We start from the raw sequence: 142,896 nt of genomic DNA on the forward strand, positions 1-142,896 counted from the left end.
ACCAGGTGGGGGGTGTCTGCTAATGTGTGCGGGGTTTCTCCAGGGGTGATAAAAATGTTCTAAAATTAGATTGTGGTGATGGTTGTATATATAAGTCTGCAAATGTACTAAAAACCTTTAAATTGTACACTTTATTTATTTTTTAGATTTTATTTGTTTATTTGACAGAGAGAGACAGCCAGCGAGAGAGGGAACACAGGCAGGGGGAGTGGGAGAGGAAGAAGAAGGCTTCCAGCAGAGGAGCCCAATGTGGGGCTCGAACCCAGAACCCTGGGATCATGCTCTGAGCTGAAGGCAGACGCTCAACGACTGAGCCACCCAGGCACCCCTGGAGTGCTATCTTCAAGGTGAAATACCAGCTGGAATTCTCCTAGTGAAAATGTCTATCAAGACCGGGGTCTATGGGGCACCTGGGTGGCTCAGTCGTTAAGCGTCTGCCTTCGGCTCAGGGCGTGATCCCAGAGTCCTGGGATTGAGCCCCACATTGGGCTCCTCCGCTGGGAGCCTGCTTCTTCCTCTCCCACTCCCTCTGCTTGTGTTCCCTCTCTCGCTGGCTTCTCTCTCTGTCAAATAAATAAATGAAATCTTTTTTTTAAAATCTTAAAAAAAAAAGGACCGGGGTCTAATTAAGACTTCAAAGACCAAGAAAATCTGTCACCAGAAGTCTCTTCCTACAAGGAATTTTAACACAGCGGCTCTCAAACTTGACTTCTTATTATAAATAGTAGAGAGCGTTGTAAATTCCTGATGCCTGGGCCCAGACCGAGATTCTGAATCTCAGTTGATCTGAGATGTGGCCTAGGCATCAGGATTTTTGAAAGCTCTATAGGTGATTCAAATGTACAGCCCAGGTTGAAAACCTCTGTGTTAAGGGATGCATTTCAGGCAAAAGGTAAGTGACCCTAGATGAAAAGTCAGAGATTCCTTCACTCATTTAAGATATAATCCTTGAACACCTATTATGAAATGCTGGATGTATGCGGGTGTGTGAAATTTCAGATAGAGTGGACGGGGAAGAATCTTGGGTAAAGACCAAACTAAAGGGACAGAGCAAGCCATAAAGATATTTGGGTTGTGGCATATGCAAAGGCCCTGAGGTGGAGTGTGTGTGCCTCATTGCAGGACCTAGGAGGCCAATGGGCTTGAGTGGAGTGAGCCAAGTAATCAAGGGAGACCTCACTAAAATGTAATGGAGAGGCCAAGAAGGGGAGCTCTGACAGGTACCCCTGGAGGTTCCTTACAGGAGGAATTGTCCATTACACACCCCAACAGAGTTCTCAACAGGAAAAAATCAACTACAGGCCCCAATAGGGAAAGATGTGCATTGCACCTCTTAACGAGAATCCACTACTTTCTAACTCGGCCAATGAAAAACTGTCATCACCCTGAACTCTTGCTTTTCTCCAATGGCCTCTGGCTGAAAGTACCCCTCCCAATTTCCTCCTTCTCAGTAGAATAATGTTCCTTTCCTTTGCTTGTTAGACTTGCCCGTGGTTTTTCATAGCTTAAATGTCCTAAATTGCAATTCTTGGCTATTCCTGAATAAACCCATTTTGCTGGGAAAATAACGGGCCGTTTTATATTTTAGGTTTAACAGTAGTCAGAGAAGGAGGGGAGGCAGTTTGCAGGCCTTGGGGAGGACCTCAGCTTTTACTTTGCCGTGAGAGTGCTGGGAACTACTGGGAGTGTTTTGAGGAGTGACGTGGTTTGATTTACATTCTAGGGACCCTCTGGCAGCAGGTGGAAAATGGACTGTTGGGGCCAAAAGTAGTAGCAAGGATTCGAGTGAGGCTAGAGATTCCGTCGGTCTCCGGCAAACAGAGCTGAGGATGCCGCTGACCCTCAGGTGTGCGGGTGGGTCCGCGGAGGCTGAGGCGGGGTGGCTCCGCGCCGCACCCCACCCCAATACCGCCCAAATCCCGGCCCCGGTAGTCACGGCCCCGCCCCCACCCGGGCCCCGCCCCCCGTCCGGGCCCCGCCCCGCCCCGCCCCCGCCCCTTCCAGCAGCTCTGCGGGCGCGGCTGGGCGGGTGAGTGAGGGTCGGGGAGTCGAGGGTCAGCCCAACAGGGGTCACTCCGGTCCAGGTCATTGAGCACCCGGACCGCCGTGATCCGGAGCAGGTCGGGGACCGCCGGGGACTGCGTAGGTGGCAGCCGCCCCTGGGTGGGCCGGGCGGTGTGTGGGGGCGGGGGTGTCCGGATGTCCCGACAATCTGCTGCCCCACTTCCGGGGCCTCCACTTTCACTTTCCCTTCCGCTGTAGCTGCTCTCCTCCCCTCCCCACTGTCTGGGGCCGCCTGGGAGGGGAGGGAGTGTGGCTGCAATCCCGGGCGCCGGGGGCGCTCCCAGCAGCGAAAAGTGGGGGCCCTCCGGGGGGACTAAACAGCGCCCGGCTGTGCGGCGTCAGTCTCATCTTCGCACCAGGCCTGTCCCGTTTCCTCTGACGCTCATTGTGGACTTGGCTCGGTGCCGCCTGCCCTTTCACCTCCCACGCGGCGTCCCGGCCCATTCCCATACCCGGTCCCCGGTGCTTGTGATGTTACCCAATTGCCGCTGGGGAAACCAAGGCACAACGAGGGCTCGGGCCGCGTTGGAGGTCACCGGCCGGGGCTGAGTTGCTTGTGGTCGTCCGCCCTCTGCCAGGTGACCCAGAGATAGCATTTCTCCGGAGCTGCTGCCCCCGCCCGGGGGGATGGGCGCAACCACGCCAGATGGACGAGAAGACCAAGAAAGGTGGGCACCCCCTGGAGGCGGCTGGGAAACTTTCATTGGGAGGTGGGCCCCAGCAGCACCCGGCCTCGTCTTCCCGGAAGGGCCCGGGAGAGGGAGCTTTAACCGTGTCCTCCCTCTACCCACCTGCCCCTCGGTTTCCTTCCTTGGGGCCTGGTTGCTGCCAGAGGCTTGTCGTTCAATTATGGGATGCCCCTGAGGCCACCGTGAGCCAACTCTGCTGCGATGGGGGTAGGGAGCTCCCAGAGGGCATAGGAGACATCGCAGGCTGGTGGGGAAGACAGATCTCAATTGACCTGAATACCAGGGGCCCTTGCCTCCCCTTGCCCCCTCCACCCAGCACTGTAGAACATGTCAGGTCAGGTCATCAACCTGCTTAACGCCCCCGCCCCCATCCGGTGCTCCTCTGTGTTCTTAAAACAGAGGCCAGAGCCCTTGGTTAGCCCACAAAGCCCTTTGGGCTTTATTTATTTATTATTTTTTTAATAATATTTTTTTTATTATATTATGTTAGTCACCATACAGTACATCCCCAGTTTTTGATGCAAAGTTCCATGATTCATTACTTGCGTATAATGACCTCATAGTCTTACCCCATTCACCCCCTCGTTCATTCTGATGGAGTGCCACTGGCTTCTTTCTGTTCTTATCTAACCATTTCTTGCTCAAGGCCTTTGCCCTTACCTTTCTCTCCACCTGGTATACTCTTCCTTAACTGGGTCTGGACCTATGTAGCTTCTCCTTCTGGTCTCAGCTTCAGTGTCACCTCCTCCTAGAGGCCTTCCCTGATCTTACCCTGTTTATTTCCTTGCCAGCATGGATCACAATCTGAATTTTTTTCTATTGTCCGTCTCCTTACTGGGCTGGGTGGTCCATGAGGAGAGGGGCCCTGTTTATCTTATTCACTGATGCATCCCAGTTTCTGGGACAGTGGTTGGTACACAGTGGGAGCTCAATAAATGCTTGTCAGATAAATGGATGGAAGTATGGGGACCTGAGAATATGAAGGGAAAATAGAACCAAATGAACAGGGAGGGGGAATGGGGAGTTTCAGAGAAGGCCCCTCAGAGAAAGGGACTTTTAAGCTGGGTATTGAAGGATATGTAGGAGTTCACCAGGAACACAGAGGAAGCAGCATGTACAAGGGATCCCCACTTCCCTCACCCCCAGCTCCTGAAAAATAAACCCTGTGCTAACCTGCTTCTGCTGTGCTGCATTTCAGCCGAGGAGATGGCCCTGAGACTCAGCCGAGCGGTGGCAGGCGGGGATGAACAGGTAGCAGTGCAGTGTGCCATCTGGCTGGCAGAGCAGCGGGTACCTCTGAGTGTGCAGCTCAAGCCTGAGGTCTCCCCAACACAGGACATCAGGTGAGGAATGCATGGTTGGCCAAAGACTTAGGGTTTCCTGAACCCCAGCGGACCACGATGTCTTCTTGCCTATAGAACGGTTATGCATAGCAGCAGGTTCTGGCGTCAGGAGACCTAGGTTCAAACCCAAGCTGTGTCACTAATCAACTGTTCGATCTATGGCACGTCACTTCGCCTCAGAAAAAACATCGTAACAGTGGCGTAAACAAGTTCGACGGCAGGCCGTCTACATCCGCATCTCGGAGGCTGTGCCTCCTGTAGTCCTCACAGACTCGTGCTTCGTCCTGCTATTCTGGCTTGCACGGACTCCATTCTGAGTTTTCCTTCATGGTCTAACATGGCTGTTCCAGCTCCAGCCATCACATCAGCCATCACATCAGCATTCTTGTCAGCAGGAAGGAGAAAGGTGTGGTGTCTCTCCCGATCAGATGGGGGACCCCCAAATATGGGGCCCCCCAATCGGGTGGAAGCTGGCAGCCCCAGGCGTTGAAAGGATTCACCCTAGGCAGAACAAAGGAGATAGAAGTTTATTGAATACACTACAAGGGAGTGGGTGGGCAGGATAGCAAAACAGAGACTTGTCTGCAATGAGGCAGGGTGGGGGGCTGTAGTTAAAGGGCGGAGTGGGGAAGTAGGGGAACGGATGGAATTTTCCCTTTCTTGGGAGCCGTGCCTGGTGTTAAGTAACCTGTGGTCAGCTAGGGCCATGGGCATTTTGAGGTGGTGGCTTAATGAGCCTATTTGCGTTCAGCTTTGGCGGTTGCTGTGGCCCTTTTGCCTTGATCACGTTTCCCTTGCTCCAGCTTCTTGCCCCAAAGCGGCCTCTATGGAAGGAAAGAAGGACACCCCCTCCCGCACTTAAGAGCGCACAGCTCAGAAAGTCGCACACTTCTTCCACTAAATTCCCGTGGACCAGAACTTATTCTCGCAGCCACCCTCGGCTTGCAGGGAGGCTGTGAGACGTGACCAGGTAGCCAAGTGTGACCAGGAATTCAGGGGTTCTGTTAGCAAGAGAAGCAAGGGAGGGATGGAACTGTTAGTCTTTCCCCAGGAGACTGAAACTCGATGTTGCGTTGCTTAGCCCAGTGCCTCACACATGTCAATCACTCAGTAAACGGTGGGGTTGATCTTTTTTCCTGCTGCTTTTTTCTGCTGCATAGTAAGACAGTCGTCTCATAGTTTGTGATTTTCAATGATGCTGGTGGATCCCATTTGATTTTTTCATGGTTTCTTTTTTCTTTCTTTCTTTCTTTCTTTTTTTTTTTTAAGATTTTATTTATTTATTTGACAGAGAGAGAGACAGCCAGCCGAGAGAGGGAACACAAGCAGGGGGAGTGGGAGAGGAAGAAGCAGGCNGCAGGCTCGTAGCAGAGGAGCCTGATGTGGGGCTCGATCCCATAACGCCGGGATCACGCCCTGAGCCGAAGGCAGACGCTTAACGACTGAGCCACCCAGGCGCCCCTTTTCATGGTTTCATTGAGATACAGTTGACATACCGTACAATGCAACGATTTAAAGTGTAGAGTTCAAGGCTCTTAGTATATTCAGAGTTGTGCAGCCGTCACCACCATCAATTATAGAACTTTTTTTTTTTTTTTAAAGATTTTATTTATTTATTTGACAGAGATAGAGACAGCCAGCGAGAGAGGGAACACAAGCAGGGGGAGTGGGAGAGGAAGAAGCAGGCTCGTAGTGGAGGAGCCTGATGTGGGGCTCGATCCCATAACGCCGGGATCACGCCCTGAGCCGAAGGCAGATGCTTAACCGCTGTGCCACCCAGGCGCCCCAATTATAGAACTTTTTTAAGAAAAAAAGATTTTATTTATTTGAGAGAGAGCAGAAGCAGGGGGAGCAGCAGAGGGAGAGGGAGAAGCAGGCTTCACACTGAGCATAGAGCCCAATGCAGGGCTCGATGTCAGGACCCTGGGATCGTGACCTGAGCCAANATAGAACTTTTTTAAGAAAAAAAGATTTTATTTATTTGAGAGAGAGAGCAGAAGCAGGGGGAGCAGCAGAGGGAGAGGGAGAAACAGGCTTCACACTGAGCATAGAGCCCAATGCAGGGCTCGATGTCAGGACCCTGGGATCGTGACCTGAGCCAAAGGCAGACGCTTAACCGACTGAGCCACCCAGGCGCCCCACTTATAGAACGTTTTTATCAGCCCCTGCAGAACCCCAGTCCGTGCTTATTAGTAGTCACTCCTCATCTCCCTGCCTTTCCCCAGCCCCAGCCTTAGGCAGCCACTGATCTTGCTATCTCCAGGGTTGTACCTCGTCTGGGTATTTCATAGAAATGGAATCATACAATATGTGGCCTTTTGTGTCTGTCTTCTTTCACTTAGCATAATGTTTTCTCAATCCATACGTGTTGTAGCATGCATCAGAACTTTATTCCTTTTATTTTTATTTATTCATTATTATTTTTTTAAATAGGCTCCCCTAAGTGTGGAGCCCAGTGCGGGGCTTGAACTCGCGACCCTGAGATCAAGAGTCGGATGCTTAACTGAATGAACCACCCAGGTGCCCCAGAACTTTATTCTTTTCTGTTGCTGAATAATAATCCATAGTATGAATGTACGATATTTTCTCTATTAATCATTTGATGGAAATTTGGGGTTTTTTCCACTTTTTGGCTAATATGAATAATGCTGCTGCTGTGAATATTTGTGTCCAGCTTTTATATGGACATTTTTTTTCCAGTTTTACTGTATCATTGACATATAACATTGTATTAGCTTCAGGTGATGTGATACTGTGATTTATAATAAGGAATATATATTTGGTCTTTGTCCTTTCCTGGCATAGAGCTCCTTGGAACTTCGTAAGTGATGAGAGTGGTAAAGGTGCCTTTTGTTTTGTGAATGAGGTGACTTTTGGGATGTCCCCCAGATCTCCTAAGAATAGGGGCTGGTCACCAGAGCAACCAACCCCCTGATTAGAGGGTTGGAACTTTCACTATCATCCCCTGACCTCCCGGGAGGGGACAGGGGCTGGAGGTTGAATCAGTCCCCGGCAATGGTTTAATCAGTCATGCCTATATAATGAAATCTTCATAAAAACAGAAGAGGACAGGGTTCAGAGAGCTCCTGGGTTGGTGAGTACATGGAGATCTGGGGAGAATGGTACAGTCCAAGAGGGCAGGGAAGCCCCTCACCCCTTCCCATATACCTTGTCCTCCATGTCTCTTCCACCTGGCTGTTCCTGAATTCTATCATTTTATAACAAACCAGTGGTCTAGTAAGTAGAATGTTCGAGTTCTGTGAACTGCTGTAGCAAATTATTTGAACCCGAGGAGTGGGCTGCTGGAACCACCGACTCTATAGCTGGTGAGTCAGCACAGGTGACCACCGGGCTTGTGATTGGCATGGGGGGGCAGTCTCATCAGTCTGAGCCCTCAGCCTGTGGACCCTGCTGCTGTCTCTGGGTGGATAGGGTCAGAATTGAGTTGCAGTGTAGGACGCCCTTCTGGTGCCCGAGAATCGCGGGGGGCTGTGTGAGGAGCACCCCTCTTCCCATCCGCACGTGGGAAGTGGAGTCTCAGAATCATTTTAGATGTATGCCATGATTTGGTACTTGTGTGTATCGTGCAGTGAGGACACAATAAGTTAACGTCCATTGCCTCACATACTTACAGGTTATTATTAAGTAATCTGTACGCCCAACATGGGACTCCAACTCACCACCCCAAGATCAAGAGTCACGTGCTCTAGGGGCACCTGGGTGGCTCTTGGTTAAGCGTCTGTCTTCGGCTCAGGTCATGATCCCAGGGTTCTGGGATCGAGCCCCACATCAGGCTCTTCCGCTATGAGCCTGCTTCTTCCTCTCCCACTCCCCCTGCTTGTGTTCCCTCTCTTGCTGGCTGTGATCCCGGCGTTACGGGATCGAGCCCCACATCAGGCTCTTCCGCTATGAGCCTGCTTCTTCCTCTCCCACTCCCCCTGCTTGTGTTCCCTCTCTCGCTGGCTGTGATCCCCGCGTTACGGGATCGAGCCCCACATCAGGCTCTTCCGCTGGGAGCCTGCTTCTTCCTCCCACTCCCCCTGCTTGTGTTCCCTCTCTCGCTGGCTGTCTCTATCTCTGTCAAATAAATAAAAAAAAAATCTTAAAAAAAGAAAAAAAGAAACCTGGTCTTGGACTTCCAGAATTTTCCCCCATTCTCAATTTCTTAACTGCTGTCTTGGGCTGTCATTTAGGATCCCCAGTTCTTCTCGTGAACTTGTACTTGGATCTGAAGGTTAGGTTAGTCAGGAGTCACTTTTTACATTTCCAGGAGCTTGTCCTCCTTTACTAATTGCTCCTTGCTCCTCTTCTGTACTCCGATTTTTCTGTTTCCTTTGGGATCAGTTCTGGGTTTTTTGTTTGTTTGTTTTTAGTTTTTATCCTAGCCCTTCTTTTTCATGCTTTTGATCTTCCAGAAATGTTGAAGGGTCCTTGAGAAGGCTGGTGTTTCCCTGGAATGACACCGGGTTGGAATCCTGCCTCTCACAGACATTCAGTGCTTCCTCGGTAGTCAGTGTGACCTGGCTGTGCCTTGGGTTTTTATCCTTAAAATAGCGGTGACAGCAGTCACCTCATGGGCCTCATGGGTTTGTGGAGAGCATTAAATGAGCTAAAACATATGAAGTGCTTTGAAGTGTCTTGGCGTATAGGAAATAATAACTGCTTGGCTAAGGAACAAAGGACAGAATGAGAGAGGAGGCTGCAGAGCGGGGAGGGGTGGATCGCGGAGGCCCTCGTGTGCTGCGTGGATCTGATTCTCCGAGCAGTGCTGAGCCATTGCAGGGGCTTAAGCAGTGGGTTCTGATCAAGAAGGAGGCCCCGGGCTGTGGGAATCCAGGAAAGGCCCCTAACCTAGACTGGGGGGCTGTGGGCGTGTGTACATGTGTCTGTACACAGGCATGCGCGTGCACAAGTGTGCAGACACGTGCATGCCCGTAGCTGGTGGCCGGGGTTGGACCTGTGACCTTCTCCGCAGGCTGTGGGTGAGCGTAGAGGATGCTCAGATGCACACGGTCACCATCTGGCTCACCGTGCGTCCTGACATGACCGTGGCTTCCCTCAAGGACATGGTGAGTTGGCAGGGGGCGGGGCCACACTGAAGGGACACATCAGGGCAGATGCTTCCCATTTTGCCTCTACCTCTCTTTACTCTGGTCCGCCCTTGCCACTCTCTCGCTCTCCGCATCCCCCTCCAGGTATTCCTGGACTACGGCTTTCCGCCCGTCCTGCAGCAGTGGGTGATCGGGCAGCGGCTGGCCCGGGACCAGGAGACCCTGCACTCGCATGGGGTGCGGCGGAATGGGGACAGTGCCTACCTCTATGTGCTGTCAGCCTGCAACACCTCACTCAACCCTCAGGAGCTGCAGCGGGAGAGACAGCTGCGGATGCTGGAAGGTGAGGCTCCGCCTCTGAGCCACATGGGACTCACCTGAGATCCCAGGCCAAGAGGGAGCGGAGCCCATGGCTTTTGGTCAGGAGCTCTCACTGGGAGGACCTTATCCATAGTGGGGAAGAGAGGACAAAGGGCACCCCGGAGGGAGCCATTTCTGAGCCATTTTGAGAGCAGCTGGTCTAAGGGACAAGAGGGACTGAGTTCAGTCCTGGCTCTGGCGTTCATCAGCTGTATGACCTCGGGCACGTCCCTTCCTGTCTCTGTTCCTCAGTTTCTAAATCCATAAATTGGATATGATGATGATAATAATAGCGTTTATTCTATTTTTTTTGCTTATTCTCTGGAAATATTTCAGACTTACAGAAAAGTTGCAACATTGTACAAAGAACTGTGTAACAAATTCCCAAGTACCTTTCACATGGATTCCCCCAAATAGTAACATTTCACAACTGCTTTGCTTTGTCATTCTGTATATAAAATTATTTATATGTCTAAATAATCTTTTTCTGAACTGTTCTGAAGTTGCAGACATGATGTCCCTCTCCCCTAAATACTTCAGTGTGCATGTTTTTGGAAAAGGGGTCATTTTCTTACACATACAACTACCAAATTTAGGAAATTAACAATGATGAAATACTATGATCTAATCCACAGATGTTACCCAGATTTTACCAGTTGTCGAACGAATGTCCTATAGCCAGACACTTGGCAAGGTCTTTCAGTCTTTGGTGCCCTCAGTCTTCCTTTGACTTTCCTGATATTTGAAGAGTCCGGCCAGTTTTGTTTTTTGTTTTTATGTCCGACGCCCCCTCGGGAATGGACGCAGATTCAGCGTTTGGCAGGAGCATCTCAAGCGATCGTGCATGAGTTCAGGGGGCATGAGTTCAGGGGGCATGAGTTCAGGGGCATCGGAGGCTGGTTTTTAGACCCGGGTTTTTAAGCCGGGAGCTCGCAGGAGCACTCACGGGCGGAGGAGGGACCCTGACCCTGTGGGAGCCGGACACTCAACCAGGTCTAGGCTCACCTGGCGAACCGAACTGGAGACCCCCAGGGAGGAGGGAGCGGTGCGGGGTGGGGGTGGGGGGTGCAGGGCGCCTGGCTGGCTCAGAGTGTGCACGAAGTGGTCTGCCTGGATCTGCCACCCTCTAAACCCTCCTCCCTAGATCTGGGCTTCAAGGACCTCACGCTGCAGTCCCGGGGCCCCCTGGAGCCCGCCCCCACGAAGCCCGGAGTCCCCCAGGAGCCGGGGCGGGGCCAGCCCGACGCCACGCCCGAACCCCCGCCGGTAAGCCGCCCCCGCCTCCGCGAGCCGGTGACCGCGCGCCCCGCCCCCGACTCCGCCTCCACGCTCCCGGGCCCCGCCCCTGCCAGACTCCTCGCGCGGGCGCCGGGCTGTGCTCAACCCCCCACCCCCGACTCTGCTCCCAGGTGGGCTGGCAGTGCCCGGGCTGCACCTTCATTAACAAGCCCACGAGGCCCGGCTGCGAGATGTGCTGCCGGGCGCGGCCTGAGGCCTACCAGGTCCCCGCCTCGTACCAGCCCGATGAGGAGGAGAGAGCGCGCCTGGCGGGCGAGGAGGAGGCGCTGCGCCAGTACCAGCAGGTGGGCGCGGAAGTCCAGGGACAAACACCCGCAGACGCGGCGGGGAGGCGTAGGACGGGAAGGGAGGCACCTCCGCATTGCCGCTCCTCCCCCGTTGCTGCCTTGCCCCCTCCCGACCGCACCAGTGGTGGGGAGGTGACTAGCCCTCTCCTGGAGGTCTTAGGTGCTGAGACCCTGCTCCCTGGCTGTGATCACATGCCCCGCCCCAATTTGGACTGTGGCTCCGCCCCTAGCTTTGACTTCCACACCCACTGTGCATACAACTCCCCTGGCTGGGACTCCAGTGCCCTGGCTGCGACCATGCTTTTGTCCACCTCTTCCTTATCCGCCTATGACCTAGCTCCTGCTCCACTTAGACGTCACCTCACCCTGGACCCTACTGTTCCTGAACCCCTCCCTCCCTGTTGTGATTCACTCCTGACTTCCTATGAGCCTGGACCCAGCCTTTCACCGCTCCCTGCGAGATTTACCCCGCTCTCTGTCCTGCCCCTCGCATAGCTCTGCCCCCGATCCTGACACACACCAGATCCTGAGTGTTGCCCATTATGTTCGGATGTCCCCCAACCCCCACCTGCGTTCCCCTTGGATCCAGTGCTGTCCTTGCCCCACCCCAGCCATGACCTCATACGTGGTCTTCCCTACAGCCTTGGCCCAGACCCCGTCCTCTCTCCCGTCTTGCTTTGCTCCCTAGCTTTATCACCACCTCCGTACCCCTGACCCACTCTGTGACCTTGACCGGCTCCGACCCCACCCCCTGCCCAGCCCTGCCCTGCTTCTTGGCAGGGATGTGAGCCCTGTTACCCCAGACTACCCCCTCAGACCTTAACTCCTTTCCTTTCCCTACCGCCGTCACTCCCTCGCGTGGCTTGACCCCCGGTTGCAGCCCCAACCTGCCCCCGCCTGGCCCGCCTTCTGCCCCTGGCTTCTCTCCCTCCCCTCCTGTCCCCGCTCTGGCCCCACACTTCCCAGCATCTCGTCTCCTGCCCACGGTCAGGCCGCTCCCAACCCCACCCAGGGATCCTGACTGTCCCCCAGCTTTGCCCCGCCTCCGGGGTCTGACCTGGTGCCCCCCCCGCGGTCCCGCCCCCTTCCTGGTCTGTCCCTCCCCTGAGACCCTGACCCGCCCCGCGGCCCCGCCCCGTGTGCCCAGCGGAAGCAGCAGCAGCAGGAGGGGAACTACCTGCAGCACGTCCAGCTGGATCAGAGGAGCCTGGTGCTGAACACCGAGCCCACCGAGTGCCCCGTGTGCTACTTGGTGCTGGCGCCCGGCGATGCCGTGGTGCTGCGTGAGTGTCTGCACGCCTTCTGCAGGTGCGGCCCCCACCCCCACCCCCAGCGGTGCAGCGTTTCTCGCAGCCGCCCATTACCGGAGGGCTGAGAGTGGGTGGGGCCCGTGCTCTTACGTCTCATTGGACTCCGGCAAAACCCTGCGAGGTAGGCGCTGTCTCCGCTTGGTGCGAGCGAGGAGTGCGAGGTACCGCGAGGCCCGCGGCTTGCGCGAGGCCACACTGCTCAGGCGTTCTGGTTCCAGCGTCTGCGCCCCTTGCCACTGCCTGCGCGGGTCCAGCCGAAGGCATCGAGGCCCTGTCCCTGGCCGATGCGCCAAGCCCGCTCTCTGCCTGGCTGGCGGGCAGGCTGCCCGTCCTGGGCTGTGGAGACCGGGTCCTCCTTCACCGCAGCAGACGTGCGTTGAGTGGCCCCGGGGTGCTGGGACTGGACTAGGCCTGGGGATCCGGGGTTTAACAAAAAAGCTGTTCCTGCCTCCTGGAGCTTACACTCCAGTGGAGAGGCTGATGGTAATCCAGTAATGACCGGTATCATTGTAAATTGTGTCAGATCTAAGTACCGGTGAATTATGAGGAAAAGGAGGGCTTTGCTTCAGAAGGGGGTCAGGGAAGCCCCACGGGAGGTTAGCACCTGAACAGAGACCAGAAGGTCGGGGGCAGGGATGTGCCTGGCCCTTCTGTGGCAAGCAGGGGTCGGTGTGGCCAGAGCAGAGGGATGGACAGAGAGGTGTGAGGGAGGACGTGCCCCGGGGTTCGTGGGAACTGTAGTGAGGGGTGCAGGTTTGCTCTGGGCAGGGCAGGATGGGAGGCTGCTGGGAACAATGTGGCCCTTGTGTTGAGAGTGAACCCTAGGGGCGAGGTGGACACAGGGATCCCAGGGGAGCCACACCCACAGTCCTCCAGGCGAGGCCTGCTGGGGGCCTGGACCAGAGCCGTGGGGGTGGCAGCGGGGTAGACGGAAGCGGAGGCCTTGCTGATGGGGTTGTGGGAGGGGGACTAAGGAAGGAAGGTACTGAAGAAAAGCCTACCATGTGAGGGGTGGAGTCTGGATGGATGGGGTTCAGATGACCCTAACCTCCACCCCTCCCCCCTCTCCCCCTCCAGGGAGTGTCTGCAGGGCACCATCCGCAACAGCCAGGAGGCCGAGGTCTCCTGCCCCTTCATTGACAACACCTACTCGTGCTCGGGCAAGCTGCTGGAGAGGGAGATCCGGGCGGTAAGGCCTGGGGGCTGGGGGAGGGAGGGGCACACTCTGACATCCCCCTTCTGTGGGGGATGCTGGGGGCCAAGCAGTGAAGAGGACCAGACTTGGGGGAAGTAGCTGGTAAAGAAACCGCTGTTGTGAAGGAAAGACAGCAGAGGTGTTAAGAGTGGGGAAACTGGGACTGTTGGCCCGGGTGACCTCAAGTCAGATACTCAACCCGTGCCTTGCTTTTCTCATCTCAGTTAGGGTCGAAGTTAGTTTCCTCAGAGGCTGTGAAGAATATGAGAGGGGTGTGTATAAAGGCTCTAGGGTAGCACTCAAACGTGGTGCGCTGTATCGGCTTGCTTTTGCTGCGGAATAAGTTATTCCAGACACGTGTCTTTAGACAGCCGCTGTTTAGTTCATGAATCTGCACGTTAGTCACTGGGATTGGGCTTGGCCAGACTGTTCTCGTAGCTCCTGATTCTTCTAGCTCCTGCTGGGCCTGGCCGGTCTCGGGTGGGTTTAGCTGGTGGGTTAGCTGTCGTGGACTGATTCATGATGGCCTTACTTGCAGTGGTGGGGGCAGCTTGGCCTCTTTCCACTTTACTCTCTCGCCTGGGCAAGCTGGCCAGGCCTGCTCATGGGCTGGGGGTCCCCAGGTTCCAAGAGCAGCCATCAGGGGGTTCCAGTGCAAGAGTGCTTGTCCTCTTCTCTCACTTGCTGCCCTCCCAGTGAGCACGCTCAAGCCCAGAGTCCCTGCGAGCCAGGACCACCCACCAAGTTCTCACTCTTCTGCGAGTCTCCATTTCCCCACTTGGAAAATTGAAGTGGGCTTGATTCATGGTTTTTAAACTGCTGGGGAAGGGGCTTCTCAGAATTGGGTATCTTGGGATTCCCAGGCCAAAACATGAGGCAGGGTCAAAGGTGGCTGAGGTCCACATGGGAGACCCCCACAGTCACATCCCGAAGACTTCTGTTCCTCCTGCCTTTCTCTTAGGGTCCTGCTTCTGCGAACCTCCTTGACTGCACTAAGTATTTCCTGGAGCCCAGGGGGTCTACCTCAGCTGAAAAAGGGGGGGGGGCAGAAAGGGTAGAGTGTGGGGAACTTCTGCCTACACCAAGAACAGCCTTTTTTTATTTGTTGTCTGTGGGGCATCGGGGAAGGGCGGCTCCGGAGGGTTGCTGAGGCCCTCTCACTGCGGCCTGGAAAGCTCCCAGACATACAGAGTCAGCCATTCCATATGTCCTGGCACCTGTGGTCATTGCCCAGAGGGTTTTCCTTGAGATGCATCCCTGCCAAGGGCATTGTGATGGGACCAGAGTTCCTGCCAAGGGGCTGCAGGGCCCATGCTTCTCCAGAGCCCCTGGGGGTTGACCCAAGACTCCAAAAAGGTCAGGTGTGGCAGAGGGAGAGACGGGCAGGGATCAACAGAGTAATGAGTGGAGGTTATCTTTACAAAACATGCCTAAACCACATAAAACTGGAACAGAAATCAAAGAGAAAAGTCACCCACAACCCTGCTATCCCAGGGAATCCCCGACTACATTTTCCTCTTTCCCTTGATGTCTGTGGGCAGACATGATTTTATTCCTTTTAAATCATGTTTACTAAGGGAAGCTTGGCATGCAATAAAATGCACCCATTCTAAGCATGCAGTTGTGTGAGTTTTGACAAATGAAACTCTTGTAACCACCACCCAATTCAGATACAGAAAGTAGGCGTGATTTTTCCTTCATTGTCATCAGCATAGATACAACCACTTCTGCTTTTTTGCCATAAAATTTTTCTAAGGATTATCATAAATCTTATGGCACCTATCTTGCTTATACCTCTTCTCATAATAATTCCAGTTTCTCAGTTTGTAATGAATGCTTCAAGGAACGTTTTGCCCGGTGTCTCTTCTTATATATTATTTGCTTAGGATAAACTCGTGGAAATGGAGTGAATCCCAAAGGATCAGAGAAGTTTTGTTGAAACACAACTGCCATGTTGCTTTCTCAGAGTGTGATGTACCAGGATACTAGTTTAACCACATCTTCCCCAGCAATACCAGTTTTTACTTTTGTTTTTTCCTTTTTTAAAAAAATTGTAGCATACACATAACAAAATTTACCCTCTTTTCCCCCCATTTGTACTGTTTTTAAGTGTACAGCTCTGTGGCGCCAAGTACACTGATGTTGTTATGCGGCCCTCACCAGCATCCATCTCTGGAACTTTTAATCCATTTTCTGAATGGAGTTTTTAAACCCTGAGGGTCGTAAGAAGTAAAGAGCTGGGGCTAGGTTGGACTTCGTGGGTTGGGGGCTTCCTAGAGGATATTTGGGGGCAAGGAGGGCCCTCATTGGCTGTTCTGAACCCCGAGCAAACCAGGTTGTGTGTTGTGGCCTGTTGGCAGCTGCTGCCCCCCGAGGATTACCAGCGGTTTCTGGACCTGGGCGTCTCCATCGCGGAAAACCGCAGCGCCTTCAGCTACCACTGCAAGACCCCGGACTGCAAGGGATGGTGCTTCTTTGAGGATGACGTCAACGAGTTTACCTGCCCGGTGTGCTTCCACATCAACTGCCTGGTCTGTAAGGTGGGGACAGGGACCCGTGCTGTCCATCCCCCTCGTCCTGCCAGGAGCTCACTGCAGTTCAGTGCTTGTTCTCCTGGGAAGGGAGCTGTGACACTAGCCTGTCAGGACAGCTAGCTGCGTGTCCGTCATGGGGCCTGGCCTGGGCGCCACACGGAGCCTAAGCCTTGGACCAAGCCCTGGCCCTCGATGGAACCTCAGCCTAGACTGAGCCTCAGCCCAGTGCTGAGCCCTGACCCGGCCTCTAACCAAGCCCTGATTCCAGTCACAGACCGATCCCAACGTGGCCCCCGTCCCAAACTGAGCCCTGACCCCAAACCCAGACGGAGTCTTGCCGGACCCTGACCTCAGCCCGCTCCCTCCCTCCATTGTCTCAGCACTTGACCACTGAAGAGACCGGTCTCGAGCGAGTAGGCAGGTCTGAGCCTGGTCACAGCCTAGGCAAGCTCAGTCTCGGAGCATCAGGCCTGTAATCAGGGCAGAGTCTAGCCAGGGACGGAGGGGCTGCAGCCGTGGGGTCAGGGGATGTAGGAATTTCTCTGCCCTCAGGACTTAGCATACGTGGGTATTATCATCATCATATGGGACGACCCTGGCCTCCCCTCCCTGGCCTCCGGGTCCCCTTCCATAAAATGGGTACTTGGTTTATAAAGTGAGGCCCTGTCCGTGACATCATCTAGAGGCAATAAGTGCCCGTCACATCTCTCAGCTTCTTAACCTCTTGAAGAACCTTCTCACCTCGAGCCCCTCACCCTGCCGCAGGCCATCCACGAGCAGATGAACTGCAAGGAGTACCAGGATGACCTGGCCCTGCGGGCTCAGAACGATGTGGCCGCCCGGCAGACAACAGAGATGCTCAGGGTGAGGCAGGGTCGGGGTGAGGGCCTGGAGATTGGAGTTCTGGGAGCTCTCTGCGGGTGGGGGGCTTCGCAGGGCTGCGATTCAGGAGCCCTGAACGCTCTTGCCCTGTTCTGGCGTCGCTGCCATCCAGCAACGGGACCTCGTTAGGACAAGTGGTCGGGGGGCGAGCAGCAGGAAGTGTCCAGAGACGAGGCCTGGGTGGAGCTGCAGAGGAGAGTGGGTCCACGACTCCAGAGGGATAGCTGGCTTCGCTCTGCGGGAGGCCGGGGGGCCGGGGGCTGAAGGCCGGCTCCCGCTCTGCCCCAGTCGATGCTGCAGCAGGGGGAGGCCATGCACTGCCCGCAGTGCCGGATAGTGGTGCAGAAGAAGGACGGCTGCGACTGGATCCGCTGCACTGTCTGCCACACGGAAATCTGCTGGGTCACCAAGGGCCCACGCTGGGGACCTGGGGTGAGTCCTCTGGAGCGCAGAGGCTTGGGGGTGCTAAGGGGAGGTGCCCTGGGGGGTCTTGCCTGAGAATGGGGGACAGCCCCTGGGCCAGATCCAGCCAGTGCCTGTATTCGTCCAGCTGGTAAAGTAAGAACGTGTTTTACATTTTTTAAATGTTTGAAAAGTACCAAGAAAAGAAGACTATCTTGTGAGCTGTGACAAGGGTATGAAATCCCAGTGTCCTGTCCATAAGCAATGGGAGCTGAGCCCCGGGAGCACAGCCCCGGACACCCATTGTTCCTGTCTGTGGCTGCGTGTGCGCTACAAAGGCCGGGACTGTGTGGCCCCAGAAACCTGAAGGAACTGGCCCTTTACAAAAAAAGGAGGCTGCCCCCCTCCCGCCCCCAGGGCCGAGATGAGGATGAGGATGAGGTCTGGGGTCAGGTGGAGCGCCCCCAGGCCTCGTGGTTGGGCTGTGCGTCTGTAACATGGAGGTGCGGGCAGGGCCTCTCCCGCCTTCTCAGAGGCCGCTGAGCACGTGCAAGGGGGGGTGCTCCGCGGGTGCCGGCGGGTGAGCGCTGCGCGGAGCAGCTCTTTACTAGACTAGCGTTCCTGGAGACGGGGGCTCGTCGTTCCTTCCGGGTGGACCCCGGGCCAGACGCAGGCAGAGGGGCCGCCCTCTCTCCGCTGCCAGGGTGCACACCCACGCAGGATATGCAATGATCCATCACCCTCCTTTGCCTGCTCTGGGCCAGGGGAGCGTAGACCGAGACCATGTAACTGGGGGTGCCGTGGGAGCACAGAAAGGTCTTACTGACTGCCTCCATCGGGTAGCCGAGGCGAAGAGGGCCATTTCGCAGTGGGTGAACCTGCCCGAGCAAAGGCCCGGAGTGGAGACATGCAGCACGGGGAGGGCACTGTCTTCACTGTCACGACCTTCTCTCCTCCCCATCCTCTAGGGCCCAGGAGACACCAGTGGGGGCTGCCGTTGCCGGGTGAATGGGATCCCTTGCCACCCCAGCTGTCAGAACTGCCACTAGCTGAGGATGGCCCGGTCCCCACGCTGACCCAGCCCCACATCCCCATGCTGCTGCGGGACAGCGCTGGTGCTTTGGCTCTGGTTTTTGGCCTGGGAGATGCCTTTGCGCTTGGCTGAGACAGGCCTTGTAGAGACCAAGGCCCCTGAGCTGTGTGGATGGCTTTGTTTGCAAGGGGTGTTGCAGGGGGCCCTGCGTCAGCTTGCCGTCGGTGTTATCCGTGGCTGCGTCTGCCCCAGGGCCTTTGCCCTTTCTCTGGGGTTTGCCAGCCAGACCTCTCCGCTCTTCTCTGCGGCTCTTCCCTCTGCCTGACCTAGACTTAAACACAGCCCTGCCGCATGGAGCCTCTGAGAGCCCTGAGTGAGTCCACACTCTCCCCCTTCCGCCACCGTCATCTGCTCAATGCTGTGCACCCGGAGCCCACCCGTTCCCCGTCGGCTCTCTGGGGCTGACTCTCCTCTGTCCTCGCTGTCGGAGGCCCGGGGCCTGTGAGACAGCTGCTGCTTGGCCGTTCGGAGCCGGGAGGGAGACCTGGCGTGTCGGGTTCATCTCCATGGCCTCCTCTCGGCTGCCTGTGTAAGCGAATTAAAATGGCTTTCCAGGAAGGGATGAGTGTGACGTGGTGAGGGCATGAAAGCGTCGCGGGCAGGATGGCCAGCTCTGGGGGCACCAAGGCAAGGTCGGGTAGCCTCCGGCAATGGTGGTGCGAGGGTGTGAGCTGCACCGGGATCCCTGCCCCGGTCCAGGCGCCCCGTGCCCACTAGAGGGGCTGCCTGCTCTCGGGTCAGCACCCCGACGGGCTGTCTGCCGTGTGTCGGGGTCCGGGAGGCTGCAGACTGGTGGCCCCTTGGTGGCGCGTGGGGCTGGAGGACAGCGAGCTTTCAGGAACACGTGATGCTGCGGCGGTGGGGTGGCGGGGCGGGCCACCCTCATTTTGAAACCTCAGGCGAGACGGCACAGCTTTGGTGTCACTCTGTGCCGGTCAGAGATGAAAACACGGTTGTGGGTGTCCATTCTGGAAGTTTTGCTGCCTTCTCTGACCAACGCCCCTTCCGCGTTGAGATCTGGTATTTGATGGTAAACGTGTCATCTGAGCTTCAGTGCGGATCACCGTCTCGACAGGCAGTCCCTGCCCTTCAAGGCCTGGCTGGATTCCAGGCTCTGGAAGTTGGGGCACGTGGCTTTGGCTGGGGTTGGGGGATGGGGCAGGGCTTGTTCCGGTGCCTGGATGGGCATTGCCACCCTGTCCCTGAATGACAAGACTCCAGTGTGGACCCCAGACACTGGGGGTGGAGATGGCTGAGAACACGAGTGCCTGGTGCTCTGCCGGCCTCCCTGGCCCGGGAGGAAGAAGGGTCAGGGCGAGCCGCTGCCTGGGAGGACACGGAACGCGCTAAGGAGAGCCGGGCTGCAGGAGACGGAGATGGGGCCCAGTGGGGGCGGAAGGTCTTCTGTCCCCAGCTCCTCTGCCTCCTTCCAGGGCCTGTCTGGCAGCCCTCGGGGGCCTGAGCACAAGAACTAAGCAGAGACCATTCTCTCACGAGCCACAGGCTGGAACCAGTCTACCCGATATTTTAGAAATTTGAGTTGGTTGCCGATAATTCTAAATTGAGAGGTACTGCATTAAAACCTAGATGCCCAGCTTCTGTTGAGAGAGACAACACTTGTAAGCCTGGATCCTCGTTTCCACGGGGCAGGACTGAGCCAGAGTCCTTGAGTGTAGCTCTCCTCACGTGGCTCTCCGGTTCACCCCAGTCCTCCTCACCCCCAGGACGCCCCACACTGTGGCCTTTCCCGAGGCCTTGTACCATTCTTCGTCCAACAGCATTATGAGGTATCTCTACCCACGGCTGTATGAAAAGTGAAGACAAGGCAGGCCCGGGGGCAGTGCGGCTACGCTCACTGGGCCACTCGGGCAGACACTGAATCTGCTGCAGCCAAGGAGAGGGTCAGGAGTACGAATGGAGGGGTGCAGGCTGTCCCAGCTTCTGGCCTCCAGCACTTACGTGCCAGCTGGTGAAGGATCCAAGATGGGCGGGCCTCAGATGCCCCCTACTGTGGGTCGAGGGGAGGTGCCTCCCCCTCCCAAGGTGTTGGCCTGTGTGTGTGTGTGGGGGGGGGGCCCGACCACTGAAAGCCCAGTGCAGACTTGAAACCCCACGGGCTTTGGACTGGAGCCACCTACCTGAGCAAGCTGCCGGAGGTCCCCGTGGACTTATGGCGACAGTCTTTCCTGGGGCAGGGGATGGCGAGTGGAAAGCCCACCGCGGATGAGAGCCGCCAGGGCTGGTGCGGGCCGGCCGTGGAGGACGGCTGTCCGGCCCCTGCCGAGGCTGACACGTCCTCCTCTCGTGTCCGGGGCTGGCACGAAAGCCACTCACTTTAAAAGCAGGAAGTTGGAGGCAAGCCCACAGCCTTGCTGGCTCACCAAGCCTGCTGGGCAAATTCCAACCATCTGTAAATCTGGAGAAGACTCCTAGAAGGAGAGGGCCTTTGTAAGGACAGAGAAAAAGGCAGCACGAGACCTAGCAGAAGGGTGGGGGGGCGAGGGGGTGAGGGGAGGCAGGGCAGGGGAAAGAAGATCGAGCCAGGCCGAACCTCGGGCCCCATCACCTCTCGGTTGCATTCGGCAAAAGCCTCCAGCCTGTTCTTCCCTCAGTCACCGCTTAATCCCTGGATGAGCCCGGGGGGCCCTGGCGCGGGGCTGGCTAGAGGCATTTTTGGACCAATAAACGTTCACTGAAATGGAAGTAAAGCACTCACACCAGCTCTCGGTTTGTAGGGCACCCCACAAACCTCAGCCTGTGAAGCCGCCCGTGTGGAAGGGGCCGATCCCCATCTCACGGCTCTTCACCCCGAGTCTGGAGTCTGACAGAAGCTCACACCACCAGGAAGGGACACACTAGCCGTCCTGCCACCAGTTGTGGTCATGGCCCATCTCACTCCCCAGACTGCCCCCGGAGAGTCCCAGCTCCCTTCTCCAGGGCCTGAACCCCAGGTCCCCTTGCGCTGGCAGGACCCACTCCGTTTCTCCACGAAACACGCATTTTTTTATTCAACTGTTTTCACACAATTTCCCCTCCACCTCGCCTATCGTGTGGCATTTTCTGCCCCCACCGCCCCAGTTCTCCAACACCAACCCACCCAGTAATTCAACTCGATTCTGACGCAACTACCTGGAAGTAGCATCAGACCCCACAGGTTAAAGGGCTCAGTTTCCCGAGACTGTCCCACTTCAGATGCCAGCCGCAAATGGGGTGCCCAGGCTGTCCGCATCTCTGCCCGGCCAACCACAAGTTCAGGGGTTTCCACGACACCCCCTCAGGTTCAATACTTTGCTAGAAGGGCTGACAGAACACTTTACTCACGTTTACGGATTTATTACAAAGGCTACAACTCTGCAAACAGTAAAACGGAAGAGATGCACAGGGCAAGGCGCGCGGGAAGGAGGTGCAGCCCCCAAGCCCTCTCTGGGAACGCCACCCTCCCAGCACCTTGAGGGGTTCACCTAGAAGCTCAGTGAGAATCTCTGAATCCAGAGCTGGTGTTGTGTAGCAAGGGCTCCCCAGCAGCCCCTCCCCTTGCGCCGGGGGAGGGGGTCAGCGGGAGGGGCTGGAAGTCCCATCCTCCAATCGCTTGGTCTTTCTGCTGACCTGCCCATTCCTGAAACTCCCTAGTGTCCCCACCTTGTCACCTCATTAGCATAAAGTCACAGGGAATCAAAAGGGAATCATTGTGAACAACCAAAGACGCTGCTATCAGGAAATTCTAAGGCTGTCGGGAACTGGGGACAAAACACAAGTATTTATCATACCACACATGTACCTCCAAGTTCAAATCACCAAAACTCTGTTCTTTATATTCAACCATCAACTCCAAGCGACCACCGAATCTGCCACTCAGAACAAATCGCTTGTTCAATGCAACTCTAGTGTGTGAGCGCCCAGAGGCAGGGTGGTGTCCTGGCCAGCCCTGTGGATGCTGTGTCAGGTCAAGGGCCAGCATGGGGGGCTGGCCTATGGTGGTGGGACGTGGTCCAAGAGCTGAGTGATGCCCGTCTGGCTTGGGCGCCCTCCCATCTCCCCTCTGGGCCAGGGAAACATGAATAAACAGGTCAGACAACATGGATTCTTGCCTCCAAGATGGCCCCATGCTCAAGGTGGAGGCCACCTGGCCCTGCTCTGGGCTCCCACTATCCTACAGCCGGCAGTGTTGAGAGGTGTTGGAAGAGCCTGGCAAGAACAGCTCTCGACAGCTCCTCTGGGGATGGAAATTACACGTGGAGATTAAATTGCATTCACATCAGACTCTGATTAGGTTCCCAAACCAAACATTCACCTTTAGAGCCAGAGGCATCCCCAGAAGTATGTGTAAAACAGGCAAGATCCCCGCCCCCCCAGACGAATGTCCCATGTCACTTGCACTGCTTAACTGGGGCCAGTGCCCCTGGCAGCACCTGGAGCGTAGGTCACACCTCTTGCAGGTGAAATAGAAACAGGACTGCAGGTGCTCCCCAGGCTCTCCAGGTAAGTCAAGGCCACCCACAGTCCCAGGCCAGGGGTGGAAGGCGGGGGAGCACAAGGACAGAACGTCAGGAGATGGGTTAGTAACCACATATGGCTGTTTATTTTATACAGGGCTCTGTACAAAATATTTACACATATTCTTTACAGAATAGTAAACCACCTGAAGGTAAAAGGATAATGCTTTCTTCTCATTGGCAGGGAGAATCCTGATGTCAGCAAAGCTACGAAACAAACGAACCCCCTCCTTAGGCTACAACAGAAGCATGTGCCACTTGCTTTCTGGGATCCAAAGGCTGTGGTCCTGGGACCCTGATCCCATGCCCCTCCTTCCCTCTTCCCCATCAGCTCCTTTAGAATTTACAGACAGGCCCCGGTGCTGTGGCAGGAGGCACTGACGCTGCTGTCCATCTGTAAAGGTGATAAGGGGACAAGCCTGCTGGGGGAGAAGACTGGGACTATCCGTCACATCACCACCTCTGGGTCCTGGAAGAATTTCCTTTGTCTTCATGCCTCTATCACTGTCTAGATTAATCCATCCACATTACACTTACCCCAAGTGGGACTCCTGCTACAGAGAATGACCCATCACTTTAACCTTTTGTTTTAAAGTGCTTAGTGTCACTTCACGTGACTTGGCGTAGACACCTCTCCTCACTGCTCTGGGCCTGCCGGCTGCCTGGCGCACCAAATGCCCTCCACTCTGCGGTCTGGGTATGCTAAGGGAGAGGACTTTTGGCACGTTCACTTTAAGAAAACACCTGCCAAGAGAACAGTGCCCAAGAGACAGGAAAATGAAAGTCCAGGCTGCTTCATGCTCTACACCTCAGTTCTTCAAAGCAGCAAAAGGCACTTTTTTTCAAGCCAGAGTTAATCTCAAACTTGGTTTCGCTTACAGGAAAAGCTGTCCAGAAGGACTGAATGATCCATCTTGTCCCTTAAGGCCTGGAGAGTCCTCCAGAAGCTTGGGGCGGGAGCTGGCTGTTCTCGGCTTCTCCCATACTCTTCAGGCTGCACTGTGTCCCCTCTGGCTGCTGACAAGTCTCCAGTGACATTTCCAACCAGGAAGGAGAGACCAGCAGTTGAGGAGATAAACTGAATCCCCAAAACGAAGCCAAGGTAGGAGTGAGTGGGTGCCTACTCGGGAGGAGAGCAGTGGTCTGAGGAGAAGGGGAAGGAGGAGGGCGGGCCCGGGGCGCTCTGGAGGCATGGAGCTGTAAACGCGCAGCAGCCGTAGCTCAAGGCAGACATTCAACAGCCAAGGAGAAAGGGGACTTCAGGGTCTTAGCAGCCCATCTTGCTGATGAGGACTGTTCTTCCCGTGAAGGAACTATCATTTTTAGAGTGAGGGTACTTTACGTGTTGGGTACATGTAATTCTAAAAATAGTAATAAAAGTGTCCTTTAAAAGCAACATCATGTGGCTTGTGGGAGAGAATAGGGAGGAAAAAGAAAGAAGGCAGGCAAAACCAGTTTACATCTGGGCCCTACAACCTCACATTCCTTCATGTTTGACTGGAAATGCCCACGTGACTTCTAGGCTGAAAATAGGCTGGATTTACCCAGTAACCTAGTTCACGTCTGTCTGATTTCTCACCAGCTAACGGAGCTGCTCTCGAGAGAGGCCTATCTTGTTCCCGGCTAGCAGCCTCTGTCCCCCGTCTGCGTTCCAAGGTTTAATTCCCTTGGCAGCAGCTCCTTCCTCCTCGGACCAGCGGCAGCAGACGGAACAGGCGGTGCCGCGAGGAGGGCACTCAGTGGCCCAGCTTCACTCACTACTGGACAGCCAAGAGGGTCCCCAGCAACCAGGCCCAGCGGGTTCCCATGGCCGCCGGCAGTTCAAGACACCCACGGCACCCAAGAAGGGTGGCAGCGGGGAGCACGAAGAGGAGGCCGTGGGGAAGGAGAGGAGCCCTGCAGCCTGGCCTCCGAGCGCGGCTGCCAGGCGCCAGCGGCCTCCGAAGCGAAGGCAAACCGCGGGCAGGCAGAGCGGGGCTGGCAGGAATAGAAAACCCTTGACAGAAACCCTTTTAATAAAGGAAATTCCACCCCCTCCCAATCCTTCCATGGAAGGGTGAGACCTCAGTGTAATGGAGGAGGAGGCGCCCTCCCCGGCTTTTAGGGGAACAGCTGCAGTTGGAACTTAGGGGCCCACTCCAGGGCACTTTTCACCACAGCCAGGGCAGCTGCTCCAAGTGCCACCGTCAGCCCCATCACCGCCAGCTTCACAAAGCGGTTGGTCCTTGGTTTGGTCAGGACGTCTTTTGTGCGATCCTCTGGTCGCAGGAGTCCCCGAAACCGCTGCCGCAGCACCGTGTCAGGCCTCTGCTGGGCGGATGCCAGCTCAAAGTCTTTGAAGGTAGAGGCGGCCGTCCTGCAGCGGGGGAGGAGACAGGAGGAGGAAATGCTATGAAAGAAGAGAAGGAAAGAAAACCGAGACAATCACAGAGGCTGGGGGCAGAGCCACCCATTGCTCAGAGGCTCTTCTTGATAAAGACCCATGAAGACTGAAGTAGGGATTCCGCTGGCCTGAGCTTAGGTCTCTGGAAACATCCCCCAGCCCTGACCCCGGCAGACACAACCTTCTACCACTTCTGCTCGCTCACAGACACCCCCAGTTCAACCAGAGCCTTGGCCTCACTCACTTCTCGGCCTGCTGTTGGGCAGCTGCCTCCCGAGCAAGTTCGGACGGGGGAAACTGAACAAACAGGTCTCCGGCTCTACTGATCAGTGTCTCATAGGGCAGGTCCTGAGGGATCTGGGACAATAGGTGGTGGACCGAGGCCATGTCACAGTCACAATCCAGGACTTCCTGCTCTCGATACAACACGATCTGTGGGGAGCAAGGCCTCGCATCAGAGAGCGGGACACGCAGGGCCTTTACCGCTTGCACGTCATTCTCCTCAGAGATGAGTTTAAATCGGTAACAGCAGACTCTTGTATCCACCGAAGAAGGAAGGACGGAGGTACGTGTGCTTTTCCCAGGGGGCTGGCCCTTCCTGCTACGGGCGGACTTCCACCCCAGGATGTGGAAGGCTCACCAACGAAATGAAGGAGGTTCTTTCAGGAGGAAGAGAAGGAAAGAGATCATGGGGAGACTCCTGGGGCTCCCACAGAGAAAAAAGTGGTTCAAAGCAGTAGAAAGAACAGTGCTGCTCCCCTCTCAAGAGCAGTGGAGGGTGTCCATGTGCTCCCACCTCCGTGGAATGCTTCAGGCCGTCCTAAGCACTGGAGCCCCACCAAGCCCTGTCCGTGCTCCCTGTTGCACCACACCTCCTCCCTCCCCGGCCTGCAGCTGGCAGTCTCTACTAGTTCCTGGAGATGTCAAGAAGAACACGGACAATTTATAATGCACACGAGCATTTTAAACGTTCAAAAGAAGCATGTAGTAGGGGCGCCTGGGTGGCACAGCGGTTAAGCGTCTGCCTTCGGCTCAGGGCGTGATCCCGGCGTTGTGGGATCGAAGCCCCACATCAGGCTCTTCCACTATGAGCCTGCTTCTTCCTCTCCCACTCCCCCTGCTTGTGTTCCCTCTCTCGCTGGCTGTCTCTATCTCTGTCGAATAAATAAATAAAATCTTTAAAAAAAAAAAAAAAAAAAAAAAGAAGCATGTAGTAAACAGATCTCTTTAACCTGGTTTAACCAAGTATTTCCCAAACCTATTTTGACACAGAGTCTCTTCTTTCCCCATGGCACTGCCATTCACATGGCGCAGAATGGGGTCCAGGGGCATCAGTCTGGGAAATGCTCCCTTTCTCATCTTTCCATAATCACCAGGTTTCCCTTGAGGGAAAAGGATCAAGCTGGAATGGGTGATGGTGAACCTAGCTGCTGGCTTATGGCCTGTACCTACCACGGCTGCAAAGTAAATGGGCATCAGCGGGTGGCAGGCCAGGAAGAAGTCGTATAACCGCACGACGTGCCTGAAGTCAGACAGGACATGCCCAAACCAGGTGATGAGCCAGCTGAGGGCAAAGATGGTTCCCACCTCGGCACTAGGAGCAAGGAGATCCAGATGTTAGGTTCCCTGCTGGGCTGTCCCTTCCCGCTCCCTGGGGCATCTTTGTCCTCAGTGCTTATGAGAAGGGAGAATTTGGGAAATGCGCTCTCTGGAAAATTCAGTCCCCTAGGAATTCAGCATCTTCTCACCAAATACAAAGTCCTTAAAACATACCCACCATCATGACACTAATACTACGATGGGGTCCTGGTTGCCTTATCTTGCCAGCTGCTTTCCTAATGGCTAACCAATGTCAATTACAGGAAGAAAAAGTAGCTGTTTTCACAGAACAGTACCACGGTTTTGTTTCTGAGAAAGTCATATACTTTTCCGGCAGACACAGGCACATATTCTCAGGCTTAAAGATACAACTCTATTAATTGTTCAGTTAACATGAGATGACTGAAACATCTTAAGACATAGCTATTATTAAAAAAAAAAGGGTGAGGCATTGGCCAAGGATATATTTCTAATTACAAAGAAGAGAAAAAATCAAATGAGATTTGCAAAGAAATATTTATTCTCTGTGGAACCCGGAGAATAAACAACCCATGATGGCCTTGTCCTTCCTGACTTGGGATCCTACATTAGTATGTCCTTCTTTTGCAGCAATAACCTCAAAGTCCACCTCTGCATACTCACCTCCCCCTCCTCTCCCCACCCCTCCCCACCCAATGTAACCTCCTCAAGGGCATGTGCCGCGACATCTCTCATATCCCCACGAGAGCACAGTACCCAGAAAGTGCTCCCAGACCATGCAGAACTGAATCATCCAGCTCGCTGGCAAACAGAAAGGACAAGCCGGAAGAACTTAATGCTAATCAACATATGATGGCGGTGAGATGGAGCTGGACTTGTGAGGAAGAGACCAGAGCCAGGACGCAGTCACAGGGGTGTGAGTGCACGTGCACACGCGTGTGCATAAACGGAGCCGTGCACATACCTCTGCATGAAGTCATGGAGCTCTGGGTTCACCTGGTCAATGATGGGCATCAGATAGTTCAATATATGCTTGGTGTTGTCCATTGTTGGATCCATGAAATCCCTGGATGGAGACAATTCAATGAGCTCGGTCAGACCAAGCGGTCAGATCAGGGCTGAGGGGGTAGAACGGGGTTCCAACCACTGGGAACATGGACTAGCAAACGGGCAGGAGTGACCCCCAGGGGGCCTTGAGGAGTGCTCCCCAGCCTCACACTCCCCCGCGCCGGTACCTGAGGTGGTGCGTAGACAGTTTTTCTACCAGGGATGTCGTCAGCTGCTCGCCTACCACCAGCAGAAACGTGACCACGATGTCGTGGTAGCCCTGGTAGTAGTGCAGCTGAGGGTTGCGCTCCAAGATGAGGAGGATGATGTCGATCAGCTCTTCCTGGAGCCCCTCTCTCTGCTTCTCTGGCATGCCTGGGGAGGGGAGAGGGTGGGAGATGCACGTGAACACACCGAGCGGCCTGGCAACGACGGGGGGAGGACGACGGTCAGCAGAAGATCTGCCAAGTGTGTAATAAAAAGAATGAATTGTGAGTGGTCCGGCAACACATACTAAAATCCCCACGCCATCGATACTGCTCGGCGCACAGGAAAGAGCCACGGACCAGCAACCTTACAGCGGGGGAGCCCGCCCATGCCATCTTAACCCAGTGGCCACAGCTGCCGCTGCCGGAAGCGTGACTGCCCGGCACGTGGCGACCAGAGAGGAACTCGGGAGGCCTGTTGTGCACGCCTGCGGGAGTGCGCTCAGCCGGGGCTATGTACCGGACGGCCCAAACCGAGGGAGGTTTTATAAAAATAACGGAGTCATAAGACACAAAGGAACTACTCCAGGGTCAAGGAGGCTAACGAGATAGGATGACTGAATGGGAACTGCTTGCGTTCATATTTCCTTTTCCTTTAAAGGACCGTACTGTGATCAAGTGTGAAACCTGAATAAAATCCACACATTCGTAGCAGCAGTTTTCAGTGTGTTGCTGATTTATTAAGTGCCGTGTGGTTATGTAAGAGCCTTGTTTTTAGGAACCACACCCTGAAATATTTAGGGGTAAAGGGACACCATGTCTGTAATTGATTCTTAAATAATTGAGGAAAAAAGTGTGTGTGTATGTGTGTGTGGGTAGGAGAGAGACAAAGCAGTACTAAAGCAACTGTAGCAAAACGTTAACATATAAGGAAATCTGCATAAAAGGCATCTAGGGAATTATTTGTCCTATTTCTGCAACTTTTCTATAGGTATGGAATTATATAAGAATAAAAAATTCAAGAGTTGCATGTTCTCCTCTAAACCAAACTAAGTATCACAGGAATATATCTTGATCCAAAATATAGCTGGAAACCCCTTCTCAAAAAGACCCAATAAAAAGAACATGGAGTATGGGGCGCCTTGAGTGGCACAGCGGTTAAGCGTCTGCCTTCGGCTCAGGGCGTGATCCCGGCGTTATGGGATCGAGCCCCACATCAGGCTCCTCCGCTATGAGCCTGCTTCTTCCTCTCCCACTCCCCCTGCTTGTGTTCCCTCTCTCGCTGGCTGTCTCTCTGTCGAATAAATAAATAAAGTCTTTAAAACAAACAAACCAACCATGGAGTAACTACCATGGTTAGGGAAAGTAATCAAAGCGGTGAGAGAACAAGACTAAACTCTGAATTTGCAGAGTGAGAGGTCAGCTGAACTCAAAAGAGCATGGATGTAGAAGAAGGTACGAAACCGCATGGAAAGTGCAGCCCCACAAAGAATCTCACAGACCGACATTCCGTGAACAGAAGAGGCAGAAAGCATGCAAAGGAAATGCAGGTTACCGAGGGGGAAACGAGGGCACCTGCCTGCGTGGTCTCATCCAAACTGGCAGGACAGGGAAAGGGGACTGGGCCATGGGCACACGTTTTTATCAAAAGCAAGCGGACAGGCTACCGGCTACACAGGAATCACGAGCAGAGGCGTAAGCAAGATCTAAGAGGCAAAATCCAAACCAGAGCATGGTTTCGGAAGAGTGAGGCAATGAGTTTAAGGGCTCTCGTCCCCTTTAGCAATTCTCCTTTCTTCTCGGACCTAAACAAAGGCGAGGCTGCCAAAGGAAGAGAAATGGATCATAAACATGAGGTTTGCTGCCCAGCTTCCTTCGCTATGAACATGGAGACAACAGCTGGTCATTCTTCCCATGCTTCCCGGAATGGGAAGCGATTTTTCAAGCAGACCCTTTAAACACGCAGGGAATGGTCTCCCCTCCAGTCCAGGGACCCAACAGAGGCACAGGTAAGATATCCCTATTTATACATCGAATCAAACGAAGATACGAATACTTCTTGTTAGTGCCCCCTTGTAAACCCATCTGCTCTTTAAAGCTAGACGATGGCTCTAGCGGTCCCTATGAAGTCCCTTTGGTGGCTCTGAAGCGGGGAAAAGCCTCTAGGTTTTTCATTCACCACCTCTAGGCCAAGAAAAATTACTCTGGGCTCAGGCTTTCACAGTGGGGGTCTGAACGTGACCGAGCCGGTGAGAGAGTGTCTCTGCAGACCGAGCGTACAAAGGGCCCCTGAGGAGGCAGGGTCCTACGCGAGGTCACGCCACGGGCTGGGATGGAAGCAGCAGCAGCAGAGCGTGCATGCATGCGTGCAGCTGGGACGGGCTGTCCCAGGCGGTGGGACCGAGAGAGCTTCTCACCGGGCGGGAAGCGCCGCAGAGACCGCCTGACGTCCAGCAGCACCTGCTGGTAGTCCTTGCTCACCTGCCGTAGGTCCTTCCCTGTGGGAGGAAAGGGAACACGTTAGTGCAGGAATGTCCGCAAAGCCAGACTGGGGGCACAAACATTCTGGTATGACATCCAAGGCCTGGAGGACCCACTTCAGCTTTTTTCCTGAAGAGGACAGGACACATGAGACAACATCTGGAGAGGAATCCCCAGTTTGGTTCCAAACAAGCTGTTTCATTCGAGTCACAGTGACCGTAGGAGGAGGGACACATGCTGTTCAGGGTGAGGTGGAAGGAGCAGCAGAGAAGTCAGGAAGCCAGGGGCCTACTGGAGGTGGCTCCTGCGAGTCGCTGGGGGACTGCTCCGAATTTCAAGGTCCATGTTGGTAAAATGGGGATATTTCCTTCCATATGTACCTCTCAGCTTCCTACACTGATCAAATGAGATCATGAGTGTGGAAACCACAGACCACTGGAAAAACCCGAACATCTGTGCAGCCGTCCGTGCCCAGGGAGCACTGAGCTGTTCGGAAAGGAGCACTAAGATAAACTCACACAGAGAACCTACCCTCTCTTGACCCTGAAATTTAAAAATGAAGACACTGCAAACGGGAGCCTGTGTTCAGCTGCTAAGTCCACACCGTGGGAAAGTAAGGAGGCAGTCTCTAGCGGTTGTACGTGGGACAAGTGTACTCGTCCCTCACCCCCGACCCAGTGTAATACAACAGATGCAGATTTCCAGCACAACCCAAATCCAGAGCTCCCCGACGAGCAGGTGTAATACTTCCCCCCACACAGACTTCATCTTACAAAGATCTGGGAAGTTTGGAATCTGATAGAAGAGCGTCATCTCAGGGTTTAGCATGTGAACAGGGCGACGTCTTTTCCTTCCGACCGGAAGACCGCTGCTCTGAGGCAGCCGGTTTCAAAGATAACAAGTGGCAACTTAACACTGACTTGGCAGCACCGCGGCGCCCTGAGCTTCTTGTCCGCAGGAGCTGTGACTCACCTCCAGCCCCTGGCATAACAACAGGAGCACAACTAATACCCGCCAGACGAGGGAAAGAGTCTCCAGCACCCCGACTTTGGCCAGACATAGTAGGAAAGCAATCGATGTTTGTTGAGTGAATGAATGACAAAGCGGATTCACTGTTCTGCAGTACTTTCTTTGTATTTTGTACTATATTCCAAGGAACTGCTGTTACTTCATGGGCCTTGCAAACTAGTTAAGTAACACTTTTCTTTCTTTTTCAAGATTTATATATTTATTTTAGAGAGAATGAGAGAGAACATGCATGTGAGCGCATGGGGAGAAGGGGCAGAGAGAGAGGGACAATCTCGAGCAGACTCCCCACTGAGTGTGGAACCCCACATGGGGCTCGATCCCATGACCACAAGATTGAGACCTGAGCTGAAATCAAGAGTTGAACGCCCAACCAACCGAGCCACCCAGGTGTCCTAATAATAGCTTTTCATACTGTTATGGAACTTTAGAATTCAAGACGATCTTAGTATTTCCCAGTAAAAAAGTTTTGTTTAGCTTAAGGACCAGAGAGGTATTCTCTCTCCCCATGGCTTAGTGTTTCTCAAAATGAGCTCATCTGCACCAGAATTAGCTGGGGTGCTTGTTAAAATACAGATTCCTATAACCCACCTCTAAGTGAATATAGAAACTGGAATAATATAATAAACTCCCCTACCTGGCCAATAAAAGCTACCTATCAACCTCATAAAAGCTCATTCTATTTTTTGAAGAAAATTCTACTTATCAGTTTCAGAGCGGGCCCAAACATGTCCTATAATGCTTTAGACTTACACATCTACTATTGGCTTAAAATGAGCATAAATCAAAGATCCTGGAATTCTTTTTTTTCTTTTAAGATTTTATTTATTCATTTGAGAGAGAGTGAGAGCGAGCCAGAGAGCACAAGCAGGGGGGAGTGGCAGAGGGAGCGGGAGAAGCAAGCTCCCCCCTGAGCAGGGAGCCCGATGCCGGGCTCGATCCCAGGACCCTGAGACCACAACTTGGGCTGAAGGCAGATGCCCATCGAACTGAGCCACCCAGGAGCCCCCTGGAATTCTTTTATCCTTGCGTCCTAGACAAGTTTCCCTCACAACCACCCCCCACCATTACCTGATATAGGAGGTGGGTCACTGGTGTTGACATTGAGGAGCTTGGGCCACACTTTCTGCCTGATCTCATCAGTCAGGAGCCCCCCTTCACTAATAGCCATGCGTCTAAGGGCGGCCACATCAGCGGGGTCACTGTTCAGAGCCTGGTATATCTCTGCCACTTTCTTTTTCCTTTTGGCGTTAAAGTCTGCAAAACAAAGGGGAAAAGACATCAGGCACATATTCAGCATGTGTGTGTTTTCTGTGCAGGGCTCAGCCTCCTTATTTGGTTGGAGGTACAAGTAGGTATTTTTAAAGCTGACCTACAGAGATGTAATCAGTGCATAATGTGCAAACACTGAGGAGATATACCATATAAATGACAATCAAGGAAGTACAATTATAATAAACACTCAGTGAATTCAGGCATATCTAACACTATTAATGTTTTGGAATAGAATCGAATGCTTGTTCTTTCTTAATAACAAACTTCACAGAACATACATTATGTCCTTATATAATAATTTTTTCCTGTTGTTTATATGCATGTCACCAAATTCAATACATTTTAAAGTAAAACCACATGAGAAAAAATTCTCCAGTTACATGCTAATAAAACTGGTAATATATCAGAATTACAGAGACATTTTTTCTTTCTTTCTTTTTTTTTAAGTAGGCTCCACGCCCAATGTGGGGCCCACACTCATGACCTAGAGATCAAGAGTTGCATGCTCTATCAGCTGAGCCAGCCAGGCATCCCTACATAGAGATATTTTCAAAAGCAGAATATCAAAGGGAGTACGCAGGTCTCCAGGATGGCTGGTGGTCAGAGCGGCACGATCATGCACGCAGAGCAACTGTTTCTGATGGCCACGTTAACTACGGGTAAGCAGGAAGCACTGTTTTAAGCATCTTACATCCTTATGTGATAGTCTGTGATTTATACACTGGCATTTTACTGTATTTAAATTCCTTTTTAGGAAATTGGCTGAGAGTCTGTGGTTGATGTGTATCCTGTTGTAATTTTTCTATTGAAAAGAGTACAGTAATATGCTTTCACGGTTTAATGCAGAGTATCTAATTTTAGGAACAGCAAATGCAATCAAAGTTAAACAAGACAGTACCAAAGAGATGTTACAGAACAGTGTAGTATAACTGCCCCAAAAAGCGATGTGCAGATACCAAGAGCTCAAAGAGGCTGTGGTAGGTCAGGCTAAGTTGAGGCCTTACTGAAGAGAGTAATTTCAAAAGGAAGGGGGGATTTCAAGAAGCAGGGGGTGGGGTAGAGAGCAAAAGAGAGGCTTGGATCCAAGAAACACAAGGCCCTTTCATCTAACAGTAAACAGATTCATTTAAGAAATATTTATGTAGCATACACAAGGTGCAAGACCCTACAGTTAAGTGGAAGGTAACAGTGGAAGGAAGGTTAGGCTTTAGGAGGGTCACTAAGCAGCTTTCCTCAGTAATATTCTACTCTGAGACAACAGTCTACAAATTGTTTCCATGGGAAAGATGCACATTATTAACAGCACAAAAGTTAGTACTAATGGTCCTGCTTTACCTGTGACAGCTGTGACATACAAAGGATACAAACAGAGGCATCACTGGCTTGGAGTCACATGCACCTGGAGGTGCAGACAGAACACAACACAGGTGACCCTTCACCCAGGTAAACCTGTTCTCCTGGCTACACTGTTATTTTCCCTGGTAACCTAGTAGGGTAACCATCTGTTCCAGTTTTTCTGAGAGATTCCTGGTTTACGTCTACAGTCTCGGCATAATTATCCAAACTAAACCCCTCCTGCTAACTGCACTCTCAGAAATGTCCCAGCATGGATGCTTAATTAAATGGTAACTCTACATAGAAATCATGAAAAAATCAAGACTCAATTTCCTCTGTTAGCATAGCACCTACTAGTCTAACGTTTGTTGATAAGGTGCTTCAAGTTCTTAAAGATTGATTGATTGATTGATTGATTTAGAGCATGTGCATAGTGGGGGAAGGAGCAGAGGGAGAGAGAGAGAGAATCTCAAGCAGACTCCCTACTGACCGTGGAGCCCAACATGGGGCTCAATCTCACGACCCTGAGATCATGACCTGAGCCGAAATCAAGAGTCGACTACTTAACTGAATGAGCCATCCAGGCACCCCAAGATGCTTCAAGCTCTTGGCTTGAGTGTGTCCTTCCTTCCTTCCTTCCACCCACCTGCTCATTAGTCTATCCATTCATTTATAAATCCATCATTTAATGAGCCTCTACTTGTAGTAAGCACTACACTGGGGACAGAAACATGAATATGATATTGCAGCCTTTGAGAGGTTCACATAAGGGGGGGACACAATTATTATATAACAGAATCATGAAAAATTATGAAAATCCAGAGGAAGGAATGACTACTTCTGGGGCAATCAGGAAAGGCTTCAGTGAAAATATATTCTGCAACCTTTTTTTTTTTTAATTAAAAAATTTTTTTAAAGATTTTATTTATTTATTTGAGAGAGAGAGAGGCAGAGGCAGAGGGAGAGGGAGAGGGAGAAGCAGGCTCCCTGCTGAGCAGGGAGTCTGACTTGGGGCTCCCTTGCAGGACCCGGGGAACATGACCTGATCTGAAGGCAGACGCTTAACCGACTGAGCCACCCCAGGCGCCCCTATTCTTCTTAAAGCAAACTTTGCACATGGAAGAGTGTGTTGAAGGAAGAGCATTCCAGGCAGAGGAAAGAGTGTGTGGAAAGCCTTGTCACATGAAAGAAATATCATGTCCAGAAAACAGAGAAATTCTGAGAGGCTGAAGTGTTAGGGAAAGAGAGAAAACAGAATCTGGAAGGATTACAGGAACTGGGTAATAAGAGTTTGGGTTTTATCCTGCACTCAAGAGGAAGACAAGGTGAAGCGCCCGGCTGGCTCAGTCAGTGGAACCTGTGACTCCTGATCTAGGGGTTGTGGGTTTGAGCTCCACACTGGGTGTAGAGATGACTTAAAAATAAAATATTAAAAAAAAAAAAAAGGAAGACAAGGAAGGAATTTTAAACTTGATCAGGGGCGCCTGGGTGGCTCAGTCAGATAAGCATCTGCCTTCGGCTCAGGTCATGATCTCAGGGTCCTGGGATCAAGCCCCACGTTGGGCTCCCTGCTCAGTGGGAAGCCTGCTTCTCCCTCTCCCTCTGCCACTCCCCCTGCTTGTGCTCTCTATGTCAAATAAATAAATAAAATCTTTAAAAATAAATAAATAAATTCAGAGTGTCCTTGTACTTTCTACACATCACAAATTAAGAACACTTAGAATGATAATACTGAATACTGCTTGAGGTAAGCTGACGTTTAGAAATCTTGTTAACCTACTTGCTAAGAGTGTGGAAATATTTCCTCAATTTGTTTAGATATATATCCACCCCACCCCTCTTCCCAAGTAAGCTATTCAGCAATCTGGGGGAAAGGAAAACTGTTGTTAGTATCTTGGGGGAAATAACCCTATTTGCAATCAGCTGGATTTCCATTATGCTTTGGCAAATAATCTGCCAGAATTTTAACTAATTCTGAACCCAAACCACAGCTCCCATACTTATTTCTCTTAACACTGCTCCTATTCTATTTTTTTTTAAGATTTTATTTATTTATTTGACAGAGATAGAGACAGCCAGCGAGAGAGGGAACACAAGCAGGGGGAGTGGGAGAGGAAGAAGCAGGCTCCCAGCAGAGGAGCCTGATGTGGGGCTCGATCCCACAACGCCGGGATCACGCCCCGAGCCGAAGGCAGACGCTTAACCGCTGTGCCACCCAGGCGCCCCTGCTCCTATTCTATTTTTAATCCTGCATTTCAAAATTTACTACTATCTTCCTGTTTGGAGCACTCTGTGGGAATTCAACAAATATGTGTGGAATAAAATAAATAATTAGCTTAGCCACTGTTCCTGGAAAAAGTGGCCTACAGTAAATGATATCACTCCCCCCACACTACGGTTAGGGACAGGCTCACTGGTATGCAGACTCTTTGGCCTCCTTCTAAAGCTCCTCGTACTACTTCCCAAAGCAGGATACTGTGCAGACATGGACTTCAGCTGCTGTCTGTTTAGGCTCCACTATCGACCCCACAATCCAGTGATTGAATGGTAGTGGCAGATGAGGAAGGCACGCCTATGCGTGCTACTGCCCGCTTCAACAAAAATTTATTGCCCCTAATATATAGGTTCTCACTGCGATGTAAAAAAGGAAGAGAAAGCCGAAAACTCAAGTGAGCTAGAGATGTGTAAATTACGGAGTGATAAGGACAACTAGTAGGCCATACAACAAAGAAGAAAAGGTTAGCAAAGTCTCACCTGAACAACTCCTTTCATCTCAGAAAGAGAAAAATCATAGACCTGTTCTCGGGAGGCTCAGGAAAACAGTAGAATAATGTCCACTATCTATTTTAAGATAAATTTTATATATGGATTTTGGGGTGAGACCCACATTTCTGGACTTGAGAATGCTATATAAAAGCCCACATTTCATCTGGAGGTAGCATCTATGTAATCCAAATCCCCCTGAATCCTTTCTTCTCCAGCTTCTTTTTGCCCCCACTTAAAACAGAGATGTATTACAGGGGTGCCTGGGTGGCTTAGTCTGTTAACTCAGCTGACTCTTGATTTCAGCTCAGGCTGTGATCTCAGGGCTGTGGAATTGAGCCCCGAGTCAGGCTCTGTGCTCAGTGGGGAGTCTGCTTGAGATTCTCTCTCTCTCTCTGCCCCTCTCTCCACTCTCTCTAATAGATAAATCTTAAAAAAACAAACAAAAAACCCCTCTCTCTCCCTCTGCCCTTCCCCTTGCTTGCATGAGTACTCTCTCTCTCTAAAAAAAAAGAGAGAGAGAGAGAGATGTATTATATACTCCAAAGCTGATACTTTCCAAATTCCTTTATAGTAAAGGTTCTGGCTGTCATAATCATGACAGAATGAAATGACTATCCTACAACTGGCTGCCAAATATAAGACACTGCTATTAAAAAAAAAAGCCTGATGTCTGAAAAGTAATTCATTCAACAAAGGAAAAAAAATAATATCGGTACTACTTGGCCTGTTCTCCATTAACATGATCATTTTAAAAAGGGAACTGAAGCAGTGGTCCTTAACAGTTCAGATAAGGATGGCTGAGCCCACTACTGTCTCACACCTCTCCCAACTTTGGCTACAAAACCCAGGTTAAGATCTTCTGAGCAACAGGTATCTCCAAAAAGCATCTGGGTTGGGGAACCTAATATACAGGGAAAGGACAATGAGAAAAGATGAGCACTAGCTATGCTTCCTCTAAAAATTTTTCCAGGGGAGGCTCGGTGGTGCAGTCAGGTAAGCGTCCGACTCCTGGTTTCAGCTCAGGTCATGATGTCAGGGTCATGAGATGGAGCCCTGCATCTGGCTCTGTGCTCAGTGGGGAGTCTGCTTGAAGAGTCTCTCCCTCTGCCACTCCCCCTCTAAAATAAATAAATCAATCTTAAAAAAAAAAAAAGGTTTTCCATATCAGTAAAATATATATTAGTGACTTGATCAGGTAAATGATCTACACACTTAATAATGAAATCTTGTGTGAGAGTACAAAATTCCATACTGATTGTTTGATTTAAGCTTGTGTATCAAGAAAGCTTTACAGTCTTTTTTTATTATTTTTAAAAACTTTTTTGAGTAAATTCGACCCCCTCGAACTCAAAATCCTGAGTTCAAGAGTTGCATGCTCCACTGACTGAGCCGGCCAGGCACCTGCAGAAAGCTTTACAGTCTCTGAACAGAAGTTACTTACACTCAAACCAAGCAATGTCAGCCTAAATCAAAACAATGGAAGACCCAGCCAGAGAGGAGACAGATTCCCCCAAACAGACACCTCCTGTCCCATCCCTTGAACTCCTAATGATGACACTGGAAATGAACTTAAAATTTTATGTTTGAACTTCATACCTGTACCAGATAAAGACAGTGGGAGAGGAAAACCTTACCTTACTTGGACTAAGGTTCCTACTGAAAACAAAATAAAACAAAGTAACCTCTGTTCTGGAAGTCCTAGCTAGTTTCAACAAACAGCATCCAAATTAGCAGATATCCATTAACTACCTGAAACATGAAGACAAGCATGTATTAAAGAAAAACTGCTTGGGGTGCCTGGGTGGCTCAGTCAGTTAACCATCCGACTCTTGGTATCAGTTTGGGTCTTGATCTCAGGGTGGTGAGTTCGAGGCCCCTGTTGCGCTCTGTGGAGCCTACTTAAAACAAACTGCTTTACCCCAACAATAAAGAAAAATATTCTATCGAGTAAACCAATCTGATCATAAAGTCTACAAAGGAGGGTTTCCAGTATTAGTAACTTTGCCAACAATTAATTCTCCAATATGATTAAAAGCAGAACAATAACTCTCATCCCTAAATTCCTCCCAGAGAAGCAAAACCAAGGAAACTGGGTTAAAGTCTCACAACCTAGGCACAGCCACACTACAACAGGTCACAAAATTCATACTGCTTGGGGCGCTATTATGCCATGAGGACAGATGTCATACAAAAACACCAGCAAAGGGTTACAAGGCCAAAGGGCCCAAAGAAGTAATATGAGGAGTGAACAGGAGTAAACTAAGATAACAGAAAATGAGTACAGAAAAACAAGATGTGGACACCAGGTGCTTCACCAAAAATGTGGGTTGCATATGTGGCTGGTTCTGTTATGGGCAGCACTCATCAGAGTACGGAAAAATGGGAAAGCTACCTTAATTTTAGGGGGAAAAGAGATATCTTCCTTTGTACAGAGTAAACATTAATAATTTTAAGTGCCGTGTTTTAATTGTATGTAAAACATATTCAAAAACAGTGAACAACGAAACCATGATTTCATAGAAATTACTGCTTAGTATGAAACTATAAAAATTTGGGAGAATCGCTTTCTTCTACACAATTAGGTAATATTAATAAAGGTGGCACAGGATAGAGACAGAAAGTAGATTAGCGGTTGCCAGGAGCCGCGGAGACTGGAGAATGGGGAGTGATGGGGGTTTCTTTTTGGAATTAGAAATGTTCTGGAATCAGTGGCTATGATTGCACAACACTGTAAATGTGCTAAGAACCAGTGAACTGTACATTTTAAAAGGCTGGATTTTTATGGCAATTAAAAGAAATAGGTGGTGTACGTACACCGCGTAAATCAAGCCGGCGAGAGATGAATGAAGTTTGGGAAACGTGCCTTACAACTAGGGAGGAGGCACCGGGAGTGTGCGGACGTGGCCGGGCAGCCTCGGGCCGGGGGTTGAGGCTCGGCCTCAGTTCTCCGGGAGACCCAATTCTCTCCAGATGTGACGAAGCCTGACCAGATCCCCCGCCCGTCCTTCGCACTGGGGACGCGAGTCGGCCACCAGGGTTCCTCTGGTCTCAGCATCCGCTGACTCCCCAACTCCAGGATCGCTTCCCTTCAGACGTGACCGGGCCCACCACCCTTTTCCTCTCCCGCCGTCCCGACCCCGGCCCGCGGCGCTGGGCACACCCGCGCGGTCCCTCGGGGCTCCCTCGTCCGTGCCCCCCCTCCCGGACGCCGCCTGCGCCTGGGGCCGCTCCTCTGACAGCTGTCCCCTGCCGACCCCCCGCAGGGCCGCCCCTGCCCCGCGGGCCGTCCCCGAAGGTCGCTCCTCGGCGCCCCCGCCGGCTTCCGTACCTGTCTTCTCCGCGCCGCCGTCCCAGCGGCTGGAGGTGGGCCCGTCGCCCTGCGCACTCGGGAGGGCCATGTCCCGGGGGCCCGGGCTCGGGCCCGAGCCCCGGCTGGTGGCAGAGCTGAGAGAAGACGCGGCTATGGCCGCGGGACCCAGAGCCGGCTCCGCCGGACAGGGTAGAATCAGTCCGCCCGCGGCGCGCAGGCGCGCAGGCGACCCCGCGCGGGCCCCGCCCCCGCGCCGGCACGTGATCGGCCGCTACGCCACGCGGAAGGCGGTCGCGAGGACACACGCGCAGGCGCCCTAAGAGGCGAGGGGAAGCGCGGGGAGTGCGTTTGGGAGTTCTATGCGAACTAGTGTGGCAGGCACACGTGAATTAAGTGTGTTCAGGACCAGATTTTGCCATTTCTTTTGCTGTTCTTATCTGTAAAATGATACCGATGATGATAAAAGTACTGAACTCACGGAATTATTGGGAAAGTACCTAGAACACTTAGAAGCATATAGTAACGGCTGCATAATTATGAACTATTGTTTTTATTTACCAAGGATTTTGCCTCCATCTCACTTCCCCACACCAGCTCCTGTCGTCATACTTGTGACTTCAGGGTTCACTAGAACCATTGCATATAGCTCCGCGAGTTGTGCACTGCTCAAGGCCAGAAAGTGCTGTTTACATAGACTGTTATGTGAGCCGTACCCCTTTGAGCGGTACAAAACTGGCTACTCACCCAAATGAGCACCTATCTTCTCAGGTCTTTGAACATGGAAAAGTCCTGAATCTGAGATTCATGATGGAGTGTGGGGCACAGGGACGCAGCTCGATTCTCGCCTGTGGTACTGATGAGACAGTGACCCGCTCTCTGTCCCGTCACAACTCTAGGACTAACGCGTGTGGTCCTTGCAAGGCTTGGGCCAACTCTTACCCTCTGTAAAACAAGGGAGTGGCTAGCTCTCAGGGAAGAGGGGGGAGGGAAAAGCTACTTTCAAATGCTCAGCAACTGGAACAAGGTGTCCCAGTGGAGATAACCAGTTCTTGTCCTAGGCTGGTACCCCATCTCTGAGCAGCATATTGTCTAATTACAGTTCATCACCACGAAGCGCTAAGTGACAGCATGACCAGGAAAGCCAGTCATTTGCCTCATAATTCCGTCATCTTGAAGCATGAATATCTTGAAAGACCCCAAATCACAAAATAGAGATTATTGAATCCTTTTGTTTGTTCAACAACTATTCATGGTGCTTACCCAGAGCAGGCCAGTGCTAGGACCCAACATAATGAACCTCTTCAGGACAGCTCAGGTTGGTAGGGGAGATGGACTCAATTTACAAGAGGTGACAAGTTTTAGGAAAGGGGGAAGAAGCTAAGAGGGTTAGAGAAGTCCAAGGAGGGGCACCGACCACACACAGAGAAGCAGGAGAGGGTGATGAAGAAAGTCCTGGGGTAGTGATTTCTGAGTTTACATACATGATGGGCAGTAGCAGTCAGTTGTAGGGAAGAGCCTTCTAGGCTAAGGAAACAGCACAGGCACTGTTGAGACTAAGAAAGCAAACTGTAGTCTAGAAATGAAGTGATTTAGTGTTCTTTCTTACAGCACGGACAGTATGAAAGAGAAAGTGGGACTTTGAAAGTAGTGAGGGCAGAGAAGTGTGGCTGGGGCAGGTCAGGTAGGACCTCTTCCAACCATACTCAAGTTTGCACTAGATGCAGTCAGCAGGGTGGAATTAAAGAATGTTCACAATCAATGTGGTCTTTGACGTCGTCTAGATTAATCCTCATCTCCAACCTAAGACATCCCCTCCACTTATCCATACAACAGTTTGTGGAGCACCAGACCTGTGCCAGGTTGTGAGCTGGAATGGAGACGATGAATATTCATTCAGTTATCAGCTTCTAATGGGTAAGAGACAAGTAACCAGGCAATTGTAAAGTCAAGTGAAAACAGGTCAGACAACCTTAAAGTCTAGTAAAACATGGAAAATTCCAAAAACTGATTCACAACTGAGTGTAAGGCAAAAGGGCATCAGGTCGCTGTGGTAGGCAGAACTCTAAAATGGTCCCCAAGATTCCTACTTCATGGTGTACATGGCTGTATAATCCCTTTCAGTGTGGGCAGAACTTGTGAATCTGATGGGATTTCGCCCTCATGATTGGCAAAGGTAAAGGGATTATGCAGACATAACGGATCTTCTGCAGTATCAGTTGACTTCAGTATCAGTAGTCGTCAGAAGGGAAATTGGCCTGGGTGGACTTAAATCAGGGAAGTCCTTTAAAAGAAGGTGCAAGCCTTACCTGCAAGAAAATTCAAAGCAGCATATTCTCCTGTTCACCTTTAAGAAGTAAACTTCCATGTTGTGGAGAGGGCTACATGGCAGGTGTGGAGGGCCTCAGTCCTACACCACAAGGAACTGAATTTGGCCAACAATAAGCTTGGAAGAAGACCCTGAACCTCAGCTGAGATCAGTCTTGGTTAACTGCTTGATTTTAGACTGGTGAGACCCAGGGCAAAAGACCCAGCTAACCTACGCTTCGATGCCTAAGCTGGGGAAAGATAAATTTGTGATCTTTTGTTACACAGCAGGTGACTGAAAAATCACACATGCCCAAACAAGGTCAGGCAAGATGCTTTACTGGCTCCTGTAACTGCCAAGTTCTTGCCCTTCTGCATCTTCTCTCCCATCTCCCAGCTGCCCACCTCTTCCTCTTCACCGTGTTCACCCACAGGTCTTGGGTCATAACAGGGCTCTGGCAGTGCCAAGTCTCAAGTACTTTCTACATCTGACTCCGTGAAATACAGCTGGATTCTTTGTCCTGGCGTTTCCAAGAAAAGCCTTGACATGTCCTATTGGTTCTGACCGCCACCTGCCTGAGCCTGAACCAGTCATTGTGGCCACTACGTGCTGACTGGTTTGGCCTGAGTCCCATGCTCCACTAAGCCAGGGATGGAACCCTGTACAAAACTTGGGCTGAGTGAGAAAGAGGTGGAGAGCCTAATTTTAGTGATTCCCCTAGGACTCCCAACACACCTCTTTAACTGGTTTGCCTTCAAAGAACATCCTGCTTCATGTACAGTATAAAGACCTTATAATAGCAGATTCCCATTTCCTCTCTTCTGTTCTTCATTCTGTTGTCATACATTTTTTTTTAAAAAAAGATTTATTTGACAGAGCGTGTGGGAGGGAGGGCATGAGAGGAGAGGTTCAGAGGGAGTAGACTCCCCACTGAGCGGGAAGCCTGATGTGGGGCTCGATCCTGGGACTCTGGGATCATGACCTGAGCTAAAGACAGTCGCCTAACCAACTGAGCCACCCAGGTGCCCTGTCATACGCTTTTTTATTACACTTTATTCTTAAATCCCTTCTCCCAGCCCCAATCCCCACCCTGCACTTGTAGAGAACCACTTAACTACATTCTGTCACTAGAGATTAGTCTGCATTTTGTAAAATTTTATATGGATGGACTAAAACAGTATGTAATCTTTTGTCTGGCTTTCACTCAGCATAATTATTTTATTTTATTTTTTAAGATTTTATTTATTTATTTGACAGAGAGAGAGACAGCCAGCGAGAGAGGGAACACAAGCAGGGGGAGTGGGAGAGGAAGAAGCAGGCTCATAGCAGAGGAGCCTGACGTGGGGCTCGATCCCATAACGCCGGGATCACGCCCTGAGCTGAAGGCAGACGCTTAACCGCTGTGCCACCCAGGCGCCCCTCAGCATAATTATTTTAAAATTAATCCACGTTAATGTGTATAGAAGCGTATTCCTTTTATTGCTCAGTATTTCATTGTACAGATATACCACCATTCATGTATACATATTTTTACATATGCTATAAATACAGTCTAAAGGATGGCTCATGATCCAAGAATGGCTTTAACAATTTTAAATGATTGGGGGGAAAAAGGCCAGAAGAATAACTTGTAGCACATAAAAATTATGTGAAATTCAAATCTGAGTCCATAAAGTTTTATTGAAACACAGCCATGCTGATACACTATTGCCTAAGACTGATTTTCGTGCCACAGCAGTAGAGGGCTTACAGTAGAGATCACAGGACATACAAAACTTAATATTATTTACCTGCTCTTTACAGGTTTGCTGACCTCTGTAGACTTATTTTAAAGCAATTAAATTTTAAATTTTACTTCCATTTATTCCATTTCCAGCACTCTTAATTTCATTGTAGATCCACGTTTCTGTCTGGTTTCACATTGTTTCTGCCTAAAGAACTTCCTTTAATATTTCTAGTTGAAACAGGTCTTCCGACAGTGTATTCCCTCAGGTTTTTCTTTCTTAGAGACTTTATTTCTCCTCATTTTCAAAGATATTTTTACTGGGTGTGGGACTCTGGGTTGACAGGTTTTCTTTCAGCACTGGTCACTCCACTGTCTTCTGGCTTGCGTCATTCAATAATTTTTTGCTTCCTCTGTAGGTCATGTGTCATTTTTTTCTCTGGGCTAGTCTTTAAGATTCTCTTTGTTTTAGCATTTTGTTGTTGTTTCAGCATTTTTGGTATGCCTAGTATGTGTATACATTTGTTTGGTGTTCTTTGAGCTTCTTGGATGTACGGCTTAATGTCTGTCCTTAACTTTGGAAAATCCCCAACCTTTATTTCTTCAACTATTTCTTTGCTTGTGTGATTTCATTTGGCCTCTTGTGCTCCAACAACCCACCACAAGAAGAGTATACCCTGGGCAGCTGCTTCAGCTTCAGCATGGGTCCCAGAAGGAACCACAAAGAACAAACCGAATCCTTTCAACACAGGAGCCCAGCCCAGCCTCAACCTAAAGCAGAGCTGTTTGGCTGAATCCAGTGTAGACAGCTGAACTACAGTTACAGTTGACCTAGCAATCTGTGTGAGGCAGAAGTGTTTTTGGTGAAAGGACCAGAGACCCAGAGAGAGAAAGAAAAAATTTATAATGACTGGCTAGAAACCTGGAGACATGGGTTCTGATCCCAGGTGCAGGCCCTGGTGGCTCAGCCGTGCTAAGGCTGAGCCTCTTCCCTAAACAGCTCTAGCAGCCCTTCCTCTGGGAAGGCTTCCTTCCCACATATTGAGTTTTCCTCTGACATTTTTAAAAAAAACATTTTATTTATTTAAGAGAGAATGAGAGAGCACAAGCAGGGGGAGTGACAGAGGGAGCGGGAGAAGCAGGCTCCCCACTGAGCACGGAGCCCAAAGCAAGGGATCAATCCCGAGACCCTGGGATCATGACCTGAGCCCTTGGAAGGCAGACGCTTAACCAACTGAGCCACCCAGGCGCTTGTGACATTTATCTTGACCTCACCTCCCAGAGGCAACTACAGTTATTATGTTTTCTTCCAATCTTTTTTTTCTTGAAAGGCCTGAGGCTATCTCCTATCTCCCTGGGGGAATTCAAACCCCAGCCCCTAGCCTCTGTGGCCCACCTGTATCCATGCCCGGTGTCTTGTGAGGGGGTCACTGTGACTTCGATATCCACTTACCTTCAGAATGAATTCTTCTGCCACCTGAGAACTTCCAATTCTTTCTTTGAAATTGGCTATTTATTTAAAGTGTTATTTTAGCTAGCATCCTCATGTATTTAGAGCAGGAGGTAGGCGGCTGAGTTACCTTGGTCTACCATGTTGACTGGCAATCTGATTTTTCCAATAACTTTTTAAAAAACACAGTTGCCCACATACATAGTTTTGTTTCCCACTTTTCTATTGGACGAGAACACATTTCCCCTTGGGCTTATGCCTCCTCATCTCTTCCAATCTCCATTATTTAGCACAGGGACAGGTTCATGAACACCAACTAATGTTTGTTGCAGGGCATCTGATATAAACAAATGAACTCTGGAAAGACTGGAGTGTGTTAGGAACCCTGGGCTGAGGGGGATGGAGCTGAGGGGGTGAGCGGGGAAGAGAAGAAGGTATGCACCAGAGTGGAGAGCTGTGGGTATGTAAGTTTCTTCATAAGAAATTCACTGTGGCGTTCCCGGAACTGTTCACACAGAAAAAAGCAATGTCCTCCTCCTCCTTTTCTAGGTAAGTCTACAAATGTTTATCTATAGCTCAGACTGACTCACAGGGTGGGATCAGGAAACCACTTACCAGCTGCTACCGCTGCTTTTCCTTTTTCTCAATAGAGAAGGCAAGAAAACTCTGTCAAAGCAGGTGATGCAAGAATGAAGCTGACTCAGAAATACCCTATCCCCTCAGGAACTTCTCCAAGAAAAGGACTGGCCATTTTATTAACTCCCATCTGGAGGCATTACACTGAGACCACTAAGAATCCCCGGTGATTATGGCCAAAGGGAGGCAAATTCACACTGTAATCTGCTACAGTGCAAGAATAGTTTTCAGTAGATAAATTAAAAATTCAAAGGAGACAGAGTGATAACAATCTTAGAGGGAATGAGTGATACCGGGTGGGAATAGACAAGGCAATGCTGGCCTTCATGCAAATTAGAAACTTACATCACTGAAAATCTGTCACATTTAACGGATGCATTTTTTTTTTCTTAAAGACGACGAAACTTTACCACCATCTACTGTGGAACTGTAGGAATGAATGCACCAACCTATGGCATCCCTATACACGTGACATCCTCTTTCTGCACATGAATCTGCACAACTGTACAATGGAAATGAGCATTCAGTCCAACCATAGTGTGTGCCAGGCACCTTCCAAACACTCATCATCGAATGTGAACCACCGCCCTACAAAACAGGTATTGAGACCCCAATTTTACAGATGAAGAAAGTATTAGAACATCTGGGGCAGGGAGGAAGAGAAGAGGACATGATTAGGAAATAAAAGGCAAAGGGGGCTTCATCTGTATTGGTAAGGCAGACTTAACCTGGGTAGTAGGCTCATGGGTGTGTTATAGCTTCTTTATAACAGGCATAGGTCTAAAATGTTTTATAATAAATCACTTGTGAAGATTCAGAGAGGTTAAGTAACTGACCCCAAATCATACACCCAAACAGAACTCTGTTTAGAACCAGGATATTTACAGTTCTACTAGGTTACTTCTGGGAAGTGGTTCAATTTCACAGAATCACAGTAGGGTACAAAACCTAGAAAGTACTTGATAACATGGACTCCAGAGCCAGACTATCTTGTGACACCCTCTATACATCTATTTTACTTAGAGAACTTAGTCTGAATTTCACATTATTACATCCAAGTGGTGGAAAGCAGGGCTGTTAGCATCTAAGTCTATGAAATTGGTCAGGATCATTGCTTAGTCTTCAGCCACTTTTATTACACCAAGGGCTCATTAAATAAACATTTTCTTGTCATGTTAATTCAGTCTGGCCCATGGCTTATAATTACAGCTACAAACTTAAGGGGTAAGAGTCTTTTGATCTTGAGATGCTCTTTATGCAGTAACACTTCCATTATTTACTGTGTGTGTGGGGGGGTGGGAAGGTGGAAGTGGGAGTGGAAGATGGAACTACCATTGACTGAGCATCTATTATGAGCCTGGTGTGGTGCTAAGCATTTTCCATGTGCTACCCTATTCAATCCTCTTCAATACTGAGGGATATTGATGGCGCTTTTTTAAAAAAAGGTGTTTATGACATGCACAGATTAGTAAGATATACACGGCCAGCAGGGAGCTTACATGTAGGTGGGGAGAGACAATTAAAGTTCAGGTGTTACAAGAGAGGGGAAATGGGGTAGTGATGGCAGTGGGGGGAAGCAGGCCGAGGGGACTTGAGATAGAGTGAATATATGCTTGGATCAAGGTTTGTAGACTTGTTTTTTGAGGAGGGAACCAGGGACTACTTTACTTCAAAACCTTTTGGTTAACTTCTTCCTCAAGCAGGAAAAGGCCCCAGGGAAGACAACCTCTCTAGCAAGGGCACCCCATGAGGACAATCAGCTGAGGCACAAGGGAGGAGGAGATTACCAGTTGGGGGTGGGCAAGGAGTGATGGCTGAGCAAATATTCAACCCAACCCTAATCTTGGGAGAGAATCTGCTGGTGGGAATCTGTAGGCAGTGGTGAAAAACTAGATTTTTCAGGAGATGTTCAAATGGTCAGTTCTAATTATAACTACACCTGACAACAGGTGAGGCAAGATGAAATTTAAAGACTGAGAGGAAACTAAAATTCCCCAATCTGTCAACCAATATCCAATTTTCTCGACTATTTTAGGACTATGGTAATTAGCCATACCCCGAAGTCAATTTTACAAAATAGATTTCTCTGTCTCTAACAGGCCCACTCTAGCAACTTAGCCTTCCTGTCTCATGTATAAAATGGAAATAAAATTAAAGTTCAAGAAAGTTAGGCACTTTAGTTACAAGATATTACACAATAGTTCCTCTTACCTAAACCACGTCTCAACTCCCAATATTAATAACAAGTGGATGTCATAAAATAGTATGCAGCGAACATTTAAAGGAAACTAAAGTTTGAGATAACAGCATTTCCTGATTTCAATTTTTAAAAATTGTGGTTAAATGAGAAAGATCAAATGGCAACTCAAGTACATAATCTTGCAGAATTTACTCATTTGGCACTGATATGCAAGTAAACTTTTTCACCTCTTTCACCAGCCCTTTGAATAGTTTCTGTTTAAGCTGCTAAATATGTTCCTATAAGCTCTCCAGAACATCTTCATTCCAGGCCCCAAGCCTCTGCAAGTTGCCTCCAGGGCTAAGGTATATCCAAGGCTGACCTTCCACAGGGCTTACCACAATTCTCTCAACACCAATCTTTTCTGCTATTCAACAAAGCTGTCTCTGTGGACCTTTTTAAGCATCAAACTATCTAAAATCAGTGTTAGAGCTGAAAAGGAACTCAGAAGACACCTCACCCAACCTCACCTGACTGAGCACACAGAGGACGAGGAGGTCCCGAGGATGGATCGTACTGCAAATCACTTGCAAAGGCAGGACCCAGGGCCAATCCTCCATACCAGAGGGCAAGGGGAATTAGGTTTATCAAGAGCATAGCAGGTGCCAGATACTTGACATTTACTCTCATTCAATCCCAAGAAAGCAGTGGCCCCATTTTATAGGTGATGAAACAGATTCACAAGTAATGTAACTTGCCAAGTAGCCAAGTAAGTGACAAGGGCAGGATTGAAACCAATCCAGTTTAGCAACAACACCATGCTCTCTTCACTGACTCTTGAGGTCAAAAACTTCCAGACTTCAGTGCTCCTCAACCAATCTTAATCCATCCCATTCCACATCTCCATCAACCCAATATTAAATGCAAAGCACATGAGAACTAAGCCATCTATCACACACGGTGTCGGGTGGAGAAGCATATTGCTCAGGCTGCAGGGACATTTCATTTGTTTAAATGTTTTTATTTAAAAAAAATTAAAGACCTTCATGGCACAACTTCTTCCCAGCACAGTTAAGTTTTAGTTATACCAATTACAATACAATTACAACCAATAAATCAAGGGGGCGAGGGGGAACTTCTGACTTCAAACTTAAAAAAAGGGGGGGGGGCCCACTTCAAACAAAGTTTAAAAATACTTAAAAAACCTTTTAGAGTAATTGCCAACACAACTGTCTTATATTGGCATTCCATTTCCTGCCATCTAATCAATGCAGACACAGGTAGTGCTGAGAAATAAAGTGTCCCAATACAAGGTATACAGATGAGGTAATTTACAACAACACAGAAGTTGTTACTCTGTAAACCCTCGCCCCCCACCCACCCACCCAACTGGGTCTTCTTTTTTTCATGCTTCTGCAGTGACTCCTTAAGTAGCATTTTAAAAACTTCTATTTATTTTAAAAGGCTCTTGGGTGGCATTTCAGAGTCCTCTGCATTCACCTTCCGTCTCTTGCAAGGTCTGATGCGTGTTTAGGAGGTCCAGCTGTCTGCAGCTCCCCACATCAGCCTCAGCCACAACTAGATTCTCTGAGCTATAAGGGTGGGATGTGAAGTCTCGATTTACAACCCTCCTCCACACCTCAAAAGAAAGAATTCATTAGTCGTAAGTGTCCTGTTCAAATCACAATCCAGTGCAAACGTAATCACAAATTGCATCTCTGGCACATCCGGTGCTTTTAGCTTCTGCACAAATTCAACACGGTAACCCCCACAGCATTCTAGGGCATAAAAGGGTCAAGAACAATAAATACCCACTGTTAAGTGGCCACAAGAAAGAAAATCACCCTGCCACACAGTCAGAATGTTTTCCCTATGGTTGGGAAGCATTATAAAAGGAGGCTTTAGCTTCCTCTAAAGTTTACCATCATATTCACGAAAGCCACCACCTTGATCAAGTTACTAGAGCCAAGATGGGTTATAAAGTTAGATAAGTTCATTAAATTCAACTCGTGAAACTACGCTTGTCTATGGCGCCCAGGCGAGAAAGGCTTATGATCTGGAAAGGTAGGAGAAAGGGGAACTAAGACTTTAGGCCTTCAAATATGTTGGAAGAATTTTTCCTAGTTCCCACAAGCAGCTACTGTAATGAAAGAACAGGAGAAAATACAGAGCTGATGGTTTTGCTATTGTGCTTAAAAAACTAGGCTTCCTCAGCGAAGCACCTGATAAACTTAGGTGGTTGGATTACAGTGGAAAATCCACTTTACACACACACAAACACACAAAAACTGGCGACTTTCCATCCCCAATCCCTGCACTGCTGAGACACAAAATGAGTTTTATGGCAAAGGATCCTTAATCCCCAGAGACGCTTTGGCTTGTGGTGCTTTTTTAAGGCCTCTCTGCCCTGCCCAGTACCATGGGTCGAATGAGGGGTATATAAAAATGGGGGCCTTGGGAAGCCTCCACGGTACAGGGCTGCAGGCCCCTCAGATGTGAACGTTGAGACACCCACCCAGCGAGACCTTTACACAGGGAACTTAAATCTAACCTTGATAAATAAAACCAAACGTTTATTTACACCAAAGAATTCCAACACTGGATCTTTCACATATGAAGGACAAAGTATTATATATATACACACAGCAAGGGGTGGCAGGGCTGTAACAAGAGAGTTTATAGTTTTCCCACAATTACAGGTCTACCATTTCAGTTTCACTGGAGATAGTGGCTCTGCTCCTACCTCTCAGATACATTTACAAGACTGAGGGGCAGGTCTTCTCACTGGATGGCATGGGAAGGAAGAGGAAGAAAGGAAGAAAAGAAGGTAGAAAGCTTAAGATGAAACTCGGTGTGGCCACATCTTCCATTAGCTCTTAAAGAGTTGCTAGCATGAAACCTATATAGACAATGTTTTTCTTTTGTAAAAAGCAATAAGTTAAGCCCAGTAACTAACTGAATTCAAATGGCCAAGTAAAAGAAAACTGAAAAAGATTTTTCCTCCCCCTCCCACCGGCGATAGAGCATGTGGGGAGATGAAAGGGGAGAGGACCAAGTAAGGAGCCTGGGAGGGAAGGTATTATAATTTTAAACTGAACTGTAACTAAAAGTAGAAGTGAGCTGGATTTAGGGTTAGGTCAATAAGACATGATTCATACTGAATAGAAGTTTTCAGGACCTGTCTGCACTTTGGGTAGATTTTCAGCATCTCAATGAAACTAAGACGTGTTTCCACTAGATTCACCAGGGCAGCCCCACTGAAGCACTTGGAGTAAAGTGAGAAAAGTGACCAGCAGTACACTGCTCTTGTAGCTTGGGCCCTCCCTTCCTCCTTCCTTCCCACCTCCCTTGAAGAAGCTACATTTTTGTAATCTCTGGAGAAGAGCATGAGATACAAACCCCCCCCAGTGTGGGATGGTGGGGGAGCAAAGGTGGACATGGGAAGATACCTCCACCCAAATGCAGCAGCCGGGATTGAGGCTGGTTCATCTTTGTTCTTTAGTGATGAGAAACTGAATTTGAAAGGGGGGAAAATTTTGTCTGTGAAGTATCCCACCTGCAGGTAATTTTTCAGGGAATCCCCTGAGTTATGAAAAGTTTGAGTTAAAAAAAAAAAGGAGAAAAAAAAAAGAAAAAAAAAGAAAATCAGCCTATTATAATTTTTTTTTTATGACTGAACTACTATAAATCCACAAGCAACGGTTCAGACACGGTGCTTCTGAAGTATTTCACCCCTCCCCGCCAGGCGCAAGCTGCATCAAGGAGAGCGCAGACTCCCCCACCTCTGCTTAGGCATCAGGAGACAGAAGGGGCCATTACTGCTGAGCGCCAGCGGCAGCTGGAACAGGCATCCCAAGGGGGTTGGCAGCAGCAATCACCGGTGAGCCTGCCAGAGGTCCAAGGGGTGAAGGGGTTGGCACTGAAGAAATCCCTAAAAGAAAACAGCTAATAGTGAGCCAGATACCAACTATGGAAATCTTAAGTCACCAGTTTTACATAGCACCTATTTCAAAAGTGACAAAACAGTTATTTTCTCTCTCTGTAATCTCTACACCCAACAGGGGCTCAAACTGACAACCCCAAAGATCAATAGTCGCAGGCTCTTCTGAATGAGACAGCCAGGCACCCCAGTAATTCTTTTTCTGAAGGCCTCTACTCACCCAGGATTTTTACAAATTAAATCTAATTTCAAATTAAAATTAATTTCTAATCAATTTAGGAGACGGGTTAAGAAATCCAAGCTTGGAGAGTTTAAGAAGTCTGTACAAAGCACACTGCTAGTAAGTGGCAACTACGCTTGAATTAAAACTGACGCCTATCTAGGAGAGAAGTAGCCAACCAAACTTTCTCCTCTGTAACCTGTTAATACAGTGGTCACTACCCACATGTGGCTAGTGAGAACTTGCAATCTGGCTAGTGCAACCAAGGAGCCAAGATTTCAATTTTATTTTACTTTAATTAAATGGTCACATATGGCTAGTCATGGCCCTACTGAACAGCACAAGGCTGGAGCCAAAGCTCACATGTTCTTATATCATGCTGTCTAGTTAGCTGGCAGCTTTCAAAATTACCAAAGTCATTTTCAGTGAGGAAATGCTAAAATAGTGTTTTAGAATTTATTGCCATTTGGTTTCTTCTACTCATCTAATGACCAGAATTACCCATTAGACTGCGCTCCTCATTCATCCAGTTAATTTTCAAATTGTTATATATGTATTTTTTTAAACAGGTAATATATTCACATGGTACAAAATATCAAAGGTTCAGAAGAGTGTATAGTAAAAAATTTCTCTTGCCCTTTGGCTTCGCCAACTTATGGTACCATTTTTGGGGTGTATCCTTCCAGAAATATTTTACGCATATACATGAATATAACTGTGTAAGAATGTACATATAAAAAAATCATGTATAAAAATGTGATTATATACTATATTCTTGCCCACTCCCGGTCGTGGGACATGGTTCTGCATTTCGCTCTTTTCATCTCACATTATTATTCTGGAGTTGGAGCTAAAAAAGAACATGAAACACTTAATCATTCTTTTCTCTGGCTATACAGCCTTCCACTGAATGGATGTCCCATTATAGATTTAAACAGCTCCCCACTGGGAGCTGTTTTCAATGCTTTGCTATTACAAATAAGGCTACAATTAGCAGCCTTGGATATGTATCATTTTGCCCATATGCAAGATACCTAGAGGATAAGTTCTAGAAGGTAGCTACTAGTTCTTAAAAACAAACAAAAAATTGTGGCAATAATTCTTTGAGGGTGTCTGAGTAAATGTCCACACTACCACAAGTATACCCACATGGATGTTGCCTACATGTGTAATTCTTAGTGGATGAGCCTATGGTTTTTTTAACAAAATTGTGTACTCTGTACAAAAACTCGCTCTAATTCATGATGACTCAACAATAATGAAGAATAATTTCATACAGGCCTTTACAATTTACTAGGCACATTACAGATGCTCCGGAAAACCATCCTTATACACATATATGCCTGTGTATAAACCCCACCTGTGCCTTCACCCCTACTTTCTTAATCTTGTTTGTGAGGATCATGTAACTACTATCACTCTAAACTATGAGATGAAAGGATCTCTTTTTACTCTTCATGGTTTGTTGGGACTTTCAAGTCCCTCTGTGAAAAATTTTTGGGACTCTGGCCTAGAAGAGACTGCTTATACCCTACTCAGTGTCACTAAAGTATACCAGGTGTCAAAAAGCATGCTGAAACCTGGTGAGAAGACCACACAAGTCAGTACTGTCAATAATATAATCATTATGGAAAAGAGAAGGGCCACAAGAATCAGGCCACAAAGAGGGGGCAAAACTAAGAATAATAACTAACTTCTACTTTTGTCCCCCCAGGAAAGTTACCAGTGAACTGACCTGACATCATATTGGCGCTGCTGACAGGCGTGCTGCCCCCCGGCATGCTAGATGAGCCCATTCGAGCCTGGTCCTTCACAACAGTATCTAGAAAAGACAAAAAGGGTTAGGTTCTATCACACTTGAAGGTAATGCTCTGGGGCCCTAAAGCAGCCATCCTCATTTTTTTGTTATTTTATTTATAGTTTATGTTATTCCAGAAGAACATACGGTAGCAAGAGCCTTAACCACGAATCAGACAAGAAATATAAAATAGGACCATCTTTCCTGTCAAACTGTGGTAGAGGCCAACTCTTACACCAAATGGGAAGATGTAGTGATTATCCACAGCAAACTAAATGATCTTAAAACAAAAATGATCTTATTAGGTTTTAATGAGACCATACAATCTAACCTGGCCAAGACAGTACTATATTATCAGAGGGAAGTGCTTTTATTGCAGCTGGTCAAGCATGGTGCAGAACTGGCCACAGCTACAGGTTTGTGCAGGTTGATGCTATGATCAGACTACACTCTCCATTTCAATCAGCCTGTCAGTTTGCTTCAGGTACAGAAGACTGGACAAGACTGTAATCAATTCACTACAAAACCATCTCCCCACTCCCCAAGGAGCGATCCAACATTGAGGCTAATGTTACAGTGAGGATGGTATGGGACTAAGTAGCATTTTCACCCAGGACAGCACAATTAGCTATGCTCCAAACCTAGGTCAAGGTGTTCATATGATAAGATGTTCAAGTCTCCTTGGCTTTCTCCAGTGAATGAGTACCAGACAAGGTCAGATACAGGGCTGCTGTTCTAATCCAACCACTCCAGACTTGAGAAGCGTCACACACAGAGAAAGAAAACAGTTTACTCAGGAGTGATCATGTGTCAGATGCTCTGTTAGATAACTAGCGTCCTCCCAACAGTTCTGCAAGATAGCTGCCGTCACTGTCTCCATGTGAAGAAACCGACATTCACTAACGCTAGCAAGCTAAGGGCAGCTGGGATTTTAATTCTGTTAGGCCCAGAGCTTTCTTTTCTCTCTCTCTTTTTTTTTTTTTTTTAAGATTTTATTTATTTATTTGACAGACAGAGACAGCCAGCAAAGAGAGGAAACACAGCAGAGGAGTGGGAGAGGAAGAAGCAGGCTCCTAGCAGAGGAGCCTGATGTGGGGCTCAATCCCAGAACGCCGGCATCACGCCCTGAGCCAAAGGCAGACGCTTAACGACTGCGCCACCCAGGTGCCCCGTGGGCCCAGAGCTTTCTTCACAACACATACTCTCCCCTGCCTCGTAGAGTCAGCCGGCTGGGTGGGCCTGCACAGGCTCTATGGACTGGACAGTTGGACTCACAGAAATAGGGGTGCTCCATGGCCTCTCTTGCGGTAAGCCGTGACTGGTGGTCATATCGCAGCAGCTTATCCAAGAAATCCAAGGCCTCAGGGCTGACAAGGTGCTGGTTTTCACTGTGGACAAAGCGTTCCCATCGCTTACGGGAGTGTCTGTAGAGCCAAAGAGGGAATGAGAAATGGACCAAGGAGCACAGAAGCCCAACATTTCACTTCTACAATTTTAGTGTCTAGGAGCCCAACCACTAGCAAAGAAAGATCAAAACCCAAGAGAGTAGGCTTGTACCACTCTGCCACTAGGGAGACAACAAAACTAATTGGAGAGACTGGAAATAACAGTGTTGGCAGAAAAGAAATCTGGGTCCTCACGATTCTACAAAACATAATGCAGGTTACTTTACAGGATTAAATGCTCCTGTGTAGCGAAGAGGTCAGGTGCCGGGTTAACCGGGCCTCCTTCCCAACCCCACACCTGGCCAGCAAAAGCCTTTTCATCAGGCAAGGCCACCTTCTCCGGTTAAGTGGTTAATGAATTTGTATTTTGTCTAGTTCCTCTTGTCAGTCGACTGTCTCCAAATCAGTCTTGAAGCATGCATTTCCTTTTTCTCTTACTCTTAGGGTTCTGTCATTTGGAGAAACAAGCTAAATCATGAGATTCTGATTTTTGACTCAACTGTAACCCTTCTCTTGAAACCTACAATTCATTCACTAACAGAATCTGCCAACCATACTCTCCACTCTCAGACTCCTGGTAAGTGAATCTGGGAAATGGGCCATTCAGTTCAATAATTTTACCACAGGCCTACCCATGCAACACCCTCCATCACCAGACCACTGACACATTTGCAGTGTTGGCAAAGAGAATGTAACTATTTTGAGGATCCAAAGTATCTGTTTACATCCAAGTGCTTAACGCACAGAAGCACAGATGTTGTTTTATGACTTACCTGCCCAAGATATCATTGAAACGCGGATCTAATTCAATGTTGTATTTGTCAATATAGTCATATAAATCTTCTGTCCCCAGAACCTTGGCTATCCTCACCAACTAGGATCGAAAAGAGACAAAAACCCACACCACAAACACATTACATAATTAAGTCAACCAGCCATAAGTGAATTAACAGTAAAGGGTCACCATGGCTAAATTCCTCACAATTTATTTAAAATTTCAGAGTGCCTGGGTGGCTCATTCAATTAAGTGTCTGCCTTCGGCTCAGGTCATGATCTTAGAGTCCTGGAATCAAGTCCCGAATTAGGCTCCCTGCTTGGCGGAAGTCTGCTTCTTCCTCTACCCTTCCCCCCCTGCTCGTGATCTCTCTCTCTCAAATAAATAAAATCTTAAAAAAAATAAAATTTCTGTGCATGGCAGGAAGGGATTTCCATATAAAATCCCCTAATTATTACTCAATATGAAGGTGTCAGGAAAAAAGCAAACAGTCTTATAATCTGGCTCCTTCCCCATGAAATGTCTCCCTGGTCAAGCTTTATTTCACCCACCTCACAACCCAACTGAAGATGTCACTTCTTTTGGGAGTATGCTCTTGTATATTCAGACCACTCACTCCCACTAACTGCCTTTTGTACCTACTCTCCAACTCTACTCTGACATTTATGGCTGCAACTTATTTCCTTATATGTTCAGTTCCCTTACTGGATAGACCATGAACTATTCGAGAGAAAGGGCTATTCTTTTCTATCTGTATTCCTCAATCCTGCATGTCTCAGAGTTACTGATTTTAACTGAATTCAGGTGGTATTCTTTGACTCATTAAAAATGGTCACTGTGGACAGGAGCATGGGTGGCTCAGCTGTTGCTCATCTCCCAGGGTCCTGGGATCGAGCCCCGTATCGGCCTCCTTGCTCGGTGGGAAGCCTGAGTCTCCCTCTCACACACCCCCTGCTTGTGTTCCCTCTCTTGCTGTCTCTCTGTCAAATAAAATCTTTTAAAAAATAATAATAATTAAAAAAAAAAAGTCATTGTGTTCAAACAAGGCAACAGTACCTTCCACAAGGTCCTAGAATCATTCCAGGTTCTCTTGAATGAAATGGCCCCTTGATCTTCAAGGGGAAGTGGGGCTAGTACAAAAAAACACCATCTATATTTCTACTGACAAACATCAACTGAATCCATAAAAAGAGACAAAAGGATCATAGAAATACCACACATAAACCAGTATGTTGGAGGAAACATTCTCAACAGGTTGGGGGAAACAACTCTTACTAAAGCTCACCACTAGGAGATTCTAAGGTAATGTCTCATTTCTTAAACTACTGTTCTTTTATTTGTATGTATGTTTTATAAAATAATTTACATGTGTATTTCACAATAAAGCAAGCACTGCACATTAAAAAGACTAGGAAAAAAACTCTTGAACTCTCGATTTCAAAAGGCTAAACTGGTAGCTCCCAAAACACCAATCTGAAAATCAATGTCAGCTTGGCTGAACAAGTGATAAATTGAAGATTATTCTAGGGGCCCACCCTAAGGGATTCTGAATCAACAGGTCTCAAGTGGGGGCCAGTCATCTGTATTTTAGCAAGACCCACAGTAGTTTTGGGTACGCACATCTGGTCATCACTAAGTCAGCCCAGTAGGTTCCCTAATGGGAACAACATTATCACCTGATCATAATTATCATGTCCATGGAAAAATGGCTCCTTCCGGAAGATCATACTGGCCAGCATACAACCCAAACTCCACATATCCAAACTATAATCGTACATCTGCATTAAAGTAAAAAAGTCAGTTATCATACATAAGAATGAAATATCATTTCAAAATGAAAAATGCTCTTTACTATTAAAAAAATATATATATATCACTCCATTGACTCAAAATCCAAAAACCAGGGGCGCCTGGGTGGCACAGCGGTTAAGCGTCTGCCTTCGGCTCAGGGCGTGATCCCGGCGTTATGGGTCGTTATGGGTTCGAGCCCCACATCAGGCTCCTCCACTATGAGCCTGCTTCTTCCTCTCCCACTCCCCCTGCTTGTGTTCCCTCTCTCGCTGGCTGTCTCTATCTCTGTCAAATAAATAAAATCTTAAAAAAAAAAAAAAATAAAATCCAAAAACCAGTAACACCTTCATGTATTTTGTCTTTTTTTCTATGCCTCCACCCCATTTCAAAACAATCTGCATATTACTGGAATTACGTTTTCCACTTACCTAAGAAGGTCTGAAATTGTTACAGCTCGTGGAAAACTTTTAATGTGTAGCATTATTTTATTACATAAATGTTTCAAAATTTAATCTTTAATTTCTCCTATAATAAGATAGTGTTTTGTTTTTCATCACCATTATAAATAATGTTGTGAAGAATATTTTTATGCACAAAATGTTTTTTGAATTCAGGCTTATAGCCTCAGGATTCCAGGAAACAATTTCCAGGACAGAGTTCAAACTTTGTAAGGTATCTGATAATAACACCTGGGAGGACCAGGCATGAAAGGTACTCCCAAGGACTTTGTTTCTGTGAGGAGAAACAGGCCTTTTTCTCTTTTTTTTTTGGTAAGCAGAAGGTCTTTAGAATACAATTTAGGAAAACCACAGGAAAACATTTTTGATTTTACTTTAATGTTGGTTAAACCTAGCTCACAATTCTCAAACTAGCTCTGGACTTTCTGATTAGAAAAAGTATCTTTAGTGTATCTTCTCTTCAGTTAGATCAAATGCAGATCTATTCTTATTCTCCTGACATTATGACAATAAAAACAACACAAGTTAGGATGGATGAACTGAAGTGATTCCTATTTTATACTCGTTTGAAAAGGACAGCCATGTATGTGCATGAATAGCCTCCTCGAAAGCACAAAATGACATTTTTCACAAATTAAGTGAAAAACACAGGACTGAAATTTTATCTGCCCTTCTTTTCTCACCTGATAGTCTACAAGTAGCTCAGGACCTTTGAAGTATCGGGAAGCAACTCTGACATTATATTCTTGGCCAGGATGGTAAAACTCAGCCAAACCCCAGTCTATTAGTCGTAGCTGAAAGAAAAAAAAAAAGAATAAATCATGAGCAATTTTATCTTTCAAGCTACCCCTCACACTGCCATCAGACTACTCTTAAAAATACCATGTCACTCTCTTATGGAAACATTTCCAGTGACTACCTAGTGCATTTAGAATGAAAATCTAACTTCTTGGGACACCTGGGTGGCTCAGTGGGTTAAGTTGCCTGCCTTCGGCTCAGGTTATGACCACGGGGTCCTGAGATTGAGCCCCCCACTGGGCTCCCCGCTCAGAGGGGAGCCTGCTTCTTCCTCTGCCTCCCCCGATTTGTGCTTATGCTTCTCTCTCAAATAAATAAAATCTTTAAAAAAAAAAATTAAACTTCTTGGCTTGGCATACAGGGTTCTCCATAATCTAGCTCCTGTGCTCCAGTGAAACTTAAAGTTCCTGAAAAACATCATCTCATTTTGTAATTCTGCACAATTTCTCTAAATGCTCCTTTGACTAGAATGTCTTTCACTGTCCAACCTAGACTCCTAAATGAACATAGCCCAATCTTTTGAGATGTTCAAATTAGCCCTTCAATGAAGTCTTTTCTAATTATCCAAGTACAACTAACCCTTGCCTTTAGCCCCCTTAACCTCAAATATACTTCACAGGATCTACAACTCTTTACTGTTTGTTTTCTACCTTTCTTTTTCAATTATGTACTGTAAGCTCCTTGAGGGAAGAGACTGTGTAATTCACTTCTGCAATTTTTAGAATTCAACATAATGCCTAGTACACAGAAGAAAAATATTTGCGGGGTGTCTGGGTAGCTCAGTCAGCTGGGCATCCAACTCGTTGAGTTTGGCTCGGGTCATGGTCTCAGGGTTGTGGGATCAGGCCCTGCATCAGGCTCCATGCTCAGACGGAGTCTGCATGTCCCCCTCCTTCAGCTCCTCTCCAAGATTGCTCTCTCTCAAATAAACATATAAACAAATAAATAAATACATACATAAATTCCTAAGAAAAAAGAATCTGCTGAGTGAATGAAGGAAAAAGCCACACAAACAGCTCCTATCAAAATGTATCCACAAAATCGAAGAAGTAGGCAAGCCCACTGTGCAAAGCACGGCAACGATGTGAAGTATGAGCGGCAGGGCCTGAGCAGCGCCTGAACTCTCTCCACCATCTCTGTAAGGTCACTGTGAACTAGGTACAGTGCTTCGCTTCAATCGTGAAGGGAAATGTAACAAAAGGTACAAAAAGAAAGCATAACCTTTGTATGCTTTTTCTTTTTACCCCTTAACATGAGTGCTTCAGAGCTCTCTTTTGACCTTTTCTTATGAACAAGTACTCCCAGATGACCACTCTGGTCTGTGGCTTCACAGACAGCACCTCAGCTTTTTCCGCTCAGACTCTCTGGCCCATGCCTCCTGCCAGCTGACTCTTGCAATCATGTAACAGACGTATCAAAACCAAACTTTTTTTCTTTTCTTTTTTAAAGATTTTTATTTATTTGAGAGAGAGAGAAGCAGACTCCCCACGGACTAGGGGCTTGATCCCAGGACCCCGAGATCATGACCTGAGCTGAAGTCAGTGGCTTAACTGACTGAACCACTGAAGAGCTCCAAAATCAAACGTTTGATTATTCCCTGCAAACTTGCTTCACTCAGCTTCTCCCTTCTCAGTTAAAGGTAATTTATTCATGCTGTCGTTCAGGTAAAAAATGTTCACTCTGGATTCTTGTTTCTCTTACACCACACCACAAATCTGCCAATTGGCTCTACCATATTCTGACCATAATCATCACATCTACTGCCATCGCCACCCCTTGTCTGACTTACTGCAACAGTGTTTTCTCCTAACTGGTCTCTTTGCTTTCACGTGTTCTCTACCTCTATTCTCCACAAAGCAAAAGCTTTTCATTTAAAAATGATTATAAATTCACACAAAGTTGGAGATGTTCTGTATACCCTTCACTCAATTTCCCCTAATGGTAACATCTTGCGTAACTACAGTACAGTATCAAAACCAGGTGATCGATATTGGTTGGCACGATTCAGACAGACCTTATTTTCCAGTTTTACACACATGCAGGTGTGTAGTTCTTTACAACTTTATCGATGTGTAGATTCATAGAACTTCCAGAAGATACAGAACTGTTTCATCACCACAAACGTCCCTTGTGCTATCTCTTCCCCTTCACCTCCTAACCCCTGGGGCAACTCCTCTGTTCTCAAGGTCCAATTTTGTCATTTTGAAAAAGGACTCATTAGTGTAACTTTTAATGACTGCTTTTGTCCCCTCAGCATGAAATCTACCAAGTTATGCATTATCACTAGTTGAAACTTTCTTTTTCCTCTTTAAAGATTTATTTGAGAGTGAGCGAGCATGCACACGAATGGGGGGAAGGGTAGAGGGAGGAGAAGCAGACTCCCCACTGAGCAGGGAGCCCAATGTGAGGCTTGATCCCAGGACCCTGAGATCATGACCTGAGCCAAAGGCAGATGCCTAACCAACTAAGCCACCCAGGTGCCCCAACCTGGCATTTTTCATTTTTTTTTTTTTAAAAGATTTTATTTATTTATTTGACAGAGAGAGAGACAGCTAGCGAGAGAGGGAACACAAGTAGGGGGAGTGGGAGAGGAAGAAGCAGGCTCATAGCAGAGGAGCCTGATGTGGGGCTCGAACCCATAACGCCGGGATCACGCCCTGAGCCGAAGGCAGACGCTTAACCGCTGTGCCACGCAGGCGCCCCTCCAACCTGGCATTTTTCAAATTGGCTATGCCACTCCATGTCCCCACCAGCAATGCATGAGATCGAGTTTCTCTGTATCCTTGCCAGTATGTGGTATTGCCACTTTTTATTTTAATTGTTCTAACAGATATGTAATGAATTTTTAAAAATATGAGTGAGAATATGTCAACCTGCTGCTCAAACCCTGCAAAAAAGCTCTGCATCTTCAGAGAAAAGGGCTGACAATGATCTTTAAGGTTTTATATGATCTGGTTCTCTTTACCTCTTTGATCTCATTTTGTTCCTCTCCTCTGTTCATTCTATCTAGCTCTATCTGTTCCAACATGCCAGACACATTCTTGCCTCGGGGCCTTTGCACCTGCAATTTCTTCTATCTGGGACACATTTGTTTTTGTGATTACATGGCTGGTTCCCTCTAAGTGTCATTAAAATGTCACCTTCCCAATGAAACCTTCCCTTTACAACCTTGTTTAAAACTGTAGTAGCCTCCACCGTTCCCTATTCACGATTTATCTCTCTTCCACATCTTTTTTTTTTTTAATATTTTATTTATTTGAGAAAGAGTGTGCAAGAAAGCACGCATGCATGCAGGAGTTGGGGAGGGGCAGAGGGAGAGGAGAAGTAGGCTCCCCACTGAGCAAGGAGCCCAAAACGGGGTTTGATTGCAGGACACTGGGACCATGACCTGAGCCAAAGACAGACGCTTAACAGAACAAGCCACCCAGGCGTCCCTCTTCCATATCACTTTTAACTTTCTATCCCACCAGCCTCCCACAAATGCAAGTTCCCTGTGGACAAGAATTTTTTTGTCTATTTGTCTCACACCTACATCTCTAGCCTCTAGAACAATACCTATGACACGGTGTGAGTCTGAAAGAACTATTAGCTGTTGAATAAATCAACTATGTCTCCGAAGTCTACAATGGATAGCCATCACAGCCTACAAAAGGTGGGCTTGGTCACCTTAAAAAATGGACTATGGGGGGGGCGCCTGGGTGGCACAGCGGTTAAGCGTCTGCCTTCGGCTCAGGGCGTGATCCCGGCGTTATGGGATCGAGCCCCACATCAGGCTCTTCTGCTATGAGCCTGCTTCTTCCTCTCCCACTCCCCCTGCTTGTGTTCCCTCTCTCACTGGCTGTCTCTATCTCTGTTGAATAAAAAAAAAAAAAAAAGGACTATAGGGGCGCCTGGGTGGCACAGTTTAAGCCTCTGCCTTCAGCTCAGGGCGTGATCCCGGCATTATGGGATCGAGCCCCACATCAGGCTCCTCCACTAGGAGCCTGCTTCTTCCTCTCCCACTCTCCCTGCTTGTGTTCCCTCTCTCTCTGGCTGTCTCTATCTCTGTTGAATAAATAAATAAAATCTTTAAAAAAAAAAATGGACTATAAAGCCATGTGGTCAGTGCAGCTCTACTAAAATCATCTGTAGAGCTCAGGGACCTCTTGACACTTGCTAAAAAGCAGCAGCATTTTCTGAATATTTTATCTACACTACAACTGTGTATACTTAATTCTCACAATAACCTACTGGCACACAAACCAAGTATTATTATACCCATTTTACCAGTAAGAAGAAGGACGCAAATGAGAAAGGAGTTTCCCCAAAAGACTAATTATTTAATAAATAAAACCAGAAGCCAGCTTTCCTGCCCAAAGCTAATGTTTTGCCCACTAATCGGTTTCCCTCCTTTTTTTTCCTCCCAAAAGTAATCTCTATGCCCAACGTGGGCCTTGAACTCATAACCCCGAGATCAACAGTTGCATGCTCTACTGAGTCACCCAGATGCCCCAAATCTGTTTCCTTCTTGACAGTATTCTTAGAAATATGAATATTGATTTCAGCATTCTTTTTTTTTTTTAAAGATTTTATTTATTTATGTGACAGAGACAGACAGCCAGCGAGAGAGGGAACACAGCAGGGGAGTGGGAGAGGAAGAAGCAGGCTCCCAGCAGAGGAGCCTGATGTGGGACTCGATCCCGGAACGCCGGGATCACACCCTGAGCCGAAGGCAGATGCTCAACGACTGCGCCACCCAGGAGCCCCTGATTTCAGCATTCTGATTTGTTAATGAGTTCATTCACTTACCAAACATTTATCAAGTGTTTAATAGGTACCAGTGACTGTGACAGATGTTGAAGATGGGCTGATAACTCTATCATACAAATAACACTTGGCAGTCTATCACATTACCTTTCTGTGCTCATGATCAATCATGACATTATGGGGCTTCACATCTCTGTGCATAATACCCATGCTGTGACAATAATCTAGGGCCTGTGGGAGGGACAGGTAAGAAAGAAAGTGTTAGGTTGCTGAAGAGGAATTTTCTTACTCCATAGTTTTCCTTCTAGCCTCACCCCCAGGAGTCAAGGTTAGGACAATCACTCCCATGCTAGTCTTCAGACACCTGTTCAAGATCCTATAGTCAAGCAAACTCACAGCCTCTGAACTTCAAGTTCTGTTCCTACACTGTTGTTTCAACTTCCTTTCTGTTCGAGAACACCCAAAGTGTATACCAATTGCATTATTTCTAATCTTTCCCGCTTACCCAAAGGCTGGATTACTTTCACAAACATACACCCCTCAGAAGAAAACTGGTCTGTACTACAAAACTCTCAAAGAACAATAATCCTTCAGTAGCTAAGAGTCCACAACAGAGGTTGGCAAACCATAGCCCATGGGCCAAATATGGCCTGCTGCCTGTTTTAGTGAATAACGTTTTACTGGAACACAGCCATACCTATTTGTTTGCATATGGTCTCTGGCTGCTTCTGTGTTGCCACAGCAGATATGAGTAGTGTGAGAAAGACCCTATGACCCACAAAGGCAAAAATTTTACTGTTTGTCCCTGTACCTGATTTATGACATCAAATCTGATTTGAAAACCATGTCCAATCTGAAACTAAGATGAATTGAGCAGCATAACCTTTGGTGTTTGCTAATCCCAGCCTTCAAGCCAGCTGATGTCACTGGCCAAGTTCTTGTCCTTCCTGAAGAACACCTTGGGTCTTATGGTTCCCAGGGCTAGATAAGTACATCCTTAACTTTGTGGAGTCCTGCTTGCCACAATACTGCATGAGCCAACGGAAAGATCAAATATCTCTGCTGGCATGGTCTCTTTAAGGCACTACTAAAGTTCAAATACAGACTTTATAGCACCCCTCATTTGTTAAGAAACTTTAGCCACCTCTTAGCAATTTTCTCATCTGTAAAGCTCATCTTAATGCCTATTAGGAGCAAGGTAATTGGTGATCCCACTTTAGAAATCAAAGTCCACTGTAAGTCAGCAATCTCTAAGAAGAGATTTACATAATCCTTAGGACAATGACCCTTTGAGGGCTGAGCTAGTTTACTGTTTTACTTGTTGAATTTTAAGTAAAATAAAGTATACCAGAAGGTAGCATATCAGAAGTTATTTTTGTAAGTTTTGACGATTTAATTGTAACATTCATAGGAGCACGACAAAGATAATAAATATTTTTTAAAGGGTTCCCAGCTCACTTCTAAATGCGGTTTCCAAAGCATTCTAAATTACATTCCTACTGGACTCTCTTCCATAATGCTTTACATTACCACACAGGCTCTGATGTTATTAACTTACTAAAATTTTCTATGAGGAGGTCCCTTCTTTCAACATGCTTTTCAAAGGTAACTCACTGGCTTTTCCAGTTAACTGGACTACTTAACAAAAGGAAGATCAAACTAAAGATATTTAGTATTCCAGGTTCCCTTACCTTCAGAATCTCATACATGTAAAATCGAATATCATAGTCTGTTAACGTCTGGTACAATTGCTGTTAAAGACAAATGCAACATTTGAGCCGTGAAAATAATGCTGATAGGAAGGCAATTTCTTATCTTTGTTTGTAGTAATTCAAAACAAGACTTGGCTCATTTGCCACTGTTCCAAGATCTGTCTGTTCACCGGTCTCTACTTCCCCAACAGAAAATCTGCTTTTTAAAGGAGATACTTTGGGTCCTTAACTCTATATGTAAAAGTGAAGACTTACTTAAACCTACACTGCTCAAGCTATAATCCACTGTTGGGAACATATCAATTTATATAAGCAACAAGCATTGATGTTATACATTTGTGATTTAGTCTGCTTTTCATTTATCTCCAGACCTTCTCATACAAGGCATTTTGGCAAATATATAGCCTCCTTAGTAGGGAACTAATCCATTTTTGGCTTACATAGTTACAGGCACTGTGGATCACCAGTGGGTATGCAAGATGGCCTGCTGACAAATCTGTCAATTTAACAGAACTATTCCTGTCCCAATTTGAAAGTAAACTCCAAACAACTGTCATGTATCCTTTCCAGGTTCCAAAAAGTTGAAGATTTTTTTTTTTTTACATCTACATATCATTAAATGGTTAGTGATATACCCTGACAGTTTTCCTTAAGTAATCGTTCTGATTCTAAAACAGTTCTTTTTCCTTTTTTCCTCCTCTCAGCCAAGGATTCACCCATTTACTGATATGTAACATTCTTAATACTAGACTGCTGCAAAGGCCAAGTCAAATAACTTCACAGCTTGTAACCCAAGAGAGCGCCCATATTCCTGTGCTGTACTGGAATTAAGAATAAGAACTATCTGAAATAAGCAGGCCACTGGATGGGATGGAAGTTAGAGATCTGTTGTAGAGATTTGTATTATACCAGACTTTACATCACCCTTCTCTACCAACCCTCTTTGAAGATCTATAGCCCAGAGTTTCTGAGGAATCCCAAGGTATAAGCAGTCCTTGCTTGTACATATAAAATACATTCCTTCTTGAATACAGTTGTTTTAAAGTGAAATGCCCTACAGCCAGATCCCGACTGAACATGTGCTGTGGCCTTTTATTAGGTCTGACATCTGCAGAAACTGTCAGATGAATGGTAAAGGTGGTGAGAAGTAAATGTACTGGTAATTTAAAAGACCACAAAACAAAAGAGCAGAATATCAAGATGTGGAGAGTGGATACTGCTTGTGTAGGAGTTTCTCTGCCTTAAAATTCAGCACTATAAGGATGAAAAGCTCTTTTTAAGCAAGTTAGAAGGAAGCTCTTCTAACAGTAACATTGCTAAAAGGCTTTCTATGTGGTCTAAAAACCCAACATCTTGAAATGGCTGGTTATATATTATACCTTGAAGTCTGTGTTGTTTACGTGTTCAAAAACCAAGGCAGGGGTTCGTGACTAGGGGAAAGAAAAAGAAAACACACATTAGCAACAGCCCTGGCAGCTTTAGCGGGCACAATGTTTGCAGATACTACGTGGTGAATTTGGTAGTCCTTGCCTCAGTAGTAGGAAACCCTCTACTGCTACAAGCCCTCCCCGCTCTGATCATCACCACACTTAGGTCACTTTTGGGATGGATTTCAAACAGAAGACATGGAGCTGAAGTCTCACCAGGCTCTAGGCAGCCCGACAATGCGCCCATCGCCCATCGGCATCGGACCTGAGTTTGCAAAATGGATTAACACATTTCAGTTTCCAGTGCTATCAGTCTCTTAGCCTAGAAGAATAAGAAATAGTCTGTGGGTGGAGGTCTCTTTGAAAGAAAGACCCAAGCTAGTTAAATGGTATAACTGATTAAGCACTTTTAAAGCAGGACTTAACGGGGAAAATAAAGAGGCCAGTTGTGCTCTGGGTCAAACACCAGCTCAGCCCTGGTGGGCCTTACCAGCACCTATTATACTCACCACAGGGTCTTTTACAATGTCTGCCAGCGTGATGATATTGGGACCGCCTCGTAAATTCTCCAAAATCTTTATTTCACGCTTGATTTTCTTCTTCTTTACTGGCTAAAAGGGTAAAAGTGTATCAGTGAAATTATTTCAGAGTATTTCAATATGTAATGTAATACATAAATGGCTTACTTATGAACTCTCTGAAGGAAGGACATGTGTCCGTCTCATCTCTGAATCCCCTTCTCCTAGCCCTGTGCCAGGTATTCTGCGGTACTTAGCAAATGTTGAAAGAAAAAAAAGATTTTCATCCCAAAGACTAGACTTCTGCAGAACTAGCATTTAATTCCAGTTGTCAACTTAGCATGTTAACTTTTTAAAACTATACAAACTAGGAATGTAAACGGTAACACTAAGATGTATCTTATAAAAATCTGTCAATTAAGATGAAACATGGGCTCTTTCCAGTCCTTCCTCTAAGTCTATAAACACCCTAGGGGCACCTGGGTGGCTCAGCTGGTTGAACGTCTGACTCTTGGTTTTGGCTCAGGTCATGATCTGAGTCGTGAGACTGAGCCCCATGTTGGGCTCCGTGCTCACCGCAGTCTGCTGGGATTCTCTTTCTCTTTCCCTCTGTCCCTCCCCCGTGCACACTCTCGCCCCCCGAAAATATATTAAATAAATAAAATCTTAAAAGAAGTCAGGACCAACAGCAAGGATGGTCGAACCATCTTTGTGCAGCATAACTCTGTGGGTTAAATGCTGGTCTTGGAGTCAGACTGTATAAGGTGAATCATACTTTCATTACCTGCTGGCTGTGTGCCGACAGCAAATTACATAAGTTCTCTAAGCCTTTCATTATAGGTAAAAATGATCAACAAGAGAACATATATCTGAATATGGCTGGGACAAAACCCATAATAGCTGTCAAGCTTTACTGACACTATTTCTAAAAATGAACCCCTCCCTCCCTTTTAAAAAGACCACTCCGCAGAGTCCCCTGAGTATATCTTCCATGTTCCTTTGACCTCACCCATCATTTTTACATCTGTCCTCATACAGAAAGAAATCCTTTCCATTTTTCTGAGGAGGGCTTTGGTCCAACTGCACCTCCTCCACAAAGCCTTTCTTCTAAATAGTCTCAAGCAGTGCTAGTCCAAAAGAAATAAAATGCAAGCCATGTGTATTTTAAATGTTCTAGTAACCACATTAAAAGAGTGTAAATAAACAGACAAAATTAATTTCAATACATTTAACAAAAATATATCCCAATTCTTATCATTTCAACATGTAACTCAATATAAAAAAATTACTAATAAGCAATTATATATGTATTTTTTTGTACTAAGCCTTTGAAATGGAGTATATTTTATCCTCACAGCATATCTCAATTTGCACTAGCCACATTTCAAATGCTCAGTAACGACATGTAGCCCGTGTCTGCTACCGTGGACCACGTGTGCAGGTCTTTTCTAGGGTGTCAGTCACCCCAGACTACTGATACACTGCATATGATTCTTAGAAATTGTTTTTTTTTTTTTAAAGATTTTATTTATTTATTCGACAGAGAGAGAGACAGCCAGCGAGAGAGGGAACACAAGCAGGGAGAGTGGGAGAGGAAGAAGCAGGCTCATAGCAGAAGAGCCTGATGTGAGGCTCAATCCCATAACGCCGGGATCACGCCCTGAGCTGAAGGCAGACACTTAACCGCTGTGCCACTCAGGCACCCCTAGAAATTGTTTTAAGTATGTATCATCTCTTCATCAACATCATTAGCGGTTACTAAATTTCATGATCAACAGTCACCTGGATTTTTACATACACAGCTTTCCAGGTCCCACCTAGAACCGCTGAATCAGAATCTTGAGAATGGAGCTAGAGAGCAATTCTTAGATACTTCCTAGGTTGATACTCCAGGTCTAGGAACTACCACACTGTACTGTAAACTCTTGTAACCTTGCCTTAAATCCTAAACATGTGGTATAGACACAAGCAATCAAGTCTTGGATACATACCATCCTCAAAATCTGGCTTTGTAGCTATGCAGCTTTGGGAAAAGCACTTAAATGTTTCTGAATTAACACTTGCCTTAAGAACTGCTGGAATGTAAATACCAGTTAGAACAGGGGTCAATTCAAAGTAGACAATAAATGGAAACTGTTACTAATAGAGACTCCCACAGTCTGCATTTAATTCAATCTATAGCTCTTAGCCTTGCTATTAGAACTCAATACACTCTGGGAAGAAGGCTGATTAGAAGCTTTCTCTTTTTGCTTTAACTATCAGATCTTTTTGACCTGATAGAGTATCTGGGAGATCTTTCTACCCTCCAGGGACTAACCCATCAATCTATCCCCGGTTTCCTACTAAATCACTATTTCCCAACTACCAGTCTATGGTGAAAAGCTACTGGTTTATGAAACTTTTCTTCTACAGAATCCTTAAAATCAATAAATTTACAAAGCTGGTTTGTGACAGACCAGGCAGGTGACTTAAAGCCTAATTTAATGTGGTCAATGCAACTATTCTGTCTTAATAAATAGGTGGGAGAGAGAAAAAATTTTAAATATAGTTTATGAATGAACTTCATCTATACTTATAACCATCTATTTAATTACAGTAAAATATACAGTACAGTTGGGAAAAGACTGAGCTGAAAAGTCTTTTCAACCCCCCCCCCCAATACAATGACTCCCAACAACCTAGAAGAGATAAAAATCACAAAACATTTAAGACTGGAAGGAAATGCAGAGATGATATTTTCCAGGTGACCACCAATTTAATCTCCCTTTCCAAGTTCCCCTCCCCTGTATGGTCACTCGACACCTTCTACACGAAACATTTCTCACTTGTTTCTTCCGCTTTTCTTATCTTGTGCATTCTAAATCACACTTACCGCTTCTCCACTCCCACCCACACCTATCCAAATCTTCCTTTGAGATTCAGGGCCTGAAAACAGCTCCTGGGAGCTTTTCCTAACCACCGCCTTCTTCTGAACTGTGAAACCTACTGTTTGTGCCTTTTATATGACTCTACATAACCTATCACTTTATCCATATCCCTTTCCATATAAGTATCATCCTACAGTTAGTTACACAGAAGTTCGGCCTCCAAAGTGTATTTCTATATGTAATTTTTTATTTGCTCCTCATACCAACTCTAAGAAAGACAGGGAAAGCAAGATTATCTCATTTGCACAGATGAGCAAACATCTTAGACAGGTTAAAAGGACTACCAAGTTAATTACTTTTAGTGTTTGGACTAGAATCCACATGTTCTAATTTCCAGCCTGGTTCTCTATGTGTGGTAAGACAGATATACACACTTAAACTTCCTGATTCCCAAAAGGTGTGCCATGGCACCCTAGCAAATTCGTAGGCGCTCTGTGAAATTTTTAATTCTTGAGGGAAACACCAATTAACATACAGTATCTGCCAGATATAGAGCATACTACCGGCGTGAGGTAGTTCATAGTTTCAACATTAGATCGCACTGCATTCTTTTTAATGGCATATTTTTGTGTAGCTGGGTTTTCAGCTGCTACGGTGATAAAAAGCAAATACTGTACAAAAATCAAGGTTGAAAAGGAAATGAAGCTATTGGTGTCCAACTTATTCCAACATCTGAGAAGCTGTTCAGTGATTGACAGGTGTACATACATATCCCAATACTAATCAGTTATGGCTATATAAGAATAAAATTATATCTTTCTTTCAATTTATATACATAACATTTTAAATGGCACCCAAGCTAAAATAAACACTTGTTATTTGAACCTAACTACTTAAAAGTTACTGAAACAATATGGGTGGCTATAAATTGAGAAAGTCTGGGAACCTCTGCTTCTCAGTGTCAAATATATACAAGTTTCTATGGCAAGAACTATATGCTAAGTTCCTGGCATATGACAGTGTACAGTACAGTTATAACTAATTTATAAGCTGCATACTGGTAGCCCATTGGCCAAACCTGGCCTGTAGGGCATTTTTAAAAACTCTTGAGCTGACATTTAACAATCAGGGTAATTCACATATAAATATAAATTTCTACTTTATTTTTGTAAAAGAGCATCAAGCAACACTAGACTTGCACTACTGCAAAGCAATTATCAGCCGGAGCTGGAGCACAGGCAGCAGTACCCATCACTTACATCCTCCAAACATGGGAACTTACATCCAACTCGCTACATTGATGGCATCTGCCGGCCATTTAAAGGCCTGTATTTCTGACGACTCATCCTTACACAGAAGAGGTAACAACCTCTTGAAAACAAAAGGATGCACTGTAACTAAAAATCTAGGAAATCAGTATTAGGCAAAACCTAGAAGAAAGAAGACTGGACCTTTATTCTCTTCCTCTACCACTATCTAGCTGTATGACTTAAGTCAAATCACTTCTTTTGCTTCAGTTTCCTGATCTGTCAAATAAAGAGAACCTCTCCTAACAACTTCACAGGATACAATAAAATAAAGATGTTAAAGCACTCCCCAAACCCTTTCAGATGCTACTTTTAAAAAGGTATTTCAAAAAATTTAAGTACTATTACTTAAAAAGATCTAATTTCAAATATCTCTGAAATTATAATCTCTCTTCTTATACTCACCTTGAGAATTTTAACAACAACTTTTTCATTATTTGTGATGTTGATGGCTTCAAATACTTCACTGTATTTACCCCGGCCTAATTTCCGAACCAGCTGGTAGTCATCTTGATTACTGTAAACAGAAAGAATCAAAGTCACAACGATTTTAAAAGTTCAAACTATAGGGCACTAATTAACTCTAAAAACTCTTACTACCAGGAGGAGTAAAAGAAATAAAAGGTATTTCAAATAATCTCTGTATTTAAAAAATTGGGCCATTAATTAAAAATGTGTGTTCCAAGTCCTCGAATTAGAAAAATTTAAGCCTTTCAGTTATTCTTTCAAATTGTTTATACTTCTACTGACATACCACACATAGCTCACTTATATTAGGGTTTGTTGTGTGTGTGTGTGTGTGTGTGTGTGTGTGTGTGTGTGTGTGTCCAACAACAGATAGCTTTCCCCTGTAGAATAATTTTTATATATCCTGTCCTCTCATGCCTGACCCAGCAGAAAATCAATACGTATTATAAAAATATTTCAATTCAGCTGCACTTTGGAAGCAGCAGATTTTTAATGGGCCTTTTTGCAAGTAAGTGGCTTTCAACATATAGGCTTGACCTCCCACCTGCCCTCCAAGGCAAGCCCTGAGAAGAGTCCATGTAGTGGAGTTTGCAAATCACACCACAGATCATGAACCATAGTTAGGGATCCCTTCCTCACTTTTACCCATATTCCATGACCACTAGCACCATCGGAGGCAAAAAATAAGGGAAATGCCAACATTTTCTCCCTGCCTCTGATTACAACTTAGATGACTTTGCTTTAAAGAATGACAAACATGGTCCTTTTAATAAGGCCTAAATTCTATTTACTCCTGCTGGAGACACTGAAAATCCAAATAACAAATTAGCCATCCATTTTTCTCAAGCAGCTAAAAAGAAAGTGAATGAACAGACAAGGCAAAAGGTACTAAGGACAACAGACAATGTATTAAGGCAGGTCTAGGGGAAGGAAGCTCTTAGTTCTGGTTGAATTCTCCTGTGGGATGGGCACAAAAAACAAATGCAAGCAAGCAAACAGCACCATGCTAAAAACTCAAAAGGGCTGTTTAGTGTTACTTAAGTGGAACTAAGTGCAAAGCACTCAATTTGAAGAGAGTGGTTGAAATCTCCTTAGCAAAACACAGGTATTCCTAGACTCCAAAGCCTGTGATATGAGGGGAATTGATAGAATGTGATATGAGGGGAAGTGTTAGAATATCCATAATGACATTTACTGGTATTATACCACTGGTTCTTGATGGTCTCTTTGAAGCACACTGTGTCTCTTTGTGCAGAGGCACTGCACTTATTGTCAAAAATCATGGTCCCATCAGGATGACAATACACCCTTATGCCAATTTTGAGAGACTCCCTTTAACCACTTACAGGTTATATACATCACATGTGAACAGATATAAAATGTAGTGTATGGGAGCTGTAGCTTTATGTGTTTTCAAATACTTTCTTTTGCATTCAATGTCAAAAGGCTTTTATCACAGTAAGTATGACCTGATCAATTAACTAAATACATGTTTGGACAACAGATGTAAACATCCAAAAGAGACTGCACAGAGAATGAGGGGCAAACACAGCTGTTCAGGTAGACTGCAACTGTTCAAAATGGAATTTGGGCTGAATTCCATGTTACACATGGCTAGCCTCATGATAAAGGCAAATGTTGATAAGGGTTTAATTTTGCTTCTATCAGAAAGAGGACACCTTTCTGGAGAACTATTTTATCCTTCAGTATCAGCATGGGACAACACTCTCTGACCTCAAAAATATTTTATGTAAGAGTCTGGTGTTTTTAAAGTCTCTCAAGTATTAATTCTCACCTAAGTGGGAAGTCCTTAGATGAGCTGAGCTGACAGGTAACTCTTTGTTACCCGCCTTTTATCCAGAATATACAAGTCCAAGGAAAGAATAAGAGACGGAAATAATTTTTATATGGTAAGCCCATCAGAACGCTTAATTTGCCAAAGCAATACCTTGCTTCTCTACTGCAGAAGTAAACACAAATCGGGTTTCAATCTTGAGTTTTATAAATGCACAGTCAGGAAGGATTCCTGATACAAGTAATTCAAAAAATCCACAAGAGTCAGCCCTTTGAGTGAGGACAGTGAAGTAAAAGGAAACAATTACCCCCACTCCACCACGTGTGACTCATAATCCCAGTACTCTCGGGGTCTGTGCGTATTAACATCTGTGTAAACTCTGGCCCTGCTTGGCACGGGTCCCGACATGTCAGACAGGTTGGCGAACGAAGGTGGACTTGATGTTTGGAGATCTGGTGGTCACTGTGTTCAGAAGCAGCTGGGGGTAAGACCTTGTTTCAGACCTGTTTTCTTTAAACTGTGAACATAAAGTGCATAAAGGCCAAGGAATTATTTTTTAAAAGCATATGGGAAGAAAAAAAAATTCATCTTACAATAATGGCCTCAAATATACCTCTGGCTCCTCTACCTGTTAACCTACGACTAGATCCCAAATGTGTTACCACAGTGTTTCCTATAACTTGGAAAGGAAATAATAATAATAAACTCAAAAAACATACTTAAAATTAAACTGGCCCTAATCCTATTCTGCAAAGTAGCTTGTTACCTCCTCATCTAAAGTCTGGACGTTCTTTATTAAGATAGCCTGGAAGGGAAAAATGGCATCAAGGATAGACCCATCAACATTACTACCATTTATACAATGCACAGAAATTACTGGCAAGAACAGCTTTCTATAGCTCAAGTAGGAGTGTTAAAAGGCTCTAGAAGAGTAGCAAAGCCAGGAGTACAAACTGTCAGCCTGACTAATGGTTGATGAAACCAGGAAGGGAATAAAGACTTGTTCTCATACATTAAAGTTCAATGTCTTTTTATATAGATCCAAATCATTTGGGGAACCTTGCATAATAATCAGTAGATCCTTAATTACCATCTGAAAGACACAATTTCATTAAATTTGGAAACAAATAATTTCCTCTTGATTTATTTAATACAGGAGCAAGCTTAATAAATACTGGTAGAAGACAGTAATACATATTGCTTGAACTAATGCAAAATTTGACATAGAAGGAAAAGTGGTGAATTTTAGAAACATGTTTTCTACCAAATCGGTAAATTAAGTTTACCTAGTTGGTAAACTGTGATGTCTTCGCTGACCATTCCAATCTATTTATTTCCTTTTAATGATTCTTATAGCACTTGTTGAGTCCCTTTACTCTGCATTTAATTAAAAATGTACTGAGTCTCCAGATTTCATAACCTGAGAACACATCACCTATGCAGTTTTCTGGCCCAGATTGTGTAACCTCAACTTAATTACAAGGAAACATTGGACAAACAGGAAACGAGGTAACTTCTATAGAAAGTGGGGGGATACACTGTACTCAAAATCGTCACTATTACAAAACATAAAAAAGGCAGGATGGAAAGAGACATGACTATACACACTGTCCTATCCCTAGACTGTATCCTGTACCGGAGCAGGGTAAATGATATAAAAAACAATACTATCATACCCACTGCCCCACAGCAGACAGCCTCTCCTCTGCTGTCCCGCCTGCTGCTCCCTTGCATTATATTCAATAAACTTCTATCTCCTTTAGGGGCGCCTGGGTGGCTCAGTGAGTTTAGTGTCTGCCTTCGGCTCAGGTCATGATCTCAGGGTCCTGGGATTGAGCCCCATGTTAGGAATCCCTGCTCAGTGGGGAGACTGCTTCTCCCTCTCCCTCTGCTGCCCCCACCGGCTGGTGCATGAGCATGAAAATAAAATCTTTAAAAACAATAAAACAAAACAAAACCTATTGCCTTTAAAAAACAAAACACAAACAGAAAACACACATACACACACAATCAGATCAAATGACAAGACATTTAGATGATAGATTAGGTGTACACAAGAATACACTCACAAGCAAATAAGGTAAAATAGAAAATATTACAACAGGTCGGGGCGCCTGGCTGGCTCAGTTGGTTAAGCATCTATCTGCCTTTGGCTCAGGTCATGATTTCAGGGTCCTGGGATCAAGCCCCGCATCGGGCCCCCTGCTCAGTGGCAAGTCTGCTTCTCCCTCCCCCCCTGCCCCTCCCCTAGCTCCTGCTCTCTATCTCAAATGAATGAATAAAATCTTTTAAAAAAATTACAATAGGTAAATCTGAGTAAAGGGGATACAGATGTTCTTTGTACCACTCTTATTTTTGTTGAAACATGTTATTCATAAAAAGTGTGGTAAAACATAAAATTTACCAATTTAACCACATTTTCTTTGAGTAAATACAAAAATGACAGGAGCTGTAGCTAACTTCCAGCCTTGGAGGGCCAAATCAAGGGTGGACGTGACATTATAAAATGAGACTTCGTTTTTTTCCTGGAAATCACCTGAGTCACACGGAAAACATTTCCCAACTCCCATTTACTAGTTTGTGCTTCTATCAGTCTTATCACCCACTGTTCCTCTGCTTTAAGGCCTTGGCATTTCCTGTGAAGAGCAGAGCAAGACTATTCATTAATGAAACTCCTGAGATTCTCAAGTACTTGTTTGACTGACCGTTGCACCTTTTGCCTCATCAGCTGGGACCTAATTTATGAACTGGTGGACCTGATTCCCCACTGGGAGGACTACTAGCAGTTCCACAGCACCTGAAGAGGTGCTTCACTTTACTAACATGCATACCAAATAATCTGTTTACACAGAGAATTGTTCACATGAACGTCAAATGGCTGGCCTTCATTACATAGGGAGAAGAAATGCGAGAGTTCTTTAATTGTTCTTCAGTAACCTCAGATAAAATGGTGCAAAGGGGGACTGGGAGAGAGAGTGATAGGCTGGGGATAAAGATGGGGATACGAAAAAATAAGGGAAGTCATCAAAGATAAACATTATTTTATTCAGAAATAGCACTTCAGTTGCAACCTCTGTAAATGTGTATATATATTCATATACAGACTAACATGAAAGAAAGCGATGGGCTAAATTTCTCAATTATTGGCTGGTTCTTTCATACATTCCTTCCTTTGTCCATCCCTTAAATATATGAGCATCTACTATGAAAAAATACTGTTAGGCCTTGGGAATAAAAGGCAGAACAAATGTGAGACAAATATGCCTTTAAGGTTTTATCTGCAGCTAAGGACAATGGAAACTCACTGAGGAGTTTTAAGCAGAAAAGTGACCCATGTATACATTTTGAAAACTTCACTCTGGCTGGGTGTGGGAAAAGCATAGGAACAGATTTAGGGAGAAAGAAGGCTGTTAACAATAGCTTATCCAAGAGTGATGATGAAAGCTTGACCTATGGTGACAGCAATGGAGATAAGCGCACAAATCTGAAGAACAAAATTTGTGGTATAAAATCAATAGCTCCGGGTGGACTGGATAATGGGAGATGACTTTCAGACTCCTGGCTAGAGAGATTAAAAAAAAAAAAAAGAAAAGACTTATTTCTTTTAGAGACTGCGCGCACAGGAGAGCAAGGGAGCAAGCATGAAAGCGAGGAGAAGGGGTAGATGGAGGAGAGAGGCAGACTGCCCCATGCAGGGCTTGATCCCACAACCCTGAGATCATGACTTGAACCAAAATCAAGAGTCGGACACTTAACCGACTGAGCCATCTAGGTGCCCCTAGAAGGGCTTTTGATACCACTCAATGGGGATAGAAAACTTCTGGAAGAGAGCTCATAGGTCAGGTTTTGGACTTAGGTTAAAATGGATGAGACATTAAAATGGATACTGAATAAGCAATTAGATATTGCAAGTCTGGAGCTAAAAGAGCCTCTCAGCTTTAAATATCTAACCCTCCCAGTTCTATGAGGCAGGCATTTCCTTCCCTTACCTACAAATAAAAAAACAGCCTAATAAATAAGTTCGGGAGCTTGGCCATGAATACCCAGAGGTTTGGGATTCAAACCTAAGGTGGCTGACCTACAAGGTTCAAGTGTTCTCATTCCTATAGAACTTATCACTTTGAATCTCGTATACAGCAGTCTTCAAACCTTAATTTCCTTAACAGACGCTTAGCTCTCTGAGGTCAAGATCCATATCTGATTTATCTTTTGACTTTACAGTACCCAGTTCAACGCTCTGCATCTTGCAGAGTGTGTTGATCAAATCAAGGTTTGTTTATTTTCAAAAAATGAAATGAAAATGAAGTTTGCCTCCAAAAGGTAGGGTACCCCTATTCTGGCCATGTGGTACGCAGCTAGAACCGGAAGACTGACTCAAGGGTTGTTCTCTCCCAGTATTATAGCTTCCTCTGTTAAATAACGGGGCCACGGTTAAGATTTGTCTTTTTCTCCCCACAAGAATTAAAACTAAGAGAATACTGGAGAAACCTTATTTTAGCAATTTTTACAAACGGCTTGTTTAGAAATTAGGTAAAGTGTCTGAGTCCTAGATATCCTGAAGGACAATTTTCCTATCTAGTGTTTATAATACAAGCATACCTTAAGAAAATCTGACTTACAGAAAAAGTATTAACTTTCCCAATAATTTCCATTTTAAATGACCTAACTTCATCCTTCCTGTTCTCATGTAATTGCATAAAAGGAAGTATAACTCCAGTGGTTAATGATTTCATATGACTACTTCTACCTAAAAAGCCTTCAGACTGATTCTGAACACACGGCTACATTTTGTTTCTTCAATGCTTAGTCTAACAGAAGCCAATTAATCAACTGAAAACTTTTGTCAACAAAATTTTCCCTACTAAAGTCAGACCAGACCTACAACCAAAGACAGGTATACAGTTCTGTTTGACGTATTCTTTAATAAAATGCAAGGAAATGAAAACGCCATCTAACCATAAGGTTAAATGTGTACTGCCAAAATCATATGTTTATCAACATAAATGGACTATAGAACTAATTTTCAATAAACACTCCTCTTGCCCTCCTCAACAAATCTCCCCCTCTAATCTCTTCTACTCCATATTTGTTTTTCAATCTAGCAACTAAAAACAAAATTAGAGGCTTAGTAAATGATCCAATACGAGAAAACCGTGTATCTGATTAATCATTTGTGCCAATGTATTTTTTTTAATGTTTCAATAACACTATTTACAAAATCAGATTACATGCTGGATTTGGGCCAGTGAACTATAGATTGTGCCAATGTATTTTTACAGATGAATTCCCTAGTGGAACTGGAAAAGGGTATTCTCCAACTTTAAATTTAAAAAATTAAGTCTGATTTCAAATGTTAATAAAGTTTTATTAGTTCTTTTAACCCTGATGTGTATTAGGGTCTCCATCTTAAAAAAAAAAAACCCCACAAAACCCTCCCACCCCTAGATCAACCACAGTGAATGAACAAGATCTCATAATCAGACAGGGCAAAGATTTCTACAGTCAAGAATGAGGAATGTGCTTACACTGCACTGACTGCATGATTTAAGACTGCTCGTTCAGAGGAAAAGCAGTTGTATAAGGAAAACAACACCTTCTCAGCACTGCTGCAAAGAATGAATTCTTCCTCCTAGCAATTGGGCAGTATAAACAGGCAAAAGAGATAGGATTTGTACAACTCACTCAGGGAAAATATAACTATACTTGCACCTTGTAAAGCAAAGACAAATCATAGAAACTTGCTTTTCCCCTTTCTTTCTCTTTTTAAAAAAAATTTTTAAGTAATCTCTACACCCATTGTGGGGCTCGAACCCACAGTCCCTAATACCAAGAGTCACACGCTCCAAAGACTGAGCCAGCCAGGCGCCCCACCTTCCTCCCCTTTCAAAGTGGCACTGCCTAGAAGGCCAAATGAGCACAAAAAACCAGTAGGTAATACTATCTGAATTACTTGTTTCGTATGTCCATAGTTGCCCTTAATCCCTGATTCTCTCTTCCTTTCAAATCAAAAGCAGAATGTTCACTCAGTAAGCATTTATTAAACAATTATTATGTACCAGGAAATGTGTGCCAATTGCCAGGAAGAGATTCTTTCTCTAGGCCCTCGAGAATAAAGAAAAACCATCTCTGCCCTTGACAAAGAAACAGTCATTACAATCTCAAGTGATCAGTGCTTGAAAGAATTAAGTCAGGGTGCTCTGCAGGCACTGAAGGGAATTTAAGTCCCCCACCCACCATCATTCATTCAATAAATATTAATGGAGTACCCCAATGTTTGGGGAAAGCTGCCAGGAAAAAAATATCTAAGCTTAGTTTTGAAGGATGCATAGGAACTACTCAGATGAAAAACAGTAAAACAAGAAACTGTAAAGACTTTAAACAAGACTTTAAACAAGTTAAGAATTTTAAAGACCTGTAACATTATACTTTAAAATTACCAAAGGCTGGCACAACTCGTCATCCCCTATAGGAAGTATATATCAGATCAGCAACCCCCCCCCTTTTTAAAAGATTTTATTTATTTGACAGAGAGAGAGACAGCCAGCGAGAGAGGGAACACAGCAGGGGAGTGGGAGAGGAAGCAGCAGGCTCCTAGTGGAGAAGCCTGATGTGGGGCTCGATCCCAGAACGCTGGGATCACGCCTTGAGCCGAAGGCAGATGCTTCGTGACTGCGCCACCCAGGCACCCCTAGCAAAACCCTTTTATATCAGATTCGGAAAATACTAGTACATTCTACGCGACTGTTACTAATATGTGCCTTAAAAAAGAAATTTATTAACTCACAACCATTGCAATTCAGATCTCATTCTCCACTCACAGAGATAAGCTCTACTACAGAGGTCACAAAGCAAAATGCCTACAAAGGACAAAGAGCTAGGGGGTTTAGATACATGAAAGTTAACTGGAGCTTCTCAGTTTTCAAAGTAAGGAACCAAGATTTCAGCAGGTAATTTTCCCGTTTTCAGTAATGGTGGGCTAGGTTATTTGGGTCAATCTTTCCACTGAGAACAGCTAGAGAATGGATTAGACACACATACACTCACTCTCACACATACAGACATATACACATTCTCATTTTCTCTCTCTTAAATAAAACAGATAAACAATTATAGCCTACAGCGAAGAGAAAATGAGAATCCAGAGAAGGAAGGAAGCAAGCAAGCAAGCAAGCCAGCCCAAATGGTCTTTGTTGATCCCTGAAAATTAGAATTTTGTCCTGACGGATATCAAAGCATATGGCCCTCACAAGGGGAGGAATCTAAAAGGAGACCTTCATAATAAGCTGACTTCAGAGGGTTACAAACTTAGGGTGAGAGTGAATAGTAAGTGGAAGAGCCAGGAAAGAACTACATCCGTATGGAGGGAGTGTCAGATATGAAACTTGTTTTAAGGTGGTCCCTGGACCTGTAATGTCCAGATACCTGACATGAGTAAGCTCTCTGTGGGGAAAAAAAAAGTACCTAGCTATTATGGGCCTCAAATGATTCCTACAAATCATTTTTCAAATATAATATGCAACTTGTAACCAAAGAACTATGTACTGAAGGAAAATACTGCAAGAATAAAAACTGGCAGAAAAAGAACAGAAAAGTCCTACAGAGACTTCTGACCTTATCAAACTCAAACTCCAAATAACCATGATGACTATGCTTATAGAAATAAGAGATAGGGGCACCTGGGTGGCACAGCGGTTAAGCTTCTGCCTTCGGCTCAGGGCGTGATCCCGGCGTTATGGGATAGAGCCCCACATCAGGCTCCTCCTCTATGAGCCTGCCTCTTCCTCTCCCACTCCCCCTGCTTGTGTTCCCTTTCTCGCTGGCTGTCTCTATCTCTGTCAAATAAATAAATAAAATCTTAAAAAAAAAAAAAAAAGAAAGAAGAGATAAGCTTCAGAATATATGCAGGAATAGGATACTCTAGATTTCAAAAAGTGAAAAGAACAAAATAGAACTTTAAAAAAGAAATTGTGAAATGGTTTGATATACTATAGATCAGGACTACAAGAAAAGGAGAAAATGGGACAGGGCAAAGGCAGTATTTGAGAGAGGTGTAATAGCTGAAAATTTCCCAGAAGCAATCAAACACAATCACATTCCAGGAGACAACAAATTCCAAAGAAGATAAAAAAGAAATCCATAACACACAACTATAAAACAGCAGAAAAATTAAAGCAGAGAAGCTGAAAAGCAAGCAGAGAAGTCAGACTACACTCAAAGAAGCAACTCAGAACAGCTGATTTTCCAAAAGCAACAATGAAGCTTGAAGACAATTTAATACTTGCAGTGTGCTAAGGAAAAAAATTTGCCAAATTATAATTCTATATCCAGCAAATATCTCTATATAAAGAAGATAAAGAACAATAATCCCATCTGGAAGGTTTGCGTTGAAAGAGAAAAGAAAAAGCAAAAATAACAAAAATGTATGGGAAAGTTCAAGCAAACACAGACTTCGGTAAATTATGGCTCCAAGTTATATCATCTATGATGATATCTACTTATAAAACAAAAATATCATGTACTTCTAAAACTTTTTAAAGAGGGGGAAATGGAATGATAAAAAGAATCCTCAAAAAAGAAAGAAAAAAATTAAAAAGAAAAAAAAAACCCAGAACATAAATAGTGAGATAAAGGTTAAACTGAAATATGACTAATTATATTCAATATAAATGAAATAAATTATCCAGGTTAAGATAAAGACTGTCAGACTAGATTTAAAAAAAAAGATCCAAATTAACTAGAAAAATCGAAACAGTTTTGTAAAATAAAGTGTAGGAATCACACAAATTTTAAGTTAATTATTACAAAGCCACAGTTGTTAAAACAGTGTGGTACTGGCAAAGGGATAAAACATAGACCAGTGGAACAGAATGGGGAATACAGAGATAGATCCATACAAATACGGCCTACTGATTTTTGACAATGGTACAAAGGCAGTTCAATGGAGAAAGGGTAATCTTTTCTGTAAAAGGTTTTGGAACCTCCATATACAAAATCATGTACTTCACCCTAAACCTCAAACACCTTATATAAGAAACAGTTCGGAATGAATGGTGGATCTAAATATAAAATATTTAACATTTTCAAACCTTTAGAAGAAAATCTTGTGACCTGGGGGCCTGGGAATAGGATTAGGCAGAGGTCTTAAAACATAATGCCAAAAGCATAATCCATAAAAATAAAAATTGATAAGCTGGACCTCATCAAGTATTAAAATATTTCTTCTCTGTGAAAAACACTGTTAAGAGAATGAAAAATAAACCACATATAGGGAAAACATATTTGTAAATCACAAATATGATAAAAGACTTATTATGTATAATATATAAACAACTCAACAATAAGAAAACAACCCAACTAACAAACAGGCAAGAGATGTGAACAGACACTTTGCAAAAGAATATCTATGGATAAGCCTATGAAAAGACGTACAATATTGTCAATCATTAGGGAAAGTCAAATTAAAATAAAAATGAAGGGATGCCTGGGTGGCTCAGGTCATGGTCCCAGGGTCCTGGGATCGAGCCCCGCATCGGCTCCTTGTTCAGTGAGGAGCCTGCTTCTCCCTCTGCCTGCTGCTCCCCCTGCTTGTGTGCGTGCGTGTGCACGCTCTCTCACAAATAAATAAAATCTTAAAATAATGAATACCAAAAGTTGGTGAGGATGCAGAGTAACAGAAATTCATTCCTGTTGGGAATGCAACGTGGTATATATAGCCATCTTGGAAATTTTTGGCTGTTTCTTAAAGTTAAACATACACTCACCATACAAACAAGCATTCCCACTCTTAGGCATTTTTTTTTCAAGTAAGCTGAAAACCAATGTTCACACGGTTGATAGCAGCTTTATTCGTAATTGCAAAAAAAAATTGAAACAACCAAGATGTACAACAGGTGAATGGATACACAAATGGTGGTACAAGCACACAATGGAAAACAAACTACTGATTTGAGTAACATGGATGAATCTTAAATATATTTCTCTAAGTGAAGAAGCCAGATCCAAAAAGCTACACACTGGGCTGCCTGGCTGGGTCAGTTGGTAAAGCATATGACTCTTGATCTTGGGGTTTTAAGTTCAAGCCCCATGCTGGATGTACAGATTACTTAAAAATAAAATCTTTAAAAACAACAAGTTACATATTCTATATTTCCATTTATAAGACATTCTAGAAAAGGCAAACCATAAAGACAGAAAGATGAGTGACTGCCCCATGGCAATGAGATGTTCTGTATAATACTGTAGAGGTGGATTTGTTACTCTAAGCATTGTCAAAACCCAAAGACCTGTATACACAGCAAAAAATGAATATTACTGAATGTAAATTCCTATCTCTGTCCACTGAGAGCACCCAGAAACAGTGTCAATGAGTAGCAATGACAATAACTACTGCCCATATCTTTCTCCAATAAAAGGGATGACAGCTCCTTGGAGAAATGGCTGATTCTAGAATGGGGCAGGAAAAATACAAGATAGCCTGGCAAATCTTGTAATCAAAAGGACATGGAAGCCAATCTGGAAGAGCATCAATTGCCAAAACTTGAACAATGTGAGTATTAATGATGGAATTAGACTGTGACCCTAAAGAATAAAATAAATATGTGAGTCCACACCAAATAATTAAATTTTGAAAATATTCCCTACATAAGAATTCCAACCTACATATACTTGCAGAAAGAAACAGAAAATTTCCATTAGACCAGCAACAGTAATTGCTATAGCCAAGATCCACTAACATTTGCTAAACTTGGTGAGTAAAACTTTTAGGAGAAACAGGATTATCTGCATAGCCTCTAAGAATCTCCTCCAATCCTCATTAATTACTCTGGTAGTTTTAACATAGTCCACGAATTATTTGGTAGGCTTCCCTCGAGGTGGAACTTGATGTTCCTCCCCTTGAAACTGGGTTGGATTTAGGAAAGCTCTTCTAATGAATAAGTATGTAAAGGGAGTAATAATAATTCTAGATGGAGAAACCTGGCAGACACAACCTAAACTTCACTAAAGATAAATTACATCGACATCATATAACCTTGATGCAATCTGATGAAAAAGACATGTCACCTGTGGTATTCTTCTCAAAAATTCATAACCACAATCTAATCATGAGAAAATATCAGTTCAAACCTATATTGAAGGGCACTGTACAATCTCACCAGTCTTCTCCAAAAGTGTCAGTCTTGAAAATCAAGGAAAGACTGAAAAATTATCACAGACTGGAGGAGACTAAGGAGACATGACGACTAATGTAATGTGGTATCCTGGACTGGGTCCTGGAACAGAAAAAGCACATAACTGGTAAAATCCAGATAAAGTCCATTTTAGTTTAGTGTATTATTATTTCTTAGTTTTAATCAAGCGTCATGGTTATGTGAAATGTTAACACTAGGGAAACTGGGTGAAGAGCATTTAAGGACTCTATCTTTACAACTCTTCCGTAAATCTAAAATTATTTCAAAATTAAAAGTTAAATATTGACAATACTTGGTGCCAGAGAGAATGTGGAACAACTGAACACTCTCACACATGCTGATGGTAATGCAACATGGTATAGCTGTTCTGGAAAACAATTTGGCAGTTTCTTATAAATATGTTACATTTTTCACATGACCCAGCAATCCCACTCATAGATATTTACCCTAGATAAATAAAAACGAATATTCATCAAAGCCCATACATGTACATTTACAGCAGCTCTATTCATAATCTATTCATAATCACAATGTTAACTAAATGGATAAACTGTGGTCCATCCATACAATGGAATACTACTGCTCAGCAATAAAAAGGAACTAACCCATTGACCCAACTTCAATGAATCTCAAAAGCAACATGCTGTTTAAAAAAGTTTCAAAATACTACATATCATTTGATCCCATTTATATAACATTTCTGAAAAGATAAAACTATAGTAATTGAGAACAGAATAGTGGCTGCCAGAAAATAGGAGTGGGAGACTGGGTGTGACTACTCAGGGTACATGAGGGAGGTAATACAACTGCTCTGTCTTGGTTATGATGGTGGTTACCTGAATTTCTGTATGTTAAAATCTACTGAACTGTACACACAAAAAGGAACCAATTTTACTTACAATAATTTTAAAAACAAAATTTTTAAGGGACAAATTATCATACGCTGCATCCTAAAACATAGGATAATTAAACACAGGATAACACAATCAACTTCAGGCCAGTAAATCTGACATTCCTAGAGGAAAGACTTAGCAAAACTAACACAAGAAGAAATGAAAACCCTGAGTAGTCCCATAACCAGTTCAATCAGTACTGTAACTGGCTATCAGTTTACAAACTCTGTTCTATTCTAATGTCTTTCTACTGTAAAGCTTAACATTTCTAACACCTTTAAAAAGTTTTAAACTTCTAAAACATTAAGCAAATGGGTTCTGAACACGCTTTTTCCTTCACTGTGACTTTAATTTTACGACCTCCAATAACGCTTGCTAGGGGAAACTCTACTCACCCCTCAAGAATCAGCCAAGTTTTACATCCACGATAAAGCCTTTCTATACCTCTCCAAAACGAGCCAAGTGCTCCTTTTGGGACCAAAGCACCCCGATATACTCATTACATTATCAATTGTTTTGTTTATGCAATTCTCTCTCCTCAACAGATTATAAACTCAAGGACCAAACCATAATTTATTTCTCTTGGTATATGTCCTGTATCTATCACAGTGCCTAGCATGGGGATGTGTTCCATAAATGTCTGAGAGAGTATTAAGATAATAATACACAATATTTTGGCAAAAATCAACCTTGCTTGCACATGGACCTGCTCATGTTCAAAACTGAGAAAAGCACTTTGGCTGTATGATGGGTATTTTTGATCTGCAGCTAATCTTAAAGATGTTCTTTGGTCTTACATGTAAAGCACCTCCATCACCAACACCAGAGGTAAAACAGTCATACTATTATTTCCCAATGAGATATGAAAACAGTCAATATGTGTGAGAGATGTTTCTTTGGAGCCACAAACATTTATTTATTTATTAGAGGCAGAGAGATACAGAGAGCATGAGTAGGAGTACAGAGGGAGAGGGAGAAGCAGACTCCCCACTGAGCAGGGAGCCCAACACCCAGAGATCATGACCTGAGCTGAAGGGAGACACTTAACCGACGGAGCCACCCAGGTGCCCCTGGAGCCATAAGCTTTTATGAGGCTCTGCGATTTACCACACGATTTACCACACAGTCCCTGACAATCCGTGATACAGCCACAGAAAGTTATTACTGAAATATGTGAACCTTGGATTTATAAGGCACCATGAAGTTATAGAAAGAATGGGAACACTGGAACCACTGAGATGAAGTATGATCTTGGCTCTGTCATTTAACTTATCGGATTACAGTGAGGAAACTGCAGAATATAAGGATTAATACCCTCTCCTACTCTCTCCTTTACTGTCATGGAGGTTACACAGGAGACAACCATACTTCCTGTAGGTTACCAATAAGCAGTAAACAACAGGGTGGGTTGCTCTAAACTTACCAATAGAAAACAGGCTGGAACTTAGGGCAGCAAACACTGGCTGGCTTCCAACTCTAATGATATGTGAAAGCCTATGGAGGGTCAGTCACTGCTTCTTAGGATTTATATTTATCACTTTTAAACCTAACCAAGTCCAAGACATAGGCAGTATCTTCCCCATTTTACAGAAGGCAAACTGGAGTCATCTCTATAAGGTCACAGAGAGGTGGTGTTATTGTCTAGATTCACAGCTTACTCATTCTGTTCTACAACTAACAATGTTCCATTTGGCTCACACAGTATTTTTTTTTCGATTTTAAAAACTCATATAAAGTCCACAGACATAAAACTCACTCTTTTAAAGTGCACAATTCAGTGGTTTTTAGTATATTCACAACGTGCAACCATCACCACTATCTGATTCCAGAACATTTCCATCACATCAAAAAGAAACCCAATACTCCATAGCAGTCATTCCTAATGCTCTACCTCCCCCTGCCAATGAGTTTTCTACCTCTGCGGATTTGCCTGTCCTGGACATCTCATATAAATGGAATCAATCACACAATGTGACCTTGTGTGTCTGGCTAATTTCATTTAGTATGTTTTCAAGGTTCATTCATGTTGTAGTTTGTCATAGTAGTTCATTCCTTTATAGAAACTAAATTCACTGTATGGCTATACTACATTTTGTTCATCCATCAGTTGTTAAGACATTTGTGCCATTTCCTCTCTTGAGCACTACGAACAATGCTGCTATGAACATTCATGAACAAGCTTTTCACAGTGTTTTAAAAAATCAGCTATGGGGCCCCCAAGTTTCGCAGTTGGTTCAATGTTCAACCCGTGGTCACAATCTCAGGGTCGTGAGATCAAGCCCACGTTGGGCTCCCTGCTCAGCATGGATCTGCTTCCCCTCTCCCTCTCCCCCAACATCATGCGTGCACATGCACCCTCGTTCTAAAATAAATAAATCTTTAAAAAGTGAGTCAGCTATCAAGCTGAATTATGTATTAAAATTTATCATTATAAATATTTAAGGGTGGCTTAGCTGCTAACACTAAAAACAATAAAATTAACCTTCAATTTCTCAAAAGTAGGTAGGTCTGTCAGATAACAATAATTCTGTATTCCTGCACTGATAAAAATCACTTGGATTGGCTAACCTGTGTTATCCAACAATGGGTTCTAAAACCCACCCACTGGAGATGCCACAGGTAAACCTGGACAACTCTGTTCATTTATCTTACTGGTCTGATTCCTGTAGGTATTTGGGTTAGCAATCCCTGCTCTACATTATTAAATACATATATAAGATTAGAAAATGAATTAATACTACGTATCTTACAAAGGTAACTGGAGGAAAATACGGGCAAAGAAAATATCCAGCATTATTACACGCAGTGGCAAGCACATTTAAGTTCTCAATTTAAGACTATTTAGAATTCCAATTCACAATATGCCTTTCGCTAATTAAGAAATGTAGAATCAAACACGGATTTACAGAAAAATTCTAATGGTCAAGACCGTTCCTCTGCACTCCAACAGCACTCTTTGTTTACTCCTTCCAGCTAGCACGGTCACTGTACTGTCACACATCAGTCCTTCTAGCTAAACAAAATTTCAAGGGCAGAGAACAGCATCTCTGTACCCTCAGGAGTCTATCACAGAAGCTTCATATGGTCCAGAAATGTTTGTTGAAAGAATACTACTGTGACAAATGATAAATCAGGCAAATATTACAGCACTAAAAATAATGAAAAGGACAAATTATTATTTGGGCTACATAAATTGTGGCATTGAAAATGGAGTCCATCAATGAGATCAGAGGTCCATGAAACTCCCTGAAAGTATATACAAAATGGCCTGTGCAGGTTTTTGAAGAAAAGGTCTGTAGCTTCTGTTATAGACCCAGAGGAATCTATAAACCCCAGTCAAATTAAAAACCCCATTTTTTTTTTTTTTTTTAAAGATTTTATTTATTTATTTGACAGAGATAGAGACAGCCAGCGAGAGAGGGANGCTTCTGTTATAGACCCAGAGGAATCTATAAACCCCAGTCAAATTAAAAACCCCATTTTTAACATTGTAAAATATCCATTTTGAAAGGTTAACCTGATAATTTACATAAATATTAAACAATTAAATTTCTCAATCTAAGTATATCCCATTCTTTCCTTAACGGAAAGAGGAAGACAATCTATCTTAGGCTTCNCCAACCGCTGTGCCACCCAGGCGCCCCTAAAAACCCCATTTTTAACATTGTAAAATATCCATTTTGAAAGGTTAACCTGATAATTTACATAAATATTAAACAATTAAATTTCTCAATCTAAGTATATCCCATTCTTTCCTTAACGGAAAGAGGAAGACAATCTATCTTAGGCTTCAATTTATGTTCTAGCATGAGAAGGAAGCTTGACAAACGATTAACAAAATGTCAGCTTCAGAAAAGATACAGTGGCATTCAGAGTCACTCAGGTGAAGACAAGAGTTTTAAGCAAGGGTACTTCAGTTTTTGCTTCACTGTATAAAAAAATAAGAACTTGAATTTCTTCAAAAGTGTCTAAACTTGAATCGTTTATAGTCTTATTTGTTTTTAAAGATTTTATTTATTGAAAGAGAGTGAGCATGTGCAAGCTGGGAGGGAGATGGGGGTGAGGAGGAAGGGAGAGATAATCTTAGGTATACTCCATGCTGAGCAGAGCCCGACGTGGGGCTCCATCTTATGACCCTGAGATCATGATCTGAGTTGAAATCAAGAGCTGGACACTTAACGGACTGAGCCATCCACATGCCCCTATAGTCTTACTTTTTAAAGTATCTCTCTCTCTCTTTCTTTTAAAAAGAGGATTTTATTTTCAAGCAATCTCTGTAACTAACATGGGACTTGAACTCACAATCCTGAGATAAGTCACATGCTCTACCGACTAAACCAGCCAGGCTTAATTAAATAAATTATATCTCTTGAATTGTATGAGGAAAAGTCAATTACTTGAGGGTCTGAGAGATAATTTAAAATGGTCTTTTCTAAATGTAAAGCCAAGAGTATTTTAAGATTCGTGGCCTTTTGTATCTTAAAACTGCTAAAAAAAAAAAAAAAAAAAAAAAAAAAAGGCTACCAAACTTTTCTAAATCAGTGCTTACAGTCTTTTAAAAAGTCAAAACACCAAGACATAATAGTATTTGTATGACATACTGCGATGAGTGATCAAGACTTTTGGACCTAAGGTCATTGGCTTGAATGCCCTGTAGCCTGCACGAATGGCCAGAGGGTTGAGGGGACCAGTACCTCAGCACATGTGTAACTCCCGCTGATACAGTACATTGGCTGAAAGATCCTGGTTTAAATAACATACAGATATCACAAGCTGAAATTGCTAAAATCCATGTAGTAGACTAAAAGACCTATTTCATAACTCCCCTTGTTTCAAAGGATATACACGTAATCATCTTTTGAGCTTTCTAGTCCAGATATACCATTAACGAACCATGATTTCTTCTGAGAGACCATCTATTTGGATGGAGATCATTGGTACAAAAAAACAAAAAACAAAAACAACAAATACAAACTAAACCTCGCAAACCTAACTTGGAAGAATAAGCCAAAAGAAAACAGGTTAATGGTAAACGTGCATGTAACATCAAATGAAATTACCTTTCTCCCTTCACTTCATAATGATTCTACTTTCTTGTCTCAAGGTCATGAACAATATTCTCTCTCACCTATCAAACTAATGCCATATAGGTAATGGTGTTTTATTTTTTTTAATCGGGGAAAAATATACAGGTCGAAAGGTTAACAATTAGCTCCTTGACCCCTTAACCGACTCCGACCTTCAAATCCCAAGACTCCAAGTGCACACTGAATAAGCAAGAAAAATACCCATTCAGAGCCAAGAGTGTAAGTTTCTTCTGGTCCTGTTAAGGGGAATATTTGGAATACAAATATTCACAATAAACCTGATTAACTCACAAAGTTATTGCTTACATAAACCTGAAGGATATTTAAGACATTACAACCCTAACACATTACTGGGCCTCCTGTCTTTATTTCCATCTACGAAATTTACAACAGTCCTGTTTTAAAAGGCAATAACACTCAAGCCTTTCCATTAAACAAACGAGTATGGAATAACAAAAAAACATTTGCATTTGGGCTCTCTGTGTGAATTTCATCCCTCTACCTTTAAGCCAGAAAAGGAATCAAAGTGTCAATGTTACATAAATAACAGCAACAGTTGGAGGTCTTCCAGTGAAGGGAAGTATTATAAGGAAAGTCAAGCAGTTTGACTTAACACAGCTCTACCTCAAACACCTAACAGAGGTTCGAAGTCTAGTACAGCCTCCAAAAATACAGAATATAATAAAACATGGGCAAAGAAGTCTTCATCTGTATATCATCTTATCAGGCAACACAATCGAAATAAGGTCAGAAACTGAAACTTTATTCCACTGGCCACAACCCTCTGGAACCCAAAGACAGAAAACTTCATTTGAGATCTAGAGTAATCTAAAGTATAATCCAGCATTTATGTATGTAGTAACTACTGCTTTCCATATAAACCAGGCATGGGAGGAAATGTAAACTCCCATTTTAGAAATAAACAGGTGCAGGGGCGCCTGGGTGGCTCAGTCCATTAAGCACTGGACTCTTGATTTCAGCTCAGGTTGTGAGATCGAACCCTGCATCCAGGTGCTTGCGATTCTTTCTTTCTCTCTCTAAAATAAATAAATCTTTATAAAAAGAAGAAATAATAATAATAATAATGATAAACAGGTTCAGAGGTGCCTGGGTGACTCAGCTGGTTAAGTGCCCAACTCTTGATTTCAACTCAGGTCATGATCTCAGGGTTGTGAAACTGAGCCCCAGGTCGGGCATGGAACCTGCTTAACATTCTCCCACTCCCCCTCCCGCTGCTCCACACCCAGCACTGTGTGCACTCAGAAAGAAAGAAAAAAAGGAACGAAGGAAGGAAGGGAAAGAATGAGGTTCAGAGGTTAAATGACCTGCCAAAGATCGAAGGATTGCTAAATGATGGAGGCCAGATCTGAATCCTAGTCTATTTAGGATTCAAAGCCTAAATAGGTTACTTTCACTAATTCAACACTATTTCCCTAATTCCGCACATGAATTCAATTAACAGCCTACCATAAATATTACAATGAAATGGGTTGTTTTATTTTTTTTTAAAGATTTTATTTATTTATTTGTGAGAGAGAGAGGGAGCACAAGTAGGGGGAACGGCAGGCAGAGGGAGCAGCAGGCTCGTCACTAAGCAAGAAGCTGATGCGGGACTTGATCTCAGGACCCTGGGACCATGACTCAAACCAAAGGCAGATGCTCAAATAACTGAGCCACTCAGGCATTCAAATGGGTTGCCTTAAATGTGGAGGCAAGATGCAGGGTGGGGATGTGAGTTTCAACAATCAGGAGTCTTCATTAGTCTTTTATCTGAATGGGCTGGCTACCAGGCCACAATGGTATAAAAATCAGGTTTTAAAACATGGAAGACCAGGGCACCAACTCCAAAGCAGATGGTTATCTGCATTCTGTCTATAGAGTCATAAATACACAAAATGCTTTATCACTTTAAAGTACTGATAAAGATAGGTTCATGCTCCGCCTACAGAGCGTCTGATTTAAGAATACAGATCAAACAAGAAAGTTAGTGGATTACCTGAAAGAATAGGACAAAGAGATGTTAATACAGGAAAAAGTTCTCCAAACATATTCCTAACACATGATACCCAAGTACAAGTAAACTATGATCTAAGAACCACTGGGAATAAGACCTCTGATCCAGGTCCACAAGGCTCTAGGTGAGCAACCTTGAACTTTCCCTGAGCCTGAGATGGGAAGATTCACTTTGCTATCTAGAAGAGAACCCTAGATTCACCAAGACTAGATAACCACTCTGGCAATGTACACTGTAACTGAGCAACTGAGGCAATCTACACTGGGTGTAACTTATATACAGACCCACCCCTAACCAGCACCAATTCAGTAGCTAGCTCACACTCACCCAGCAGGACACCAGAAACAGGAAGTACAGGTCAAAAGGCCTCATTAAAAAATAAGAACTCCTGGCAGAAAATGAAAATAAAGAGTAGCAGCACTGCAATGAACACATTGTCTCCACTGACAGCAAAGTGAAAGAATTCATTATTAGTCAGGCACCCAGAATTTTAAACTCTTTTCATCCTCACAGTAACACTGAGAAAACATTAGCTGGTGCTTTAATTATTAATCCTCACAAGAATACTCGGAGGGAAGTACTACTAATAACCCCATTTTACAGACGAAGAAACTGAAGGTTAATAAATTGTCCGTGGTAGTTGCTATCCCAACTGGAGAGATGGCAAAATCCAGATTTGAGAGAGGTTAAGTAACCTCCAAATTTGGTCACCTCACTCCAAAGCTGGAGTTCTTTCCAACCATCCTGTTTGTCCACCCCCTGCAATCTGTTTGCCCACCACCCTGCAATCTGAGTTAAAGAATTCCATTAAAAATGAGAAATTCTCAATCCCTCCCTTACGGATTTCTGTAGCTGTTTCAGAAACCATACGTAAGATACGAAGCCAAAAAAAAGGATACAAAGCCAACAGGAGTTTTCACATCTGAGAAAGCTACTAAGTTTTGGAATGATACATGCATTATTACAAAATGTCATTCAATTATAAGCTTGGAGACGGGAACTATCTAGAGATCCTTAGCACAGCACCTACCAGACATGTAGTAGGCACTCAGGGTCTGTTGAATAAGTAACATATTTTGACTGGTTATAAATTCAATTTTTTTTTGAAAAATAATTTATCCATTCATTTTTAACAGGGTTGCTTTCTTAAAATTTATAGAACATTAATGAGATAGCTAAATTGAGAAATGGCCATTAGTGCATTAGTCACAACTTCAGAAAAATTCCAAGCGTTCACTTTTCCAAGCAGATTAAAATGTTTCAGCTAATAAAAACCTGTCAGAAAAATCCATGAGACCAGAAAGTATAAAAAGAAAAGAAAAAGTGGCCAAAATAAAGGCATTTAAGATGTAACACATATAAATTGTAAGAGATTATTCTAAGTGTACCCTGGTATTTAACCCTAAAACCCTCACAACAGATAACCCAATATTTTCTATGCAAGAAAACATTATCACCACTAATGTAAAAAAAGCTTGCCCACCATAGCAACTGTTGCTAAGTAGGCTTCTCATATCTAAGGCTGAAAAGCATAGGATTTGTAGAAACCAATGAAATACCACTCCTAGCATGATACTGTGAATTCTTTCACCTTAAACTTCTAAAAAGACTCAATCCTTGATTTCTATGTGGGGGGAAAAATGTGTGTGGGTCAACAACTAGGTCTGCTGAAATCTACCCCAGAGAATACCAAATATTTAAGAAAAACTACCAATTATCTATATCCCAATGTAAATATATCCCTTGTTTCAATGACAAGAGTTCCTTTTGCTTAATCCTGGAGTAATTTCTTTGAAAAGCTAGCTGGCCCAGATTACTACTAAGAAACAACTAAATAATAGACCACTTTTGAAATTACCCATTTTAGGAGTTCAAAAGACATTTAGGTGTACAAATACACTAATTCTCTTGGGAAACAAACTTGCCCAGGTCATCCAAAGAACTGTGATAGACCAAGGTCAAATCCATTTCTCATTATTTAAAAAGATTTTATTTTTAAGTAATCTCTATACCCAACCTGTGGCTCGAACTCCCTGAGATCAAGAATTGCATGCTCCACTGACTGAGCCAGCCAGGCGCCCAGTTTCTCATTTTAAATCAAATACCACAAACATCATTATTGCCTTAAAGTGCTAAGATCTCACCTTATACCTAATCCAGTGCCAAGTCTCATCATTTGTCAGTTTCTGAATTTATACAAATTGACTGCATTATGCAGAAGTTGTCACACAGTTGCCAAAGCAATTATCATAAACATTTTAACAGTTAACATCTATCTCTGGGGCACTTCATACAGTAGGTACTGAGCTAAATGTGTTATATCCACTATGGTGATTCTCACAATGACTCCATGAGGAAAGTGAGGCTGAGAAAGAATCGGTCCAAGGTAAAACCTAGAAAAATGGCAAGGCAGGGGTGCACAGGGAATATGGTTCAAAAGCCATGAATCTCCATTGCCTGGATCAGAATTCTTGGCCAGCTCTAGGGCTGATACTTGGTTGAGCCACTTAACCTTCACATGGCCCAATTTCCTTTATTCTAAACCCTAAAGTCAAACAGTCTCAAAAGTCCTTCATACCCTGAAATGTTCTAATTTTATAATTATCTTTCTATTCAGGTAACTAACTCAAAAAGAACTGGACTTCTTTCCTCCAACCTCTGAAGTCCTCACTAAAGTTAAGAGTCCACATTTTATGAATCCAATCAATAGGATAGTGTCGCAGAACAAAAACAGTCTTTCTTAAAAGCTAGAACTCCATTCTGCAGTTATAATTTCCAAATTTGACTCTTAACCTCAAACGATAACAGGGAGAAAAGACCTCACAACTCTGGGTTGAGGTAGGAGGTGTAAAAGGAACAGACTACTGTACATAGGTGGTTATCAATTCACAAAAAAAGATGACCATTTCCATCTCCTCTAAAAAGTTGGAAATAAATCTTTATAGGACTCTCATATAAACGCACTGCTTCATTCAACCAATAAAAAGTAATGAAGAAATTATGTCATTAATCCAAGACATTTATTATAGGCATGGAAAAATCACCAATTTATCGGATAAATCCTATCAAAATGGCTTAGAGCTCTAGAATCTGCATTTTACCAAGGTAGTCATCTAGCCAATTCAAACTGCACTTAAGGACAGTAACAGGATATTTAAACACCAAGGAAAAAAGGCATAGGTTCCACTCAACACAATTACTCTGTGAAGTTTTCTAGGACCAAACCACTTCGTAAAATAATCCTTGCTACTTCTGTTCTCTAGAAAATAATCTCTCCAAAATTCTTAAATAAAATCACCAAAACCCCCTCTATTAGTTGTCTATTGTTGCTATAACAAATTACCACAAATATAAAACAACACAAATTTATTATCTCGCAGTTTCTATAGGCCAGAAGTCAGGGGGCCTTTGCTGGGTCTTCTGCTTAGGGTCCTGCAAGACCAAAAATCAAGGTGTCCACCTTGCTCTGTTCCTCGTTGGAAACTCCAGGGGGGATATCTGCTTCCAAGCTCATTTAGATTGTTGGCCGAGTTTAGTTTCTTGTGGTTGTATGACTGATGCCCCCGTTTCCTTGCTGGCTGTCAGGCAGGGCTGCCCACGTGCTTTCCAGGAGCGCCTCCCCCTCCAATAATGGCAGGTTGAGTCCCTCTTATGTTTTAAATTTCTGACTTGTTCTGCCCATCTCTCTGACTCCAGCTGGAGAAAGTTCTCTGCCTTCATGTTAGATTGGACCACTAAGAAAAACCAGGATAATCTTCCTATCTTAAGATACTTAAACCATAATTATATTTGCGAGTCCCTTTTTCCACATAATATTAACATACTCAGATTTCCACGGATTAGGGAAGGGGGGCAGGGTATCATTTCATCTACCACAGCCCACCCTCTGACCTCCAGAAATTCACATCTCTCCCAAATGCAAAACACATCCATCCCACATCCTTAGGTCTCATTCCATTATACCATCAACTCAAAGTCTAAAAATTTCACCTAAAGCTCATCAATCAAAAAGTCCCAAATCTCATCTTCTAAATCACATGCGGATGAGGCTCTGGCCATAATACAGTTAAGTACAGCCCATGGGGCACAATTCCTGAAAACAATAAAGTTATCTGCTCACAACATACAATGGTGGGACAGGCACAGGGCAACAGTTAAAGACATTTCAGTTTCAACAAAAGAAATGGAAAACAGATCCATTGGTCCAAAGCAGTTTCAAAATCTGGGCAAACTCTGTCCCATTTCAAAGTGAGGGAAAAATCCTCTGTAGCTTTCAGCTCCACCTCTCTGCCCTCTTGGTTCCACCCTCTGAGTCACCCACCTTTCTTAATGAAAAGCAGCATATTCACACCTGAGTTTTACCAACCTGTTTCCTGCCTAGAATTTGGGGGTTTTAATAGCCCTTTCTAACTTTCTACTTTTTCAACCCAAGCTGGCATTGTTTCTGATAGTACAAAATCCTCAAGGACCTCATGGGCTTTCCATAAATTTCACAGTGGCTCACTCCATTAGTCAGACTCATATCTACAAATACAGCAGACTGCACCTTCAACACTTTGCTTGGAAATCTCCTTTGCTGGATAGCCAGGTTCATCACTTACCAGTTCTCTTTTCCACATAAACACAGGATACAATTCTAAACTTATTTGCCACTATGTAACAAAGATCCTCTTTCCTCCAGTTTCCAATGCCTACCTCATTGCCACCTGAGCCCTAACTTGCAGTCAACACCCATATTTCTACAATCTGTTCTAGGCCTTTTCTATCATAGTCCTTAAAATTTTTCTGGCTTTTATCCACTTCCACGTTTTTAGGTAACAGTACCCCACTCCAGGTACCAAAAATCTATACTAGTGTTCTGCTGCCATAACAAATTACAACAAACAGGAGTGGCTTAAAACAATAGAAATTTATTATCTCACAGTTTCTGTAGGTCAGAAGTTAGGTGGGTGTGGCTATGTCTTCTGCTTAAGAGTCTCACAAGGCCAAAACCAAGGAATATTCCTTGCTGGAAACTGGGGAAGAATCCTCTCCCAAGCTCATTCAGGTTGTTGGTCAAACTCAGCTTCTCGTGGTTGTAGGACTGAGGTCTCCATTTCCATGCTGGTTGTCAGCTGGGGCTGATCTTTGTTACTAGAGGCTACCCATATTCCTTCTCATGCTTTCCATGTGGACCCCTCTAGCAACAGCAAATGGAAGTCCCTCTCATGATTGGAATCTCTGATTTCATCCTTCTGCCCTCTCTTGACTCCCCAGATGGAGAAAGTTCTCTGCTTTTAAGGCCTCATGTGATTAGATTGGGCCTACCCATAAAATGCAGAATGGTCTTCCTATTTTAAGATTCTTAACACTAATTAGATCTGTAAAGTCCCTTTTACCATGTAACATATTTACAGATTCTGGGAATTAGAGTATGGACATCTTTTTTGGGAGGGGTGGCATTCTGTCTACTACAAACCCAAACCCTATGTGGGGCTTTAAATTCAGTTCCTGAAGAAAATTTCCCCTTTCTCCAAAGGAGTGTGTGAAGTAAAGGTGTCTGTTCAGAGTAAAATCAAAGACTCAACCTGTAACAGTGGCTAGGCAACCGGAGAACTAAAAATACACTGTGAGAAAGAAGCTGCCACTTGTTTCATCCCCAAACAGCAAGGCAATAAACCCATTACATAGAAACAACCCAATGTTCCCCTTAAATGTGAGCTTCTCTTATTTTATGCCATACCAGAGAACATAACTGGGCATGTTTGTGTGGGTTTTTTTTTTTTTAAACAAAAGTTGCCCCAGGGTGACCTAACTTTGTAATCAGTTGATAAATCAACCTAAGCAAACTTCAGATCTTTTCATTCTTTCTTGAAGTCATGCACGCTCCCCCAATGGCGCATGAAAGTCAAGTATTTCAAAGTCACAGAAGGATAAACCTGCCCAGATAAAACAGCAGGTGAAGTTTTTTAAATGACTTGAGGAAGATCGAGTTATTGGTCCCAGTCTTTCAGTCAAAGGTCCAACAAGCCAATTAAGTCAGTTGACTTGCAACAAAACAAAAAATGGCAACAATTACTACAAAGGTAATATTCTGAAGTTTTGCCTACTGTTACAATCTTGACCACAAATTCTACCTAGAACAGAGGAAGCCCAAATATACTAGCTAGTCCCTTTAATCTATCAAGCACTTACTACCTGTCAGGCACTACCTAAGCAATTGACACAAATTATCTTATTTACTGCTCACCGTAATTGTATGATCTAGGAAATACTGCCCCACCTTATAGATAGGAAAAGCAAGGTTTACAAAGATTAGGGCACACAGCTAAGCAGTAATGGCACTGATACATGAGAATCCAAACACTCTGGTTCTTTACCACTAGCCTGTATTGCCACTCCTTAGATGTAATGCAGTCTCCCAACTCCTAGAAAAATCTTCCCTTTCCAGTTTTCTTTTCATGTCCTCTCCCCATGCCCTCTTCTCACAGAACTCAGCAGCTGAAAGGTAATCAAGTCTACCCAAATTAATGCACCACCTTCTTTTCAGAACTCTTCCTTTCCCACAATAGCAAGACTCAAGCGACTTCTTCCGACCCTGACTTTGCTTTCCAAAAACAAACTACTGAAGCTCCACCCATCACCTGCCTAGACTAGAAATGTTCCAACGCTGCAAAATAACAACAACAAAAAAACCAAAACCAAAATAAAAGTCGTACTCTTTCAAAAGGTCACAAACTTAACATGTATACTGTTGGCCAAGCTTTCATTCTACATACTTCTCTTCCACCCAGGCTCCCAACTAACCCTTAACTCCAACTCCACCCATTCTGCCCCACTTCGTGGTCCCCTCCCCCTTTCTCCCCAGCGACCTCGCCCGAGGTTTCCTCCCCCTTGTACCCCAGTCTGCATATGAGAAGCCCAGCCTGGCCCAGAGGGACCCTTAGAAGGCCCCCACTCCAGCTGCTCCGCTCCGCTCCGCGGGAGGGTTCACCCCACCCTACCCAGCAGGCACCACTCCCCTAGGCACCCTCCCCCAGCATCCCCTAGTGGCCCCACCCCTCAAGCTCCCTTCCCCCTCCGGCGACCCCCTCCTCCAAGTTGCCCCCTAGTCTCCGCCCCAGTCCAGCCCTCTCCCCCGCAATAAACGGGACTCCCCAAAGCCAGGTCCCACCCTCACGTCAGCCTCTCCCCCCCAAGCCTCGCTCCCCGTCCTGGAGAGTGGCCCCAGGCCTCCCCGATGGGCTGCAGGGGCCTCGGCTGGTGGGGGGGGGCAGGGGAAAGCGATGGGCCGCTCCAGAGTCCGCTGGGAGTGCGAGGGGAGACCGCGCTCCGTTGTCCCATCCTGGGCCCACCTCCACACCCACCGACCTCGCCTGGCGGCTCCCACCGTACCTGTGGTGGAAGCGGCAGCGGCGGCGGCCGCTCTCCCCTCTCCTCACACAGACAATATGGCGGCGGCGGAGGAGGAGACACACGGCTCGGCCGCCAGCCGCAGGGACCAGAGCGAGGCTGCAGCCGCCGCTGCCGGAAGCGGAAACCCCCTTCCTACCAGGAGGCGGGGCGGGACCGCTTCCGACTCCACCCCCAGCGGAATCTGTCTGAGTGCGGCCATGCTGGGATGTGCTATTGTACCCCTGCAGGAGCAGTTCCGGACTGGGGGGGTAAAATGGAAGAAATTCTCAATGTAAAACATAATAAAGAGATTTGCAATAATTAAGCGCAATTTATTTCAGTACCTGTTAAGAACTGATGAGGCAGAGAAGAAGAACCTCCCGTAGGTGTACAATTGGTTTGCCCCAAGCTAAGATGGCGGTCCCTATGCTTCCCGCATCTCACCCTGCTGACGAGTCGACAAGCCGACTGGCCTTTCTTGAAGCATGCGCGACTCGCAGGGCTGCGAAGCGAAGCATTTTGGGAGTTGGAGTCTCTTGCTCGGACCCCTTGACTAGGGTTAGGGTTCCAGCGGCACATTTGCTCTGCTCAAACTTTGAGTTCGCGACAAACGATCGAAAGTTGAACCCTCGGAATGGTGTGGCTTGGGAGTCGAAGGAGTGATGATCTAAGCCCTACAGAGACAGTGACCCAATTCCTGCTTCCTACAAGAGTCCTATTTAGAATTGCCCATCTAGAATAAACTGTTTTCTTCCTTCGGTCTGCCCCTCCTCCTCCTCCCCCGGCCCAGACACCTCCCCAAAGCAGCCACGGGGCACTTTATATCTTGCAAACCTGATCATGGCGTCCTCATGGATAACAATCTGCCAGGGCTCTCCTTTGTGCACCAAAGATAGTCGAAGTTCTTCTCTTGGCAACCAAATTCCTCGATAAATTGGACAGCTCACTCACCCCCCTTTCTAGCCTCCTATTGTGCCCCTCCCCTCTCATATTTCTGATGCCTCTACCCACTAAAATTGCCAACTATTCCTGGAGCTTATATGTGTTGCCTGCCTCCCTTTGTGCTGGCTGTTATTTCTGTTACTGTCATCCCCTGAACAGGCTAACTTCCGTATGTCCATTGAATTAATTCAGGGATCCTTTCTTCTGAGGCTCTTCCCTCCCTTGAGCTTCCCCAGCTGTAGGCACCATTATTCAGCAGCCTGACTGTTCCCTAGCCTGCCTCCTCTAACAGACTGTGAGCCCCCAGTGGACAGGGCTGGGTCTGATGATCACTGTCCTCTCCGCAGGCCCTGCTAAAAACTGGTGTGGTACTGAGAGGAACTCAAGTGTTAGCCTCACCTCTAGTGGGGCAGAGGTGTGAAGGCTGGAACAAGGATGAGGAGGTTGGGTTATTTTGGTACCAGCTATTATCCCTGAGCTGCCTCAGAATAGCTGCCTGGCCCAGGAATTGGCCTTCCCACCCTCTCCAGCCCTCCTTTCACAGTTTGTCAGCTTACTGTCACCTCTGCTCCCAAAGAGACAATCTCCTCCCCTATAGAATAGGGGTGGCCGCAACTGCAGACATACAGCAATGATCGCAAGGAGGTGGCTGTGACCTTTTCTGGGCTTATCTGCCAGACAGGTCTGCAGCATTTGACCCCAGGGGCTGGGAATCTACAGTAATGGCTTTCTGGGTGCTGAAAGGAGGGTCAATCCTCTTCCCTGAGGCTGTTTCCCCACCTGTGGACTGAGGAGGTTTGACAAGATGATCCCAAGGTTTTCATGAAGACCTTTTTAAGGAAATGACTGGCCTTCCACTTGGCCCTTGGATCTTGTTTGTTTGTTTGTTGAGCCAGCTGTCATGGCTCCTTTGTTCACATTTATTCCGTTCACAGCTATTAAGCACTTGCTATTAGCCGGACACTAAGTGCTGGGGTTGGGGTATGAGCAAGACAGGCACCAATTCCTCATGGAGCTCACTCTCTAAAGTGAAAAACAAATAATACGTGGGTAAACAAATAAATAAACAACATAGTTTCAGGTAGCAATAAATGCTCTGAAGGAAAAAGGTAAGTAGCTATGAAATAGTCTAAAAGGAGGAGCACTTTAGCTTGAGTGGTTCAGAAGTTCCCTCTAAGAAGGGAGCAGTGAGTACAAAGGTCCTGAGGCAGGAAAGAGTTGGGTAAATTTGAAGAAGGAGGCTAGGGCGGCTGAAGCACTGTGAGTGAAAGAGAGAGGGTAGGGAATCTGGTGGGGGAGGTGGGCAGGGCATTCAGGCCATGATAAGGAGTCTGGGGTTTCATGTGAGAAGAGCAGGGATATTGCCCAAGGCTTAGCCCCCACACCTTCCCTGTGGTCTTAGCCCCTCCTACAGTGTCAGTTCTTTATTCTTCTACCCAGTTCCAGTGTCCATCCATGACCTCATTCAGAGAGCTCACCCAGGCACACACATATAAACCTTCGCACTAAGCAGGCTAGGAATGAGCCCCAAGCCTGGCCATCTCCCTGACCAGCCTGGTGTAGGTCTCTTATCCCAAGAAGCTCCCATTCTCCAATGTCCATCTGGTTATGGCGGCTCCAAAAACCAGCTCAGTTATCTTTACCACTTATTCTTCCTGACACCCCACGTGACAACTCTCAGTCGAGATTGCCTCCAAACAACAAGAGCAATAATCACAGTTAAGAGTTGAAGTACTTGCCCTGTGCCTCACAGTGAATGTTCACCATCTCATTCGCTCCCCACGTCAGCCTGATGAGGTAGGAACTCAAAGTATCCCATTGCACAGATGAGGAACTCTAGGCGAAGAGAGATTACGAGACATGACCAAGGTCACATGCCGTGACAGACCTTGCATTCCAATCTGAGTCCTCCTCTCTGCACCAAACCTGATTTTATCAGCTTCCTACTGCTGCTTAACAAAGCACCCCAAATACAGAGTGGCTTAAACCAACACTTACTTATTTGCTTCTGCCAGTGTGGATTGGCAGTTCGGACATGTGTCCGCTAGAGCAGTTCTCTTCCGCTGTGCACGGTCTCACCCCTACCATTCTCGGTCAGTGAGTACTTGGGCAAGCTGGCTGGCCCCGTACAGCCTCATTGACATGTCTGCCAGCTGCCTGGGCCTGTTGGCTTGAGTGCCTTGGTTCTCCTTTATGTGGCTTCCTCAGCAGCGAGCTCAGGCTTCCTCCCATGATGGCCTCCAAAGGGCAAGCACAAAAGCAGCAAGGCCTCTTGAGGCCAAGGCTCCGAAGCACTAGAACATGACTCTCGCTGCATTTTATTGAACGAAGCGTGTCCCACGGCCAGCTCAGATTCAAGGAGAATAGAAAGAGACTCCATCTGTCGATGAAAAAAACACCAGAGTCATATGGCAAAGAGTCGTGCGTACCAGGATGGCCAGAATTGTGGTGGCTGAACTTTGCAAACATACCACACGAAGTGATCATGTGCCTGGACCGGGTTCGATAAATTATCGTGCAGCTAGCTAACCACGGAGCTGTGAACAACAAGAACTAATGTTTGTTGAGCCCTTAGTAGACATCAGATGCTATGCCAGGGGCCTTATGTGTCTGAGCTCTTTTAATCCTCGTGACAGCCCTGTGTGGCAATGACATGGTTATCCCGCTCATAGATGAAGCACACCCAAGATTCAGAGAGGTTAAACAACCTGTACAGGGCCACACATCTAGTCAGCGGCAAAGCTGTTAAAAAGAATGACAATGTACTGTCTTGACATGGAAAGCTGGCTCTGTCACACTGTAATGTGAGGAAAAGCAAGAGACGAAACAAAAGTTTGGTCAGAACACATTTTAAAAACACACTTAAAAATGGGTAGATGTACATGGGCTATATAGTTTTAGACAAAGTTCAGGCAAGATTTACCACAGACTATTAATGGAGCTTATCTCAGAAGACAGGAAGAGGAGGGAACTTTACTTTAAACACTTCCGTCTGCGTTGCGCAAATTTTTTTTGGTTTGAAATTTTTTTTTTTTTGGTAACAAACATGAATTTTTATTTCAACCCTCCATAACGAGAAAACGTGTTTAAAATGTCCTTCTTCAGTTTGTCTCTCACCTCTGTCTTCTTCTGTTTGATTTTTACGTTTACAGTTTCCCCCCCCTTTTTTTGACACTGCTCCAGCCCGGTACCTTATCAGTTCTGGCCTGAAGTTTTGTAACTACCTCGGGAGCCCCTCCCCTCTCCCTCTCCCACGCATCCTGCACACGCACTGCCACTGGAGGAAAGTTTATTCACCACTATGTCCCTTTCTTGCTCAAGAGTTTTCAGTGGCATTTCGTTGCCTTCAGGGAAAGTCTAAATCCCTTGGCCTGATGTCCGTGACATTTGTAAACTTGACTCTGACTTGGTTGGATTCCAGCTCTGTCATTTACTAGTAGTATAACCTTGGACAACTTATTTGATCTCTCTGAGCCCTAGTTTCCTCATCTGAGCCTGGATGGCTCAGTCTGTTAAGCATCTGACTTCAGCTTGGGTAATGATCTTGGGGTCCTGGGATCGAGCCCCATGTCTGGCTCCCCTGGAGCCTATTCCTCCCTCTCCCTCTGCCTTCCCCCCCCACCCCCACCACCACTGGTGCATGCACTCTCTCTCAAATAAATAAATAAAATCTTTAAGAAAGAAAGAGAGAGAGAAAAACAAGGAAGGAAGGAAAAAGGAAGGAAGGAAGGATGATGAAAGGAAGGAAGGAACGTAGGAAAGAGGGCAGGAAGGAAAGAAAGAAGAGAGGATGTAGCATGAAATACCTTGTGGCAGATTAGGTTGCTGTTCAGTGACTGTTATGTTCTCCCCCCAGCCAGGGCTGGTTATACCCCCAACTCCATTGATATTAAGCTTGGCCACAGATGTGCTTTGGCCCGTGAAATGCAGGTGAAAGTGACAATGTGTAAGTTCCAGCTGAAGCCTTAAGAGGTCTCCTGTTTTCCATATTCTCCCTGGGAGTTTGGTCCTCCACCATAAGGATGGGACTGTCATTGGTGCATTGTGTCTTTTGAAACAGTCCCAGTTGAAATTTCTGTAGGAAAGTCTGGGTGAAGAAAGTTTTGTCTTTCGGTGTTGTTTGTATTAAACTTTAAATTGTATTTTTTCATGACCTCCATCCCTTTTGAGTGACAGCTAAACAGCTAGGAGGAGGGGCGCCTGGGTGGCTCAGTTCGGGTTGTGATCCCAGCGTTCTGGGATTGAGCCCTGGATCGGGCTCCCTGGTCAGCAGGGAGCCTGCTTCTCCCTCTCCCACTCCCCCTGCTTGTGTTCCCTCTCTCACTGCCTCTCTCTTTGTCAAATAAATAAATAAAATCTTAAAAAAAAATAAACAGCTAGGAGGAGAATGTCCTGTGTCTGTTTAGGGAAGCTAGAGCTTCTATCCAAAGCCCCAGCATCAAACAGGCTGGTCGAAGAGTGGAAAAAACACGCAGCAGACATGACGTGGAGCTAAGCCCCGCCGAGCCCAGCCGAGATCAGCCAAACCCCAAAAGACTGCAGATGAGAGACAGAGAGATCAATATTCGCTGCTGTAAGCCACAGACTTGGGGGGCGGTTTGTTACGCAACATTATTATAGTAATAGCTAACTGATAGACCTGCTTCATACGGCTCTTGTCAGGATTAAATGATTGAATACAGTAAAGCCCTTAAAAATATGCTGGCACCCAGCAAGGGTGGCTCCCCTGGGGCTGGACCATGCACAGCCTTGGGCATCATGCTTGGGCCTCCGGCATGTGAGGTGGGGGATGTCAAAGGGTTTTGACCAGAAGAAGGACAGGCCCAGCTTTGCGTTTCTACAGAATCTCACAAGCAGCAGGGTGTAGAATAAATAGAACGGGAGCGAGGGCTGAAGCAGGGAGACCAGGTAAGAGGCCACGGCCACAATCCAGACAAACGATGGCGATGGTTTGAATCAAAGTTAGGCTCTGGGCTGATTTTGAAAGCAAAGCCAAAAGGACAGATTGGGGATGGGGGTTTTGAGATAGAAAGGAATTGAGGGTGATTCCAAGGCTTTGAGTCAGAGGAATCGAAAGAAGGAATTTGCCACTAACTGAGACGAGGAAGGCTATGGGAGAACTTTTTCAGGCAGGGAAAGGAGGGAGGAATTAGCAGTTTCATTTGCCACTTGTTGAGTTTGAGGCCCATCAGACCTCCAAGCGCAGGTGCCTAGGAGAAGTTGCATGCATGGATCTGAGCCCAGGAGAGAAGTCTAGGCTGGAGATGTAATTCTGGCAGTTGTTAGGGACTGAATTGTGTCTCCCCAAAATTCGTATGTTGAAGCCCTAACCCCCAATGTACTGTATTTGGAGGTAAAGCCTTTAGGGAGGTAATTAAGGTTAAATGAGGCCATAAGGGTGGGGCCCTAATCCAGTAGGACTGGTGTCCTTGTAAGGAGAGGAAGAAACCTCAGAACACATTCTCTCTCTTTCTCTCATTCTCTCTCTCACTCTCCTTAGCTCTCTCTCTCTCTCTCTCTGTCTGAGTGAGCACAGAGGAAAGGCCATATGAGGACACGAGGAGAAGGCAGCCAGCCAGCAAGAGAGTTCTCACCAGAAACCAACCCTACCGGCACCTTGATCTTCCAGAACTGGGAGAAATAAAAAATAAATTTCTGTTGTTAAGCCATTCAGTCTGTGGTCTCTTGTTCTGGCAGCCCAAGTAGACTAATACAGGAGTCCTCATTGTAGCAATAGCTTTGAAAGCCATAAGACTGGGTGAGATCTCCAAGGAAGTGAACAGAGAGAAGAGAAGAGGATGGAGGACTGAGCCTCGGGGCATCCGACATTAAGGGGAAAGGAACCAACAAAGGAGCTTCAGAGGGAGCAGACAGGGACATAGGTCCTGAGAGCCAAGTCAGAAAAACATCTCAAGACAGGGATAATTGTTGGTCTGTCTCAAAAGCTGCTGAGAGGTCAAGGAAGACGAGACCTGAGAGCTGATTTAGCAAAGTAGAGGGCGTGGTGACTTTGATAGGAAAGAGTTTAGGTAGAATGGTGGGAGCCCAATGGAGTGGGATTTAGAGAGAGCAGAAGAAAATTTAAATGCATACATACAGGAAGACAGACGATAGAAAGGAAGGGAGGGAGGGAAATCTCTTTAAAAAAAAGATTTTGTTTTTAAGTAATCTCTACACCCAACGTGGGGCTCAACCTCACAACCCCAAGATCGAGAGTTGCACGCTCTACCGAGTCAGCCAGACGCCACCATGTAAGTAAGGGGAGCCTAGTGCCTGTGACGGCTTCCATGCTACATTCTCCAGCCACATTCCACTGCCGGGGAACAAACCCAGAGGGACAGAGCATTGGTGTCAACCAGTGGGTAGTTAGCCAGAGGGGGCAGGGGCACCTCGGGGGGTGCAGTTCATGGGAATAATGATGCCCATGGCCTTTAATCGGTGAGGAGGGAAGTGAGGACATGAGGGAAAAGGTGGTAGGCTCCATGGATCGGAGGTCCCACTGGGACTGAAGGACTGCAGGGGTCGGGATACCAGGGAGAGTGAGCTGGAAGGATAGGAGGCGATCGTCATCCAGCTGGCTGCTTGAAATTGAGATACTGGAAGGGGTGCAGGTAACAGACATAACAGGCTGAGGTCCAGGACCACTGTGGTGGAAAGGCCACATGTTTGTGTCCCTGGCCAACAGGCAGCCAATAACCTCCCAATAACCACAGGCCTGGACAACATCTGCCTGCAACAAAGCAGGAACTGCTCAGCCGTGCCTTTCCCAAATTCCTGCCTCACAACAGCAAGGGAGAAAATAGTTGTGTGGAGCCGCTAAATGCTGGAGTGATTCGGATTCGGGCTGCGGCACAAGTAACCGAACAGAGCTGCCGGTTCCGCCGGAGTTTCAACAGCGTTTGGAGTCCTAATGCCCTAAGGTTTGGGTTTTCTGTAATGAAGTCACTTCTCCACCTCTCCCATTTGGTAGTTGGGGACGTGAAGGTTCAGAGAGGTTTAGTGACTTGCCTACGTTTGCTCAGCGGGGCAGTGTGGCTCAGAGCTGTGTCCTGTCCCTAGCCTAGCATATGTATGCTGGCCCCAGTGCCCAGCACAGTGTCTGGCCAGCGTAAGCTCAGGCTGACCAGTGAATTGAATTGTCCCTGGGATTCCTTCTGCCTTCCACTTTCCCCCTCGGGGTTCCCCTCTGGTTGTCTTGGATGTCTTGGATGTCTTGGTCCACTTGGCAGAGGAGATGAGCCATCCCCTCTCCTACGAGTGGCCGTGCATGCCTCCAGTCTGCTCTTCAGCAGGCTTTCCTGTGTGCGTTCTCTGGGCCAACACTTCTAGGTTCTCGGTACACGGCAGGAAACAAGTCAGTGTCCTTGGTCGAGGGGAGTTCAATCAAGTGGGGAGAAGATAATCAGACGAATCTATCATTGCAAACTGGGACTCTTGCCAGGGGAGACGAGAGGGTGAGGCATGAGGGTGGCATGGAAAGGAAAAGCCGTCTTGGAGGGAGGAAACAAGGGAGGAAGGGTTTGCTCAGTGAAGGCAAGGACGGGGTTGTGTATGGGTTGATCAAGGAGGAGGAAGAGGATGGGCACAGGTCCTAAGAAAGGAATATGGCTGGTGTGTTAAAGGCATGTGGAGGAGGCCAATATGGCCTGAACATACACAAGGCAGGTGGGAAAGTGGAAGGAGCATTGTGGGAAATGAGATGAGAGAGGTTGGGCAGGGTCCTAGGCACCATGTAGAAGCATTTGGCTTAGGAACAATAGGGAGCCATGGAAGGTTTAAGCAATGGAGCAACTTCATATGATTATATTTATAAAAGATCTCCTTGGCTGCTGGGCGGGGAGTGAGGAGGAGGGAGGCAGGAGGTGATGATGGCATGGACTTGGGTGGCAGCAGTAGGAGAGATGGAGAAGAACAGATTGATCTAGGATCTGTTTCAGAACTGGAGTCCAGCACAGGGAAACTGAGGCAGTGCTTCTGAGAACAGCATCCCCTAGCCCTCCTGGCCCATTGGGGCTTTCAGATACTTCTGCCCTGTGGGAGTCACATGAGGGTGGATGGATTGAGGAGTGGCAAGTGACCCCTAGCCTTTGCCTACTGACCAGTGAATCTCAAATTGGGCTTTGAAGGAGCCTTGGGGATCTTACTGGGCAATGGAGTGCATCCTTACCTTAAAGAACCATCCCATACCCCTCCCCCCTTTTCACATGGGGTATGTCACTTCCATTCTATGAGCCATAGTTTCCACACTGGTGACGTGGAAAGGGACAGTACCTCCCATGCTTTGGTGACCCATTTTTTTTTTTAAAGATTTTATTCATTCATTCGACAAAGAGAGAGACAGCCAGCAAGAGAGGGAACACAAGCAGGGGGAGTGGGAGAGGAAGAAGCAGGCTCCCAGCAGAAGAGCCTGACGTGGGGCTCGATTCCAGAACTCCAGGATCACGCCCTGAGCCGAATGCAGACGCCCAACGACTGAGCCACCCAGGCGCCCCTGGTGACCCATTTTACAGATAAGACCACCGAGCCTCAGAGAGGGTGAGCGTCTGTCCCAGGGTCATACGTGACACAGCCCAGATTGGAACCTAGGCCAGAACCTGCGCCCTTGAACTCTCTGCTCCCCTATGTGGCTCTCCACCCCTTTCTGGGGCCTTCAGGTCTGGGGATGCTCAGCTCACCCGATATGGTCTTTTCGGGAGGCCCAGGAAATCCAGGCCTGGGTGCTGGGTGGTGGGGAGCACAGGTTTGGATTCAATTTCCAGCTCCGTAGAGGGGACTTATTCTGTCTGAACCTCAGTCTCCCCCTCTGTAAAGTGGGGTAGCCCCACACATTGTATAACACCCGGCAGGGGAACTGTGTGGATGTACTGATTCTCGGGTAAGTGGGTAGGTTGCTTAGCCGGCATGGGGCCTTTTGAGGGGCCGACGCTCCTGCCCCTGCGACTGTCCTGTGGAGGAACCCTGGGCGGACCCCTGTGAGAGCCCGAGTTCCTCTTAACAGTTGCAGTGCTTCTTTTCTTCTCTCAAATGACGTTCATAAATGACATAACCTACTGACACACAATTTTTAAAAAGATATTTATTTATTTATTTATTTATTTATTTATTTATGTATTTTTTAGAGAGAGAGAGAGTGAGCACAAGCAGGGGAGCAGCAGCCAGAGGGAGAAGCAGAAGCCCTGCTGAGCAAGGAGCCCAATGCGGGACGATCCCAAAACCCGGGGATCATGACCTGAGCCGAAGGCAGACGCTTAACCGACTGAGCCACCCAGGCATCCCTTGATACATAATTTTAAACAAATAAGACCCTAATTGTGATATAAAATTAAAAAAAAATGAAAATAATTTAGAATTAGTTAATAGGTAAATATTCAGGCACAATATACACACATACAAAAAATCCCATGGCTGAGAGTGGAATCTTCTTGAATCTGGGTGCTGAATCAGGAGCTCTGGCAACTCAAACACCACGACTGCAGGATAGTCCAAAACGTTTAGCAATTCTAGGTGAAGTGCAGAACCAAACACAAGCCTGGCCTGTTCCCAGCTTGTGTGGAGGTCGCTTTCCTGGCAGATTCACCGTATATTAAAACCAAGCAAATACACAGTGTGCTCGGGGGCGTCTGGGTGACTCTCGGTTTTGGCTCAGGTCATGATCTCAGGGCAGTGAGATCGAGCCCCATGTAGGACTCCGTGCTCGGCAAGGAGTTTGCTGGGGATTCTGTTTCTCTCCTTCTGCCCCTCTCCTCCCCCCTCCCCTCCGGCCCACACTCACTCTCTCTCTCTAAAAAATAAATAAATAAAATCTTAAAAAAATAATGCATTGATATTGGTTCATCAGTTGTAATGAATGCATCACACTAATTCAAAGTGTTAATCACAGGAGACACTGTGGGTGTTGGGGAGAGGAAGTATAAGGGTACTGTGTAATTTCTGCACAATTTTTCTGCAAGCCTAAAACTGCTCTAAAAACATTAAGTCCATTAAAAATTAGTAAAAACAAAACAAACCCCCTACACATTGTGTTTGCATACGAAATGGAATTTGGTCACAGGCTCAGATCATTAAAAACAGATTTTCACCCTCGCTAATTACCAAAGAGAGATCCAAATACCTCACAGGACTTAGGACCCTTTGCAGGATGTCTGCATCTATGCTCCCCTCCTGCTGTATATGTGGGTACCCCCTAGTCACTGCGGACTGTCCCACGCTCCTGGCAGGATCTCAGCACTGGATTCCTGCCCTCTGTTTCTTTACCTTGAAGAACATCCCTCAGACCTCACAACCTGCTTGCTGATCTTGGGTGATGGAGATATGGCAGCCTGATCGAAAAGTCTTCCCAGCCTCAGGAACCCCAAGCTGCCACCATGGACCCAGTTCACACCTCAGCTTCCAAAGGTCCTACTTCAAATCTAGATCCCAGCCACCTCCTCGTTGTATGAACTTCAGAGAGTCACATTGTTTTGCTGAGCCTCAGTTTCCCCATTGGTGGGAAAGAGGGTGATAATACCTACATTACAGAGTATATTCATTCAGTATGTATCTATTGAGCACCCACTGTTTGTGCTGGGGCTATAACAGTGAACAGAACAGACTATCATCCTTGACTCATTGGAACTCACAGTCTCATAAGGAAGATAGATAAATATCAAATAAACATATGAACTAAATGTCAGGGATGAAGAGAAAGAAGACAGGGTCATAGGGAGTAGGGCTGGAGCTTTTTGGTAGGTGTAGTCCCGGAAGGCTTCCCAGAGGAGGTGGCATTTGACCAGCGATCTGGATGAAGTGAAGAAGCTAGCCATGCAAATCTGGGGGGAAAAGCATTCCAGGCAGAGCGACCAGCAAATGTCAAAGCCCTGGGGTGAGACGCAGCAACGAAGCCAGTGTGGCCGGCAGAGAGTTTGTGAACGAGAGGAGAGAGAGATAAGGAGAGAGAGAAATCTGGTTTTATCCCAAGTGTAGCAGGTAGAAAACCTGAAGTTAATCACTGGGGAAACCCTCCTATGTTGCGTGTCCTTGCATGTGAGGAAAGCGGACAGGCACACTCTAAAGCCACTCTCCTGTCTAAGACTCTGGTCTGGGTCCTTTCAGTGGAAAGTGTGTCCTGCCGGCATCTAAAACGGTCAGTGGTGGAAGTGGTGTCCAGGATGTAGTTCCCAAGAAATACCACCAGGTGGCAACCCTGGGTCGCGTTTCTAACTTGTGGGTTCTTGATTCCGAAGCAGTGGTTCCCAAACGTAGGCATTCTCAGCACCACCTGGAAGGCTTGAAAAACACAGATTGTTGAGTCCCACCCTCAGAGTGTCTGATCTGCAGGTCTGGGCTGGGGCCCAAGAATCTGCGATTCCAACGAGTTCCAGGTGATCCCCATGCTGCGGGTTCGGGTACCACACTGTGAAAACACCTGGTCGGAGCCCTGAGGCAGAAACCAGGACCTTCCTTTCGTAGGTGGGCGTAATGGAGGTGTCTGACCAAAACATTCCAAATCTTCCTATTATGTTTAGATGAAGTCTAGGTCTCTTGCCAGATCTCCCTCTACCCCTACCACACTCACCACGATTCAGGTCTGGCTGACTTCCCCACACATCATCTCCTGCCACTCTCTAAACAATGGCCACGCTGTTTCTCTCTGTTCCCTGAAGCCTGTTTCCTGCACCAGGACCATTGCACATGCTGTACCTCCTACCTGGGTTGCCTTTCCTGCAACTTTTCCATTGGCTGGCATGCTCTCATTCCTCATGCCCGAGCTTGAGTGCCCCCTCTTTAGGGAGGCTTTCCTCTACTGGTGAGGAAGCTGGTGGCTCTGCTCATGTTTTCTTCCTTTTAGGTGCTTGTGATGATTTGTAATGAGTTAACCTCTACCTTGGTTAATTTTCTGTCTTCTGTCTTGATTTTAGGCCCTCGAAGGCAGGGACTGCTCTGTTTTATTTTCTGCTTCATCCCAAGGGCCCTGGACAGTGTGTGGCAGTAAGTAGTCCTCCAGGAAACCACTCTTGAGTAAATGAAACTATAAAGACTCATCCAGGCTGTCCCAGAGGGTCAGCAGGTGAGCAGGGTCTCCCTCTAAAGGATACTTCTGGATTGTGGGATGTTTAATAGCACCTCACGCTAACGCCAGCCTTGCTGATCAGAGCACTCTGGAAGGACATAAAGATAAATAAGACCGTGTCTACACTACACAAATGAGCCAAGAGGCATGCAGCACTTTAAAATTTATAAATTCCTCCTACCTCCGTTATTTCATTGCAGCCTCATATTTAGAAAAAAAGTATCCCAAACTTGGAAATAATGCCAGAGGTGGGCCGCAGGTCCTTTCAGCAACATGCTGGAGCACTGTCCAACAGGCCTGCCCAAGGGGCATCCAACTCTCTGGGGAAAGAGATCTTTGTTTCCCCTGTCATACACTAATTTTTCAGGCCCACACTTGGGGAAGTTTTATGTTCTCTTGTAGATGTAAATTGCAAATCATTTTTCTCCAGTAGAAAAGTCCATTCTGAAGGTTACAGTTGTTTAGTACTGTAGGACATTAACCAGTTTTATCATCTTTTTTTAAAGATTTATTTATTTATTAAAGAGAGAGAGAGAATACGAGCAGAATGGGAGAGAGAATCTCAAGCAGATCCCTGCTGAGCATGGAGGCCCATATGGGCCTTGATCTCACAATCCAGAGATCATGACCCTGAGATCATGACCTGAGCCAAAACCAAGAGTCAGGCGCTTAACCGACTGAGCCACCCGGGCGCCCCGACCAGTTTCACGATCTTCTCTCCTTGTCTTCCACTGGCTATCCACATTTCAACCTCCCTTAAATGTTTTGAATCAGCCTCACTGTTCTGCTGGTGAGTTAATACTAACGAATTACATACGATTTGGGCATGTGCTCACTTTTTTATTCAGATGCGAACCATGGTTTTAACTTTAAAAAAAATTAAGCTTTGGGGGCACCTGGGTGGCACAGCGGTTAAGCATCTGCCTTCGGCTCAGGGCGTGATCCCGGCGTTGTGGGATCAGCTCCACATCAGGCTCCTCCGCTATGAGCCTGCTTCTTCCTCTCCCACTCCCCCTGCTTGTGTTCCCTCTCTCGCTGGCTGTCTCTATCTCTGTTGAATAAATAAATAAAACCTTTAAAAAAAAATTAAGCTTTGGGGACCAGCACCATCTTTGTGAGAGGGGCTGATCGTGATCGTCCCTCTTTTCCAGATGAGTTTAGGGAGGCTTAGAGAGATATAGAGTAATTGTCTCCTTGAGCAAAAGAGGCAGAGCTGGCCCTTGGCTTTAGGTCGGCCTGACCTCAGAGTCCCCAGTCCCTCAGTGATGCCTCACCTCTGTGTCCAGTGTTGTTCTGGGCATTTTATAAATTGATGCAACATAATTCTCACAGCTCAATTTCATGAAGCATTACACTTTTCGTTTTAGAGACGAGGAGACTGAGGAGTAGGGCTGGGAATGAAGTCACCCAATGTCAGAACTCTTTGAAAACATTCTGAAGTCAGATAGACCTGAGTCTCATCTCCAGCTCGCACTCCCCCTGGCTACATGACCTGGAGTGAGTTGCTCACCTAAATGCTCTGAGTCTCACTTTAAGATGAGAATAAGAGTGTGGTAGCTGTTGATAATATTTATGAACTAATCTAGGCCTGGGGCCCCGGAGGCTCTCAATGCCTCTCTTGTTCTGGAATCAGGAAGGAAAGGGATCTGGCATTGGCTGCTCCCAGCCTGGATGGAATCAGAAGGACCCTGGAAGGGTAGGCAAATGCCTGGGGAGAATGAGGGAGAGGAGTTGCTGAACAGGAGTTCCCGGGGTGCTGAGGCGGGCACAGGTATGGAGGGCCGGACGGGGACCCCGGTCTATCAGCCAGGGATAGCAACGGAGCCTGGGCTTCGGGGTCAGGCAGCCTGATGCTCTCGGGGTTCCAGCTTTTGAATCTGTAAACCGGAATAATGATGACTCTTCCCAGTTTTGCATTACTGCGAGGTTCCCTGGGGGATAGTGGGCTTACCTGGAGGGGTGCTATTCTAGAATGTTCTCTGGCACCTTACCCCTGTCTCAAAGGAGATGGACTTTGACTATGGCCTTTCTCAAACCTGAGGATGTTATCAATGATGTAACGATAAAGATAATGACGGTAGATAACATCTGGGATAAATTAGGGGTCCCTGGGAGGTTGTCCCTCAGAGTTCTGGGTTCATTGGGTCAAATACCGGGCACAAATACACAGCCAAGGGTGCTTTAGGGCTTTGCAATTTACAAAACTGCTCCACATCATTGCATTGCATCCTAGTGTTAAGACCAACTCTGACACACAGAGGGTTAGTGACTTGCCTAGGGCCATACAGCTAGCAAGCAGCACGGTTGAGACTGGAGCATAGAGCGCCTAGTTCCCCAGCTGGCCTCTGAGTGGAGAGATGGGTCACACAGCAAGGCAGGGCCTGAGAGGCCTGTCAAGGGACCCAGGACTCCTCCCTGGTCCCTGCTCCCCAAACCTGCCCCCTGGAGGTGGCCTGAAGGGGAGGGGAGTTCTGGGGTGGGGTGCTTTTGGGGAGGGGGCCTGAAGGGGAGGCTTTCGGGCCCAGGCCAGGAGGGTGGGGAAGGAGAGGCTAGAGGGAGTTCCTCCCACCCCCTAGAGCAGCTGAGGGGGAAGATGAAGGCCAGAGGATGCTCAGGCCAGAGGAAGAGGAGAGGAAGAGGCTGAACAGCTGCAGGGGGAGGAAGCAGAGTCTAGAGTCCCAGGGGAGAGAGCTGGGGATGGGGTGGGAGGAGGCCAGACCCTTGGCCCAGGGTTCTTGTTCCAGGCCCTCCTGCCACTCCAGACTCCTCAGGTAGCAGGATCCTGAACTGGGGCGAGGTCTCTCCTCAATAGACGCCCCCATGCCAGGTGGTACTGGGGCCACTGGGAGAGCCAGAGTCCCTGCCCCTCATGACTCATACATGCTGGGCCCAGCTGAATGACCAGGTGAGCACTGTCCAGGACATGCATGCATTCATTCATTCATTCATTCAACAAAGATTTATGGAGGGCTTACTGTGCACCAGGCTGGGCTTCCAGCAGGAAAAAAAGTCCCTGTGAAGAGAGAGGAAGGCTCCTATCTCCTGGGGAGATGGACAAAACACAGAAAACAAGTAAGTGTACAATATCACATCAGGCTGTACAGTCAGTGAGGGCGTGATGAGTGGTCAGAGCAGAGCAGTTTTAAGAGGGTGGTCAGGGAGGGCCTCTCTGAGGAGCTGACATTTGGGCCAAGACCTGAAGGAGGTGGAGCTGCGTCTGTGTGAATCTGGAGGAAGAGCATTGTAGGCAAAAGGAACAGCCAGTGCAAAGGCCCTGGGGTAGGAGCATGCCTGCCGTAGGGGGAAGGGTGAAAGGCAAGGAGGCCAGTGTGGCTGGAGACTGGTGAGTGAAAGGACTGATGGAAGATGAGGGCAGACAGGGGGTGTCAGGGGACAGGGGATGGAGGGCCTCCGCTACTTCTCCCATAACATGGGGAGATGTTGGAGAGTCCTGAGCAGAGGAGTGCCTGATGGGACTTGGGTTTTAACAGGATTCCCCATCCCTCTGACTGACACTGGGGAAAAGAGGAGAAGGTGGGGCTAGAGCAGGGGTCCCAGGTGGAGGCTGGTGCAGCTGGCTTGTCATGGAGGATGGCAGCTTGGCCAACAATCGAGGGCACTAAATAGCAACAGAAATAACGTATTGCACACTCACGATGGGTCAGGTGCTCTTCTAAGTGCTTGACATTTACTGCTTTTTAAATCCTCACTACACCTTTTAGGTAGATAGCTTTTTCCTTAATGCATGTGTCCATTTATAGCTATGCAAATGATCTCTTTTTCCTCCTTTTTCTTTTTTGCTGAGGTGAAATTCACATAACGTAGCATTAACCATTTCAAGTGTACCTTTCAGGGGCATTGAGCGCATTCACATTGTTGCACAACCGCCACCTCTTCCCTGGTTCTAAAACATTTTAATCACCGAAAGAAAACCCCATACCCGTTAAGGGTAACCAGTATTTTTCTTTTAGTAGGCTTCATATCCAATATGGAGCTTGAACTCATGACCCCAAGATCAAGAGTCACGTGCTCTCCCACCCCGGCCAGCCAGGCGCCCCATGGGGTAACCAGGATGTTTAATCCTCACTTTGCAGAGAAGCAGGTGGAGACACAGGCAGGTAGAGGTCACACAGCCAGGAAATAGGACAGGCTGGCTGCAGGTGCTGGGAGGACCGCCTCCGCGAACTCCCTGGAAGGGCTCAAACCTCTCCCAGGCTCCTCAGGATAACCAACAGCACCAAACTCCTTTCTCAGGAGGGTGTGCCCGCGCCCCCGCTGGGCTTTTGTTTCATGGACCAGGTGGGAACCTGGGAGGCCAGGAAGGAGGGGACCCCTGGGAAGGCTGAACAGGGGCTCCAGCACCCCCGCTCCCAGGGCAGACTCCCATTTGCCCGTGATAAACTCTTGAACAAGAACCCTCCTCCTCGCCGTTCTCCGCTCTGTGAAGGGGGGGGGAAGAGCACCCACATCACTGGGTATTTAAGGGAAGGTCAGGCACCCATGGGGAGAGCTCAGGGCTGCCCACCGCAGGTGCTCAGCACACGGCAGCCTGCGCTTACCTCGCAGTGCCCTCTGCTCCCGGAAAGCAGCGAGGCAGATACCAACGGGCAACCTCAGGGGTGGGTCTAGGAAACATCTGGGAGGAGGCACTCTCTAGGGCCAGAAAGAATGCAGTCTGACTCGTAAGGAATCATAAATTCTCAAGGTCAACGGGATGGTGCCAATTTTTTAAAATCAAGCGTATAGGGATGTAATTAACATAAAGTTAGAGGGGGCCAAGGTTATCCATTTTAAGTGTATCTTTCCGTGAGTTTTGACTAACGTGTATATACCCTGTGTAACACCACCGAATTAGGATGCAGAACATTTCCATCACCTCCAAAAAGCTCTCTGGGGTCCCTCACCCATCACTCCCACCTCTTGGCCCTCGGCCACCACTAATCGGGTTTCTGTCACTCTGACTGAGTTTTGCCTCTTCTAGAATTTCTTACAAGAGGAATCAGACAGCATGTACTCTTTGTGCCTGGCTTCTTTCCCTCCTCTTGATGTCTCTGGGATTCCTCTCTATTGTTGCACGGATCGCCATCTCTTTCTTTTCATTGCCAAGTAGAGTGCCACCAACCAATGCTTGAACATCCCCAGAGGGTCACTTTTCATTCTGTGCAGAGCCTGTCCTCACACATGTCCAGAAACCCTCTGCTTCCAAAACCTCCAGATCCTCGGGGGCAGCTCCACCCCACGTGAAGGAGAATGGACCTCTGCAACCCCACCATCACCCCATTTTTCTGCCGGACTGCGACGGCATGGAGACACCAGTTCCAGACTTGACAGCTGGTGGCAGGGAGGCGGGGGGAGCCGATGTGGGCTTGTGAGGACACTCCTGGGTCTAGACTGGAGTGCTGCCCAGACTGTTCCTCACTGTGCGGTCTTCAGTCAGCGATCCTGGGTCCTTCTCTTTTCTGCTTTCCCTCCAGTGGGGTGAATGTGTCTGCCTCACTGGGCAGTGGAGAAGTTCCCAGGACATCACTTTGTCCATGGTGAGGGGAGGAGAGGCCTCCAGAAGGAGGCAAGGATTTCACTCCATAGGTGTTTATTGAGCCCTTACTACGTGCTAGGCACTGTGCTTGGTTCTGGGGGATGTGATGGCAAACAGGAATGTCACTGTCCTTGCTGTCAGAGCTATAACGATGGCAGGAGAATGGGGAGGCAGAGGAGGGCATCGCTGGCGGGGGCATAGCATTAACGTGGGTGTGGAGAGGAGGCATCACCCGGAGTTCGGTAGGTGGTGGCTGGCCCTGCAGGGATGGGGAGGGAGAGAAACAATCTCCCACCCTAAGCCACGGGAGAACATGCGAGAACCTCAGACATCGAGTTCAGTTCATTGTGCCCAGAAAAGCGGGAACCCCTTTTGAATAGAGGCAAGGAAGGAGCCCTGCCTACTCGGCTAGGGGGCACCACATGCCGCTGTCACATAGCTGCTGTTGACTGAGAGCCCCAGCCTTAGACTGGGACCCTCCCCACTAGGGACCCACCTCCCCAACAGGCCAGGACCCTGGCAGAGTGTATGGGGTGCTCATGACAGCATTTCTCACCTGGACCCGCATATTAATTCCTGCTTGTCCTTGGGGGGGTGGGGGGAGTCTTACCTTGTTGAGTCCCCAGGACCCAGTTCTCTGCCTTAGAAGCTGGAGATGAGGGCCTGCCCTGCTTATGAGTTAACAAAAGACCCCTGTGTGTGTGTGTGTGTGTGTGTGTGTGCGTGCGCGCTCGTTTGCGTGAATGGATGCATTGCGAGCATAAAGCACGAGCTATCACTTCTGCCAGGGCCAGGCAGCTGGGCTAATGGTCCATTTCCCCCTGGTCTGGAGGCCTCCTCTGGGCCCCCAGCTGCCCTGATGGGCCAGGTTAGCCCCCCCCACGGGAGCCCCCAGCCACTCCCCACTAGGCTTTCCTTGTATTGTGCACGGCCTGGTTCCTCGAGGAAATGGGGCGGCTGCTGGGTGCGGGGGCGGCAGCCAGCAGCCCCACCCCCTTCCCCCCATTGTCACTCCTGGCTTTGGCCCCTAGCCCCTGCTGTGGACACTAAAAATAGTCCTGTTCACATTGAGACAGCCGCACCCCTGAGCGGGCCTCTAGGCTGGGTGTGAGGTTGGGGTTGCCGGGACAGGGCTGTCCCCAGGGGGTAAGGTAGCCTCACCGAGTGACCTGGGTGAAAAAGCACATAACAGCAGTGTGACCTCAGGTGACCTTCTTCCCCTCTCTGAGCCTGTTTCCTCATCTGTAAAATGGGGAAAAAGACACCTACCTTCTGGGGTTGCTCCTGGGGAGTCAACGGTCCCAGTGTTCTGTTTTTGTCCTGCCTGGGTACTGGTGCTGCCTGAGTATTTGGTGAGCCACAGGCAAGAGGGCATAACACACCCCGTTCGTCCTCACCCCTACCTTCAGTGGCGGCCAAGGGCTCCCCATGTTCCCCAGACAGAGGAGCTTCCAGACTGGAAGAGCCCACCTGGGAGTCCAGGAGCATCTGCAGGTCTACTGAGGGAGACCTGGCAGGTTCCTTCTCTCTGAGATCATTGAGAGCCCACGCTGTGCATTGAGTGGCCAGGCTGGGACTTGAACCCCTATCTGCAGCCTCCGAGGGCTGTGTTTTTTCCGCTTTGAGGGGCTGCCTCCATGCTGATGACTCGAAGCAGCTTCCTGGCTGGGATAACCCTGCCTTTCAGTCCACAAACACATGATTCATCCAGAAGGAAGATGCTGGGCAGTGGGTGTTGAGGACTGAGCTGGGGGCTGGGTAGTTCCCCTGGAGCCTGAGTGGGTGGACAGCGGCCCTCAGATGCTCCGAGGGCCACGGAGCTGGGGCTGCAAAGGGGTTTACCCGCATCTGCCTACCAGACTCTCTCTCTTTCTCTCTCTCTTCTTCTTTTTTTAACCATGAGACATTTCAAACTTTCAAAAACTGTTTCTAGCGGAGCCCCAGCCATATTTCCAGAATCTGAACTCTTTCTGAATATACATGGATATGAAAAAAAAAAGAAGAAGAAGAACTCGGAAGTGTTGAGTGACAGGTCTCCCTGTGGCGCTGAGATGGCCACTGTGACCTGTCTGGTGCCTTGCAGGCATTCGATGGCCGTCGAGCAAACGTAGATGCCCAGCCTGGTTCGCACACAGACACTGGTGTATCCTGCTTTTCGTACTGCACTTAGCACTGTTTTGACAGCGTTCCAAGTCCGTATACAGAGGACTTCCCCATTTAAAAATAAAAATGGCCTCACATAAGGCAGGGATTTTTCGCTTTTTGTACCATGGACTGCTTTGGAATCTGGGGAGGCAATGGACCCATTTTCATAATCATGTTTTTTTTTAAGCGCATAAAATAAAGTACACAGGATCACGAAGGAGCCCAATTATCCTGAGACGCTATCACCACAGCAGTCACAGGGGTCTGTGATGCAGTACTTTTGTTTTTGAGCACATTAAATGAAAGAAGTGGATATCAGTCTCAGGTCAAGATGAGCGTAAACCATTCGTGAGGCTGTCTGCAGCCACTGCTTTGTCAGACCAAAGTGTCTTTGACTCCTACTGTGACAAGGTCGCTGCTAACCCCGCCATCGCCTTGGTCCACATTCACACTTGAAGGAAATGTTGCATTGCAGACAGAGGCTAGTGAATATAAAGTTGGGAATTTTTTCCCTCTCAACTTCACTGAGTCCCTGAGTCCCGGGCCCCAAGCTAAGAACTAAAAAATGTGACTCTCCCTCACTTCATTCAACCAGTCTCTTAATGAAAAGTCACCACAAGTCAGCATTCCTTGAAATCTTACCATTTCACAGATGGGGACACTGAGGCCCCAGCTGGAGAATGGGCTGGGGTGGCAGAGCCCAGCATGTCCCGACTCTTGGCCCAGGCTCTTGCCTAGCTCCTCCCCAAGCAGGCTGGTGGCAGGGAGCCCATCAGCCCGCCAGGAGCAGGTTGGCAGCTGGTGTCCTGTCCCGAGAGTGACCCGGCCCCGCCTGCGCCCTGCACCCTGCCCTGGCCAGCACAGCTGTGGACAGACAGGACGCTTGGCTCCGATTCACCCAGGCACATTCCTGGCCCGGCCACTATTTTTTTTTTTTTTTTTGGTGACTCTTTCTCCCACACCCTGCACCCTCACCCCCCTTTTCCTCAAAAATGCTCTGTCTCTCCCCAGAGGGTCCCTTTGGGCGGAGGCTCCTGGAGGGAAATGTGGCCTGGATTTCCTGGAACACGCGGAGCTGGAGTCCCAGCCCTGGGAGGAGGGGAGCGGCTGGTGGCAGAGCAACTCCCCGCTGCCAGCATAGCCGGGTTCTCCTGAGCAAGGGGGGGAGCTGGGGCCCCAGGAGTCCCATGCCACTGCACCCCCTGAGCAGAGGCGCCTCCCATGGCAGTGATTGGCTGCTGGGGGGGGTTAGTGAGAGGCCCCCCCTCCCCCCAGGGAATCAGGGCTCTGTGACACTCCAGGCTCTGTGACTTTGCTGAGCTCGGATTTCTTTGCTCCTGAGAGTGGGGTCTGTGGTCAGGACCCGCCAAGGCTGGTGGACAGTCCAGGGAGGTGCTGGCTGGGTGTGGGCCTCCCAAGCCTGAAAGCCTGGCACAAGCAAGTGAGGTGTTTGGGGGATGCCACTGGGGCCGGGGGGGGGGGCAGGGGACTGGAGAGCTCTCATCCTTCCTTCGTTCGTGATGTAACCAGTGTTTGCTGAGCACTTACCATTGTGCCGAGCACTGGGGCTCAGCGGTGAACAGAAGGGACCAAGTGTGAGTTGCCCTTCTCGGGGTCACAGACAAACAGACAAAGACATGTCCCCTGTGTGTGCAGGGGGAGATGATTACTGTGGGGAAGAGTAAAGCAGGTGCAGGGCTTTGGGGGGCCTCTGTCGGGCCACATGTGAGGGCAGCGGGAGTGAAGCAGGAGGCCTTGCCTGGTGGGTGCCCAAGGCTCTGAGGTGGGAGCCGTGAGAGGCAAGGGCTAAAGCTCCATTCACGGGAAGCCCCAGGACTGAGTGAGCAGCGATACGGTCTAAGAAATGACCCATCCGGGTGTCCTACAGGAGATGCCCAGCCGACCAGCTGGGAACGCGGCCACAGCTCCCTGTGGGCTCTGCAAGCATGGGCAGGATGCTTCTCCTCCTCGAGCCTCAGTTTCCTCCTAAGTAAAATGGAGCTCTTAGCATTTAAATGGTTATGAGGAAGAACCACAAAAGTCCATGTTGGGTGCTGATCTTTCTGTGGGTTTCCAAGGAGTGAAGCCACTCCCTTGGAGGCAGGTGCCAGTGACAGAGCCAAAGGCTGGCCTCGAACCTGGGCGTGGGTGCGGCTTTAAAGGAGGCTGCTCAGCTCTTAGGGACATGTGGGGTCATGACCTGGGATGGGGATACCCCTGAGTCATCTGTGGCTCTTTTTCTCTTCTGGGTATAGAGCTGGATTTAGGGGAACCTCTGGGGTGAGAGGAGAGGGGCAAGGAACCCCCCCTGCGAGGCATGGGGGAAGAGGAGGCGAGGGGTCCCCCTGAGTTTCTCTCAGTCTCAGGTGCCCTTCCAACTACTACCCCTCTCTAGAGGGGGTGGGGACCCATCTGGTGTGCTCCGTCTACTTTCCTCTCTCCCCCACCCCGAGCCTCCGTTTCCTCTTCTGTGAGATGCGCACAGCAAGTCCCAACTCTGACAGTGATGAGGTTTGGGAAAGCAGTGGTGTGTCACTCATGAGGTGCTTGGACAGGACCCCACTGCTGAGAAGGAGGAGCCCACCTGCCAGGCACAGTGCTAAGCACTTCCATGCAGTAGCGGCAAGCCGATGGGCCCACGTCACTCCACGGACGCCTGCAGTGGCTTCCCTTTGCTCTTCCGGTGGAGGACAAACTCCTGTTCCAGGTGCGCAGGCCTCCTGGCTCTTCTCAATGGCAGCCTGTTCTGGCGTCTGGGCCTTTGCATGGCTCCCTGCACACCTTCCCCTTGGCCTAGTAAACGTCCACTCCCTGTTCAGTTCAGCGTAACTGCCTCTTCCTAGACGAAGCCCACTCTGACCCGTAGACCAGCTGGTGTCCAATGCTGGACAGTCTTGGTTTTTTTTTTTTTGAAGAATTTATTTATTTATTTGAAAGGAGGGGGAGGGGCAGAAGGAGAGAGAATCTGAAGCAGACTCCTCACTGAGCAAGGAGCCCGGCGTGGGGCTCGATCCCTCAACTCTGAGATCATGACCTGAGCCAAACCAAGAGTCAGATGCTCAACCAACTGAGCCACCCCAGGTGCCCCCAATGTTCCACCATCTTAATGGTGCTGCCCCCTCTCCTGGTAACTCCCATCATTGTTGGAATGTCATGTCCTGGTGCAATCACCTGGTTATGGGCTCTCTCCAGGTGAAGACTGTGTGTTCCATGAGGGCAGGAACACTGTCTCCTTTCCAGCTGCATACCCAGCATCCAGCACGGTGCCCCATAATGCCTGGTGCATGAATGGAGGGATGGAATCCTCTTGACAACCTGAGGAAGGAGGTGGCATTAGTCCCCTTTTATAGATAAAGCATCAAAGGCACAGAGAGGTTAAGTAACATGGCCCAAGGTCACACAGCCAGAACACAGTCAGAATCAGATGGTGTCTGTCTGGGGATGTCTCCCTGGCAATGGAGCCCAGAAGGTGGGCAGATGGGGGTTGCAGAGAGGAGCTGGGACCATCTAGACAGGGAAGGGGTCCTGGGGGGAGCCCCGCCCATCCATGTTTTCTCCTCGACGATGGTGGCTTGTGGCTGTTTTCCTCAAGAGCGACTCAGGTGACCTTCAGGTTGGGGCCTGCAGCAGTCCCAGGGGCCAGCTGGGTGGAGGGCCCGGTCTGGCCGGGTTGCTTTTCTCGCCCCTTTGCCCGCCCTCTGGCTTCACGCACAGATTACAACTTCCCCTCCTCGGCTGTCTTACGCAGTCCACCTCCGGCTGGCCATTGTCTCATTGTTTGCCGAGGGAAGCTCCAGGAGGAAATTAACCTGCTGCTCACCCCAAGCAGGGAGTTGCACTCCCAGTCCCCACTGGGAATGCCTGGGGGCCTGGCAGGAGGGGGCAGGGGAGGCTAGTAGACAATACAACAGGCAGCCTTGAAAGGGGTGAGCTCCCAGGCAGAGAAAAATGCAAGCAGAGGCTACATTTATTGGCAAAGTTTATTAGGGCCTATCATGGGCCAGGCTGTGTGTCAGGGACCTAGAGATGCAGACGTGAAACAAAGGTCTTAAGGATCCTGTCGCTGATGCAGGGCCCTTCAAGCCAAATGCCTCTGGGAACCAGGCAGGTGACAGAAATCTGAAGGCATGTGAGCAGCGGGGAGTGGTGGGGCATATGGTGAAACAAAGACGGCATGAGTCTCCTACAGGCCTTTAGATTCCAACTTCATTTTGAAAAATGCTGATGAAATGAATTCCCCAGACTCATGCAGCTCATAGACTCCCAGTCCAGATCTTTAGAAGGGAATTCTTTTTTTTTTTTTTCTAAAGATTTTATTTATTTATTTGACAGAGAGAGGCAGCTAGCGAGAGAGGAAACACAAGCTGGGGGAGTGGGAGAGGAAGAAGCAGTCTCCCAGTGGAGGAGCCTGACATGGGGCTCGATCCCAGAATGCCGGGATCATGCCCTGAGCCGAAGGCAGACGCTTAAAGACTGTGCCACCCAGGCGCCCCTAGAAGGGAATTCTTGTTCAAGGTAATTCTTGTTACTGGTGTCCCACACCTCATCCCCTCAACCTATCACTGACATTAGCCACAGCAGCAGTGGGCCCTTCCCAGCACACTGACAGCATCCCATTTCAAGGGACTGTCATTTGGCTTCTCTGAAGACTTGGAACCTCTCTCAACCAGGACCTGGGAAGAGTTTGATGCTCCCAGTGGCAGCCATCAATCACTAGGGGATGGGACTTGGTGGATAAATGTCTCAGCCTCATTATCTACTGGAGGCAATTCTCCTTGGTGGCTCAGAAGGTCCGCAGCAAACTCAGGCACTAGTTGCCCATATTGGAAACTAGCGTGATAGCCCACTTTGTATTGCCTTTCCTCCCTTCTCTGTCTCACTCTCTCAGATCCCTCTGGGCTTTGGACTAGTGGTACCCAAATCCTTGCCTCAGGCTCTGCTTTCAGGTCAATCCAAACTAAGACCACCTCTAATGCTCTTTCTGAACAGTTTATGATTCTAATCTTTTATGATTCTAAGATTGAATGACTTTAACTCTGTGATGTAAGTTTTCATAAGTTAACCCATTTGTGATCTCAGAATGATATCATTCTAATACAGCCAGAACATACCTATCAGCCATGTACTCAGTTATACAAGTAATGTAACACCCCATTTTCTAACCATCTGTTTATTTATTTATTTAGTAGGTAAGTAAGTAAGTTTGTAACCTCTACACCCAACACGAGGCTCGAACTCATGACCCTGAGATTAAGAGTTAGATGCTCTACCGACTGAGCCAGCCAGCCACCTCAACACCTCATTTTCTATAGCTGAATTTTGCTTCACCTGAGTGCTTATTTTTCCTGATGCTAGAAAATGCAGATGTCAATCAAATCTAGACAAAAAACAGTCATTTCACATTTGAACACAATTGGTTCCAGCTTTCTCCCCGCTTCCTCCTTTTTTTTCCTGGGTTGATTTAAGTCCTGGTTGGGTGGGGGTGTCGAGGTGGGGGTGTTTCTCAAGATGTAGTCACCCATCTGGCCTCCAGCATGCCTCCCCCATCAGTATCCATTGGGAAAAGCTCCACCTGCTTTGATAATTTAACTTCTAGGGTCAAAGAATCATAGCTTCTCCTAGGCCACTAACTGTAAATAGAGTCACATCTACTTTATTTTCAATCACCGGGGAAAAGACGTGAAAATTGTCTGCACCTCATGGGACCCTGGTACACAGTCTCATCATTCCATCAAATGTATTTGCTGAGCATCTTACTATGTTGGGCACCTCATGGGACCCGGGTACACAGTCTCATCATTCCATCAAATGTATTTGCTGAGCATCTTACTATGCCAGGCACTGGGGATGCAAAGATGAGAAGACAGATATGGTCCCTTTCCTCATGTCATTCACAAGCCAAAGAAAGTGTATAGATTTATAGCTTACATATTGTGATGTCCATTATAAAGGAAACAAACAGGGTGGGCCGAAAATGCCTGTTTGAAGAGTTGTCATTTAAGATAAGACTAAGAATCTAGGATCAGGGGAAGCTACCAAAAGACTGAGCAGGAAAGGGAGAGGTCTGAGTTGTATCCATAGCTGAAACACATTCTGTAACACTGACAGCAGCTCCTGCATTTCTTTTACACTACTGTTTCATTAGCGGCCTCCATCACCTTAGAGAAGGGATAATGAGGCAGAAATGGAAGACATTTTTTTCTGAGTCTCAAAGGTCAAAGCTTTTGGTTTGCAAGAGTCATGGACATTCAGTCAAAACTCTGAGTAATTTGAGGGTCTGTAATTTATGTCATAACTAAAAAAGTAAGAAGAATAGATGAGTCAAAATTGGCCTTCCTGTTTAGAAAATGAGATAAAGATTATCTGGGAGGTGGTGGTGGGGGGGAAGGAAGTGTAGCAGAGATATTTAGTTGTCATGCCATGATCTGACTTTTTCTCCTGGAGCTTCAGATGGCCACACAGCTGGAGACTACATTTCCCATTCTCCCTTGCAGTTAGGCATGGCCACATGACCAGGCTCTGACAGGGTCTGTAAGACCAGGGTTGCATGCAACTTCTGTGTTATGTATTTAAAGAAAAAAGGGCTTTCTCTCAGCCCTCCTCTTCTCCCATTCCTGCCAGCTAAAATCTGACTTGGTGGTAGCTGCTGGAGAAGCCATCTTAGGTCACAAGATGGAAGCCACACGTGAAGGAAGTCAGAGCAACAAAGTGGAAGGAGTCAGGGTCTCTGACGCCATGGGACTCCACTTTAGCCTGGATTGCTGATGGAGAAATCAACTTCAATCTTGGTTAGGACACAGTTAGTTTGGCCTGTGTTACAATAGCTGAATTAGCATCCCAAGTTAAAACAGAGGGTCAGATAGAGGAAGCCATGATGAGTGAAGATGCTGGTGTGTGACCCTGTAAAAAGAACACAGAGACTCGGGTAGTCTTGAGGGATTGGAGAGCAAGATCAGGGCCTCACTCCTGAGTCAATAGCAGGAAGTCACACACCCAGATGTCTGAGTGAGTATGTAGGCCCCCTGGACCATGACCCTTTCTTTCTTTCTTTCTTTCTTTCTTTCTTTCTTTCTTTCTTTCTTTCTTTCTTTCTTTCTTTCTTTCTTTCTTTTTCTTTTTTTTATAAAGATTTTATTTATTTATTTGACAGAGAGAGAGAGACAGCCAGCAAGAGAGGGAACACAAGCAGGGGGGAGTGGGAGAGGAAGAAGCAGGCTCCCAGCGGGGGAGCCTGATGTGGGACTCAATTCCAGAATGCTGGGATCACGCACTGAGCCAAAGGCAGACACCTAACGACTGAGCCACCCAGGCACCCCCAGGACCCTTTCTGTACACACACGAGGAAGTGGGGGAATAGGTGACCTGAAGGGAGAAAAAGTGAAAGAAAACACCCAGAATTGACCAAGATTAAGTTTCTACCACCCAGTGGAATAGAAAGTATGGACTGAGAGTGATACCTGCTTCACAGTTTATGATTATGATTATTCATAGAACCCAGTCCAGCCGTTCCAGAAGGCTGAGTTTCATCAATAAATTTTTGCTGAGCACCAAGTCCTGGGTCAGGTCCCAGACCAGCCATCAACTTGCTGGGTGGCCTTGAGCATGTTGCATCTCTTTTTCCAAACCCAGGTGATCTCAGTGGGAACATAAAGGAGTTGAACTTCAGAACGTCCAAGATGGGTCTTTCTGCAATGATGTTCTGTGGTTCTTCTCTGTGTCTAACACTTTCCTGTCACTGTCAGGAAATGTGTGATGAAGTGTCTCTGTTCCACTCCGTGGAGAGATATGACACAAACACATGGGCATACACATGCACACACACACACACAGACATGGATAGTCACACATGACAGTAGCCAAGAGGAAATATAACATTAAGGTTTAAGACGCAGTTTTTGGCATCGAACTGACCAGAGTTACACCTTTACCTTCATCACTAAGTAGCCGGTGACCTTGGGCAAGTCACTGCAGCTCTCTGAGTCTTGGCGGTGTCATATTTATTTATTTATTTATTTATTTATTTATTTATTTATTTATAAGATTTTATTTATTTATTTGACAGAGATAGAGACAGCCAGAGAGAGAGGGAACACAAGCAGGGGGAGTGGGAGAGGAAGAAGCAGGCTCATAGCGGAGGAGCCTGATGTGGGGCTCGATCCCACAATGCCGGGATCACGCCCTGAGCCGAAGGCAGACGCTTAACCGCTGTGCTACCCAGGCACCCCGGCGGTGTCATATTTAAAATGAGATTAACAATACCTACCTTTAGGGCTCTCATGGAAATAAAATGAGGTAATATACGTGGAGCTCTAAGATCAGTGCTGAGCACATGGTGGGTGTTCAATAAATGGTTGTTGTGATGAGGATTGTAATCATGGCGGGAACCAAATGAAAGGTGGAGAAGGGCAGAGGTAGGAGGTCTAGAGTGTGGAAGAGAGGGATCCCTGAGGGTCAGGGTGTGGGGAGGCTGTTAGAGGAGGCAAGCCATGAAGAGTGCAGGGATGTGTGAAACCATTAGCAGAGGGGATGTGGTACCACAGGAAGGAGAAGAAGACAGATACAGAAGCAAGTGGAGCTAGGCTTCCTCCCCTGAGCCTTATTTTCCTCATTAGTAAAGCAAGCATAACAATACCTGCCTTGCCATGTTGTCACAATGATTACTGGAGATGACATAAGTCAAGCGCCCATGAAGGCACCTGGCTTATGGAAACTTATCACATATCAGTTTCATCTCTTTCTCGAGAGAGAGAACTCATGAAATATCAAGGCTAGAAGGACTCACAAAATATCAGGGCTCAAAGAATATCTGTGGTAACACACACTCCTGTTCATGAACTGTTTGCACATCATCCATCAATCTACCCAACAATCATTTATCCATTTCTCTTACATCCATTCAAATGCCAACAATTCATTCATCACCTACTCACCATCCATCTAGCCAAACATCCATTTATCCTTCACTCACCATATGTTTCTTATCCATCATCATGAATTCATCACCAACCCACTATCCATCTACCTATCCCCCATCTTATACCCATCCCTCATCAATCTCTTTATCATCCATACATCCATTCCACCAGCCAGCTAGCCATCGTTATTCCATCTGTCTGTCCACCTACCATGTATCCATCACTCATCTGTCCACCATTCACCAGCCACTAACAACCAACCACCATCTCTCATGCATTCATCAGTTTCTCATCCATCCATTATTTATACATCTATTCATCTATTTATTCCTTATCCATCCACCCATTATTCCATTCATCATTTATCTACCCACTGTTTCTCATGCATCAAGTATCCATAGAACGTATGTTCCTTATCCATTTCTTCATATCTACCTATCATCCACAAGCCAATCATGAACTCATCAACTTACTCTTCATTCCTCTTTCATTCACCATCCAACCATCATTCACTCTTTCACTAAATATCTACTATTTATTAGCCACATCTATCATCATCTATGCATCTGACATCTATATAACCAATATAATTCATCTAATCATTTCATCGTTCACCTGTATCCACTCATCCAGTCATCCTTCCATTTATGTTTCATTTTCTGTATCACCTGCCAGGTAATCTGCACTAGGGATAGAGACTAGATAAGCTACAATCTGTCCTCGAGGGGCTCCGTGTCTAGTAGAGAAAGGCCAGGAAGTAGTTATACATAACGTGATGGCTGCTACAAGAGGAATGATCATATCATGGGAAGGACACAGAGGAGAGGTCTGCAAAATCTGTCTGAGGGAATGAGGGGAGGACTCACAAAGGGGCGGTGGCAGTTGAACTGGGTCTTGAAGGATGAGTAGAAGTTTGGTAAGTTTTTTGTTGTCGGGGGGGGGGGGGATTTGAGTCCTAAAGTGGCGAAGCCATTATGCACAACCATACTGAAAGTTAGCGATGGGCAGAGACTTTTAACCAGGTTTAGCTTTCTAGACTAGTCATTTTCACTCCCCCAGTCTGGAAGGGCAAGTAAGTGAGGAAAGCCCACCTCAGAACAGTGAGAAAAGGCTGCAGTTTCAGGATCTGGCTGTAGACTGTGTGGAGGAGAGGATTTCCTTAGACCTCAGCTCTCCATTCAGGGGGAGATGACAGCAGAAACCCCGAGAACTGGCATGGATTTAACAAAGGGAAGAAAAGAATGGCCTTGGGAGGGAGAAAGGGAGATGGGGAGGGAGCGAAGTGAGGAACACTTAGGTGATAGCTTCTCAGGTAAAGTTGGATCAGAAAAGAGACCCCAGTATTTCCTTGTTACCTTTACTCAGGTTATCATTATTATTATTATTATAATAAGAGCAGTCACGTTTTATTGAGCACAGGCTATGTGTTAAACACTGTACTATAAGCTTTCCATTCATTAGCTCATTTTGTCTCCCACCCCCAGAAACCACAAGACATAGTTATTACTTTTATTCCCATTTTACAGTTGGAGGAACTAAGTCCCGAGAGGTTAAGGTAGGACTTAAACATTGTCCATGTGGCTACAAATTCCACATCTTTTCCACTTCTTTCATCATTCTTTGGGTATGGTAGATGGCTACACTTGTCAGCGAGCATGGGCGGTGAGTGGTGAAGGAGGAGGAGCAGTGGAAAGAAGAGAATCAAATGTGACTCAGACACAATTACGCATTCACTACACGTATGTTCCATCATATTGGAGAGTCCCTCTGTATCCCCAGACTTTCGAACAGTGCCTGGCACATATTCAGCACTCAACAAATATTTGTTCTTGCTTGAATTCTATTGCAAAAAGTATATAGGTTCGTCTGTTCTTTTTTTTTTTTTTAAGATTTTATTTATTTATATGACAGAGAGACAGCCAGCGAGAGAAGGAACACAGCAGGGGGAATAGGAGAGGAAGAAGCAGGCTCCCAGCGGAGGAGCCTGATGTGGGACTCGATCCTGGAACGCCGGGATCACGCCCTGAGCCGAAGGCAGACGCTTAACGACTGCGCTCCCCAGGCACCCCTAGGTTCGTCTGTTCTAACACAAATCCAAAGTAGTAATAGCATAAAGAAGATAGAACTTTATTTCTCTCAGGCCTGGGTATAAATAATCCAGGACTAGCTCAACAGAGATGGGGTCCCGGGCTTCTTCTATCTTGTAGCTTTGCCATCCCTAGGGGATTGCCCTGATCCCATGGTCTCAGATGGCTCCCCCATATCAGTGCATAGCCAGTGGGCACAGGGAAAGGCAAAGGGCGGCCGTGACTTTAGACGATTCGCACATCACTTCTGTTTGCATACGATTGGTCAGAGTTTGGTCACATGGCTATAATAGCTGCAGGGGCAAGGCTGGGAAATGTAGTCTTCATTCTGTGGGGCTAAGCACCCAGCCCAAAGTCAGAGGTTTTATTTATATAGGAGAAGGGGAGAACGGACATGAAGGGCAACTGGTTGTCTCTGCCACAGATGAGAAGAAGATGTGTGGGCACCAGTATCCTCCATTGTGTGAAGACTCCACAGGGACAGACATCATCTCTCCCATTAGGCCCTTAAGGGACTATTTTAATCGCCCTGATGTTTCTGGCAGCTTCTAGCATACACTTAAGGAAGATGACCTCTCAGATCCTGGATAGAGATTTGATGATCTGATGGCATCAGAACAAGTCGGTTAGAGGGTTTTTGCCTGGTCATGATCAACGTGGAGAGGACTAAAGGTCAGGCTGGGCGTCTGAGAGGCAACCAGTGACCGCTGGAGCAACACAGGAAGGTCACTTGCAAGAGGGCTGGATTGGGTGAAGGGGCAGAGAAGTCTGGAAAGGAGGAGGCAGCGTGGCGGGAGGAAGGGATGGCTCAGTGATCATAACTCTCCCTCAGTAGAATGCTCAGCAGTCTGCCCGGCATGTTGGCCTCTGCTACCTCATTGGTGAGGATAGGTGGTGCCTGAGGCTGGGGGGCGGGGTGGGGGATGGGGTGCTCCACCACACGTTCTGTCAGAGGGAACCATTGCAGGTTTCCTTCTTCCTTCCGTCCTTTCTCCTTCACTCCCTCTCCCTTTCTTTCTTTCCTCCTTTGTTTATTAAATTCGCCCCAGAAATTTGAATCCTTCTTCCGGAAAGGATTCCATTGTATGCTGGGAGCTTCGAAGAGGTGTCCAGGCCTGTTCTAAACTGGGCAGAACACAACCCATTCCGTGTGTGTGTGTGTGTGTGTGTGTGTGTGTGTACACGGAAACATGCATGCTTATGTACATGTGTATACACACTCATGCACACATGTATATGGATGCACAGCCACCTGCTATGTGCCAGGCGGTACCATGCTGGTCTCCGGGGAACACAGTGGAGGGCACTTCAGACAAGGTCCTTGCCCTCACGGAGCTTGCGGTGAGATAGATAACACACAGGTAATTATTATATCAGTGCTACGGGAAGGACAGAATGCAGTGAAAGCACATTCACTAATAACCCCAGCATTCATTATACAAATATGTAATGAGAGATTATATGCGTTAGAAGATCATTTTTACAAAAGAATAAAATTATGCGTCTTATTCAAGTATGATGTGAACATGTTTCAAAGTTTTGATTTAAATCATTAATTTATGAGGGAACCAGTGTTAAGAACTAGTTCAAAGGAGAATCCAAAGAGAAAACACACACACACTCACACACACGTCAGTGAAGGATGCTGAAATTAATGTGCTGAAGATATAAAACTAGTTTCTTCCAAGAGGGCTGGGAGGGACGCAGGTCAGTTGTACCTCAAGCAGATCGAATCTATTTGCACCTCTTTGGACGAGAATTATTTGTCTGTCAGTCTTGTTACAACTTACAGAGATCTACTCTAGCTCAGAGACAGCGGCAGGCAGGGACTATCACAGAATCAGTTAACCCGAAATGAGGTGAAGGCAATGTCTAGACATCCAGTAATCTTTTTTTTTTTTTCTTCCTCATTTCAGACTCTTTTATAATTTTCCCTGATGCGAGGCAGACCTGTGCTGGGTGCTGGGTGCTGGTAATACAGACCCATGCTGGGTGCTGGTGAGCCATACACACCCAGAATTTCCCTCTGGGGTTACACTATTCCCTTCTTTTTTTTTTTTTTTTTAAGATTTTATTTATTTATTTGACAGAGATAGAGACAGCCAGCGAGAGAGGGAACACAAGCAGGGGGAGTGGGAGAGGAAGAAGCAGGCTCATAGCAGAGGAGCCTGATGTGGGGCTCGATCCCATAACGCCGAGATCATGCCCTGAGCCGAAGGCAGACGCTTAACCACTGTGCCACCCAGGTGCCCCACACTATTCCCTTCTGTTCTAATAGTGGGGCTGGAGGGCTGGGGAACAGACAGCAGCTGGAAGCCAAACTTGGTCTTTCCCATTTTTGTCCAACAGTCAGATTATAGAAGCACTTTGTAGGCTGAGAACAACCGGGGCCCCTCTGTCTAGTTCTAAATCCCCAAATAACTGAAGCCTGAGCTTTTCCTGTGAGTTACTGACTCCTTAACAAAACAACTTTATTTCTTACTTCTGCAAAACTATGTCTGAAAATATGTGATTACCTTTGCAGATATAATAATCAAAAGAGAAAATTGCTCTTCTGTCTACTTTGGACAGACTGATCCTTGGTAATTTGTTTTCCCTCAAAAAATCTGTTGTATTTTTTATTTGGTGATTTATGGTTCTAAAAGTTGGAACATGTTGTAAAACTTATTTTCAGGTAAACTTTTGTTTGAGTTCTAAATGCTGTTATCTCCGAATTTTCTTGAGATAACAACAACTGAACCCACACAACAACTGAGGTAATTACAGATTGTGGTAAGTGGTGTGAAGTAAATAAGTGGAATGCTACAACAGAGATGCACTTGGGAAGAGGGAAGGATTGCTTGAGATCGGGGTCAGCACACTTTCTCTGTAAGGGACCAGATAGTAAGTATTTTAGGCTTTGAGCGGCGTCCGATCTCTGTCAGAGCTCTCGGCTCTGCCATTATAGTGGGAAAGCAACCGTAGACCATGTGTATGTGAATGCATACGGTTGTGTTCCAATAAAACTTTATTTACAACAGTAGGTGGTGGGCCAGATTTGGAATGTGGGCCATTGTTTGCCGATCCCTGCTTTAAATAAATAGGTCATGTAAGGCTTTCCTGAGAAGATGATATTTAAGATGAAACCTGAAGTATAAAAGTTGGCATTCTAAGAAGAGGACAGGATGCACAAAGGCCCTGAGGTAGAAAAGACTGGTGTGTCTGAGGAACAGTAAAGGGACCAGTGGCTGAAGTGCAGTGACTGAGGGAGAGCGTGGTAGAGGATGAGGTCAGTGATGTCGGCAGAGGCTGGGACAAGATAGAGGGGTGAGACTAGCAAGGAGGCTAGAGTAGGCCTTTGGGCAAGAGAGGAAAGCAGAAGGCAAAGATGTTACTGGAAATGGAGAGAATGGCTTCTGGCTTTTCTGTAGGGTGGCAGGGATTCATCTCAGCATCTAAGACAACCTTTCTGCCCATTTCCTGCTGCTGAATGCCTGAGCTTCTCTCCTGGGGTCCTTAATGAGGGGGCCCCTATAACCCCGCTGGCCTCATTCTCCCTGCTCCTGCCGTTGCCTCCCTTTCCTCCACCCCACCCAGGAGACTGTGAAAGTTCTGCCGTAGAGCCCCGGGAATCTGTGGTCTCCCACCCTTGCTCAAGTCGTGCTCGCCATCTGTCTCTTGACAGCCTGCTTGTCTGTCAGGCCACCTGCTTCCCCTCTAAACCGTGACTGCGTTGAGGGCAGGACTTACCAGTGAACCATTGCCACATGAGTGAACAAAGTCAGAGTCCTGATGAACATCAGCTGATGGAACGAACAAATAAACCCACAGCGCCTAGCATAGGGCTCTCAATCCATGGTTTGTGCTAATGCTCATTGAACTGATTAGTCATAAAAGAGTGAATGGGGAGCCTGGGTGGCTCAGTCCATTAAGCATCCGACTCTTGATTTTGGCTCAGGTCATGATCTCAGGGTCGTGGGACTGAGCCCCAGCTAGCGCTCCCTGCTCAGTACAGAGTCTGCTTGAGATTCTCTCTCTCCCTCTCCATCTGCCCCTCCACCTGCTTGCACTCTTGCTTACTCTCTCAAAAAATAATAAATAAGTAAATAATAAATAAATAAGTAAATAAAAGAGTGAATGAATGAATTCATGATGCCTAGCATCAAGTCTTCTTTTTTTTTTCCAGAGATTTTATTTATTTATTTGACAGAGATAGAGGGAACACAAGCAGGGGGAGTGGGAGAGGAAGAAGCAGGCTCCCAGCCGAGGAGCCTGATGTGGGACTCGATTCCAGAACACCAGGACCACGCCCTGAGCTTAACGACTGAGCCACCCAGGTGCCCCTAGCATCAAGTCTTCTTACAGAACAGGGGCTAATACATATTTGTTTTCATTATTTAAAATTTGAGTAAGTAATATGTTAATAATTTTCAAAAAATATAAAAAGGGTGAAATGCATTCCTACTGTATTTCCTATCTGTTTGGTTCCCACCAAGTTTATTCATTTCTGAACTTTTCAGAGGCTCTTCATGCAAATGTATGCAAATGAAAATGCATATTGTATTCCCTTGATGGGACAGCCAGGCCCACCGCTTCCTGAGAGTGGGTTGGGTGTGACCGGTCCCGCCTGAGCTGCTGCTTGTTGGAGTCAGACCTCACTAAAGGGCCACAAAAGCCCAGAGCCAGAACCTTCCTCCCTTTCCAGTTTTCCTTCAACTTATTATTAAGGAGAAAGTCTGTTGAATGCTGGTGTGTTTTTAACACCTCTCTCGACACTTACTTCCCTTTTTAACAGAGAGCAAGCCTCCACCTCCAAGCCTTCGGCAGGCAGCCGGATCTGGCAAGAATTTAATGACATTGTTTTGTTTTCATTGTACTTATTTTTATGGTTACCTTCTATTTATGGCACGAGATACTGGTTTTCCATTTATGGAGGGATCTAAAGTTCCCTTTTGAAATGAATATATTTGTGTACTTAAAAGAGGATCCATTTAAAGAAAAAAAATATTATGTAACTGGCAACACAGGTGGTACCCAGACATGGAAAACATTATCAAGAGGGACATGAGGGGCTGAAAAGGGGAATATGCCTCTCAGGTCAAATTCCTCTCTCAGCCCGTATTTAACAGAAGGGACCGCTTAGTGGGATTGGGGGGGCGGGGAACCATCCAGACTTTCTCAAGGTCACTCCAATGACATGGACCAAGAACAGGACCTCCTGATCCGCCGGCGGTGGGGACAGCATGTGCCAGAGTGGTAGGGCGGGGACGAGTCACAGACAGAGCGCAGAAAGGCCTGTGTGTCCTGAAGGAGAGGAGGGACACACAGAGGTGTTCACCAAGGGCTCTCCATGTGCTAGACTCCGCGCTGGCGGCTGGACTTTGCTTCGAGGGAACTCATGGATCCAGAGGGAAGACACATCCTATGAGAATAACTCCAGCTCCTGGCGGCAGGGGGGCAAATGCTCCAACACAGACGCTGCTGCCCACGTCTGAGGCTCTTACCTGCCGAATGGCCATTTCCCTATTTTCTTTTGGGAAACCACCCCTCCTCCACTCTTGGTTCTCGTAGCTCAGGCCGGGCAAAGCCACATCCACCTCAGAGGTGAGCACGCGACCAGGCCTGGCCAGTCAGAACGCTTCACCCCTCTGGCCACAGGGATTGGCACGAGGTTGGCCAAGTCGCCCAAGGCAAGCCGGGGGGGCCTTCCCCAGGACCTTTCGCTGGAACTGCTAGGGAAAGGGCCCAATCCGAAGGTGTTTCTAAAAGGGTAAGTCTTGATCCAGAATCGCTGGCAGCCATCTTTGCCATCACCAGAGGAGAGGTTGCCCAAGAATAAAGCTGACGTTGACGAAAGCAGGGATGAGGGATGGAGAAAGAGCGTTCTGATGATATCCTAGGATAACCCGCATTCAGCCCCGAGATCAGTGCCCTGAACTCAGTTCTGGAAGCCAATAACTTACCTTTTTTTTTTTTTCCCTTCCCTATTAGCCACTTTGAGCTGGCTGAGCTCTGTTACCTACAACCACAAAAGACCTGGCCAATTCCAGGCAGGAACAGTGTCATGGGCGAATTGGAAAGCAAGACTGTTGGGGTGATGCTTTTTTGGGGAATCCTTGCCTGTGGAGACAAGATTGGAACAGGGTTTTGAAAAGTGAAGAAGCTTTTAATACATGAAGAAAAAACATTCTTTCCAGCGAGGGGAGCAGCTTGGGCAGAGGCTGGGCAGGGAAACACTGCAGGGAACAGCAAAATCAGTGTGGCTTGAGGAAGAAGGAGGGGTAGACAAGTGGGGGGAGGAGAGGCTGGCCCGAACTGTGCAGAGAGTTAGTCTCTTCCTGAATTCTCTTTTTCTACAGGAGCGCCCTTCATCAGTGCATTTATCCACAACCATTTCCTGAGCACCTACTATGTCCCTATCACTCTTGAAGGGCTGGTGAGATAGTAGTAGACAACACAGGCCAAGTCCCTGCCATCTTCGTAGCTTCCATTCTAGTCGAAGAGGGCGGGCAGTAAACAGTATGAACACAGAAATAAATATCATAGTGTCAGGTAGCAAGAACTTGTGAAGAAAAACTAAGACAAGCAAAGGGCATAAAGATTGGTCAAGAGTGTTCGGGATGATGAAAAATTTCGGAACGCTCCTGGTGGTGATGCACAATGTTGGGAATGTGCTTAGTACCACTGAATTGTACATTTAAACCTGACGAAGATGGTGAATTTTAATGTTACGTATATTTTACCACAATAAAAATAAAAAAGATTGGTGGGGGCATGCTATTGTAGCTAGGGTGGTCAAGACAGGCCTCCTGGAGGAGGTGGCATTTGAGCAGAGATCCAAATGAAGGGAATTAGCAAGCCTTGAGGATACGGTGGGGAGAGCATTCTAGGCGAAGGGAAGCAGACACAAAGGCCGTGAGGCTGGAGTGTGTTCTAAGGACTGAAAAGATACAGGTGTGCCTGGAGCCCAGAGAGCAAGCTGGGAGAGGGAGGGAGATGAGGTTGCAGGGGTGGGTGCAGGAGCTGGCATGCCAGAGACAACCTTGGATTGGGTAGTAAGGGCAGTGGGAAGCCGGTGCAGGGTTGGGCAGGGGAGGGATGTGAGTTTCCCCAAGGCCCTGCACCTCAGAAGCAGCGGAGCTGGCGGTCCTCAATGTCCAGCCCCAAACCACAGGCACACCAGAGCTGGGAGAGGTGTCTTGGCATTATTGCATCCATGGGTGGGGTTTCCGGGAGTCCCTAAACCCCACATGAAGCTCGGTCGTCCATGAGTATTTTTTTTTTTTGGGTGGAGGGAGCGGGTTCATTGCTTTCATCATAGTCCCAGAGGGGTTCTTAATAATCCCTGCATTGAAGGTGCCCTTGTGCATACAATGGAGAAAGATGGAGAGTTTTTGAATATTGGATGGGGTCCAAGTTATGCTTTTATTTTTTTAAAAGATTTTATTTATTTATTTGACGGAGACAGCGAGAGAGGGAACACAAGCAAGGGGAGTGGGAGAGAGGAAGAAGCAGACTTCCACTGAGCAGGTAGCCTGATGCGGGGCTCGATCCCAGGACCCTGGGATCATGACCTGAGCTGAAGGCAGACGCCTAACGGCTGAGCCACCCAGACGCCCCCAAGCTATGCTTTTAGAAAAATTACTTTGGCTATTCGTTGCAACATGATTCATAAGAGAAAATATTGGAAACATCCTTAATGTTCACCAAGAGTGGCCACATTAATCACGCTGTGGCACAACCGTCCACAGAAGGGAACACGATGCAGCCGTAAAGACGAAGGACGACTCTCTTTATGCACCGATATGGAACGAGGCCAAGGTAGATTTTTGCGTAAATGAAGCAGAATGCAGACCGGTCTGCATAATAAGCTTCTATTTGCGTTTTTTTAAAAGGGGGGGCAAGAGTATAGATCTAGGTTTGGTTCTCTAGGCACAGAAGACCTTTGGCAACATTCACAAGAAAATAGCCAATGGAAACCTTACCTCATATGGGTTTTATGAAGATGAAATGAGTTAATATTATATAATTGCTCCGAAGAGTGCCTGGTACCTAATACACGCTGGAGGAGATTTTGTGGGATAAAATAAGAGAGGGGCCGCTTCAGGGGATGGAAGGAGTGACTTGGGGCTGGGAAGGCACTTACTTTTCACCCAATGCTCTTAGGCGCCTTTTGAATCTGGTACCACAGGCAAACATTGCAATATTTTTTTATAGCTAAAATTAAATATATCTGGATAGATAAAAGATAATCTGACGGTGTCAGAGACTGGAAGGAGGTCCCGCCCAGAATCCCCGGGAATTAGCTGGAATTGGTCAAAGGCTACATTGTGTGGTGTGAAAATCAAGACAGGAGGAAAAAGGGGAGGGGGGACACCAAAACACCCACGCCCCAGGGCCCACTATAAAAAGCACATTTAAAAACACCAGACTGGAAACTTTTTTTTATATTATTATTATTATTTTTTTTTAAATAGCCAAAGCACGTCCCCCCAGGAGGCGTGTTGCAGCTGCGGGCCTGGGCCTCGGCAGTTCCCAGGTGATGTCAGTCCTGGCCAGGCGCCAGCCCCGGCCCCTTGGAGACGGTCTTGGTGGGTTCAGCTTGACTGTTTTTCCTTCCTGAGACTTGAGGACACCTTCCTGTCTCAAAGAAAGCAGCCTTTCCAGGGCTTTCTGAGACTCGGGGCTGGGGGTAAGGGGGGCGGTGGGCCAGGGTTGAAGGGGAGGGAGAGGCAGGGGGAGGGGGACAAGGGTGGGGGAGGCTGCCTCCAGGAGCCAAGTGAGTAGGGAGAGCAAAAGACCAAAAGACGGGGGCCAGCTCAGTGGCTCCTTACCCATCCCACAGGGGGTGGGAGGGGGTGTGTTCCTTGGGAATCCAGGGCCCGCCTCCCTGACCCCATCCTCCCCCTGCCCTGGCTGCTGCCTGGGGGACCAACTGGGGTGGGGTGGGGTTGGGGGGCAAGAGACGTTCCCACGGAGTTCCCAGCTGGTCAGCGCCTTTCCTCCTCCCTAAGCTCTGGGCCCAGCCCGCTCTCCTCTTTGGTTAAAGGCTTGTTGCCAGTAGCTTCTGAGCTTCCAGGCCGCGTGGGTTTCCTGCAGACGGGATGAAGCACAGAACTGGGTTCAAGGCATGACCGCACTCCTAGCTGGGTGACCTCAGGACAGCCACTGCTCCTTTACGAACACCATCTGTGACATGGGTAAAATGGACCTTGCAGCATGGTGTGCAGGCTGAGTCAGACTGTGCTGGCACTGCGTCCCGCACTGGGGATGCTGGTGGCATGGTGGCAGGTGGCAGGCCACGGGGGTTTGTGGGCAGAGGCTCTGGCCCGGCTCTGGGGCCTGGGGACAGTTGCCTTCTCCCTCAGAACCTCAGCTGTGAGTTAGCCCCTGGGCAGGAAAGGAAGGAGGCGGAGAGGGTGGGCTCTGGACCCCGTGTGACCTGGGGGAGCGGGGAGGATGCGAACAGCCCCTGTGTTGCTGGGGTGGGGAGCAGTAAACGGGTTACTGCGCTCAGCCCGTCTGGCACTCATCTCTTCGTGCTCTCCTCTGCCCAGCAGAGCTCGGCGCCGCCAAGTTTGGCTCCTTCACAGCGCTGCTCTGGGTGCTCGGGGAGGTGTGTCAGGGACGGTCAGGTGCCCCATCGTTCATCTGGTGCGGGGCGGGCGAGACAGCTTTGCAGAGCCTTTCACACTCTGCAAAGCCTTCTCTGGCCTCAGAGCATCGCCCCTGTTTCCTGCACTCTCTCCCAGACACACACCCCCACCATGCCTTGGAAGCATCTGTCACATTTTTATGTGCTCAGAACCTGCTTTTTTGATAGACAGTGGCCTCCATGAGGGTGGGCACCACACCTGTCTTATTCTCTGACATCCCTAGAGCCTTGCATGGTCCACAGAGCACTTCAACATGTTTGTTG

At 46.7% G+C, this 142,896-nt stretch overlaps 3 protein-coding genes across 12 annotated transcripts; 1 reads left to right on the forward strand and 2 right to left on the reverse strand.

The window, feature by feature from the left end:
• Window positions 1–1,974: 1,974 nt before the first annotated feature.
• Window positions 1,975–19,067, forward strand: RBCK1 (RANBP2-type and C3HC4-type zinc finger containing 1). 6 transcript variants are annotated; one of them, XM_034641877.1, is made up of 14 exons: window positions 1,975–2,029; window positions 2,643–2,732; window positions 3,952–4,096; window positions 9,072–9,165; window positions 9,292–9,490; window positions 10,652–10,773; window positions 10,917–11,090; window positions 12,241–12,401; window positions 12,529–12,774; window positions 13,481–13,592; window positions 15,959–16,138; window positions 16,898–16,996; window positions 17,303–17,446; window positions 18,385–19,067. In XM_034641877.1, exons 2-14 carry the CDS (start codon window positions 2,711–2,713, stop codon window positions 18,463–18,465), a joined length of 1,779 nt encoding a protein of 592 aa, XP_034497768.1. In that variant the 5' UTR covers window positions 1,975–2,029; window positions 2,643–2,710; the 3' UTR covers window positions 18,466–19,067. The 6 variants fall into 6 exon arrangements, with proteins under 6 accessions (XP_034497768.1, XP_034497769.1, XP_034497770.1 ...); XM_034641878.1 differs by having other exon boundaries at window positions 2,003–2,142; XM_034641879.1 differs by lacking the exon at window positions 1,975–2,029 and adding an exon at window positions 2,102–2,120.
• A 3,993-nt stretch (window positions 19,068–23,060) lies between these two features.
• On the reverse strand, window positions 23,061–40,653 carry TBC1D20 (TBC1 domain family member 20). Its single transcript, XM_034641883.1, has 8 exons — window positions 40,428–40,653; window positions 32,795–32,980; window positions 30,634–30,714; window positions 28,199–28,385; window positions 27,928–28,029; window positions 26,838–26,979; window positions 25,630–25,817; window positions 23,061–25,358 (listed from the first exon to the last, which is right to left on the reverse strand). Exons 1-8 carry the CDS (start codon window positions 40,495–40,497, stop codon window positions 25,103–25,105), a joined length of 1,212 nt encoding a protein of 403 aa, XP_034497774.1. The 5' UTR covers window positions 40,498–40,653; the 3' UTR covers window positions 23,061–25,102.
• A 7,316-nt stretch (window positions 40,654–47,969) lies between these two features.
• On the reverse strand, window positions 47,970–101,692 carry CSNK2A1 (casein kinase 2 alpha 1). Of its 5 annotated transcripts, none has more exons than XM_034639787.1 (14): window positions 101,325–101,476; window positions 75,075–75,284; window positions 72,910–73,021; window positions 68,322–68,423; window positions 67,765–67,815; window positions 66,365–66,424; window positions 64,821–64,904; window positions 59,813–59,923; window positions 58,557–58,658; window positions 56,879–56,979; window positions 55,936–56,084; window positions 54,598–54,684; window positions 52,485–52,633; window positions 47,970–50,341 (listed from the first exon to the last, which is right to left on the reverse strand). In XM_034639787.1, the coding sequence occupies exons 2-13, from the start codon at window positions 75,173–75,175 to the stop codon at window positions 52,518–52,520; spliced, it is 1,176 nt and encodes a 391-aa protein (XP_034495678.1). In that variant the 5' UTR covers window positions 75,176–75,284; window positions 101,325–101,476; the 3' UTR covers window positions 47,970–50,341; window positions 52,485–52,517. The 5 variants fall into 5 exon arrangements, with proteins under 5 accessions (XP_034495678.1, XP_034495677.1, XP_034495676.1 ...); XM_034639786.1 differs by having other exon boundaries at window positions 47,970–50,480; XM_034639785.1 differs by lacking the exon at window positions 101,325–101,476 and adding an exon at window positions 101,669–101,692 and having other exon boundaries at window positions 49,707–52,633.
• Between the last annotated feature and the right edge of the window lie 41,204 nt (window positions 101,693–142,896).

This window comes from Ailuropoda melanoleuca, chromosome 13, assembly GCF_002007445.2.
Source record: "Ailuropoda melanoleuca isolate Jingjing chromosome 13, ASM200744v2, whole genome shotgun sequence".
Taxonomy (NCBI): domain Eukaryota; kingdom Metazoa; phylum Chordata; class Mammalia; order Carnivora; family Ursidae; genus Ailuropoda; species Ailuropoda melanoleuca.

Coding starts and splice junctions, on each gene's coding strand:
- TBC1D20 (XM_034641883.1), bottom strand. CDS start 40,497: ATGGCCCTCCCGAGTGCGCAGGGCGACGGGCCCACCTCCAGCCGCTGG. Junction 30,715..32,794: donor TGACCCACCTCCTATATCAG/GTAATGGTGGGG, acceptor TTCCTCCCACAG/GGAAGGACCTACGGCAGGTG. Junction 28,386..30,633: donor TCTGCGGCGCTTCCCGCCCG/GTGAGAAGCTCT, acceptor TCCCCTCCCCAG/GCATGCCAGAGAAGCAGAGA.
- RBCK1 (XM_034641877.1), top strand. CDS start 2,711: ATGGACGAGAAGACCAAGAAAG. Junction 2,733..3,951: donor GGACGAGAAGACCAAGAAAG/GTGGGCACCCCC, acceptor GCTGCATTTCAG/CCGAGGAGATGGCCCTGAGA. Junction 9,166..9,291: donor TGGCTTCCCTCAAGGACATG/GTGAGTTGGCAG, acceptor ATCCCCCTCCAG/GTATTCCTGGACTACGGCTT.
- CSNK2A1 (XM_034639787.1), bottom strand. CDS start 75,175: ATGTCGGGACCCGTGCCAAGCAGGGCCAGAGTTTACACAGATGTTAAT. Junction 56,980..58,556: donor GACATGATAATTATGATCAG/GTGATAATGTTG, acceptor TTTCGATCCTAG/TTGGTGAGGATAGCCAAGGT. Junction 54,685..55,935: donor CATGGAGCACCCCTATTTCT/GTGAGTCCAACT, acceptor TGTCTTTTCTAG/ATACTGTTGTGAAGGACCAG.